At 41.5% G+C, this 144179-nt stretch overlaps 2 protein-coding genes, 1 long non-coding RNA gene and 1 pseudogene across 7 annotated transcripts; 1 reads left to right on the top strand and 3 right to left on the bottom strand.

Moving 5' to 3' along the window:
* Positions 1-42297: 42297 nt before the first annotated feature.
* LOC146493944 (uncharacterized) lies at positions 42298-52626 on the bottom strand (annotated as a pseudogene).
* Positions 52627-59960: 7334 nt separating this feature from the next.
* Positions 59961-65274, bottom strand: LOC146493943 (interferon-induced protein 44-like). Its single transcript, XM_085148596.1, has 8 exons — positions 65244-65274; positions 64315-64347; positions 64143-64176; positions 63673-63874; positions 62306-62455; positions 61830-61998; positions 61350-61450; positions 59961-61252 (listed from the first exon to the last, which is right to left on the bottom strand). The coding sequence occupies exons 1-8, from the start codon at positions 65269-65271 to the stop codon at positions 61088-61090; spliced, it is 882 nt and encodes a 293-aa protein (XP_085004722.1). The 5' UTR covers positions 65272-65274; the 3' UTR covers positions 59961-61087.
* A 1686-nt stretch (positions 65275-66960) lies between these two features.
* LOC146493941 (uncharacterized) lies at positions 66961-115431 on the top strand. The gene is made up of 8 exons (XM_085148597.1): positions 66961-67121; positions 68488-68556; positions 70675-70754; positions 70877-70922; positions 71001-71108; positions 71918-71953; positions 72046-72240; positions 113187-115431. The coding sequence occupies exons 1-8, from the start codon at positions 67103-67105 to the stop codon at positions 113441-113443; spliced, it is 810 nt and encodes a 269-aa protein (XP_085004723.1). The 5' UTR covers positions 66961-67102; the 3' UTR covers positions 113444-115431.
* Positions 74150-78128, bottom strand: LOC146493942 (uncharacterized). Of its 5 annotated transcripts, none has more exons than XR_014871935.1 (4): positions 76611-78127; positions 75892-76559; positions 74507-75585; positions 74150-74337 (listed from the first exon to the last, which is right to left on the bottom strand). It is a non-coding gene; the product is annotated as an uncharacterized LOC146493942 (long non-coding RNA). The 5 variants fall into 5 exon arrangements; XR_014871938.1 differs by lacking the exon at positions 74150-74337 and having other exon boundaries at positions 74363-75585; positions 75892-76167; positions 76275-76559; positions 76611-78126; XR_014871937.1 differs by lacking the exon at positions 74150-74337 and having other exon boundaries at positions 74364-74666; positions 74728-75585; positions 76611-78128.
* Positions 115432-144179: the final 28748 nt, after the last annotated feature.

Below are 144179 nucleotides of genomic sequence, written 5' to 3'. Positions count from 1 at the left end.
TTTAGATGTGTCCTTGATCCAACACAGCTGATTTAAATGGCTAAATTAGCTCCTCAACATGACTTGAAGTTCTCCAGAGGCCTGGTAATGAACTAATCATGTGATTTAAGTGTGGTGACCCAGGGTGAGATCTAAAACCTGCAGGACACCGGCTCTCGAGGACTAACGTTCCCTACCACTGGTATAGCGTGTACTTAAAAAACTGAAGGTGACAGACTGCAATAATGCCACTTTATAGTCTGAATTGCAGTGTACACTGTATATAAAAGATATGTGAGAGCAAAAGTATGTTTTCACAAAGAAGCTATGTACAGTTTCTTTTTTGGTAGTGACTTATGTTGACATCATTTGTTTTGATGTTTGTATTTGTGCTTTCACCCATACAAGATATTAATCAATTGCAACCTGTTCTATCTGACATTATATTTTGAATTGTTTCACATTATATTTTAATTGGCCAGTTTGCTTAAGCAGCAGTTTCATTATGGGAATTTATTACTGAATTTCATGTTGTCTTTGGTAAGACACTGCTCCAAATCCCTGTCAGTAAACATTTCTTATAATGCCCTTTACCTAACACTACAATTTTTGACTGAAGTTTCTACGACTTTTCTTTAATGACTGTCAAAGCAAAATTAAAAAAAAAAAAGAATTAAAAAAGAAAGAATGTAAAGGATTTTTAACACACTATTATGTGCTTTGTAGCTGTCGAAACAGTGTGGAAGTTCTGTCATACCAGTAGCAGAGACTAACATCTGATGGCAATGTTTTGCTGCATGCTCAATCAACCAGGTAAGGCAATCCCAGAGAGTTGATGCTGTTCATCTGGATGCAGTGTTTTCGATGGGAGAACTGTTTTGTTTTCATCCAAGTGAGAGAAATATTTTGTGACTCATCGAAGTGACTTCTTTAGTCTCAGCGTTGCAGGTTTCCCCAACCTTATGAACAGTACATTTGCATAATGACGGAAACTGCCCGAAGCTGCCAGATTTTCAATCTTCTGCATCCGGCACTCGATCCAGTCCTGGAGTTCTTCCTGCTGGTGGCGTGACACCGCCGCCTGCTCTTGTTATGTGGCCATCAGCTCGGCCACCATTTGGGCCAGCTCCTTCCCTCAGTGGTCATTGAGGGAATAGTCATTGATCAATGGTTGATGATCTGTGGTCATGACAATTTGCATATTAATGATCAAGAAACTGACCTCACAGCCCTTTTTTTTTGCCAGTGCTATACTCTTTATAAGGTTGGGGAAACCTCAGTCAGCTGAGACTGAAGAAGTCACTTGGAGGATGACGAAACATTTCTCCCACACTACGTCCAGATTAACAGAATCATCTTTTTGGTATCTGATGGAATTCGTCAACTATGGTAAAAATCCCTTCAACAAATCTGTCATCAGTATGTTACAATTATATAACTCCCTCCTTTTTATTTATGCAGTTTAACCTTTGGTGGACATTCAGATGAATTAAATACTACAGCAACAATTGCACATACTAGGCATGTCCGTTGGGGAGGGGGTTTGGAAAGGGCTTGAGCACCTGCCTCTTTCCTGATGGGTGCCCCAAGTGCCCTTTTCTTGAGGCATTTCTGTGTGTGTGTGTGTGTGTGTGTGTGTGTCATTTTATTAACTGCACAAGTTGTAGTGGTCATTAGTTGCTAGCTAACTACTGTAAGGGTGTCATGGGTTTTTAACTCTGTCCACCTATATAGAGAACAAGTTTTCTTTCAAAGTAATTAACAGGGCCTTTCCCTGCTTTTCTGGAGGACTTATGTTTTACTAAAAACTAACTAATATGCACAGCCGCATAATTATGGATTATTATAATTACGATATTCACAAAAATACACTAAGAAACAGAATATATTAGATTTATATTTCAAATATGAAAAAATGCTGATTTTACAGCAGCAAAACTACTGTATCTCTACAGTTTTATACATTGAATAAGCTTCCTGCCTTGCATAGAGTGGATAGACAAACAAACTGATAGACAAACAAATCACCTTAAACACATTATTTTATATTTATTACTTTATTTTTTTTTATTCCTTTGACTTTATTATTATAACACTAGGAATAAAGCACCATGATGTAAACTTGTGGCCATAGAATATACAACATTCTCGAGAAGGTACAAAATGTCATTGTATGTGCATGTGTGTGCTTGTTTTATGTGTATAGATTTTTTAAAAATTATTACTGAAGTAGAAAAACAATAATAAACACAATTGCAATGTTTTCTTTCTATAACATTTTTCGATCATTACTTTATTATGGATTAGGTGCAAAGCAGTTAAGTGTGGATAATTACATAATAGATTAATGCATATAAAATTCTGCCTTGTTCTCAGATGGACACCAATTGGAGAGTGGTAAATCAGATGAGGAGATGGGAGGAGGAAGAGAGGGCAAAGAGTGAGTCACAGACAGAGCCCAGTTTATTTCCCACAGTTTTTGTAATCTGTTGCCTTAAAGTTCCAAGTGCTGTGACCAGTCTTTGCATTTTATTATTATCTCATAACCCTTGTTTAATCACATACCATCTCTCCTATGGACTTTTTAATTTCTACAGTCTCAGATCAACACAGCCTTGCCCTCCAGCAAAATCAACAGCAGGAGGAGCAGCAACCCCTCAACAGCAACATTTTACCCCATCAGGTAAAACTTAGTCTACATTTGCTTAGCACCCTGTCAAAGGTGATATAGTATTTTGCAATTCCGTATTATATTTCTAATGAATGTGGGATGTTGTTATTTGCCCCGGCTCTATGTTCCCCCATTTCTACGTTTGCGCACCTGCCCCTTCAAACATCTCTGCATGGCCCTGCATACTACATTATACATTTTTGTATTAAATGATTACTATTGCTTTCCATTTCTTTTTAGGAGGAAAACGAGTGTTTTCCATTCATTCGGGGGAGTGAGCATCCACTCTGTCATAAAAACAATGCAATTACCCCCCCCGAAAAGACAGGTCTTTTGTGTTTTCTAATCATTTTTCCCATTTTTGTTTTGTTTGGGGGTCTTTTGGTACAGGCCCCCCTAGGGTCTACATTCTTGTTAAAGGGGCGACCTTGAATGCTCACCAACAACTATTGACCCAACTGAACATTTCTAAGAAGCGATTTATGGACAGCAATGACTGGCAGAAATGTGACATCATCATTCTTTTCTGTGCAATCACCTCTCGTCTCGGAGCAAATGTGAAGGCAGCCATGACTGAGGCATCAGGTAACATGAAGTTTGGGCACATCATGTAATCTGCGTTAATTTGTTTCTCTTTCAGTTTTTTTTTCATTCTAAGACTATTCATTGTATATGAATAAATTATCACAGATTTTTTTTTATAGAATGCTAAACAAGATAAACATTTAAATCAACGTGTGTTTGTTTTTGGTTATAGGTTGGTGCTTCAGTCTGTTGCAGTAAAACTAAACTTTATAAAACTAAACTTTACAAAACTCTAAGCTGGTCACTAATTACGGAACTTGCATGACATTAAACAGAAAAAAGCCTATATGTCCAAATGGATGGATTCCAGCTCTCATTGAGAGAGAGGCATGATAAACCAAGCTTTCACAGGGACAGCACACGAGAATGATAACAATTCACTCTTATATTCCCACCTACAGTTTAGAATCACTAATTGACCTAACATACATAAATTTGTGAGGAGTAGCTGGAGAGGAACCAAAGAGACATGGGAAACATGTCTCTTTGGTTGCGAACTCCAACTATGTGCAAAACGCAAGATGGCGCCAGTGTGCATGGCAAGCTGTCTCTGTCTCCCCAAGCTCTTTTTTTTGTTTGCTATTTTGTTTTCTATCAGTCTGTCCACTGAATCATCTAACACCAGACCCAAACTGGAAACCAGGGAACTTTCCCCCTTTTCAGAAGGAAATTCCTGTTTGCACACGCCACTTTCCTTTTTCTCTTCCACATAAGAAACCACCTAGAAGACAGGGCAAAAGGAGTGGCATTCATTCCCGTATCAAGGCCTATCTTAAACGTACAAATTGATAAACTACTCCACCATCTCAGATATCTTACATCCCCTAATCTCCTCCTGGGATCAGTCTACCTTCAGACTGTTTCACCATCGATGGACCCACCATGTCAGAAAGCATGACAACTCGGCTTACTGGTCAAGGTTCTACCTGCTCGGAGCTGGTGTGAACCACAGCAATCTACACCTGATGAGGCGAATGTGCCTTTTTTTTTTTAGCACTCCTAGACTCTCGGGCAGAGGTGGAAGGCTTGCCCCCTGCCTTGTCCTCCAGCTTTGAAGTACCGCTACTGGAGTTGAACTGTGCCCCCGCGATCCTCTGTGCTGTTGTGTACCGACCACCAAATTTTAATAAGGACTTTATTTGTGAGTTTGCTAATTTTTTAGGTAATCTTTTTTTATATGACTGTATTCTTATTAGCGGTGATTTTAACAGTCATGTTTGTTGTGAATCAGACCTGCTGGTCAAGGATTATCTGGCTCACATTGACTCTTTTAATCTCACTCAGTATGTAAGCAAACCAACGCACATTGAAGGCCACACGCTTGATCTGGTCCTATCATATGGCTTGGACATTTGCATTACGGATATCAAGAATGCTGGGATTTCGGACCACTTTCCCTTTTAATGTTGAAATATGTAATGTGGAGTTGAACTATGAGGGATGATTAATCCTGAAGCAGTTGCCCATTTTTCTGCAGAACTGCCGTTTGAAATATCAGAAGGCGGTTAAAATTCCAAAAGCTGCTTTCCTGTCGGAAACCATTGCGACTAATAGCCACAAGCCCCAACCTCTGTTTAGAATTTTTAAATTCAGTGATTAACCTATCCTCTGTCAGTCCAGTCCTCATTAGTGCCTTTGTTCAACTGTCTGCGGGAAGTTAAAGACCGGCTATTACAAAACTCTCTAAATTTAAATGAAAATAAAATGTAAATTATTGTTTTTGATAGTCACATTCCCCTGGACCAGCTAACCGATACACTTGGGTCTTATGCCAGCCATCTGTCTTGTACCATTAAAATCTTGGACTGGTTCTGGACAGCTCCCTCAAATTAGATAAGCAAGTGTCCTAAAACAAGTTTTTACCAGCTATGCCAAATCTCCAAAGCAAAGCCCTATATTCCACATAAAGAAGTTTAAAAGCTTATCCATGCCTTCATTGCTTTTAGACTGGACTATTGAAATTCTCTGTCCATGGGTCTCCAATTCTCTGTCCTCCAGCGTTTGCAATTAGTCCAAAATGCCGCAGCACACCTCTTAACTGGCACCAGATGGCATGATCACATCACCCCTGTTCCAGCCAACCTACAATGGCTCCCTGTTAAAAACTGTATCGTTTTTAAAATCCTTTTGTATACTTTTAAAATCTTAAATAACTTGTTCCCAGTTACGTAACAGACCCTCTCGACGTGTATGCCCCCAGGAGAACACTCTGATCCTCTAACCAACTGCTCTTAGTGCAACAAAGGCCCAATGAAAGACTAGAGGGGACTGAGCAATTGCAATTGTCGTGACAACTCTGGAATAATCTTCCTATCAATGTCCGCATGTCAGAATTGATTCAAGCGCAGTTGGCTTGAAGTTGCCCTTTAGTGTTGTTCACCACATCCCGATTGAGTTCCTGGTGAAGGCGCTTAGGGTCCTGTGTAATCTTGTAGTTCTGGGCATTCCAGGATCCATGTGTGGGGTGAGTCAAAGGCGTTCTTGAATTCAATCCAGGCAGTGCACAGGTTGTCAGTCTGGTCTTGTGTGTGTGAGTCTTTGTGTGTGTGTGCATAATATAATATAATAAATCTAAAACTTTGTTATTTCAAACTTTGTTCCTTAGTTCCTCTTGGTGACCACCACTATACAGGCACATATATGTCAGAGGAACTGAAAGCATAACAGGTCTTCTTTAAGGGTTAACTTTCTTCATGTGGACAGTTTTACTGAGAACATTTGTTCTGTGAGCAAAACCGCAAACTATTTACAGAAAAAGTGATTTTAGAATTAGTATAGTTCAATGTAGCACAGTCTTTTGAAATGAGTCTAATCTAGTGTAACCTTTTCTCATATTAAGAAGTTCAGCTCCAGCTCACATTCGTTGCAGAACTGCCGTTTGTCACTTGGTGTTCGCTCACTCTGCGGTAAAGTATCACTTCCTGTTCCTGCTAAAACACAGTGGTGCTTAGCAATTTAATTAAAAACTTTTAAATACATTGTCTTTTCATAGTATAATCTTCACGTGCTTCATCCGAAGCACACTTTCTGTGTACACACTACCTAATTTATAGCCAAAGTATTCACTCACTGTCTCTGTACTGTTTCGCTAGCTTAGCTTAGCTTAGCTCGTAGCCAACTCGTTAGCACCATGGCTACTTCACCTGTCCCTCCTGCACTTTCCTGCTCATTGTGTCAGATGATTATGTTAGTTTAAATGAATCAACACCCCCGAGTCATTCTAACTACCAGAAATCTCGAAGCACAGGCTGAGGGGGCGGTGTGGCAGCAATTTTTCACACCAGCCTATTAATTAACGAAAGACCAAGACAGACTTTAAGTTCATTTGAAAGCCTGATGCTTAGCCTTGTCCACCCCAGCTGTAAAACTCAGAAACCAGTCTTACTTGTTATCATATACTGTCCACCTGGGCCTTACACAGAGTTTCTGTCTGATTTCGCAGGTGGTTGGTGAATTTATTATCATTCATGTAGATGCTAAAAATGATAGCCTCAACATGGCATTTAATCTGTTATTAGACTCAATTGGCTTCTCTCAAAATGTAAAAGAACCCACCCACCACTTTAATCACACTCTAGATCTTGTTTTAACATTTGGCATAGAAACTGAACATTTAGCAGTGTTTCCTGAAAACCCTCTCCTGTCTCATCATTTCCTGATAACATTTACATTTACAATAATTGATTACACAGCAGTGGAGAGTAGACTTTATCAAAGTAGATGTCTTTCTGAAAGCGCTGTAACTAAGTTTAAGAATATAATCCACCCACTGTTATCATATTCAATGCCCTGTACCAACTCAGAGCAGAGTAGCTATCTGAACGCTACCCCAACAGAGGTCGATTATCTTGTTAATAATTTTACCTCCTCACCACGTACAACTCTGGATACTGTAGCTCCTGTGAAAACTAAGGTCTCAAATCAGAAGTACCTGACTCTGTGGTATAATTCTCAAACACATAGCCTAAAGCAGATAACTCGTAAGCTGGAGAGAGAAGGACATGTCACAAATTTAGAGGATCATCATTTAGCCTGGAGAAATAGTTTGCTGATTTATAAGAAAGCCCTCCGCAAAGCCAGAACATCTTACTATTCATCAATGATTGAAGAAAATAAGAACAACCCCAGGTTTCTCTTTAGCACTGTAGCCAGGCTGACAAAAAGTCAGAACTCTTTTGAGCTAACCATCCCTTTAACACTAACTAGTAATGACTTCATGAACTTATTCACAAATAAAATTCTTATCATTAGTGAAAAATCAGAATCAGAATCGTGTTTATTGGCCAAGTATATGTGCAGACACATACAGGGAATTTGGTTCCGGTAGATGGTGGCTCTGAAGCACAGCAATGTAAATCACACACACACACACACACACACATTACACATACATACACATACATACACAACGCTGTGTAAACCAACTATAAATAACTAATCTAAACTTATATACATAAAATACAGAAATGAGATGAGGTGGAATGAATACTACAGAATGTACATAAGGTGCAGTTGCAGTTTGGCAGTGGGAGCAGTGTGACAGGTCAACTGTTAAAAAGGGAGATGGCGAGGGGAAAGAAACTGTTCCTCTGTCGGGTGGTCCTGGTCTGCAGGCTTCTATACCGTCGGCCACAGGGCAGCAGATCAAAAAGTCTGTGTCCAGGGTGTGAGGGGTCTGTGATGATTTTCCCTGCCCGTTTCCTAGTTCTTGAGAGGTACAGATCTTGGATGGAGGGCAGGGGGGTGCCGATGATCCTTTCTGCTGCCCGTACAGTCCGCTGCAGTCTGCTCCTGTCCTGTTTAGTGGCTGCACCATACCAGACTGTGATGGAGGAGCACAGGACAGACTCAATGATCGCAGTGTAGAACTGGATCAGCAGCTCCTGTGGAAGACTGTACTTACCCAGTTGTCTCAGGAAGTACATCCTCTGCTGGGTCTTTTTGAGGATGGAGTTGATGTTGGTCTCCCACTTCAGGTCCTGGGAGATGGTTGTACCCAGGAACTTGAAGATCTTCACAGTCGACACAGGGCCGTCTGATATGGTGAGGGGGAGCAGAGTTGAGGGATGTCTCCTGAAGTCCACTGTCATCTCTACACTTTTAAGAGTGTTCAGCTCCAGATTGTGCTGACTGCACCAGAGTACCAGCCGCTCAACTTCCTGCCGGTATGCAGACTCATAACCATCCTGAATGAGGCCTGAAAGTTTGCACAGTGGTGCCATCTGCAAACTTCAGGAGTTTAACAGCCGATTTCTTGGAGGTGCAGTCGTTAGTGTAGAGGGAGAACAGTAGTGGTGAGAGGACACATCCTTGAGGGCACCAATACTGAGGGATCGAGTTTCAGAGGTGATCTCCCCCAGCCTCACTTGCTGCTTTCTGTAAGTCAGGAAGCTGGTGATCCACTGACAGATAGCTGGTGACACGCTGAGCTGGGAGAGTTTGGAGGAGAGAAGTTCAGGCACAATGGTGTTAAAAGCCGAACTAAAGTTCACAAACATGACCCTGGCATAAGTTCCCGGGTGGTCGAGGTGTTGCAGGATGTAGTGCAGCCCCATGGTCACTGCATCATCCGCCGACCTGTTTGCCCGGTAGGCAAACTGCAGAGGGTCTAGCTGGTGACCTGTAATGTCTTTCAGATGGGCAAACACCAGTTGTTCGAAGGATTTCATGACCACAGACGTCAAGGTAACAGGTCTGTAGTCATTCAGTCCTGTGATGGTGGGTTTCTTGGGAACTGGGATGATGGTGGAGCGTTTGAAGCAGGAGGGAACTTCACACAGCTCCAGGGATCTGTTGAAGATGCGAGTAAAGATGGGAGCCAGCTGTTCAGCACAGGTTTTGAGGCAGGAGGGTGAAATACCGTCTGGCCCGGGGGCTTTCCTGGGCTTCTGTTTCTGGAATAGTCGGCTCACATCCTCAGTGTGTATTCTGAGTTTCAGGGAGGAGAAAAGGGGGGTGAGAGGTGTGGTGGAGGTCGTTGAGTCTGGATTGGAGAGGGTGGTGGTGGTCGTTGGGTCTTGATTGGGGTGGGTTGGGGTGGTCGTTGAGTCTGGATTGGGGAGGGTGGGGGTGGTCGTTGAGTCTTGATTGGGGAGGGTGGTGGTGGTCGTTAGGTCTGGATTGGGGAGGGTGGGGGTGGTCATTGAGACTGGATTGGGGAGGGGGAGGGTGAAGGGGGGAGAGGTGGAAGGTGTGTTGGGGGTCAATGTCTGAAGCAATGTCCCTGGGAAGGGGAGGGTGGGGCGTGGGAGTCTGTCCGTCTCAAACCTGCAGTAGAAAGTGTTTAACTCGTTGGCCAGGTCTTTGTTTGCTTCAACAGTGGGTAGGGGGCGTCTGTAGCTGGTGATTTCCTGCAGGCCCCTCCACACTGACGCTGGGTCGTTGGCTGAGAGCCGTTCTTCCAGCTTCTGGGAGTAGATGCTTTTAGCTGCTTTGATCTCCTTGGTCAGTGTGTTCCTGGCTTGCTTGTACAGGGCCCTGTCACCACTTCTGTAGGCGTCCTCCTTGGCCTTACGAAGATGTTGGAGTTTAGGAGTGAACCATGGTTTATTGTTGTTGTATGTGCAAAAGGTCTTTGTTGGCACACACGTCTTCACAGAAACTAATGTATGATGTCACAGTGTCCGTGAGCTCATCTAGGTTCTCAGATGCAGCTTCAAAAACAGTCCAATCAGTGGAGTCAAAACAGTCCTGCAGTTTCTGCTTTGCTGCGTTAGTCCACTTCTTCACAGTTTTGACTACAGGCTTCGCACGTTTGAGTTTTTGCCTATAAACTGGAATAAGATGGACCATGCAGTGATCAGAATGTCCCAAAGCTGCCCGGGGGACAGAGCGATAGGCATCTTTTAGAGTGGTGTAGCAGTGATCCAGTATGATGTTGTCCCTGGTGGGGCAGTCTATATGCTGTCTGTATTTAGGGAGTTCGTAGTTTAGGTTTACTCTGTTAAAATCCCCAAGAATAAATGTAAAAGAATCCGGGAATTTCCTTTCCAGGGTGGTAATCTGGTCAGCCAGCTCGCACAGTCCGTTGTTCGCGTTGGCCTGTGGAGGGATGTAAACTCCGACCAGCATGAAGGAAGAAAACTCCCGCGGTGAATAAAAGGGTTTACAGTTGATGAAAAAACTTTCCAAGTGTGGGCTGCAGTGTTTCTGTAACACTGTGACATCAGTACACCAACCTTCATTAATGTAGAAGCAGACTCCACCACCCTTTGTTTTCCCTGAGAGCTCTATTTCGCAGTCCGCCTGGTGAAGTTGGAAACCCGGCAGATTTAAGACAGCGTCTGGGACTCGCTCACTGAGCCAGGTTTCAGTGAAGCAGAGGGCAGCAGAGCATGCAAAGTCCTTGTTAGTCCGGTTTAAGAGCAGTAATTCGTCGACTTTGTTTGGAAGAGAGCGGAGATTCGCGAGGTGAATGGAGGGGAGTGCCGTGCGGAATCCTCGCCGACGTAGTTTCACCAGCGCACCAGCGCGACTCCCCCGTCTATGTCTTCTCCAGGAGCCACAGAGAGCTGCTGCGCCTCCAACTAAAATCTCCAAAAAACTTTCCGGGTTTGTGAAAAATGGATAAGAACTATAGTGAGACGACTGCCTGATGTTTAGCAGTTGATCTCTGGAGAAAGTAATGTGGTCTAAGTGACCAAAAGCGCAGAAAATAAACAGAAACAAGAAAAGTGCGAGAGAGCGCAGTACCGAGGCTGCCATCCGTGGCGCCATCTTGGAAGGATGAAAATGACCTATAATCATCCCACAGATGTAATATCGTCTACAGCTAATCTTAGTACCTTTGATGTTAAGTTAGACTCTTTTTCTCCAATTGATCTTTCTGAGTTAACTTCAATAATTACTTCCTCCAAACCATCAACGTGTCTTTTAGACCCCATTCCTACAAAACTGCTTAAAGAAGTCCTGCCATTAATTAATTCTTCAATCTTAAACATGATCAACCTATCTCTAATAATCGGCTATGTACCACAGGCCTTCAAGGTGGCTGTAGTTAAACCTTTACTCAAAAAGCATCTCTAGACCCAGCAGTCTTAGCGAATTATAGGCCAATCTCCAACCTTCCTTTCATATCAAAAATCCTTGAAAGAGTAGTTGTCAAACAGCTAACAGATCATCTGCAGAGGAATGGTTTATTTGAAGAGTTTCAGTCAGGTTTCAGAGTTCATCACAGCACAGAAACAGCTTTATTGAAGGTTACAAATGATCTTCTTATGGCCTCTGACAGTGGACTCATCTCTGTGCTTGTCCTTCTTGACCTTAGTGCAGCATTCGATACTGTTGACCATAATATTCTATTAGAGCGATTAGAACATGCTGTAGGTATTACAGGTATTGCACTGCAGTGGTTTGTATCATATCTATCTAATAGACTCCAATTTGTGCATGTAAATGGAGAGTCCTCTTCACACACTGAGGTTAATTATGGAGTTCCACAGGGTTCGGTGCTAGGACCAATTCTGTTTACATTATACATGCTTCCCTTAGGCAGCATCATTAGAAGACATAGCATACATTTTCACTGCTATGCAGATGACACGCAGCTCTATCTATCCATGAAGCCAGGCAACACACACCAATTAGTTAAACTGCAGGAATGTCTTAAAGAGATAAAGACCTGGATGGCCGCTAACTTTCTGCTTCTTAATTCAGATAATACTGAGGGTATTGTACTCGGCGCTGAAAATCTTAGAAATATGGTATCTAACCAGATTCTTACTCTGGATGGCATTACCTTGGCCTCCAGTAATGATGTAAGGAACCTTGGAGTCATTTTTGACCAGGACATGTCCTTCAACGCACATATTAAACAAATATGTAAGACTGCTTTCTTCCATTTGCGCAACATCTCTAAAGTTAGAAATATCCTGTCTCTTAGTGACGCTGAAAAACTAGTTCATGCATTTATTACTTCCAGGCTGGACTACTGTAATTATTATTATTGGGAAGTCCTAAAAACTCCCTGAAAAGCCTTCAGCTGATCCAAAATGCTGCAGCAAGAGTCCTGACAGGGACTAGAAAAGAGAGAATATTTCTCTCTGGTCCAGTTAGGGCTGGACCAGGTGACCCTGAATCCTCCCTTAGTTATGCTGCAATAGATGTAGGTTGCCGGGGGATTCCCATGATGCATTGAGTTTTTCCTTTCCAGTCACCTTTCTCACTCATTATGTCTTAATAGACCTCTTTGCATTGAATCCAACCTGTTATTAAACTCTGTCTCTCTTCCACAGCATGTCTTTCATCCTGTTTTCCTTCTTTCACCCCAACCGGTCGCAGCAGATGGCTGCCCCTCCCTGAGCCTGGTTCTGCCGGAGGTTTCTTCCTGTTAAAAGGGAGTTTTTCCTTCCTACTGTCGCCAATGTGCTTGCTCATAGGGGGTCATATGATTGTTGGAATTTTTTCTGTACCTATGAAGCGCCTTGAGGCGACTTTTGTTGTGATTTGACTCTATATAAATAAAATTGAATTGAATTTAATTTTTTTTGTTTTCCAGGGTACACTGATAAAGAAATAATTTTGGTTCTGATGTATCACACCCCTGAGGACAACCATTTAACATCTGGAGAAGAGTGGCATAATCCCAAGATCAAGCTCCAGGTTCCGGTTCTCTTCCATGAGACTGCTGGAGGATTGCTTAAGTGTAGAACAAATGACCAGGCTATCCAACAAATAAAAAAAGCATTAAAGCTGAGGCGTAAAAAGAAAAACAAGAGAGAAAAGAAATTCAGATTCAGTAGATGGGAACAATTACACAGTACAGTTGAAAAGTAGAAATTATTATAGTAGTAGTGGGAGATGGTGTTGCTCTTTGTAAGAGAGCTGTTGCTGACAGTGACATTGTTACTGTTTTGATGACAGTGACTTTACCAGAGATCCATAAATAAAAATCAATTGAGGATGAACCTCAAAAAACATGTACAAAGTGTATTCATTTTATGCATAATGTTTCAGGTGTTTGAGCTCTTTCCCCAAAAGCTGATTCTGTTCATCTGGACATGGCATTTTCAGTGGAATAAACCTCTTTAATCTTGAGAGTGAAGAAGTCAATTTGATGAGTGACGAAAGGTTTCTCCCACTGAAAACACTACATCCAGATGAACAGAATCAACCTTTGGGGATTTACTTACATGGATGATTGAGCACGCATCAAGACGTTTGAGATCTTTACCTCATGCCTCTGTTAACAACTCTGAATTAGTTGCATGTATAGAAATTAGGATATCAGGATGCTTTAAATAGTAATGATTTCATTATTTGAAAAGCTATTTGTCAAAATAACATAAATTAATACATCATTAAATATTTAATTAATTACTTAAAATTGGAAATAATAATAAATATTAAGAACATGTTTTTATTAAGAACAAGGAAGTTTTAGCAGAATTGTGGAAAGAAAGGAAAAAGCTGAATTAGAAAGTATAATAGTAATGAGTACCAAAAGATATAGCAATCGAAAGCAGAAATAGCAGAACAGGTTAAAATTTGAATGGTGAAAATTGGATTAAAACTGAGGGAGTAGTTAACCAGCAAGGAAAAGAAGCAACTAGAACTAAAAAAAAAAAAAAAACTATAACAGAGTTTAAGTGACAGCTTGTAAAGGGGACTGACCATCCTACCTGTGCCAGAAAAGAGCCAAAGTTGGAGCTGTTCACAATTAATCATTTGTCTATAACCTAAACTTTTAGTATGTGTAAAAAAAAAGAAGTGGTAACAGTACTCGTCTGTCCTAATGGCTTCTTGCAGGCTGTGGAGCAAAAGAGTAAAAATAGCTCAATCACCTGCTTTTGAGCTCCTGGAGCAAACTAAGGTGCCAGGCTAGAGAAGTATGGTTATGAAGGGTTTTAATTAGATAGTAATGGTTGAAGCTTATATTATTGATTTGTTTATAGTATGTGTTGGAAATATGTATATGTTTGTTATGTTTTCTAATGTAATTATATGTTTGTTTGTGTGGAGGGTTGTGTTTTCATTTTAATTGGTTAACCCCCAGACTTGGGCTAGTCCAGATGCTCACCTGAAACAAGGAGAGTATAAAAGAAAGCCAGATGCTCTTAGGGTGTGTCGGTGTTTGTGTTGTGTTAACATGTGCCTTTTTCAATAAAGTCTTCCAGTCCATGGATACATTTTATTCCAGTCTCGCATCCTATTATTGGAAAGGACCTATGACTGCTGGCCAAAACTGACAAAAACCTATTACTAGTTAATCATTTCATGGTTCCTGTGCTGTAATGTGTGATTTTTTCTTTTTTGGTCATTTTTCATCTGTATTGGATAGTTGCAGTGAAGACTGATAAGAAAGCAGAGGGAAAGAGAGAGGAGAGACATGTGGCAAAGGCCCGTGGGTCAGGCTACAACCCGGGTTGGCTGCTTTCAGTCATGTGACATATGGTCACCAGTCCAACTCCGCTAAACCAGCACCCTGCAGTGTGTCAGTTATTTATTGATCCTGTTTCTCTTTAAAGTTCTTCACCTCTTTGCACTCACTCTGCTTTGTTGACACTGCTCAGTGTACCCTTTCAAATACAGCAGTTTTCAGCAAGGACTTAAGCTTCTACACATTGTTTTCAGAAGATAGTTGTCCTTCTTCTGTTGTTTTCAGATTCCACTACAAGGCACTGCATTTTCGCAGGAAATGCAGCTTTTTCTAGTTGTGTGAATGCTTTGTGGCATTCACACTATTGTGATCTTGTTTCTATTTATTCTTCTACCTTCTGCCTTATTATTGTGTGAATGGCGTGTGTTCCTGTTTCTCTTTAAACTTTATTATTTTAGCTTACTCTAGTTGCTCTGTTTCTTTGCTGCTAACTACTCCCACAGTTTTTAAATGATTTTCACCATTCAAACTTCAAACTAATCAGCTATTTCTGGTAAGGTCTGCTATGACTTTGGTGTCCTTATATGTTATTCTTTTTAATGAATTTTTTTTGCCCATTGAAATGAATAGAGAACAACAGAAGTGTGGTGTGGGTTGTTGGCTGTAGCCTTGCTTTAGCTCACTGAGATGAGCAGCCATTCTCAGTGCGGGAGGCCTGGGTTGGAACCTCACCCATGCCAACATTTCAGCAGATAGTTCAAGCTGAAGGAACTTAAGCTTGTGCAACTTTTTTCACCTGACTGTTTATATAGTTTTTCAATATTTCTGCTCAGTTATTACAATTCTTTACAAGTTTTTATGATTTCAGCAATTTTCAGGAAATGTCGGCTTCTTCACCTCTTTTGAGCTAAGTTCAGCTTGTTCACATCTTTTCAACACAAAGTTCAGCTTCATCACCTCTTTTCAGCACATAGTTCATTTTCTTCACCTGTTTTCAACAAACACTTCTGCTTCTTCTTCACCCTTCACGTTTTTTCCTTCATTATATTTGTTGTTGGGGTGAGAGCTGATTTGGCTTACCGAGATGAGCCACCGTTCTGAGTACAGGAGGCTCGGATTCAAATCTTGCCCGTAGCAACATTTCAGCAGACAGTTCAAACAGCTTGTGTAGCTTTATTTCTGTGTTGGTTTTTCAATATTTCTGCTCATTTATTACAATTCTATGCACATTATTATGATTTTAACAACTTTCAGCATGTTTCTTTTAGGTGACAACCAGTTTGGCTCAGTAAGACGAGTAGCTGCCTTGAGACCAGTTAGCACAGGTTTGAATCTTTCCTCCGGCTGTTGCTGCAGATCTTCCCCTCCTTGCTCTCACTCTGCTTTCTTGGCACTATTCCGTCTAGTATTTCAAATAAAACTGTCTTTGCCGCTTAACTGCTCTCTCAGTTTTCATCCAATTTTCATCATTCAAATTTTTTTTTTTTAAGTTAATAATTCAACTTTTTAAACTCTTTTCAACACAAATTTCAGCTTCTTCACCCCATTCAGCAGATTGTTAGATTTTTTTTATCCCTTTTCAGCACAAATTCCATATTCTACAGCGGTTTTCAGCAAAATCTTCAGCTTTTTCACCTCTTTTCAGCAGACAGTTCAGCTTTTTCACCTATTCAGTAGACATTATTTTTTCTCTCATCATATCTTTCTTTGCCATAAGTTCAGCTCCTTCACCTCTTTTTAGTACAAATTTCAGCTTCTTCACTCCTTTCAGCAGAATTTTTGGCCTTTCTCCTCTTTTTAGCACAAACGTCTGCTTCTTCACCTGTTTTCAGCAGAATTTTCAGTTTCTTCACCTCCTTTCACCATATAGTTTTACTTCTTCAGCTGTTTTCATCAGATTCCACTACACGGCATTCATACTTTTTCTAGTTCTAGTTGCCCCGTGTCCTTGCTGGTTAACTACTCCCTCAGTTTACATCCAATTTTCACCATTCAAATTTTAACCTGTTCTGCTATTTCTGCTTTTGACTGCTATATCTTTTGGTACTCATAACTATTATACTTTCTAATTCAGCTTTTTTCCTTTTTTTCCACAATACTGCTAAAACTTCCTTGTTTTTTAAACTTCACTACTTCATCATACTTTCACTTAGCTGGAATAGCAACATACCCAAGGATAAGCAGAAGAGAATGACTGATATGATGAAACTGGGATTTTGTTACACTTAATTATTGCAAACACAACTAAAACTATAACAAACTAATCAAAACTAAACTGAAACTAATGATTTTCAAAAAAATAAAAACTAAACTAAACTAGCAAACAATTGGTAAAAACTAATTAAAACTGATATAAAATTGAAAATCTGAAGTCAAAACAAAAAAAAAAAACTAATGAAAATTGCAAAACTATTAAAACCCTGGTGGCAACGCTTCTGTCTGTCATTCAGACTGAAGTGTTAAAGGACAAAATCCATGAGCAAGACACCAAAGGCTCACAAAAAAAGTCATGGCAGGCTGTAGAAATTTTTATTGAAACATAGAGCTATTTGAGCAAGATGTAACTTAGGTCTCTGTTGGAAGGTTTGGACCTGATAGCTTTGAAGTTGCAATTTACACTTGAATTCTTTTTTTTAATTCTTATTAAAGTAATAGGGAGTACTTTTTTCTTCAGTTTAAAATTACTAATGCTCTTTTTATTACATTTTATATGTTGAGTAGTTAACTAGTTTAGCACTTCTAAAATGAACACAAAATAACAATGTTACACTTACAATGTGTCCTTAAATTTTTGTGTACTATGATTGACTGAAATATTTGTTACTGTTTGGAGAGTCTGTTTCCAATAAAGGTCATGTACACAGTATACTTTGCCTGCTTTCATTTGGCTTTATTTTTCTTGTTTTGAGAATTCTTATCAAGTGTAACTATCTTAGTGCACTGGCAGATTATTTCACTAAATTTAAGAAGATTTAGACTACAATGTATTATTTTTTAACTTATTTTAAAATGGGTAATATTTGCAGTGTTTCTTTAAAATGATTTAATGTACTAGTTTATCGATTATTTGCCTTGATTTGTTCCTTAGAATAAGTGTTTTATGCCTATTTTCAGATTTAATTTCTTCAACATTTTGCTTAGAACAGTGGTTCTGTCAGGGTCCTGGGTCTGAGCGACCCAGGATCCCTGAGCAGTTATGGACTAATATTATAATATATATTTTGTATTGCTGTCCCTCGTTCTCCCTGCTTGTATGTGTGTGTGTATGTGTTTCTGCGGGCACCTTCAGGCCTGGTGGGTGTGGCTCTGCTGGCAGACTGGGTCCTCCTTCCCAAGCTTTTTTTGCTGGGCCCCCTTTGTTTTACAAGAAAAATGTTCGCACCCCCCCCTTCTCGCGTGTGCACGCGCACACGCACGCACACACGCACGCACACATCCTCCAACCACACACACCTATATTTTGCTCCATTGCGGGATGGGCTCCTCGGGCCCTCCAGCTGACGAGGCATGTCCCTGGAGGGGCTCTCCTGGGCCTACAGGAGGAAAAGGCAGCAGCGTGGGAGCTGCGGAGTGCTGAGCAGACTGTTGAGCAGTGGATTGTGCTAATGAAAGGGATATGGGTGACAAAACTAAAGCCTGACTTGGAGACAAAACTGAAGCCGGAACAAATGACTGAGCCAATAACCGAGCAACAGACTGAACTATAGAAAATATGAGAGGTTGTAGTGATTGTGCTGGTGGTTGCTGACTTAACTCTGAGACTCCAGAACACAAGGACAGGGGCTCGATAGGCTCGCCTGAGCCTCCAGCAGACACAGGAATGGGTGCAGACACCCGCCGGACACGAGCCGCTCCCACCCGAGTAGGTGGTACGGGTGCAGAGGGGGGCTGTGTCCTGGCTGGCCTCACCCTGGGAGCCGGGACAGGTACCGGCGACAGCTGGGCAGCTGCTGTCCCCACCCGAGGAGCTGGTACAGGTGCAGGGACTGGCAGAGCCTCAGCCGGCCTGGAAACCAGAGTAGGGACCAGCTGGACCTCAGCCTCCTTCACCTGAGGGACTGGTACAAGTGCAGGGGAAAGCTGGGCCCGAGCTGCCCTGGGTGCAGGGACAGGAGGCAGAGAGTGGAGCTCAGGAGCATTTTCATTGACAGTTTCTGTGTAAATGGGCTGGTGAGTAGCACCGTCCAGGGGTAAAGCTATACTAACAGTCTGATGAGATGTGGCTTGAACTGAGTTAACTTGGTCTGACTCTAAAACATGGCGAACTGGGTCAAGGTTTCAAACGGTTCTGAAAAACAAAACTCAACTTGATCCAATAGTTCTGAGGGACTGAGTCCAAGCTTCCTAGCCAGTTTTAATAGAGCAGATGGCACTCTGTTGCTAGTCACATTTTCCATTTGCGGCACAGAAAAATACAGTGAGGTACTGGCGGAGCATCACAAAGAGTCTCAGATACAGGATCAGGATTATGAACGTTCAGAGGAGCTGGTTGAAAAACTAAAGCGTTCACAGGAGCAGCATGACTAACTGTGGATGAAATAGCAGAACGTCTGGTACCAGATTGCGGAGAATGTGGCAAACAGTCATTTTCACTCAGGAAAGTTGTCTGCTCAGCTGCTGTGGAGCAATGGCGGCATGAACGCCGCTTTCTCCTGGAAGAGGGAGGAGACGAGTCGGCCCGCGAATCCTCCAGCGGACTCGGCTGAAAATCCTCAGACTCTTCACACAGGAGCGGCTGCTCAGGGTGGACATGTACAGTGGAAACAAGGAAGTCTTGAATGAGTGGGTGTAGCGCGCCAAATAGCCAGGGAAGCCCAGAAACCATTCTCTGTAATCGAATAGCTAGCTCCTCCTGGTATTCTTTAATAGGCAGGGCAAACCACTCCTGACAAAGAAACTCCACTGCATAAATCATGTCCTCCTGGAGCTCAGCGGAGGGATTATGAGCTGCTGGGTCCATTGTCTGGTCGTAGTCTTCTGTCATGTTTCGGCTGTGTACAGGCAGGAGAAGGACCCAAACGCAAAACTCACGACAACAAAATTAAACTCAAAAAGCTCCTTTATTGCAGAATGGACCAAAAAATATAACTAAACTAAACTGGGACATAGATAACTAACACACAGGGAAACACAGTCATGAGGGAGACTACGACACTGACAAAGAGAAACACAGGGCTTAAATACACAGAGGGATAACGAGGGAATGAGACACAGAAGGAGAGCACAGCTGGGAGTAATCAGGCTGGACGAGACAAGGGAAGCAAAACTAGAAACACACACATGAGACGTGGACCTTCAAAGTAAAACAGGAAACACACTGACTGAACTCAAAACATGTAAACTTAACAGCAACTGAGACAGAACATAGGGAGCTGAAACATGGGACAGCAAGGCAAAGTAGACACAACATGAACATAACGACGCCCACAGGGAAAGAGCAAAACAGACCACCAAAGCACAGGACCTCTTTCAAAATAAAATAGGAAACAATGAAACACTGACATAACTACATGAACTTGACAACATAAGAAACAGACATGAAACACATGAAGGATAAGGGAGACTTAACACAAGGGTTGAAAACACAAGGGGAATATAATAAGCAAATGAACATAGAAATCTAATGAGCTTAAACATACACTATAAACATCAAAAGAACTAAAACTCAAAACACTGGGTCATAAAACCCAGGATTGTGACATGCACTTGTGCAGGTGAAACCAAAGGGAAGATTTGCTTTACCATATTTTCTAGTCTTTGGCTTAGAATGAAGGTAGTTTGGAAACATATTCAGCGATACTTCATCTCCTGCTTTGCGTGTCTGTGGGCGCCTGTGTTAGCAGTGTCCAAGCGTTTTGTTTTTTCTCCCCCCCCTTTTCATACCGCGCCCCCCCTGCAATGGCTCTGCGCCCCCCCCTAGGGGGCGGGCCCCACACTTTGGGAAGGTCTGGCTTAGAACAAGTGGTTAAAGCTTATTTTAGGTTTCAATTGCCATGATTGGTTGCCTGGAATAAGCGTGTAAGGCTTATTTTTAAGATTTAACGATCTAATTGTTCCCTAGAATAAGTGGTTAAAGCTTATTTTAAGTTTCAATGTTTTGATTTGTTGCCTGGAATAAGTGTAAAAGACTTATTTTTAGCTTTATTTAAATCTAGATATTGTTCTTATTTCAAGAAATCTTAATAAGAAAAAAAAACTTACCCCAGTGGCAGATAATTTCACTTGTTTTAAGCAAATCTTCACCAAAAATAAGTGTATTTATCTAGTATTAAGGAGGTGGGTTTTTGCAGTGTAAAAGGGTGATATGGTACTACAAGGCCCTTAAGATACGATGGGGCCTGATTATTTAAGGCCTTGTATGTGAGGAATAGGATTTTGAATTACAGGAGAAATATGCCCTCACTTTTTAGTCCCTGTCAGTACTCTTGCTGCAGCATTTTGGATTAATTGAAGGCTTTTTGGGGAGTTTTTAGGACTTCCTGAAAAGAATGAATTACAGTAGTCCAGCCTGAAAGTAATAAATGCATGAACTAGTTTTTCAGCATCACTCTGAGACAAGATTTCTAATTTTAGAGATGTTGCGCAAATTGAAGAAAGCAGTCTTACATATTTGTTTAATATGTTCATTGAAGGACATGTATTGGTCAAAAATGACTCCAAGGTTCCTCACAGTGTTACTCGAGGCCAAGGTAATGCTATCCAGCGTAAGAATCTGGTTATTTACCATATTTCTAAAATGTTCAGGGCCGAGTACAATACCCTTAGTTTTATCTGAATTAAGAAGCAAAAAGTTAACAGCCATCCAGGTTGTCAATAACAATTGTGATTAGTAGTCAGTATAGGCTTTTAATGATATAAGTTTGCATATGATAGAATACTGCATGATGACCTTTTGATGTGTTAGACTGTTGTTCACTGCAAAAACTTTTTCTTAGTTTCTTCCCACCACCATAATAAGAGCTGAACCACACTTATCTTCACTCCCTTCTGAATTCCACAACACACATACATACGTACTAACATTCCTCTGTCTATGAACAGACGTATTGAATATTGTATTACTTTTGTATATAAATAAAGACCAGAGTGGTAACAGTTCGCTGATCACAGGGCCGCCACTCTCGTGTGAGTGCTCTGTGACTGCCCTTGCAAGTAAAATCTGCAGCGTGTGTGTCTCTTCACTCTTAGACTCTTAGCTGAAGAAGTGTCTTTAGAATAAATCTCTTGACATAGGTCTTTATGTCTTTAAGACATTCCTGCAGTTTAACTAATTGGTGTGTGTTATCTGGCTACATTGTCAGATAGAGTTGGGTGTCATCTGCATAGCAGTGAAAATGCCTTCTGACGATACTGCCTAAGGGAAGCATGTATAATGTAAACAGAATTGGTCCTAGCACTGAACCCTGTGGAACACCATAGTCGACCTTTGAGTGTGAAGAGGACTCCCCATTTACATGAACAAATTGGAGTCTATTAGATAGATATGATAGAAACCACTGCAGCAAAGGAACTGTAATACCTATTGCATGTTCTAATCGAATAGAATGTGATGGTCAACAGTATTGAACGCTGCACTGAGGTCTAGCAGGACAAGCACAGAGATGAATCCACTGTCAGAGGCCATAAGAAGATCATTTGTAACCTTCACTAAAGCTGTTTCTGGTTAATCTCTCAAAGCTGCCTGAAACTCTTCAAATAAGCCATTTCTCTGCAGATGATCTGTTAGCTGTTTGACAGCTACTCTTTCAAGGATTTTTGATATGAAAGGAAGGTTGAAGATTGGACTATAATTAGCTAAGACTGCTGGGTCTAGAGATGGCTTTTTAAGTAAGGGTTAAACTACAGCCAGCTTGAAGGCCTGTGGTACATAGCCGATTATTGGAGATAGGTTGATCATATTTAAGATTGAAGCATTAATTAATGGCAGGACTTCTTTGAGCAGTTTTTTAGAAATGGGGTTTAAAAGACATGTTGGTGGTTTGGAGGAACCAATTATTGAAGTGAACTAAGAAAGATCAATTGGAGAAAACGAGTTTAAATGAATATCAATGGTACTAAAGGTAGCTGTAGATAATATTACATCTGTGAGATTGGTATGGGTGATTTTTTCTCTAATAATTAAAATTTTATTTGTGAAGAAGGTCATGAAGTAATTACTAGTTAGCGTTAAAGGAATGGTTGGCTCATCAGTGCTCTGACTGTTTGTCAGCCTGGCTACAGTGCTGAAGAGAAACCTGGGGTTGTTCTTATTTTCTTCAATCAGTGATGCATAGTAAGATGTTCTGGCTTTGCGCAGGGCTTTCTTGTAAAGCAACAAACTATTTCTCCAGGCTAAATGATGATCTTCTAAATTTGTGACACGCCACATCCTCCCCAGCTTACGAGTTATCTGCTTTAGGCTATGTGTTTGAGAATTATACCACAGAGTCAGGTACTTCTGATTTGAGGCCTTATTTTTCACCGGAGCTACAGTATCCAGAGTCATATGTTGTGAGGAGGTAAAATTATTAACAAGATAATCGACCTCTGTTGGAGAAGGATTCAGGTAGCTGGTCTGACCTGTGTTGGTACAGGGCATTGAAGATGCCAATCTTCCAGGGAAATAAATCCAAAAAGTTAATTCTGTTCATCTGGAAGTAGTATTTTGTGGGAGAAACATTTTGATTGGCCATTGATCAGTGGTCTTTGATAAAGTGGGTTTTGGTCAGTGGTTGTTGATCAATGGTCATGAGAATTTGCATAATTAAGATTAAGGAACTGACCTCCCAGCACATTGTTCCTTCAGTGAGCTGGTTTCAGTCATTATGCAATTGTACTGTTTATAAGATTGGGGAAACCTGCAATCAGCTGAGACTGAAGAAGTCACTTCAGGTACAGCTAATAGTTCAGTGCAGAGCAGAAGTTGTCCTGTCGGTGGCGCTGTCACTTGGTGTTCACTCGCTCTGTGGTATAGTATCGCTTCCTGTTCCTGCTCAAACACAGTGGTGTTTCTGAGTAGCTTATTTGCTTAGCAGTTTAATTAACAACTTTTAAATACATTCTTTTTTCACAGTATAATCTTCACGTGCTTCATCCGAAGCACACTTTCTGTGTACTCACTACCTTATTTATAGCCAAAGTATTCACTCACTGTCTCTGTACTGTTTCGCTAGCTTAGCTCGTAGCTGACCCGTTAGCACCATGGCTACTTCACCTGTCCCTTCTGCACTTTCTTGCTCATTGTGTCAGATGTTTAGTTACTCCTCGGCCTCCTTTAGCAGTAATGATATCTGTAACAAATGTAGCATATTTGCAGCTCTGGAGGCCAGGATTACTGAATTGGAGACTCGGCTTTGCACCCTGCTCTCACCCTTAGCTAGCCAGGCCCCTGTAGCTGGTGCAGCCGAAGATAGCGTAGGCCCCGCTAGCTGTTCCCCGGCAGACCCCAAGCAGCTGGGGAAAGGCTGGGTAACGGTGAGGAGGAAGCGTAGTCCTAAACAGAAGCCCCAGGTACACTACCAACCCGTTCATTTGTCTAACCGTTTTTCCCCACTCGGTGACACACCCGCTGGGGGTCAAACTCTGGTAATTGGTGATTCTGTTCTCAGACATGTGAAGCTAGAGACACCGGCAACCATAGTCAATTGTCTTCCAGGGGCCAGAGCAGGCGACATTGAAGGAAATTTAAAACTGCTGGCTAAGGGTAAACGTAAATTCAATAAAATCATAATTCACGTCGGCAGTAATGACACCCGGTTACGCCAATCGGAGGTCACTAAAATCAATATTGAATCGGTGTGTAACTTTGCCAAAACAATGTCGGACTCTGTAGTTTTCTCTGGTCCCCTCCCCAATCAGACCAGGAGTGACATGTTTAGCCGCATGTTCTCCTTAAATTGCTGGCTGTCTGAGTGGTGTCACAGAAACGATGTGGGCTTCATAGATAATTGGCAAACCTTCTGGAGGAAACCTGGTCTTGTTAGGAGAGATGGCATCCATCCCACTTTGGATGGAGCAGCTCTCATTTCTAGAAATATCGACAAATTTATTAAACCCCTCAAAACATGACTATCCAGAGTTGGGACCAGGAAGCAGAGTTGCACTCTTACACGCCTCTCTGCAGCTTCTCTCCTCCTGTTACCCCCCCAAAAACCCATCTCCTTAGAGACTGTGTCTGCTTCCAAAAAGACAAAAAACAAACTAAAAACCAGCAACAAACAACTTAAACAATCACAAAGAAAGAACAATACAGTATCCACATCTGAACAAAGAGTAAAACAGTGAAATGTGGATTATTAAATATTAGGTCTCTCTCTTCCAAGTCTCTGTTAGTACATGACTTAATAATTGATCAACAAATTGATTTACTCTGCCTTACAGAAACCTGGTTGCAGCAGGATGATTATGTTAGTTTAAATGAATCAACACCCCCGAGTCATTCTAACTACCAGAAATCTTGAAGCACAGGTCGAGGGGGCGGTGTGGCAGCAATTTTTCACACCAGTCTATTAATTAAGGAAAGACCAAGACAGACTTTTAATTCATTTGAAAGCCTGATGCTTAACATTGTCCACCCCAGCTGTGAAACTCAGAAACCAGTCTTACTTGTTATCATCTATCGTCCACCTGGGCCTTACACAGAGTTTCTGTCTGATTTCTCAGACTTTTTATCTGATTTAGTTCTGAGCTCAGATAAAATAATTATTGTGGTTGATTTTAACATCCATGTAGATGCTAAAAATGACAGCCTCAACATGGCATTTAATTTGTTGTTAGACTTAATTGGTTTCTCTCAAAAAGTAAAAGAACCCACCCACCACTTTAATCACACTCTAGATCTTGTTTTAACATATGGCATAGAAACTGAACATTTAACAGTGTTTCCTGAAAACCCTCTCCTGTCTGATCATTTCTTGATAACATTTACATTTACAATAATTGATTACGCAGCAGTGGAGAGTGGACTTTATCAAAGTAGATGTCTTTCTGAAAGCGCTGTAACTAAGTTTAAGAATATAATCCAGCCACTGTTATCATCGTCAATGCCCTGTACCAACTCAGAGCAGAGCAGCTATCTGAACGCTACCCCAACAGAGGTCGATTATCTTGTAAATAATTTCAACTCCTCACTACGTACGACTCTGGATACTGTAGCTCCAGTGAAAACTAAGGTCTCTAATCAGAAGTACCTGACCCCGTGGTATAATTCTCAAACACGTACCTTAAAGCAGATGACTCGTAATCTGTAAGAAATAGTTTGTTGCTTTATAAGAAAGCCCTCCGCAAAGCCAGAACAGCTTACTACTCATCACTGATTGAAGAAAATAAGAACAACCCCAGGTTTCTCTTCAGCACTGTAGCCAGGCTGACAAAAAGTCAGAGCTCTTTTGAGCCAACCATCCCTTTAACGTTAACTAGTGATGACTTCTTGAACTTCTTCACAAATAAAATTTTTATCATTAGAGAAAAAATTACCAATAATCATCCCACAGATGTAATATTATCTACAGCTACTCTTAGTACCATTGATGTTAAGTTAGACTCTTTTTTTCCAATCGATCTTTCTGAGTTAACTTCAATAATTACTTCCTCCAAACCATCAACGTGTCTTTTAAACCCCATTCCTACAAAACTGCTCAAAGAAGTCCTGCCATTGATTAATTCTTCGATCTTATATATGATCAACCTATCTCTAATAATCGGCTATGTACCACAGGCCTTCAAGGTGGCTGCAGTTAAACCTTTACTCAAAAAGCCATCTCTAGACCCAGCAGTCTTAGCTAATTATAGGCCAATCTCCAACCTTCCTTTCATATCAAAAATCCTTGAAAGAGTAGTTGTCAAACAGCTAACAGATCATCTGCAGAGGAATGGTTTATTTGAAGAGTTTCAGTCAGGTTTCAGAGTTCATCACAGCACAGAAACAGCTTTATTGAAGGTTACAAATGATCTTCTTATGGCCTCTGACAGTGGACTCATCTCTGTGCTTGTCCTTCTTGACCTTAGTGCAGCATTCGATACTGTTGACCATAATATTCTATTAGAGCGATTAGAACATGCTGTAGGTATTACAGGTATTGCACTGCAGTGGTTTGTATCATATCTATCTAATAGACTCCAATTTGTGCATGTAAATGGAGAGTCCTCTTCACACACTGAGGTTAATGATGGAGTTCCACAGGGTTCAGTGCTAGGACCAATTCTGTTTACATTATACATGCTTCCCCTAGGCAGCATCATTAGAAGACATAGCATACATTTTCACTGCTATGCAGATGACACCCAGCTCTATCTGTCCATGAAGCCAGGTAACACACACCAATTAGTTAAACTGCAGGAATGTCTTAAAGACATAAAGACCTGGATGGCCACTAACTTTCTGCTTCTTAATTCAGATAAAACTGAGGTCATTGTACTCGGCGCTGAAAAGTTTAGAAATATGGTATCTAACCAGATTCTTACTCTGGATGGCATTACCTTGGCCTCCAGTAACACTGTGAGGAACCTTGGAGTCATTTTTGACCAGGATATGTCCTTCAACGCACATATTAAACAAATATGTAAGACTGCGTTCTTCCATTTGCGCAACATCTCTAAAATTAGAAATATCCTGTCTCAGAGTGACGCTGAAAAACTAGTTCATGCATTTATTACTTCCAGGCTGGACTACTGCAATTCATTATTATCAGGATGTCCAAAAAACTCGCTGAAAAGCCTTCAGTTAATCCAAAATGCTGCAGCAAGAGTACTGACAGGGACTAGAAAGAGAGAGCATATTTCTCCTGTTTTGGCTTCCCTTCATTGGCTTCCTGTTAAATCCAGAATTGAATTCAAAATCCTGCTCCTCACATACAAGGTCTTAAATAATCAGGCCCCATCTTATCTTAACCTCTTAAGCCCCAAGCCTACCTGATCTCCTGCTTTTTGCCCCCGTATCAGGGGGCGTTGGGGCTTAAGAGGTTAATGACCTTGTAGTACCATATCACCCTATTAGAGCACTTCGCTCTCGCTCTGCAGGCCTACTTGTTGTTCCTAGAGTATTTAAAAGTAGAATGGGAGGGAGAGCCTTCAGTTTTCAGGCCCCTCTTCTGTGGAACCAGCTTCCAGTTTGGATTCAGGAGACAGACACTATCTCTACTTTTAAGATTAGGCTTAAAACCTTCCTTTTTGCTAAAGCATATAGTTAGGGCTGGACCAGGTGACCCTGAATCCTCCCTTAGTTATGCTGCAATAGATGTAGGCTGCCGGGGGATTCCCATGATGCATTGAGTTTTTCCTTTCCAGTCACTTTTCTCACTCACTATGTATTAACAGACCTCTCTGTATTGAATCGTATCTGTTATTAATCTCTGTCTCTCTTCCACAGCATGTCTTTATCCTGTCTTCCTTCTCTCACCCCAACCGGTCGCAGCAGATGGCCGCCCCTCTCTGAGCCTGGTTCTGCCGGAGGTTTCTTCCTGTTAAAAGGGAGTTTTTCCTTCCCACTGTCGCCAAAGTGCTTGCTCATAGGGGGTCATATGATTGTTGGGCTTTTCTCTGTATCTATGAAGCGCCTTGAGGCGACATTTGTTGTGATTTGGCGCTATATAAATAAAATTGAATTGAATTGAATTGAACTTGGATGAGTGATGAAACGTTGATCCCACAAAACGCTACGTCCAGATGAACAGAATACACTTTTTGGAGATTATTTACAGCACTTTCAGAAGGAGATCTACTGTGATAAAGTCTACTCCCCACTGCTGTGTAATCAATTATTGTAGATGTAAATGTTATCAGGAAATGATCAGACAGGAGAGGGTTTTCAGGAAGCATTATTAAATGTTCAGTTTCTATGCCATATGTTAAAACAAGAACTAGAGTGTAATTAAAGTGGTGGGTGGGTTCTTTTACGTTTTGAGAGAAGCCAGTTGAGTCTAACAACAGAATAAATGCAATGTTTAGGCTGTAATTTTTAGCATCTACATGGATGTGTCAGGGCTCTGTGTGCGGGCTGGTGGAAATATGGATCCAAATGCAGGACTCCGAGACTAAATGTAACTGAAAACAGAAAACAATGAGTCCAGAGCAGTTCATAAACAAGAAAACAGTTCAAAACAAAACTAGACTCATCACGAGTCCACGAGAAAGTTCAGGGGGTCGACCCGACGGTAGATGGCACGGGGCCAAAACAGTTCAGGTTCACGGTTCAGCCGTGCAGACAGCAACGGCGGCGACGCAGACAAAACACATCAGGAGGCCAGCCACGCGGAAGGCAGTGGCGGTGACAGAGCAGGTCCGTAGGCCGGCCACGCAGAAGGCAGTGGTGGCGATGCAGGCAAAACTAATCAGGAGGCCGGCCACGCAGAAGGCCGCCTGCGAGGCCAGCGGCGGTGATGACTTCATTCAGCAGGCCGACCTCGACCCCCATGACGCCCAACTGGATGCCTGGAAAGCGGCTGGCAAAGGCACCTCGCCTTTGCCAGCCGCTTTCTGCGGTCGCTACACTGCCGTCAGATCCAGCTTGGCCTGTTCCGAGGTGGAACAGGCCAAGCTGGATCTGACGGCAGTGTAGCGACCGCAGGACCAGACGAGGCTTGACCAGATGAGGATGAAGCTGACGAGGCAGGACCAGACCTGGATGAAGCTGACGAGGCAGGACCAGACCTGGATGAAGCTGACGAGGCAGAACCAGAAATGGATGAAGCTGACGCAGCTGGACCAGGCAAGGTTGACGACACGGCTGTCAAACCTGACGGCAGCGTGGCGGCTGCGGAACCTGGCGGCAGTGTGGCGGCTGCGGAACCTGAATGTGGTAATGCTGCAAGTGGTGATGCTGCAGGCGATGATGTGGATGCTGCAAGCGGTGATGCTGCAAGCGGTGATGCTGCAAGCGGTGATGCTGCAAGCGGTGATGCTGCAGGCGACGATGTGGATGCAGCAGGCGACGATGTGGATGCTGCAGGCGGTGATGCTGCAAGCGGTGATGCTGCAGGCGTGTTGAGGTTGCAGGTGGTGGAGCAGGTGGTGGAGCAGGTGGTGGCTGAACGGTCTTCCCAGAACCGTCAGCAGACATGGGGATGTGCTGGTTGGGTCCCCCAGGACCCTCAGCTGACGAGGCGTTGTGCAGGATGGGCCCCTTGGACCCACTAGCTGACGAGGCAAGAAGCTGGTCAGGCTCTCACGAACCCCCAGCTAACATGGCTTGAGGCTGGACGGGCTTCTCGGGCCCTCCAGCTGACGTAGCAGGATGCTGGCTGGGTTCTCCTGAACCCCCAGCTGACGAGACTTGATGCTGGACGGGCTCCTCGGGCCCTCCAGCTTATGTAGCAAGATGCTGGCTGGGTTCTCCTGAACCCCCAGCTAAAACAGAAGACGACTGGATGGGCCTCTCGGACCCTCCAGTGGAGACGGGTGGCTGAACAGGCCCCTCGGACCCTTCAGCAGAGGCAGACGGCTGACACAGTTCTTCTGAACTGCCAGCCAAGACTGACAGCGACGTGGGAGCCATGAAGTGCTGGATTGGCTCACTCGAGCTTCCAGCAGGGAGTGATGCAGGACCAGAAAGCATTGAGACCCCTGGCTGAGGGTCTAGATGAGTGACTGACTGGATGGGTAAAAGCACTGGAGCCTTAACTGATGACGAAGGTAATGATTGCGCTACCAACTGAGCTACTGACTGAGCTATGGACTGTAACAAAGGTTGTAGTAAGTCTGGTTGTTGTAGTGACTGAGTGGCTGACGGGGCTGAAGACTGAGCTACGGGTAGCAGGGCTGAAGACTGAGCTACGGGTAGCGGGGCTGAAGACTGAGCTATGGGTAGCAGGGCTGTAGACTGCGCTAGCAGCAACACAGAGGGCTACTGAATTTGAGATGAAAGGGGTGGTGGAGTTCGCGACTGGGCTACAGGCCGGGCGGCTAACTGGGCTACAGGTGGCTGCTGAGTAGGGGACACTGGAAACTGAGCCAAAGGTGGCTGCTGAGCAGGGGACACTGGAAACTGAGCTACAGGTGGCTACTGGGCAGCTAATTGAGCTGAAGGTGGCTGCTGGGAAGCTAACTGAGCTGAAGACCGGGAAACACACAGTTCATTTTTAAACATGGGCACAGGAGTAGGCAAAGCAACTTCTGAATTAACTACTTCTGAGTTACCTGGCACGGGCTTATGAGTCTCTGGGATGATACACACGTTGTTTGCTCTCACAGATGTGTTGAGTTGAGGATGAACAGCAGTCTCTACATGCTTGACGGGTTCAGAAGCATGACAATCATCCAGATCATTCCTAGCCGGCTGTTCAGACAAAATCCCAGACTCCTGCTGGGACTGAATGCTGGCGGTGCATCCGCCGCTTCCCAGTTGAAATGGGATCAGGGCTGGCAAAAGGTGACATGGAGAAACTGCTGCGGCTGCTCCTGCCGCGGTGTGGAAATGAAAACTGCACCAGTCCGTACTAAAGGAGAGAATGGAAGTGTAGTTGGGTGATGATGGCGAGGGTAGCATTTCTTCTTCAATGATGGATCAAGCGATTTGGCGATAAACCTTGGCAAAAAATGCTGCTGACGTCGAGAGCACCAAGTGGTGAGGGCCTCCAAAAGGGTAGCTGTATCTTCCTTTCCTGGACCGCCCATGCAAAACAGTTCGAAGCTTAGCCTCGCTCTTAGAGCTGTCATTATTTGTTAAGTCCATTAATGTCCAGGAAACTGACAGTGGAGGTAGTGGATGACAAAAATTATTTAAAAAAAAACCTACCTCCATCTGTAGGGGTTCCCAGCGTGGATTACCCTCCCAAAGTAATCCCACAACTGCACGAGATACTCCCCCACTGAAGCAAACCATGAGTCCGCTGGATCCATTACTGGTCGCGTCGTTCTGTCAGGGCTCTGTGTGCAGTAGTGATGTGACGTTCTGTATCGAGGCTTCGAAGCGTGTGTCGAGTAATTGAGGGGACGTTTCCGCGAAGCGCGTATCGAGGCTTGCTTCATTTATGGGAGGAGCTGAAAATGATGACGTCCGAAGCCTCGCTGCCTGGCTGTACCACGTGACTGGTTCATGAAGCGGTTCGAACTTTGCCGCGAGATATGACAGCAATATAAACCCCTCAGACTTCATTCAAAAATGTAGGTGTTTGATGGAGAGTTGCGGTTAGTGAGAGTTAGAGACAGTTTGGAGGTTTATGAGAGTGAGGAGAGAAAGTCAGGAGAGAATGGAGCCAGCTAAGAAGAGGAGGATGTCCTCCCCTGTGTGGGAACATTTTAATTTTATTCCTCCCAACAAGGTATGTAAATTTCTACAGAAGATGTATTTTCATAATAATGATGGTGCAATAAAACATATGTTAAGCTGTCTTTACTTTTGTACAAGGTGAAGTGTTTGCTATGTGCCAGGGAGCTGGGATATAACAACAACACCTCATCCATGCTTAGGCACTACAGAGCTTTGCATGAGAATAAGGGGAACACCGATTGTGGAGCAAGACCAGGTGAGCCATCAAATGCCATGATAATATAGCATGCAGTAATGTTACTAAATGATATAACAATATTATACAATGCAATAAGTGAGTGTGAGTGTGTGTGATATTTATATTTGTGCTTTGTTTTTGTTGTCTTTCCTCAGGAGAACAATCTCAAATAGATGAAGACCTGGTTAGCATGGTGATTGAGGACTCCCAGCCATTTAGCATTGTGGAGGACGAAGGATTTAAAAGATTTGTTAAATCGTTAAATCCTAGCTATGTTCTCCCCATTAAAAAGGTCATAAAAGCAGTGAAAATGTAGTTTTTACAGAATAAAATGTGAACAAGCAGGACTGAGGGCTCAGTCTGTAGCTGTCCATACCTGAACGTTACAAACGCACAACCACTGTCCACACCCCAACCACACCTCACCTCACAGTAAATGATCATTTCCATTTTAAGCATTTCCAAATGATCATTTTCCATACTGCCAGTATAAATATACACAGTATACTGCCATCACTACAATATAGATGTTTTACACACTCCTTTTGTTGTTGACATTTACAGGCTGTGTGCAAAAGGCCACACTCTTCAAATTCATGCCAACTAATATTTTTACGTCCAGTAGGTGTCCTACTAGAGCAAATGAAGCTTCAAGAAGCTTTGCGCTGGGGTGAACCAATTGGATGAAAAGCTTCAGTGCTTCGTGAAGCTTCATCTGCCCATCACTAGTGTGCAGGCAGGTGAAAATGTGGATCCAAATGCAGGACTCAAAGACGAAATGTAACTGAAAACCACAGCTTTTATTGCTGGCATAAAACAAAAACGGAAACCAAACCATGAAACCAAGAAGGAACACACAGGCAGGATCTGAGGGTACGACGTGACAGAGAGCACATGAAAATACAGGGCTATATACACAGGGAGGTAATCAGGGAATGAGAAACAGGAGGGAGACACAGCTGGGAGGGTTTGGGCTAACGAGACACGGGGAGCAAAGCTAGACACACTGATGTGAGGCACAACCTTTCACAATAAAACAGGAAACAAGAAACAGACAGAGACTTGACACCGAACTGAACCTCCACACCACACGGCTCACCCCGCCAGCCGTGACAGATATGGCACTACAAGGTCCTTAAGATAAGATGGAGCCTGATTATTTAAGACCTTGAATGTGAGGAGCAGGATTTTGAATTCAATTCTGGATTTAACAGGAAGCCAATGAATGGAAGCCAATACAGGAGAAATATGCTTTCTCTTTCTAGTCCCTGTCAGTACTCTTGCTGCAGTATTTTGGATTAATTGAAGGCTTTTTGGGGAGTTTTTAGTACTTCCTTAAAATAATGAATTACAGTAGTCCGGCCTGGAAGTAATAAATGCATGAACTAGTTTTTCAGCATCACTCTGAGAGAAGATATTTCTAATTTTAGAGATGTTGCACAAATTGAAGAAATCAGTCTTAAATATTTGTTTAATATTTTCAGTGAAGGACATGTCTTGGTCAAAAATGACTCCAAGGTTCCTCACACTGTTATTGGAGGCCAAGGTAAGGCTATCCATTGTTAGAATCTGGTTAGATGCCATATTTCTAAGATTTTCAGGGCCGAGTACAACAATCTTAGTTTTATGTGAATTAAGAAGCAGAAAGCTAGCAGCCATCCAGGTCTTTATGTCAGAGTTAGGTGTCATCTGCATAGCAGTGAAAACGTATGCTATGTTTTCTAATGATACTGCCTAAGGGAAGCATGTATAATTTAAACAGAATTGGTCCTGGCACTCAACCCTGTGGAACACCATGGTTGACCTTTGAGTTAAAAAGGTCAACCAGGTTAGGTTGAAAAGTTACCTAACGGGTCGGGAACAATATGTTAGCATAGGGCATTACCATTCAGAGAAACTTGGTATTACATGTGGTGTTCCCCAAGGGTCAGTGTTGGGACCAAAACTTTTCAATGTATACATAAATGATATTTTTGATGTTTCTCAAGTACTTAAGCTCATACTGTTCGCAGATGACACCAACATATTTTTCAGTAGCGATGATTATACTGATCTTGTAATGACCGTAAACAGGGAGCTAAAATTAATAAAAAAATGGATGAATATAAATAAATTATCATTAAATATAAATAAAACTAAAGCAATGTTTTTCGGTAATTTAAAATATAATATAGAATTACCGATTATCATTGAAGATGTACCAATTGATAATGTGAGTGAAAACAAATTTTTGGGAGTCGTAATTGATAACAAAATTTCATGGAAACCCCACGTCAGACACATAAAAACCAAAATTTCCAGAAGCCTCGCAGTTTTGAACAAAGTGAAACCATACCTTGATAAAGATGCACTTCGTACTCTGTACTGTACCCTGGTTCTTCCATATTTTACATATTGTGTGGAAGTGTGGGGAAACACATATAAAAATACAACTAATCCATTAGTCACAGTACAGAAACGAGCACTGCGTATTATTCACAAGGCGGTTATCTAGATCATACTCACAAACTCTTTCTTCAGGCAAAGTTACTTAAATTCCAGGATATGGTTAATTACAATACATCCATAATCTTATACAAAGCCTTTAATAAACTTCTACCTGCAAATTTACAAATTATATTTGAAATTCGAGAAAGGGTTTATAATGTGAGAGGCTTCGGAGAATTCAAATTACCCAGAACTCGAACAACCCGTAAAGGTTTTTGTGTGTCTGTACGTGGTGTGAAAATCTGGAACAGTCTGAGTTTACAACTGAAACAATGCAAAAATATTCATAGATTTAAATTCCTCTAAAAACAGTTTGTTTGGTCACAGTATACTCAATGATGGTTATAGTGTGCACTGTAATGTCTGTTCTCTTACCATTGCTGGTATGGATTCAAAAAAAAAAAAAAGTGTGTGCATATGTATGTACATGTGTGTGTAGATATATATGTATGTATATGTATGTGTGTTTGTCACTATGTAATTATTATTGCCTGTTACCTGTGGTAACGCAATTTATAATTAATATATATTCTGTATTCTGTTATGAAGGTTCTATTTGTTGTTGCGAGCTGCCATTGAGATGCTTGCATGTGCCCGGGGCTGTTGATGGTTTGTTTGGTTGCAACGATGGGCGTAGCTGTGGGAAGCTTTTTTTTTTTTGTTGATGAGTGAGTATAGGGGTGGGATTTAATAAGTTTTCTTCGTCCCACTCCTTTTCAGGTAATTTTTTGCTTTTTGTTTTTGTGCACTTTATATTTAATATATGTATTTTTGTTGTGCCTGAAATGAACAAATAAATGAATGAAATGAATGAAATGAGTGTGGAGAGGACTTTCCATTTACATGAACAAATTGGAGTCTATTAGATAGATTCAATTCAATTCAATTTTATTTATATAGCGCCAAATCACAACAAAAGTCGCCTCAAGGCGCTTCATAGATACAGAGAAAAACCCAACAATCATATGACCCCCTATGAGCAAGCACTTTGGCGACAGTGGGAAGGAAAAACTCCCTTTTAACAGGAAGAAACCTCCGGCAGAACCAGGCTCAGGGAGGGGCGGCCATCTGCTGCGACCGGTTGGGGTGAGAGAAGGAAGACAGGATAAAAGACATGCTGTGGAAGAGAGACAGAGATTAATAACAGATATGATTCAACACAGAGAGGTCTGTTAATACATAGTGAGCGAGAAAGGTGACTGGAAAGGAAAAACTCAATGCATCATGGGAATCCCCTGGCAGCCTACATCTATTGCAGCATAACTAAGGGAGGATTCAGGGTCACCTGGTCCAGCCCTAACTATATGCTATAGCAAAAAGGAAAGTTTTAAGCCTAATCTTGAAAGTAGAGATAGTGTCTGTCTCCTGAATCCAAACTGGAAGCTGGTTCCACAGAAGAGGGGCCTGAAAACTGAAGGCTCTGCCTCCCATTCTACTTTTAAATACTCTAGGAACAACAAGTAGGCCTGCAGAGCGGGAGCGAAGTGCTCTAATAGGGTGATATGGTACTACAAGGTCATTAACCTCTTAAGCCCCAACGCCCCCTGATACGGGGGCAAAAAGCAGGAGATCAGGTAGGCTTGGGGCTTAAGAGGTTAAGATAAGATGGGGCCTGATTATTTAAGACCTTGTATGTGAGGAGCAGGATTTTGAATTCAATTCTGGATTTAACAGGAAGCCAATGAAGGGAAGCCAAAACAGGAGCAATATGCTCTCTCTTTCTAGTCCCTGTCAGTACTCTTGCTGCAGCATTTTGGATTAGCTGAAGGCTTTTCAGTGAGTTTTTTGGACATCCTGATAATAATGAATTACAGTAGTCCAGCCTGGAAGTAATAAATGCATGAACTAGTTTTTCAGCGTCACTCTGAGACAGAATATTTCTAATTTTAGATATGTTGCGCAAATGGAAGAACGCAGTCTTACATATTTGTTTAATATGTGCGTTGAAGGACATATCCTGGTCAAAAATGACTCCAAGGTTCCTCACAGTGTTACTGGAGGCCAAGGTAATGCCATCCAGAGTAAGAATCTGCTTAGATACCATATTTCTAAGCTTTTCAGCGCCGAGTACAATGACCTCAGTTTTATCTGAGTTAAGAAGCAGAAAGTTAGTGGCCATCCAGGTCTTTATGTCTTTAAGACATTCCTGCAGTTTAACTAATTGGTGTGTGTTATCTGGCTTCATGGACAGATAGAGCTGGGTGTCATCTGAATAGCAGTGAAAATGTATGCTATGTCTTCTAATGATGCTGCCTAGGGGAAGCATGTATAATGTAAACAGAATTGGTCCTAGCACTGAACCCTGTGGAACTCCATCATTAACCTCAGTGTGTGAAGAGGACTCTCCATTTACATGCACAAATTGGAGTCTATTAGATAGATATGATACAAACCACTGCAGTGCAATACCTGTAATACCTACAGCATGTTCTAATCGCTCTAATAGGATATTATGGTCAACAGTATCGAATGCTGCACTAAGGTCTAGCAGGACAAGCACAGAGATGAGTCCACTGTCAGAGGCCATAAGAAGATCATTTGTAACCTTCACTAAAGCTGTTTCTGTGCTGTGATGAACTCTGAAACCTGACTGAAACTCTTCAAATAAGCCATTCCTCTGCAAATGATCTGTTAGCTGTTTGACAACTACTCTTTCAAGGATTTTTGATATGAAAGGAAGGTTGGAGATTGGCCTATAATTAGCTAAGACTGCTGGGTCTAGAGATGGCTTTTTGAGTAAAGGTTTAACTGCAGCCACCTTGAAGGCATGTGGTACATATCCGATTATTAGAGATAGGTTGATCATATATAAGATCGAAGAATTAATCAATGGCAGGACTTCTTTGAGCAGTTTTGTAGGAATGGGGTCTAAAAGACACGTTGATGGTTTGGAGGAAGTAATTATTGAAGTTAACTCAGAAAGATCGATTAGAGAAAAAGAGTTTAACTTAACACCAATGGTACTAAGAGTAGCTGTAGATAATATTACATCTGTGGGATGATTATTGGTAATTTTTTCTCTAATGATAAAAATTTTATTTGTGAAGAAGTTCATGAAGTCATCACTAGTTAACGTTAAAGGGATGTTTGGCTCAAAAGAGCTCTAACTTTTTGTCAGCCTGGCTACAGTGCTGAAGAGAAACCTGGGGTTGTTCTTATTTTCTTCAATCAGTGATGAGTAGTAAGCTGTTCTGGCTTTGCGGAGGGCTTTCTTATAAAGCAACAAACTATTTCTCCAGGCTAAATGATGATCCTCTAAATTTGTAACACGCCATTTCCTCTCCAGATTACGAGTCATCTGCTTTAGGGTACGTGTTTGAGAATTATACCACGGGGTCAGGTACTTCTGATTAGAGACCTTAGTTTTCACTGGAGCTACAGTATCCAGAGTCGTACGTAGTGAGGAGGTGAAATTATTAACAAGATAATCGACCTCTGTTGGGGTAGCGTTCAGATAGCTGCTCTGCTCTGTGTTGGTACAGGGCATTGACGATGATAACAGTCGGTGGATTATATTCTTAAACTTAGTTACAGCACTTTCACAAAGACAGGAAATGATTAGACAGGGGAGGATTTTCTTTCAGGAAAGACTGTTAAATGTTCAGTTTCTATTCCTTATGTTAAAACAAGATCTAGAGTGTGATTAAAGTGGTGGGTGGGTTCTTTCACATTTTGAGAGAAGCCAATTGAGTCTAATAACAGATTAAATGCCATGTTGAGGCTATCATTTTTAGCATCTACATGAATGATAATAAATTCACCAACCACCTGCGAAATCAGACAGAAACTAAGTGTAAAGCCCAGGTGGACGATAGATGATAACAAGTAAGACTGGTTTCTGAGTTTTACAGCTGGGGTGGACAAGGCTAAGCATCAGGCTTCCAAATGAATTAAAAGTCTGTCTTGGTCTTTTATCAATCAATAGGCTGGTGTGAAAAATTGCTGCTACACCGCCCCCTCGGCCTATGCTTTGAGATTTCTGGTAGTTAGAATGACTTGGGGATGTTGATTCTTATAAACTAACATAATCATCCTCCCACAACCAGGTAGAGTAAATTGATTTGCTGATCAATTTCACTGTTTTACTCTTTGGTTCAGATGTGAAAACTGAATTGCTTTTTCTTTGTGATTTTTTATGTTTAAATATTTTATTGCTGGTTTTTAGTTTGTTTTTTGTCTTTTTGGAAGCTGACACAGTCTCAATGGAACTGGGGTTTTGGGGGGGTAACACAAGGAGAGAAGCTGCAAAGAGGTGTGTAAGACTGCAACTCTGCTTCCTGGTCCCAACTCTGGATTGTCATATTTTGGGGGTTTTAATAAATTTGTCCATATGTCTAGAAATGAGAGCTGCTCCATCCAAAGTGGGATGGATGCCGTCTCTCCTAACAAGACCAGGTTTCCTCCAGAAGGTTTGCCAATTATCTATGAAGCCCACATCAGACAGACAGCAATTTTCATTACTGCCAGAGTAAATTATGATTTTATTGAATTTACATTTACCCTTAGCCGGCACTTTTAAATTTCGCTCATTGTGACCTGCTCTGGCCCCTGGAAGACAATTGACTATGCTTGCCGGTGTTTCTAGCTTCACATGTCTGAGAACAGAATCATCAATTACCAGAATGACCCCCGGCGGGTGTGTCGCAAAGTGGGGAAAAACGGTTAGACACATGAACAGTTTGGTGGTGCACCTGGGGCTTCTATTTAAGACTATGCTTCCTCCTCACCATCACCCAGCCGCCCTCTTTCCCCAGCTGCTTGGAGTCTGCCGGGTAACAGCTAGCGGGGCCTACGCTATCTTCGGCTGCACCAGCTACAGGGGCATGGCTAGCTACGAGTGAATGAAGGGTGCGAAGCCAAGTCTCCAATTCAGTAATCCTGGCCTCCAGAGCTGCAAATATGCTACATTTGTTACAAGTGTCATTACTGCTAGTATCATTACCTGCCCCTCAAAAACCTCCTTAGAGACTGTGTCCGCTCCCAAAAAGTAAAAAAAACTCTCTCTCTCTCCTCCAAGTCTCTGTTAGTACATGACTTAATAATTGATCAACAAATCGATTTATTATGCCTTACAGAAACCTGGTTACAGAGGATGATTAGGTTAGTTTAAAGGAATCAACACCCCCGTGTCATTCTAACTACCAGAAACCTCAAAGCACAGGGCGAGGGGGCGGTGTGTCAGCAATTTTTCACACCAGCCTATTAATCAGTGAAAGACCAAGACAGACTTTAAATTCATTTGAAAGCTTGATACTTAGCATTCTCCACCCCAGCTGTAAAACTCAGAAACCAGTCTTACTTGTTATCATCTATCGTCCACCTGGGCCTTACACTGAGTTTCTGTCTGATTTCTCAGACTTTTTATCTGATTTAGTGCTCAGCTCAGATAAAATAATTATTGTGGGTGATTTTAACATCCTGGTCCTGGGTCATTGTGACCTAGCATTTTCAGTTCTTTTATTCCTTTGTATTATGGTTTGGTATTCTGATCCTTTTATTATGCTTGGTTTATTAGTATTATCCTATGTTCTTTGAGAGTGATTAGTTCCTGGGTTGTGTCTCATGTTTAGTATAGTTGTCAGATGCCCGAACCACCTCAGCTGGCTCCTCTACTCTGAGCCCCTCCCAGATGGCCGAACTTCTCACCCTATCTCTAAGGGAGAGGCCAGCCACCCGCTTGTATCCGCGATCTTGTTCTTTCGGCCACTACCCACAGCTCGTGGCAATAGGTGAGGGTAGGGATGTAGATCGACCGGTAAATTGAGAGCTTCGTTTTTACACTCAGCTCCCTCTTCACCACGACGGACCAGTGCAGCGTCCGCATTACTGCAGCTGCAGCCCCAATCCGGGGGCTCCAGGGCGGGGAACTCATCCCCGCCCTGGAGTGGGAACTCCACCCTTTTCCGGCTGAGAACCATGGCCTCAGATTTGGAGGTGCTGATCCTCATTCCTGCTGCTTCACACTTGGCTGCGAACCGTTCCAGTGCGAGCTGGAGGCCCCCACCCGATGAAGCCAACAGAACCACATCATCCCCAAAAAGCAGAGATGAGATTCTGAGGCCACCAAAGTGAAAGCCCTCCGCCACTTGGCTGCGCCTAGAAATTCTGTCCATAAAAATTATGAACAGAACAGGTGACAAAGGGCAGCCCTGGCGGAGTCCATCACCCACCGCGAACGAGTCCGACTTATTGCCGGCAATGCGAACCAAGCTCTTGCAACGGTTGTATAGGGATCGAATGGCCCGTAGCAATGGGCCAGACACCCCATACTCCCACAACACCTCCCACAGGACACCCCGAGGGACATGGTCGAATGCCTTCTCCAAGTCCACAAAACACATGTAGACTGGTTGGGCAAAGTCCCATGCACCCTCAAGTATCCTTGTGAGGATAAAGAGCTGGTCCAGTGTTCCGCGACCAGGACAAAAACCTGTATCCGAGGTTCGACTAGTGGACGAACTATCCTTTCCAGCACCCTGGCATAGACTTTCCCAGGGAGGCTGAGGAGTGTGGTCACCCAGTAGTTGGAACACAACCTCCGGTCTCTCTTCTTAAAGATGGGGACCATCTTTAAGAAGGGATACCGGAGGGTGAAATATTATTTCACATTAAAAAATGTGAAATATTACATTTCACATTTTTTAAATTATTTTAGCTATGTAGCTTCATCTGTACAGTTACTGGCAGGTCCAGTCAACAACAATTATTTATAAAGCACATATATGTGGGAAATCCACACGATACCACCCAAAGCGCGGTCCGGTAGATCTCAAAGAGGAAGGACAAAGGCTTCACTATTTTAAAGGGCTGAACACGCCCTGTCTGCATAAGCAAAGTATATTATCATGCAACTGCTGCAACATGCTTCTTTTAATACCCTATGATTTGTACGTTTTTTAACTTCTGGATTACTATGACACTTACTGAAATACTGCTACATAATAGATATTTTCCACAAGAAACAGCATGAAAGAAGGCAGTTGTCTAACAAACAGCATAACTGAATTCAAGGCAACACATAAGAATAATCAATAAATTGCACTCCGTTTCAAAAAGAGCATGTTTAAGCATTTAAATAAACTAAAGTGTACAGAAACTGTAGCTTCTGAAGCAGAGTTCCGCTCACCATAGGAACGCTGCCGAATGAGGTCATTTTAAACACAGAAACAAACGACCAGCTACTAACAACTAAAGGGTTGCTTTTGTCAAGGGTTAAGGACACTTACCGCCAGTGTTGGTCAAGTTACTTGAAAAAAGTAATTAGTTACTGATTATTTCTCCAAAAAAGTAATCCCACTTTACTGATTACTTATTTTCAAAAGTAATTTGTTACTTTGTTACTTTTCAAAAACATACTATATAACCTGAATGCGTAATAATGCAATAGACCTTTCAGACAAATTCTATTTTTTCTAATCCATCATATAAAAGGGAATCAAATGGAAAAGTCTTTTTTTAAAAATGGTTTCATTAGTGTTAATCTTAACTTCATAAACATTGCATCAAACAAAACATTTAAACATATTTCTGCACAATACACAATATTTTAAGTAAATAAAGCAAGTCTTGTGTATACACACACTCTTTCATTTAAAAAAATAAAATCACAGATTCTCCCTATTAACAGCAACATCTTTTAGCAGTTGGTAAAGTGCAGAGAGGAGTAATAATGAGATTACCATCCATCCATCCATCCATCCATCCATCCCGTCTTCCAAGGAGGAAGCAGAGTATGAGAAGCAGAGTAGTAGAATGAGATTACCAAAACAGAAAATGCTATTGCATGCTACATTTAGACTTTGAATCCTGTCTCATTTTGTGGCAACCCTGAAAAAGACCTATGTTTTATCATTTTCTTTTGGACTGAAACAGTGGTTATATTACATCAGCAGAAGCTTCTCAAACCTTTTATCAGATAGTCTGTTCCTTTTTGGGGAAAGCACCAATCCACCTAAACTGAACAGCCATTCAACTGGTGCACTGGATGGAGTAGGACTGTTGTATTTCATGTACATCTTTTTGACATTTGGGAACTGATTCAGAATCTCAAGCTCACAGACTGACCTTAAATATTCAATTCAATTCAGTTCAATTTTATTTATATAGTGCCAAATCACAACAAAAGTCGCCTCAAGGCGAATGGTCAGTTACTGCTTTTTCTGCTGAGAAGCTTTCGGTGGGCTGGTTCTTAAATTCAAAAAAGGCAATTTCGGCTGGGCTGGCTGGCATTTGGGGCACATTAGCATTGTCAGTTGCAGGAGCAGGTTAACAACACTGTTGTCAGGAGCTCCTTCATATTAGTGATGTGTCGGTCGCAAACAAAATGGCTCTTAAGGCCGGATCTTTGACGTGAACGATGTGAGCAAGCTCCTTATCGCGAGCCATGGGGTTTTTTTTCTTTCTCTCACCCTCTCTCTACTCTCACTTTTTTCCCCTTCACTCCGCATACGAGCCTTGTGCTTTGTGCTGGGAAGAGGTGGGAGGGGCAGTAATTACACTTGCAGTAGCACAGGAACAGAGCGGGAGGGAGAGAAAGAGAAAGAGAGCTAGGGACAACAACATCACATTAGAAATGTCATGCGCCGCGGCGCGCGTGCACAAAAAGGATTCAGACGCAGACTCAAGTGCTAGCAGAAAAAGACACTTTATTATAATAACAAAAGGCGACCCGGGAAAACCAGAGAAGCAAAACGAGGAACTAAAAAACCAAGGGAAACAATGACGCGAGGAAGCCGGAATCGGGACCGTGGGAGGCTGCAACAGAAAGGGGAGAAGATGACTAGTAAGCCGGGAAGCGGGGGGAACACATCAAGACTGAGTTAGAATAGTTGGCTTACGATTAGAGCGGGACCATGGGAGCTCTGGAGGGAAGTGTGAAAGTCTGTGAGAAGGGAATCTGTGGAGTTAGTGAAGTGGCCAGATGATGCACCGGGTGAGCCAATTGAGCAGGAGGACAGGCAGGTGGCAGACACTGGATGCCAGATCGAAACCTAGACACAAGTAGGCAGATTTAACGCAGCTCAAATAAGATAACAGTGCAACACTTTCGCGGGAGTCTAGGTACCACAGAGAGGTGATTAACGGACTGGCGTGGAGCATCCGTCAGCGCCGGGTTAAGTAGCTCTTCAGGTAATCACCCCGATGGAAAGCAGGTGTGCCAGTGATGGCCCAGCCCGGGGGTGTGGCTACCCTATCATCACACACTCCACAGACACAGGACCACGGGATCATGACAAGGTATAGTAATCATCCCCAACTATTTTCAGTTGAAGATGATAAAGGATTCAGAAAGTTTATTCATGCAGGCCCATATGACAGAGAATATGCATGTTGTTTTTGTTTTCATATTTGAATTTATATTTAATTGTGTTGTGGTTTGCAGTGTTATTGTTGTTTCACTTTAAATTTGTTTAAAAGGAAAAAGCTGAAAATTTAAATAGTTAAAAGTTGAAAAGTGAATAGTTGGTTTGTGTATTATATGATTTATTTATTATATTTTATGTGGAGTGAATAAATAAAAGTATATTTATGGTGGCCCCTAGAGACAAAGCACGTACAAACTCCAAAACACGTAAAAACTCAGAAGCACGTACAAACTCCAAAACACGTAAAAACTCCAAAACACATAAAAACTCAGAAGCACGTATAAAAGACAACAGATGTGATCCGGATTTGATGTGTGGTAGTGTATAGGAATTTCTTTTACCAGGGTATTTAATCACATTATGTTATTGTATTAACATGTCTGACACTCATACTTAAGACAAATGGTAGGGGGTGTAGCAAAGATGTTGGGGGGGAAACAGGAACTCCAGAGGACCAGTCTTTTGTCTCTTGAGGACTCTGGGAAGTAGCAAGGGAGTGTGAACCTTAAGGTGTGAAACAGCTGTGTACTGCCTTTTGTTCCTGGAGAAGGTATTTAACTGAGAGGTATGCTAGGCTCAGTGAGACTCTGCTGACCCTGCCCCGTGGTCATGCAGGGGCTTCACAAGCTTGTTTGTATGTTGTGTGCATGAATTAAAGAATGTTAGCTACCGCTCACCGCTCGTCTGCAGGCTTTATTTAAGTGGAAAACTTCCACAACAAAATGGCGCTGTGAGCAGGGTGGTCCGTGTGGTCGCTGAACAATGGTTCCGTGGACGGGCTGATCACCCCTGAGGGAAAAGGTACCTTTGTCCTACCAGCTGTTGAAGCGAAGGAAATGGAGGAGTCACGGAGCCGTGTGTTTCAGTCACCACCAAGATCATCGATTTTGAGGGGACTTCTGCAGATGGGTGAGTTGTAGCTAACTTTGTATACAGTTATGAGGAGTTTTTTGTCTGGCCGAGTGGTGAAGTGCTTGCTGCTCCGGAGTTCGAGTCTCCGGAGGGAAAATCCTGGGGTTAGAGTCCCCAGGCTTGTGTTGGGTTCCGGTGTTGTGCAAAAGAAAAGCAGTCGTCTGCAAGAGTAATTGCAAAAACACCGGTCCATCACAGGGAACGGTGGTTCGAGTCCACCGTTGATAATCACGTCTGCACAATACAGTGTGTGGAGTGACGGTATTTTAGCACTTTTCTGCCGGTAAGGGAAGAAGGCCATTGCAGGGGACGCTCTGAATGTAAATATGGGATCTAGATCCAGTAGCAGCGGACGTTCCACCAGGCGGCCAGAGACGAAACTCAATACGTGACTGTATGGTAAGAATTGAGTAAATGTGTAGTGTGTAAGATTGCAGAGAATGGTTGTGTGGGAAACATTGATGTGTGTGTAAAAACAGTAAAAAATTGGGTTACAAAATGTTGAAAATGGGGAACAAAAACAAGAAAAAAAAAGAAAAAAAAAAGAGAGAGGAGTGTAGAAATGTGTGTAACAGTTGTTGCCAACTAGAGGGAGAGGGTGGTACTGCAGGCCACCAGCTCCCCTACGGTGGACACACACAAAATTAGAAGAATTGTTGATGAAAATGAGCAATAAAATTAGGGCAAGGGTTTTGTGTTTAATGATCAAAATGTCTCAGTGTGTCACTTGCAGGTGAAGAGCAGACCTGGATCAATTTTCCACGTGCAGCAGTCGGAAGAAAATTATAGGTTAACATCATTAGAAACACTCAAGCCAAGTTTTGGCTGAATTGTTTTACAGCTTAACTTCCATGTGTTTGTCACCCTGAGAACACAAGCTCCAAGAATCTCTCCTTGAAGACTAGAAATGCAGTTTCAGAACAACGAGATAGATCTCAAGAGCTCACAGCAGCATCCTGAGCAGTGAAGAAAAGGTCCAGCAGCAACAGCTGTGCAAGACAGCGACAGCAAGGAGAAAAATGACATCATCATGACTGGATGGATGGATGTGCATTTCCAACGAGCTGCAAAAATGGCAAAATGAGACAGTGGAAAACACAGGACAAAGCTGAAAGACAACTGACTCTCACTGGACTGCTGCAAGGGGGAGAGATGAGACCACAGTCAAAGGAGAAGGGGACAACATGGAGAAAGGCTGTTGTAGTGTGGGAATGAAATTTGGGTTTAGGAAACTGGGAAGGAAAAAATGACTGCCTTGCATGGAGAATTGAAAAGTGTCTGGAGCACCGCAAAGAGGAGAGGTACACAAAATTACACAAACAGAAAAATGCATTAATCCTACTAACACATACACACATGCAATGAAGCTCATGAAGACCAAATAGCATTTTAAGCATGCATTTCTGTTACCATCATCTTGTCCGGTTAGCATAGTAGGTTAAGAAATGATACATAGACTAGTGAACTAGTATTATTTTTGGGGAAGGATGATTGAATCAGCGGTGAACAGAATGCTGCGGGAGGGTCAGATGAGTGGGGACCAATAGATTATTGAGTTTCTGGTTTCTGATGTGTGGGGGAGGTCTTATCATGACACACATCTGGGTACATGGGGAAAACAAAAACTCATTTTCTAATAGAATATTGCTGTTGTGTGAGGTGTGTGACTGATGGATGAAAGTTTTGGGGATTTACTTGGCTGATGCATTTTCTTTTGGTACCACTTTGAACCTGCCAATTAGTTGTTTTGATCCATCATTCTAAGGGAGTATGCTTAGACAACTTCTAAACTAGGCCTTCATATTTTTTTGATTTTTAACAGTGCACTGAGATTTTGTTTGGCAATTTTCTCTTTTTCAAGCAGGCCTGCAAGATCTGAATCGAAAGCGCTATACAACATGTTGATCAATCGCAAGTGAGCTTCTCCAAAATTAAAATGGGCTCGGGAGAAAGTCACTTATTTGGGACGCAATCAGATAATGAGTCCCTGCCTAAAAGGATTTCGCGAGGTAATCCATTCTAAAATTCTTTTTTTGTTCTTTTTGAAATGTCGTCATATTGCTGGCAGTAGAAACTTAATGCGACACAGGAGGTTCTGCTATCAGCAATAAACACGGGGATTGACTGGACTGACAAAAACTTGACTGACTTGACACCAATATGCAAGATTGCACCTCCACCCAGAGAGACAAAAGGGTGGATGTATATATGTATGTTTCTTTTTACAGGAGCAGAAAGGTGACAGCAACATCCTGGGTTGCGTGGGCTTTTGAGCCGTGCTGACTTAACCTTTTAAATGCCACTTTCTGTGTCTTTGTGAATTTACCAGCGGTGTGTTATTCATGACCTTGTATTGTTTACAGTGCAGAGGTCACTGTGAGAAAGTGTGCATACAGACGCGCTGCACTAACATCTATATCACTTTTTCCACAGCAGAGGGCTAATCATATGATCTAATCACATGATTTACAGCAGGACACACCACTGGCTAATGTTTTTTTTTCTTATGACAGGGCCTGGAGTGAAACTACTTCAGGGGAGAAGCCCTGAGAATTTTTAAGAGACAATGCACAACTTTATTGTGTATGTCTAATTGTGCTAAGCTAACATAGGGCAAAAGAGGGTTTTTCCGGGGAAGTTTTCATTTTTAAATTGCAGGAACCGTGACATGAGGGATATGGAAGGATTGACTGAGGCGCAGATGCAAACTATGACTAAGAGAGAACGCTTCAACAGGACCCGAGAGAAGCAGGGACCATCTGCAGGACAAAAGACAAACGACAGTGGGCTTCCAAAGGATTGTCATGAGGAGATTTTGAACAGCAAAATCTTAAAAATAAAATGAAAGAGTTTCGACGTTGACCCTGAGGAAGACAACTAAGGTGTACGACGTGCTCTGCCTTAAATCTACAGCTGCGTTGGAACAGAAATCGAGGGATGGAGAGAGCGTGCTAAGCTCCAAAAGTGACAGCGCAAGGAAGATCAGCGTTGGAATTATGACTCTGTAAATGGCACAGACACCAGGAGCCATGACTGTGACAGAGAATGACCACCTAATGCTGTTTCACTTTGCCATGCAAAGTACTTTGACACTCTGGAGAAGACCTTTCCTCTGTATCATTGTTGTTTCCATTTGCATGTGAGAGCTTAGATTGTGGGGAAGATTAAAGATGAACAAAGGGTGGTGGGAGAACAGTGAAGTGAGGATACACAGTGTGAAACTCCTTTAAGTGTACAATAATGTTGATGTGATATACAGAATGTCAGGAAAGAAATTCTGGTTTTAATGTGATTCTTGATTTTAGAATCAAAGGGTGGGATTGTATAGGAATTTCTTTTACCTAGGTATTTAATCGCATTATGTTATTGTATTAACATGTCTGACACTCATACTTAAGACAAATGGTAGGGGGTGTAGCAAAGATGTTGGGGGGGAAACAGGAACTCCAGAGGACCAGTCTTTTGTCTCTTGAGGACTCTGGGAAGTAGCAAGGGAGTGTGAACCTTAAGGTGTGAAACAGCTGTGTACTGCCTTTTGTTCCTGGAGAAGGTATTTAACTGAGAGCTATGCTAGGCTCAGTGAGACTCTGCTGACCCTGCCCCGTGGTCATGCAGGGGCTTCACAAGCTTGTTTGTATGTTGTGTGCATGAATTAAAGAATGTTAGCTACCGCTCACCGCTCGTCTGCAGGCTTTATTTAAGTGGAAAACTTCCACAACAGTAGAAACAGGTAAATGAACTTTTTTTTTTTTAATTATTTGAATATATATGAGTGCTTGTGTATAAATACATAAAAAATACTCACACGCTTTCAATTGTGTAATTTAAGTTATCTAGGTTGCTCTGTTTTGGAAGTTCACTTAACACTAGAAATGTGTTTTGTAGTTTGTACGTGCTTTGGAGTTTGTACGTGTTTTTTGGAGTTTGTACGTGCTTTCTCTCTAGGGGCCACTGCATATATTTATATATAAACATATATAACGAAAACCACTAATTCCTTTTGCACATAATTTTATATTATTGTTAATAAAAAATTAATTAAAGCAACAAACCAACCTGAAGAGCCGGTTCGGAGCCAACAGAACTGGCTCTTTTTAGTGAGCCGAGCTGAAAGTGCCGGTTCTCTAAAAAGAGCTGGAAATCCCATCACTACTTCACATGTTCTCTCCTATGCTCATCTCTCAGCCACTGAAGTTTAAACTTGGGACAAGTGGCCGCTGCAAGAAGTCCTTGGCTGTCCAGAAAAGCTTCAAAACGAGTCTTGATGGCCTATAACATACAAGGTTGATATTATGATTTATATTCATGATTAATGATGATCAATTTCCCCGATATTTAACAAGGGGTAAGTATTTGGTCTTTTATTCTTTCATTTTAATAATTTAACACACTACTTAAAACAAAGCATAATATCCACCCAACATCTCACAAACAAAATCACGGTTTAGTAACACAGTAATGGAACGTGCTTACGGGAAAGTACATGTGATCTAATTACTTTTTTGCAATAGTAATCACTTACTTTACTCGTTACTTGAAAAAAGTAATCAGATTATAGTAACACGATACTTGTAATGCGTTACTGCCTAACTCTGCTTACCGCTGAGGTAATAAAATTTCATTGTTGAACTGAGAATAGAAAACACTGTGTTTCTGTGTTTGACACCAAGCTGAACCTGGAAGTATCCCTCCACAGCCGGGTTTCATCTTTGCCGCGATGTGGATGGACCAAATCAGGAGACAGACCTCACGCCAGCTGACGTGGATTACACTCTGCTTTAAGCACCAGCTCTCGTGCCTGCTCTTCCAGCTGAAGGCGAGCTAGATGAACCTTAAGTTTACCACTAGATCCACTGAAGTCTTGCGACACAGGATCAAAACGAGTTAAAGTGCGAGGCTCCTGAGGGTCTGCCAAGACCAGGGGTCAGCAACTTTCAACATCCAAAGAGCCATTTGGACTCGGTTTCCACAGAAAAGAAAACATTGGGAGCCGCAAATACTTTTTGACATCTAAAATGAAGATAACAATGAATATATTGTTTGTTTGTTTTTTAACTTTACGCTTTCTATAAACAACTATCTTGTGTTGCCAAAGAAATCCATGAAGTGCTACAGAGAACATTGCATTTTATTTATGTAATGAACACATTTTGAACTTTGTTATAGTTTGAAGCATTATAACAGAAAACACAAAAAAAAAGTTGGTCTCTTTTAAATTAATTAAGCTGAACTTAAATTATCCATGTAGCAAACAAAAATTGTGGTGAGCTGTCATCCTCATATCGCCTTTAGGCTTTCAGAGTGTGTAGTGGAGCCTTGACCTGAATTTTAGATATAAATTGGAAAAAAGCGCTATGTCACCTTTTACCTCCATGGGCCGGCTGTGTATTTTTGTTGTGCTGTGTCTTTAAGACTCTACAGGTCCTTCCCGATTGGAGAGCTGGCAGCTGCTGATTGGTCCCTGGTCATGTAGCTCTTTTCAAAATCCCTACCCAGCAGTTGTGCCGGGGCAGCCACTGACAGCATCAGCAGACCCAACCCTGGCCTCCAAACCCGGTGACATTCTTGTTTGTGACTCAAGCTCAACTTACTGAGCTTTGTATATAGTGTGTAAATTAGTCTTCACTTGTAAATAGCACATTGTAAATAGATACTGAAACAGAAGGGGTGAGCTGCCTTATGTTTTTCCTTGTACTGTTTTCTCCTGTTTATTTCAGTTAGGGAGTTAGGTGTAGCGTTTGTCTTTTATTTGGTTTTTGTTTCATGTAGGGTTTTAGACAACACCTCCTCTCCTGACTTAGCTTGTTTTGTTTGTTATTTTGGCCTTTGTTCAGCCCAGAGCTGTGTTTTCGGTGTAGACAAATAAACCACCGTTCACTTAGGAAATTTGTTTATCTGTGTGTGGTTTTGGGATCACGCCTTGCCAGCTTAAAGTCTATGTGTTGTCGGATTATAATATTATTTTATGCCATGTTAGACCCCTAATTAAAGATTGTGAATTATTATGTAGTTTTAGTTTGCATTATGCTCCTGAATTAGAAGAAGGTATAACTATTACATTTGGTAAACTGATCTGCATTACATTAGACTGCTGATTTATTGTGAATGAATGATATTGTTTTATGATGCGTTATACTGCTGAGTTATAAGAAATACTGTTTGCAGAAAGTCATCGCCTTATTTGTCTGGTTAGAAGAGAACAGAGCATACTGCCCCATCTTAGCAGGAGCAGATAAACAGGGAGCCAAGGTCGTAGCTTAGGCGCTGTGTGTGAGAAAGAATGTGAATGTTTAGGCTTTTATGATTAGGTGGGGGCCACTAGAGGCTATAAGAGTTTGATCAAGGCTCCACCATTTTGAGATCTGATGCTGTCTGCTGTATGGTGTCCATCTCCCACGCGTGTGTTCATTAAATCATCGTTTGACTTGACCCGGCCGGACCAGTGTGGTTATTTTTGGTTTTCCTCTTGTATCCATCCCCAATATTTGAATCCGTAACAGTGTGCACAGCAACTGCGTGTAAAAAGTGGTCAATAAAGAAGCGCTGAAAAGCACCGGGTCTGCCGTGGTATGTTTATAATGGGACTTCTGCTCCTGAACCTCTGCTCACAACGTCTGCAAATTGGGGCTGTACAAAGTCACTTTCATCTTAATGCAGGACTGTAAGCTTTCATGTGTGAGGCGTGAGTGGTGTTTGTTTTTAACACACTTCATGGTGGAGAGTAGCTGCTCACATTCATATGTGGATCAGAAGATTGACAATCTACAAATGAGGCATACTCGTAGGCCACTCTCGTCAGTAGCGAATACAAACAAATCTGCCCAGGCATCACGCAATGTACTATTTTCATCAGATATTTTTCTTTTTTGACATTTCTCCACACTTGGCCTACCTGGCGTTAAAAGTCGTGTTAAATGCATGGCGTTTTGGCTGGTATACCAGCTTTGTCGAATGTGACGCTTATTTTGAATGACATAAATTAATAATATATCATTTTATTTTAATATTTCAGGATCACAGTAATCTTCCAATTTAGAACAAAAAGAACTAACACAAGTAAAATAGCCATAGCAGCATTCCCTGCCCTCTTCAAATGTGAGACACCTAGCTCAACAGAAGGAGTATCGTCATCACAAACATCAGGATCAGTCAGGATATTTAACTCAATTTCAGTAAGATAGTACTATTACAAATATCAGGATCAGTCAGGATACTTAACTCAAGTAATTTCAGTAAGAGTAAGTTTCTTTTTTAGCACTATATTTCTTCACCGGAGTAAGAAAGGGGTCCGCAATGCTCAAGTCATCCTTATGACACAACTCAACCTTCTCATAATTCAGAGCATGGATGAAACCTTGTAAATCAAAATAGAAGGCTATAACATTGTATCAAACATTAGACTTGTCTGCAGCTCTGGAAAATAGACCCCAGACAAGAAGAGGCTAAAAATGTGTGTATACTGTCATTTCTGCTCTTTGCTTTGGCAGAGGACAGTAATATAAGGAGTGACAGAAGTGAGGGCTATCATTGTATTGACCGTGTCTCAGTTCTTGATCAGTAAAACCACTTTCTGCAAATATCCAAATCAGAAACCCTGGTACTAAGCTCAAGGTGCGGACCTCTGCCTTTATCTCAGGAAATGCTGATACATATAAAGCCACCACAAAGGACTACAGGGACAAAGTGGAGTCGAGATACCACAGCTTTGATGCCAGAAAATTGAGGAATGGACTGCGCTGCATCACTAACTACAAGAAGGAAAGTACAGGCAATGTTCAGCCCCCCGGGTATCTCGCAGATGAGCTTAACAACTTCTACGCTGGTTTCGATGCAGACAACAAAGAGCTGGTCCTCTATCCTCAGCAGGACAGTGAGGCTGTAACTTATCATCATTACTCATCATTACTCGTTATTAATCTCTGGCTCTCTTCTACAACATGTCTTGGTTTTTGAAATGAGGTTTTTGTTGAAAGTTTTAATAATTTTGAAATCCCATTTTGTTTTCAAGTATTTATGAATTGATTAATAGTTTATTAACATTTTTTATTTATACTCTTTGTTTTGTATTAAATTATTAAATAATGAATTACTTTAGTAATGTGTAAATGAATAAAAGAATTAAAAGACAAATTTTTAAATGAATTTACTATTTTATAACTTTTTACTTTGATGCACATCTAGTCCTCCATATCAAAACCTGTGCTGAGAAACAACTCTTGTTAAGTGAAATATTTGCTCATAGACAACTCATCAACTTACGCACACAATAATAACTGTATTTTAATATAGCTAAGCGAACAGTGTCCTGATTCTTAATTTGAGGTGAGAGACAGACGACTCGAGGTCCATAGTGCGTCAAACAATGATTTTATTAAAACACATATATATGTGGGAAGCCGAGCACGATCACTCAAACAGCATCGATCTTCCCCGAACAATAAATGAGGAGTCATATATATAACATCAGGGTATCAGGAAATATAACGCCCCTTGTGCATCTAAGCAGATAGATAAACTCCATCAGTTCCAGTAATTCCACCCTGGACATATTCTAAAAAAGAACAGTTCCTTCCTTTGTTCCTCCAGCACCGCCAGACGCTTCCTGTTATTTCACTCCACTTATCTGTGGAACTAAACTGTCACGTATGCAGGTAAAACAACTTGCAGTTGCGAGCAAACAAGTATCTATCTAAATACTATATATGTGTGTGTGCAGGCACCCTGTGTGTGTGTCTTGACCTCAGTGCATGACCTTACTTGACAAACAAAGACATTTCAGAAGCATACTTCCTGACTCCTGTTATGGAAATGTTAACAATAACCTGCAACACACCCAGTGAGCTTGATTTGAAGTGGGTTTAATAAACACATTGCAATGTGGAGAGAGCATCCCAGTGAAACACCAGGACCATCTCTGAATTGTGGCCACCGCCCTTACATCTTATATACAGACACACAGACAAAGAACATTCCTCAAACTCTTACATGTTGGCCCCTCTCATGGGGGGGGGGGGGGGGGGGGGGGTATACCTCCTCCCTCACCGAGAGAATTATGGCCTTGTTTTCTGCTTAGCCATCATCTAAGGATTTACATCCCTGATAAGCAGAAGGAGCCTCACTATCTGTTTAACGTCTCTCATTACAACGGCCTCACTGTGTTAACTTTCCACATGCATGTAAACTAGTGACAGGAGAGCTCTTACTATAGTAAAGTGAGAAAGTGATATTACTATAACTAATGTGATATGATTAAATATGTGATTAGTACATGAGAAAAGAAATCTGCCACCACATTCCACCCTTTGTGATACCACAATTAAGAATCACATAAAAACATGGGGATTTCTTTTCTAACTACTGAGCATAACATCAGCACAATTGTGTACTCAAAGAAATTCCATAATGTGCATCCTCCCTATAATCAGAAGGAAAAAAACAAATTCACACTTTATGGTCATCTTTGCTCCATCTGAGCCTCCACCCTTTCTTCAAAGGATGGCAGTTATACCATAAAAGAAAACACAATATGAGATCATATACAGAAGTGAAACAGTTTTCGTTGTTCATCTGCAAAAGAAAACTTTGACCTTAGTTACATCAAGCTGCTCTTTCATAAGAACCTGTTGTTTAGATAAGGAAGTCTTTCAGTGTGTGATATATTTTCCACTTTATCATTAAATTCATCAACCCATGTTTCCAAAATTATTAACGGTTTCTGTAAAAGACCCTCATTCCCAGTGTTTTATTAGGGATTGAGGCACACATGCCTCACCAAACATCACACACACTCCTTTGTGCCATTTGCTTTACCCTGTCCAGATGTTTGCCATAAAGGACAGTGACTATATCTGTACCTAAGTGAATACCACAAACATAAACTAACTTCAAAGTTAGTGCTTCCCAAAGTCTGGGGTAAAACCCAGAAGTAGCCATGAATTTCCACACAGCCAACATATATCAAACACTTCTGAGCTATATTTTACAACAGAATTATAGATCTTTCCTCTCTGTCTATGCAGTGTACTGTACTCTTTACTATTGTAGGGCCATCAGCCTGTTTAAAAGGTGTAAACCCTCTCAAGGGCATTTACAATTATCTTTACTGTGCCCACATCAGTGATTGGGGAAACCAAACCAACCACATTTAACTCTGGAAGAACAACCTCATTCTTTAGGTGCTTCCAGCATGTTTGAGACCGATCAAAATCCCTCAATGAAATTTGATGAACCCAAAATCCTACCTTCACGGTGTCAAACAATGTGTCAAAGTTGACTACACATGTCAAAAGAACTCACAACTGTTGTTACTATGTTTACTTAGACAATGAAGGCCTAATGAACTGATCAGGAAGTGACATGCTAGAAAATCTATCTACCTATCCTACAAAATGCGCACAAGTTGCTATAAACTTGCATGCTATAATTACTCCAATCACTTTTACTCATGCTCAGGACTCTAACAGAGTTTGTGATGTTCAGAGAGTTTTGTAAATGCATATCATTTATAAAATGATTATTAACGTCACACCAACGACCTCCTTAACTTAAAAACATACTAAGCTTTCCAGGGAAACTGATTGGCTGTTTAAGCAGGTGTTATCTGCATTCATTCGCTGATCTCTCTTGGGTGGCACAGAGTCTGCCCTGCAGTCGTTGAGTTGGAGCTTGGCACACCCTTGTTGGAGGAGGGCGCTATTTTCACCCCTCACCCTCTCATTCCAATGCATCTTTATGGTTATTGCTGTGGTTCTGGAATCGTCTCATGATGACTAGTAGGGATGCCTGGGCTGTCAGCTCTGCTATGAATGGTCCCTGATTCTCGCTGGGTCTCTGAAGACTTCTGATCAGCACCCAGACTCAGTCAGGAGATTCCACCCTTGGGATGATTTCTTCCAGCAATACTCTGGCTCCTGCACTTGTATCTCTTTACTAGGAGGAAAAACTTTAACCATTTGGAAAACATGTCAACCATCATAATAATAATAATAATAGTGGATTGCATTTATATAGCGCTTTGAGGGTCTCGAAAAGCGCTATATAAATACCACTATTCATTCCCTCTCACATTCACACACTGGTGGAGGCAGCTACAGTTGTAGCCACAGCTGCCCTGGGGCAGACTGACAGAAGCGAGGCTTCAAACCACATTTTCCTTTCAGTTCAGTGAAGTTTACTTATAGAACATCAAAATCTTATCTGAACATGGACTTAACCCCCCTGTAGAGGTTTAATACCTGTACATGAACTGTTAATCCCATAAATCACAGTAAAAAGCCATGGACAAAAATATCATGAAAAAACTCATGGAAAACATAGAAAGCATTGTTTCATGTTAAACCTAGAATCCCTCCTTTTGACACATGGTCCCTCCCATGAGTCAACTCATCAGAACTAGGAGAATAACAAAAAGGAAAAGGTTAGTTACACAAATTCTTAGACAACATCAGGGCTTCTCCTCCGGAGTAATTTCGCTTCAGCCCTGTAAACCCTGTGTTAAAGACTAAAATCAGCATTAATGTCATGTTAAGTGGGTCTAACTCTTGGCTCTGCCTGGAGCCTGCATCCACACCACAATTACCTAGAAACCAAAATCAGTGAGTAAATACAAACTTCACACTTACAAACAACTGTAGGGTCATAGGAGCAATAAGGCATCCCACACCACAGACACAAGTGTGCCATGTGCAGTTTATGTCCCCAGATTATTAAAAACACTACTGTTGCCATAATTTACCCAAATCATGAATCACCCCATGTGTTTAATCAAAACTACCGTAACCAGTGACTTTTCTTAAGTAATGTCACTCACGTGCTTTCACACTATGAGCTCAACAGTGATATGATAATGAGCCCAACAGTAAGATGTTCTGCAATCACTGCACAACCTTTCACTTATGTCTGTCTGTGTCTGTGCCGAATCCTCCACAAGCAGTCTTTGAGAGAAAAAAACATTAGTAAAACATATGAAGCATCCTGGAGGTTGTTCCTGGATCAACAGATTCCAGAGGTGCTGCAAAAAGATCATAAAGTTAACACTCTGCTGTAAAAGAGGTAATACTGGTTTCAAACACAGTATGTTTGACACTGTATTCACATTTTCTCCAACATTTTCTCAATAACATAGTGTAATTGCATAACCAACATATAACCTTCAATCACAGTTGCCTTCACACATAAACCCAGTAATCCTGTGAGAAAAAAAAAATAACCAGTTGTGTGTCCTACTATAAATCACAGAATCAGATCACATGATGAACTCTCTGCTGTAGAAAAGAGAATGTAAATGTTAGCGCCAAGCAGGTGTATACACACTTTCTCACAGTGACCTCTGCATTTGGCAATACTAGGTCATAATAACACTCCGCTGGTAAATTCACAGACACAGAAAGTGGCATTTAAAAGGTTAAATCAGCACACAACCTAGGATGTTGCTGTCATCTTTCAACTCCTTTAAAAACAGAGAAACACACATAGATACATCCACCCTGTCGTCATGTAGAGGTGCAACCTCACTACTTTTAGCATTTATCCACCTCAAATAAATCTATGGTCAGAGCTTTGTGACTTCCTGCACATGGTGGGCCCAATTCATGCATTCAACGGACCCATCTGTGTTTTGATTAAAATTTTGTTTCCTAATGAAGTCAGCAGTGGGTGGGTGAAAGCCGTTAATCAGAGCATAGCTTAACTGCTGCTGATGTGGGCTGGCCTTCTCTGCACGCTCTTCAAGGCCGCTATGTTTTCTGCCAACTTCTAACATTTGACATTTTCCAACAATACAGTGTGTCACCATAACCAACAAGCAGCCAGTGAAAACAGTTTCTTTCACACGAAATCAGTAAAACAAAAAAGTAGCAGCGTAAGGGTTAAGTTTGCAAGGCCCATCCACACTCATGTAAACCTACAGTCTCTCCTCCTCTGGTCTCTGTCACCCTTCTGCTTCTGCAAAAACAAGCAAACAAAAACACACACATCCACCCTTTTTCACTGTTTGGGTGGATTAGGCATTAGAAGTGACTAATCCTAAAATAGTTACTGTCTTCTCAATTTCAAGTCAGTCACATTTAGTCCACATCATCAGTCCAGCCACAGTCCTCCGCATTTGCATTTATTCCAATCACATGCATTCATCTAGTCACATGCATTCATAACGATCATTGCCGATAGTGGAAAACCACGCACAAATTTAAATATCCACTGACAGCAATATTTCGTCATTCCAAAAACAAAAAAAATTCTCATTGCTTTGAAATGGATTGAATCGCTACAATCCTTTTAAACACAGGATTTACCATCTAATATGGTCAACGTCCTATGTAGGTGAATTTTCTCAGAATCCAATTGTAATCTAGAGAAGCTCACCTTATATTTGCTCTCAATTAAAGTATTTTATAGTGCTTTTGCCCCCCATCTTGCAGGCCTGCTTTTAAACCATCAACACACAAAATATCACCCCCAGAGGGATGATACCTGGCAGGTTTTCCTGCCAGGAAAACCACCTTACGATGAAGAACAAGCTTCGAGGACAATCAATCTCTCCCTGAAGAGAAAATGCAGTTCGAGAGCAACTGCGTCGACTTCAAGACTCAACAATGTGAACACACAGCAACACTGCCCTAAACCTTGAAGGGTTCAGCAGCATGTACAAATACCATGGATGGATGGAAGTATGTGCTCCCAATCACAAGCTCGGAGGTACATCACTGTGTGTGAATGGACTTGAGAAGACTGTCTGAGTTTCACGTTTGCTATACTGGGAGCTGAAATGGCAAAGGAAGAGACTTAAAAGAGTGAAAGACAAGAGGCAAAGCTGAAGAAGAACGGCCCACTGGGTCCCTGACACGCCACAACTGTGAACTGCTGCAGATGTGGGAGAGAGACAGAAGCTGTGAAAAGTGGGGAGAAGAGAGCATGGAGGAAAAATGAAGTCTGCTGTTGTTAATGTGAGAACACATGAAAATTGGGTTGGAAAACTGTGGTCGGCTGTCTTGTGGAAGTTGATAAAGAGTCCATAGGATCGCAACAAAGGTAAAAATAAAACGCACACAAACACACATAAACAGAGAAATGTGAAGGAAAGGCAGCTTTAAGGACATGCCCTGCTGAATCTGCAGCTCCACTGCACACACATCCATTAAACCTGCCTACTAACACACACACACATGCAATGAAGATCAGTTTGTTATCTGTCGTCAGTGTTAAAATTGTGCAAATTTCACAGACACTTGTTATCAAATGCTGAGTGTATCCACTGCTGACAGTTAACTCTCTAGGTTGCAGGACAACAGTTTAACTTTTGTGGAAAAAAAAGATTCTGGTTTGACCAACCAGTGATCAGACAATAAATTTAGTTGTTAATATAGTAAATTGTGAGATGTTTTCTGCTTGATTGGTGCAGCACAAGTAATTTACTGTATGAAGGAAATTCTCTTTTATGATAATATTTTGAACATGCATTTCTGTTGTCCTGTCAACTTGGTGGGTTATGAGCTGATATGCAAATTAGTTTATTGTTACTAGATCAGGGAAGGATGACTGGATTATAAAACAAGTGAATAAGATGTAGCAGAGGGTTGAAATTGGTTTCCTGTTTCTGATGTATGGGTGAAACTTGCACCCAGATCTGATTACATGAGAACAAACCTGTTTTGTGAAATACCTGACAGCATGTTACACATTTTATGTTTGGGGAAGAAAAAAAGGGGGAAGAAATCCACATTCCAGTGATAAAACATTGATATGAAGTGTTTAGGAAGCTTTTAATGGTGAACATTAGTGTTGTTTGAACTGTGCAGCTACTAATAAAAAAGTTTGTGTTTAGCAGGTGGAACTATGTTGGTTGGCCCCAGACTTTCCACAATTGTGTGATATTCTAGGGGCACTTGTGGGCAATCAGTAAATATGATGTGGGGAAAATGAACAAAGGTGTAAGCATCAGTTATTAATTAAAGCCAGAAGCAGTGACTGCAGCACTGCATGGCAGGTTCTAACCCCTACAGCCTGTTATTTCACCTGAAGGCAAAACTTTTCCTGTGATTTTTCCGGTAGATTTTGGGGTTTTTGTTTTAGTACCAGGCTGATTCTGCCAGTTAGAAAAAGAAAAACAACCTAAACCTAAGAGAAAGACTGGTTTTTTTGTGTGTGTGTTTTTTTTTACACTTAGACATGTCTGGAACCAGGCCTAATATGTTTTGGGTTTTTTTGTAACAGTGCACTTAGGGGGCTATACCTCCTCCCTCACCGAGAGAATTATGGCCTTGTTTTCTGCTTAGCCATCACCTAAGGATTTACATCCCTGATAAGCAGAGGGAGCCTCACTATCTGTTTAACGTCTCTCATTACAATGGCCTCACTGTGTTAACTTTCCACATGCATGTAAACTAGTGACAGGAGTGCTCTTACTATAGTAAAGTGAGAAAGTGATATTACTATAACTAATGTGATATGATTAAATATGTGATTAATACATGAGAAAAGAAATCTGCCACCACACTCCGTTTGAGTCATGTGTTACCAGGCAGACTCCAATGCAACATGCTGCTGAGGGCACCCAGGCCTTTATTCTATTTCTATATGATATGTGGTGAATTGTAAGCATGTATGCAATCCTTTCAATAGCTGTGGGTCACTTTACTCAATAGATCGGTCGAACATCAACATCAGCTTCAGACCATTAATTAACTTGACCGAGCTTCAACTCTTTAATTAGCACAAAAATGCAATATGTGTATAACATGATTACAGTTGCACCTGCAATAAAAGATTATCATGTAATTCAGCTCACACCTGAAATACAGACTTTAATGTAACATCAACAGTTTCAATAAATGCGTTTCAATAAATGCTCTAATGAAATGATAATGATAAATCATAAGTGATGCAACAGTAATAATAATGGTTATGAATAGTAACAGTAAAATAATTTTCCATCTCCACAACAGTCACAAAATTTATTTTGTCTCTCTAGTGGCTTACACAGCAAATTATGTCACTAAGAAGCTGAGATGCACTCCACATACGTGTGTGACACATTCTCAAAAAATGATTGACACTATTTTAAATCTTTAGTAACAAAAAAAAGGAAGAAATTAACAATCAACAAAAAATAAAACAACCTGTTCTCTTTCTTGCTGACTCCAGATAGTAGTCAGAAGGTTGGTTCACAAATCTTTTTCAGAATGAACTAAACCAACTATACACAAACCCTGTAGAAATAACACACTTAACAATAGGATAAAAACCTATTTCATCATCTTAAAATGTGAATGTTTATGAATATATGTGAATAAATTCATTCTTTGTTGACTAAAAAGTTATTGTCATTTCAATCTCAGCAGTATGTTCTGTAAATTTAAAGTTTATAGTCAATGTATTCATCTCCAAAGTCAATCATCAGTCTCAGTGCACTCAGGATCAAGGAATTAACTTCCTCTTTCAAATGTATTTCTTCACTGTAGTTCTTCACAGGAAGGATGCAGTTGAGTGGAATCCCCACAGCTGTGCTGAATTCCTTCATCTATGTTAAAGAAATAATTAATGAGAACAAGTTCAGTGCTAGCCAAGGGTCATATTCTACAAATGTTAGTACTGCTTATATTCCAGACAAGACTCACCTTTTTGTTTATGTACTTGCTCTTGTACACATTCTTCAGGTCCTTTTTAGTTTCAAGACAAGCCTCATCAACACACGTGAGAATAGCCAGTTGGGGTATACCTATCAAGATTGACTTTGGGTTAATTTTTTCCTCAGTAGAGATTGACCAGCAAAACTAATGGCACAAAATACTAAATTTGCCTTGAAAGATAGAGTTTCTTACTATTTAAATCACAGTGTGCTATTTATCATATAAACACTTCTTTTAACAACAAACCAATTCTTTTTTTAGTCTCACAAAGCCTCACAGTAAGAGGATTCAGCCTTATTTTTCTCCTAACTGTATTTGATCATTCATTTACTTGTGTAATTTACTGGTGTAAAAGTAAACTAAAAGAGTGAATAGTCACAATTTTTTCTCAAATGTGTTCTAGACTGTAGCGGTCAACAACAAAGTCTTTGTCTCAATTACCACTCCACACATTTAATCTCTTCTTACCCAAGATGCTGGCTTCCTCTCTGATCTCTTTCATATTCTGTAAAACAGTCTTGTCCATTTTTGGTACATTAGCAGGATAGACACAAACCAGAACATGAACTTGGTCATCTGGAGAGGGTACATCGTTGTAAGAATGGTCTTTTTTGGTAATCGGCGCCAGAGGGTTAAACTGCAAAATGTTGAAAAAAATCTAATTTAAGTTAATGTTCACTCACAGATCTACACATAGTCAGTAATGTGAACAACAATGACAATAACAATATGAAAAAGAATAAATACTTTTTTTAAATTTAAAAACAAGTCATATTGATATTTTTAAACTGACTAATAGTAAAAGTCCTGCATTTGACATTTAACTAAAAACAACCAAATTTTAATATTATAAGTAACATTTGTCAGTTTTATAATAATAATGAATTTCAGGAAAAAAAACAGACAAATTTTACTGAAAATCTAAGCAGTGTAATAGCTATTACCGTATAGCCATCCTTCACGTGCCCCATCATGGACACTTTAATGTCGTGCACTCTGACTCCTGCACCTTCCTCTTCCTCCAAACCCATGAGGTCAGTGAAGACAAAAGGGTAAAAGCTGTCTTTGGTCTTCTTAATTTTGTGGGTTTCGTACTGAAAGGTACATACATGATACAGTAAAAAAAAAAAAAAAAGACATGGCCAGTAAAAGTTGTGTAGAATTTTTTTTTAAAATGTTTAGTAGAAAAGTACTGTATTTTTCGGACCATAAGGCGCACCAGATTATAAGGTGCATTAAGCGAATCAAAACATCTGTCAACAATCAATCTCATGTTGATTTTTATCTAGTGGAAAAAGTTGGCGTTCACCCTCCAGCTTCACTGTGTCTATGTTATGCTAACATACAGTGGCTTGCAAAAGTATTCGGCCCCCTTGAACTTTTCCACATTTTGTCACATTACAGCCACAAACATAAATCAATTTTATTGGAATTCCACGTGAAAGACCAATACAAAGTGGTGTACACGTGAGAAGTGGAACGAAAATCATAAATGTTTCCAAACATTTTTTACAAGATGCATCTCATCCAGCCCATGGGCCCTGGGCTGGATGAGTTTCTGAAGGGTCTGGACGTTTTTAGGCTCTCTTGCCTGACATGTCTCTGCACTGTTGCTTCATCCTGCATTTGCTAAGCCAGTCTACAAGTGTTTTGTTGGCTTTAATCAAACATTGTGCCTCAGGGAATTCTGTGGGCTCCGTGGGATTATGGGGTGTCTTTCCCATTGTTATGGGCCATTTGATCCCTATAACACGGGAATAGTTTGGTTCGTGCCAGCAGTAAGTCAGGCTCGTTTCTGGTGAGTGTTACACTCTGCCAGGGCTGCTCTTTGTCACTAATTCTTTTCATAGTTTTTATGGAGAAAAATGCCTAGCTGTGGGCCACATAGTGGACAGTCTCTACTTTAATTGCCTTTTGCAAATTATGTTGTATGTTGGCTTGATCAGATGTTGACTTACAGTTTACACTGGAGGGACCACTCTTGTTTTGGGGCGAGGCACTATCTCAGGTGGAGGAGTTAAAGTATCTCCGGGTCTTGTATATAAGTCAGTGAAGAGTGGAACATGAGGTTGACAGATGGAATGGGGCAGTTTCTGCAGTGATGCTAACACTGTATGGATCTGTTGTGGTGAAGAGTAAATCTGAGTTTTTATGCTCAGATTTTCTCTTTACCACAATGTGCCTCAGGGCACACCCAGAATTTGCTGAAGATATTATATCTCTTAGTTATTTAATTATCTAATTATTTCAAAAGTAGCAGGTCAAACTTTGAAATATCAAGTCAAAAGTAGAGAAAGGACATATTACGTACTGTTTTGGTAAAACTTGTTTTGTCATTGTTTCTTGCATTAGCCAAACCTAGACCGCTCATTTTCTCTGTAAGGATAGTCTTAACAGAATTGATGAAGCTGGTCTTCCCAGCACCAATTGGTCCATAAAGCAGAATTCGAACATGCTTGGCCTCTTCTTTTTGAAGCTTAAACGTCTTCACATACTGCAGGTCTGGCTCATTTCTGTTAAAACATGATTCAAATGTAGTTCATATATTATTGATTTTATTTTAATCTGACTAACAGTATACAGTCATGCTAGCTGCTCTGACAGTTTACTTATAAACATAGAGTTTTGGTGAGTTACATGCTAGTTAGTTATAACACTATTTACATGTAACAGACTTCCTAACACTTCTGCAGTGTCCTTCTCCCTTGGGAAATAAATAAAAAATAGATTTATTGTATCATACCACCTGTCAAGCTTGCTGGAAAATGTATGCTTACTCACTTCCAAGACATTTGTCTCCATGGAGTTTCAAAAGCTGAAAGTTGAATTGAAATGAATTTTAGAAAGTAAAAAAGAACCAATACTATGAATATGGAAAAGAAAACAGTTTTGTGCAGAAGCATATGCTAATAATTACCACAAACTATGTTTTAAAATTTGCTTTAGAACTTACTCGGTGGTGAAGGTGGTGGAGTTGGTGGAGTTCCTGCGGAGTTAGACAGAATTATATTTTGAGTAAGAAGAACAGAGTTGTCAGAAAAGGTCTTTTTATTGTACAGTAAGAATAAATATTTCTAAATCACTTTTTTTCACTCACACTGACAACAAAGCTGTCATGGTCCCTGTGCCTGCCTGGCCAGCCTAGTGTGGCCACAAATGTTTATGTTTTTGCTCTGTCTTTTCTCTTCTCTCTTTTGCTCGTTTTACTGTCTCTTTCTTCTCTCTCCTCCTCAGGCCCACACACCTGCTGATTACCTGTGATTCTGGATTTGTTTACTGGCTCTTCTTAAGACGGGCGCGCTGAGCTACTCGTCGCTGGAATATTGAGTAACTCTAGTCAGTATTGCCCGACTCTGCAGAATTCAGTCCTTTCTCATGCTTGCTCTGGAGTAACCTTCATTTCTGTGAATTGGTTTCCTACGTCTATGCCGTACCGTGACCCTGGACTCCTGAGTGTGAGTGGAGCTGCTTGGTGTGGAGATTGTGTGGATGAGGAGTGGAGCGAGTGTGAAGGCATTGTGTTTCCCAGACTCTGTGGACCCTTGTGTTTTCCCCCCTACGTGTATATAGTGTACCCGGTGTGGACAAATAAACAACTGTTTAAATCAAATCTCTCAGTCTGTGCCTGTCTCTGTTCCACCCCCGTGACAAAAGCTGTACTTTAATATTGTAATAGTAAATACATTATTGTACGATATTGTTGCAGCAAAATATCGAATTTATGTGAATTTAAACATATTTACAGAAACAAACAAGTAAAACTGCATCTAACATATATAATTATTACTAATGAAGCACTACTAGACAGATGTTGCTGCTGTTGCATTTTACAAAAAAGAACATTGCCTTAACTATGTATGTATGTGGTTTTATATTACTTACGATGACGAGTAGAAAATTTACCTCCCATGGCTAGAGATGAAGAAATAAATAGTTATTCATATTTATTAAGTTAAAAATCTGAAAAAAACAACAACTGAGAAACAGCAAATGTGTCTTCTTTATTTATTTGTCAAATTTTTAATGAAACTTTTAATAAGCCCTCACAGAAAACACAGAAAAACAAGTAGTCTGTTAAAATCTGGCCAAGAAACATAAACCAAAATATTCTTTTTATATAATTTTTTTGTAAGGGCTCCTACTGCACACTGTGTAGCGACAAAGAAAGTTAATACTACAATAGCACAAAGAACAGAATGAGATTTACCTTTACCTTGCGCTGTGAAGTGGAAATTGTAGTGAAGTTGGTGAAGGGAGTGTTTTATAGAGAGTTCAAACTTTCACTTTCTTTTTCAGAAACCATGTGATTTATAAGAAGCTGAAACGGATGTCTGAGAATTTCTCTCTCTTGCTCTCTATATATGTATACAGTGGTCCCTCGTTTATCGCGGGAGTTACATTTTAAAAATAACCCGCCAAATCTGCAAAGTAGCCAACTTTAGTTTTTTACAATTATTATAGATGTTTTAAGGCTGTAAAACCCCTTCCTACACACTTTATACATTTTTCTCAGACAGACATAAACTCTTTCACACTTTTCACTCTTGTTTAAACACTCTCAAAATATTTGTAGAAAAATAAGTCCGGTATTATAGAATGAAACCAAAGATCAAACTATTCACGTCCAGAACATGGGAATAGAGCAGCTGTGAGAGAATTTAACATTGACTATAAAATTTGCATTTCCTGTGAAAATGCAGTGTGAATACCGTTTAGTGGAATTTTCTGAAAACACCTGAAGAAGCAGAACAACATCGGAAGAAAGAAGGAGAACTATCTGATGAAAACACCTGTAGAACTGTGTGCTGAAGACAGCGTTATTTGCAAGGGTACATTGAAGAGTGTGAAGGAAGCAGAGTAGATATGTGGCAACTGCCACAGGTAGGATTTGAACCTTCACCACCGGGTCTCACGGCAGCTGCTAACCACACTAAGCCAAACCCTTAGTGGGTTTCAAAAACAAGGGGTTACAGTTTCAAAAAAAGAAGTGGTGCAATGTCAGTCTACAATAAAATAGATGCATTTCACTAATTGCCACTAATTTGTGCTAACTACTTAACCAAAAAAATAAAGATTAACATTAAATTTGTATTCATACAGTAACTCTTCCTTTTTTAATGCATGAATCAAATCATTACGCAACTGGTCCTTTAAAAATGTTTAGAAGCATATCAGTGCTATTTCCCAGTCTTATAACATTTTGACTATGGTCTTAGACTTAGTTATAAATTATCACAGTTATTTTTAAGCGTTAGTTTTTAGAAACCACAACAACTGCCTGCTAGCAGTTGTTACGGTTTTTTGTTCTGGTTGTTGTGCAGTTGTTGTGCAGTACAGTTATCCCTTGGTTGATGACTACATTCATAAGTTTTTTTCCCTGGGTCTTATTTTATCTCTGTAAATGATTCTCTGCTGAGCACTTGCTCAGAATCTCTGGTTTCTTGCTGAACCGGAAAGCTCAATTCATATTTTTTTTCCAGACATGGGTTGTGTACTTCTTTTAAATCACGTGGTTTGGCAGAATACAAAACAGAAAGTGAAAGTAGGATGTTTGTGTATAAAAGAGATTCTTTCCCCTTGTGAGCTCACTCTGCATTGGCCTCTTCAGTAGAAACAGCTGCAGTATCCTAGGAAAGGTATGATGAATTTTAATTTCACCACATGGACTACTACTATGTATGTTTGTGGCATCTTTTCCCAAATGCTTCTTTTTCTCCCGGTTTGGCTCTTTAGATTAAATCATGTCAAAACTACCTGAAGGTGAGTAGTGCATTGCTTGCTCATTCCAGATAACCACCTCTAGCACTGAAATAAGTTTATTACAGAGATAAGTGGGCGGACATGTAGCATTATTTCCCACCATGTGCTTAAAACCTCAGAGGATCATTTAATGGATTCATTAGTTCAGATTTAAATAAAGCTGTGAGCATATAAATCGATATAGCCAACAAGCTAGAACTGCAAAATGAACAAAGAATAAATGAAGTCGCTTAAGTTAAAGTGGCAGCAAAAATTCAGCAAGCCTAGGAATTGTTCTATGCGGTTTGGATCACAATGTTTCTGGCATGGGAGGCCAAACAATTCAAAAGCTTGAAGAAAAAAAAGACACCAAAAACTCTTGCAAACTGCGCCAAACAGACAGAATCAGCCCCTATCCAGTCAGCTGTCTATGATGATAGAAAGAACTGTCTGACAGTAGTAAAAGCAGTTGCACTGTTAGAAAAACAAGAGCAAAATGTTGACTGTTATTTGCCCTGTTAAAAACCTTAGTATGTTAATAACCTTACAGTAGCAAGAAGTTGTTTGGACATGAGAAAAAACATTCAGAAAGGTCCAGTGGGTCCAGTGGGCCACTCAAAATCAAATGCTGTGGCAGCTGTGGCTAAATTGTAGCTTGCCATCACCAGTGTGTGAATGTGTGTGTGAATAGGTGAATGACTGAATGTAGTGTAAAGTGCTTTGGGGTCCATTGGGAATAAGTAAAGTGCTATACAAATACAGGCCATTTACCATTTACCATTTAACCATGACAACGCATGTATTTTCTGCAAAATCATAATGATGCAACTGAAAACTTAAATGGGGATAAGATTAAAATGGTAGAAAATATGAAAAAGCTGAATCACACATAAATAGCCTAATAATATGAGAACATTTTAAATTTTGAATTGTGCTTCTTGTTAAAGTATGTGAAAGTAGTTACGTTTCAAAAAGAAGACATTTTTAGCTTGTTCCACATGTTCCATTATGACCCACTGCTGGAGGAACGTTTACTAAATATTATGGACAACAATGATTTTAAAAAAAATCATTGAAAACTTTTTAAGCTATCGTCTTTAGAGACAGAATGGAATACATGTACACAAACACAGTCAAAAAAATAACCTCCTTGTCAGGGTTTATTAAAAGGAAGGCAATCCTTTAACAAGAGGAAATTGTAACAGTCGACAACAAACAGGTCGCAGAGTTTGTGCCCACATTTTAGGTATTAGCAAGTTTTGAGTATTTCTAATTGTTCTTGTGATTGTTCAACTTTATGATCAGCAGCCCCTTTGTAAATATGTATACAAATTGACTTTTTCTTCTCTCTTCCAAACAAATCAAACCTTTGGCACAATCTTAGCAGCTTCATGCCCATCTCCCCATGGCCAATCTTCTCACAGCGAACCAGGCTCACTGAGTTCTAATGAGGGCGGTGAGTTTTCAAAAAAACTTTATTCATGTGAAAAACTCTGTCTAATTGCAGGATTGGGAAAGGAATTGTTCTTGTACACACTACTTATTTTATAATAGTACTATTAATATATTCCATATACTGAGCCATGGATAAAGCAAAAACAATCCAGATTCTTAATAGGATGACTGGCTATTAGAAATACTTTACAAGTGCATTACCTCATTCTACAGAGCCAGGACACTGTGCAGATGACACAGTTATGCCAGGGACGCCTTTGGAAGTCCACTTGATATTAAGGAATTTACCTTTAAGTGGAGAAAAAAAGGAAACTTAGATGATATCCATAACTGTAATTACCCCAGCAAACTAGAGCCCTTGTTCCATTATGACGCACTGCTGGAGGAACATTTATTAAATATTATGGACAACAATGATTTTAAAAAATCATTGAAATTTTTTTAAGCTATCGTCTTTAGAGACGGAATGGAATACATGTACACAAACACAGAGTAATATCTACCTTGCTTCAACATAATATTACTGTATTGTGTGTGTATAAGGACCTCAAAATGGCACCTGTTAAGAGACATGCTTGCGAAGCGAATTTCAAACTCTATCAGTCACGCAGCAGGACATGGGAATAGAGCAGCTGCGAGAGAATTCAGCATTAGTGAATCAATGGTACGGAAATAGAGGAAGGAAGAAGAATGAGTTGAGTAAAGTTTGACTTATCTGACTGTTTGGTTTTGCTTAATGCACTTTATAATCCAGTGCGCCTTATGGTCCAAAAAAAAAATATGGTAACTTTTCTTTCTGTAGAAATGTGCTCCAAATAAAGAACTTTGTGTTGACAAGATTGTTAGTTAATCATTTACAAATCAATATTGTCTGTATGGACAGCAATTTTTTTTGAAAAAGTGAACATGTAAAGCTGAAGTGTTAAGCGATGTGGTTGAAAAGTTTGGGTGCACTTAACTTTTGTGCTGGTGCACCTAAGAAAAAAAGTTAGGCGCACCAGTGCAACCGTGGCACAAAGTTAGTCTAGAGCCCTACTTAGGTTAATTACCCTTAGGTTAGGGTAGACGGCCAGTTAAAAAGAAGAAGTGAAAATCAGGTTAATAAATATTTTTCCTGTTTATTGAAAACTGATGCCATTGCAATAAGGAGGTGTATCTTTTTAAAAGTAAAATTAAACATGAAATTTGTTTTTGTTATACTTGATCAAAATTGTGGGATGTGAGCTTTCAGCTTCTGAAGTGAGGAATGCCATGTAAAAGCTCCTTACAGTATATGACTTCACTTGATTAAAAAAAAAAACAGTAAATGTCAGTGCCAACAGCATTACCACAGGCTAGCTGTTTAGCAAATCTTATTGGTTTTTCACTTACCTGTGAGGCAGGGAGGTGAGCCCTAAGCGGGCTCTCTCTTCTGGTACCAAGCACCCGGCACCTGTCAGGCGTGACCCGCTCCGGGGACAGTGGCAGGTGGGGAGTTTGACTGGGGCAGTACACCCGTCAAATGATAATGCAGTTGTCTTAAGGTTAGCTCGAGGAGGACAGAAACCGGCCGTGAAGCAGAAGGGCAAAAGCTAGTTTGATCTTGATTTTCAGTATCAAGACAGACCGTGAAAGTGGGCCCATATGATCCTTTTGACTTTTTGGGTTTTAAGGAGGAGGTGTCAGAAAAGCTACCACTGGCATAACTGGCTTGTGCCATCTAAGCGTTCATAGCAATGTTGCTTTCATGAGGTGCCAACTTGTCTTTCATGAGCAGCTTTTCAGCTGCTCATCACTTTGCAGCTGCTTCCTCTGCTGTTATGAGCAGCCTCCCCAGACACCTTTCTAAATCTACTGCTCCACCTCCAACCTCCACCTACCCTCCCCTGCAGCTGAAAACCACAGCCTCCAAAGATTTAAATTTATGACTTTTATTATGATGTAAAAGGTTACATTTCATACTTGCACCCCTCACCCAATTTTTTTATGTTAACCTCCATAAACAACTTTGACTTACCTACAAACTGTTGATAGACAAAATGAATATAAGCTCTCTATAAATGAAAATCTTTTTAATTAATGTAAGAAATGGAAAAAATAAATAAATATTCCACTCTGTACCGCATCTCTGTTATCTCAGATAATCACAATCTTGATGAGTCATCAGAAACTGTTGGCGTCTTGAGAAAATCCTCAGGAGTGTCAACAGGACTCCCAGAGGTAAGCTTAGGCCGGTTGTTTCAGTTGGTTGACAAATGTTTTGTTGTATGAACTCAAAGTCCTGAAAAAATTCCCAGTGGAAACAAAGATTTTGTGATGCATGACAATGCTGTTGTTTTTAGCATTTGCAGAAATATTTCCCAAATCTTCCTGAAGAAGTACAGAGAGGTATGTACCGCCTTATTATTGTACAGACAAAAATATACAGTGTAAGGCAGTTTGAACACACTATTTTCTCCATCGTAGCTGTTGAAACTGTGTGGAAATTCTATCTTGAACATCCCAGAGACCAAAATCTGAATGAATTCTTCAAAGATTTTAGAAATTCCTTTCGTTGTGACCAATCTGTCAAAGGTATGTTACAATTATACAGCTCCTGTCAATCCTCTTGTGATTGTTCTTCTTTATGATCAGCAGCCCCTTTGTAAATATGTATAATAATTGACTTTTTCTTCTCTTCTGAGGAAAGTGAGTTTTAAAAAAAACTTTATTCATGTGAAAAACTCTGTCTAATTGCAGGATTGGGAAAGGAATTGTTCTTGTACACACTACATATTTTATAATAGTACTATTAATATATTCCATATTATGAGCCATGGATAAAGCAAAAACAATCCAGATTCTTAATAGGATGACTGGCTATTAGAAATACTTTACAAGTGCATTACCTCATTCTACAGAGCCAGGACACTGTGAAGATGACACAGTTATGCCAGGGACGCCTTTGGAAGTGCACTTGACATTAAGGAATTTACCTTTAAGTGGAGAAAAAGAGGAGACTTAGATGATATCCATAACTGTAAATTCCTCAGCACCTTAGTGCACTTGTTCCATTATGACCCACTGCTGGAGGAACATTTACTAAATATTATGGACAACAATGATTTTAAAAAATCATTGAAAACCTTTTAAGCTATCGTCTTTAGAGACAGAATGGAATACATGTACACAAACACAGTCAAAAAAATAACCTCCTTGTCAGGCTTTATTAAAAGGAAGGCAATCCTTTAACAAGAGGAAATTGTAACAGTCAATTCTCGTAGCCTTTTTATTCATGCAGATTTATCTTTTCTGCTGTAGTATTTCATTCCTCTGGATGTCCACATACTACACTATACATCCTTGCATTACAATTTTAAATGCTGCTTTCCATTTCTTTTTAGGAGGAAAAAGACGACTGACAAATGACAAATGTTCGGGTGAGTGAGGGTCTGCTCTGTCATAAAAATGCTGCAATTCTTTTGTGTTTTCTGAATTTTTTTTCCAATTTTTGTTCGTTTTTTTGGTATAGGCCAACCTCGGGTCTACAGTTACATTAAAGGGGAGACCTGTCATGCTGACCAACAGCTACTGGACCTGCTGAACATTCCTAAGAAGCTATTTATAGTGAGCGAATTCTTGGAAGAATGTGACATCATCTTTCTTTTCTGTGCAATCACCTTTCGTCTTGGAGCCAATGTGAAGGCAGCCATGAATGAGGTGTCAGGTAACATGAAGCTTGGTAACATCATGTAATCTATGTTAACTTGTTTTTAGTTTCTGTTTTAGTTATTGTAAATTAATGAGTTATCACAGATGTTTTTTAGCGTATGTTAAACAGAAAAATGTAAACGGCACTATTTTGGTTCAATTCAACCAATCTTATTTATATTAAATGGCGAGAACAGTTGTCTCAAAGATCCTACAATAATACCGAGAAAAAACTTTGACTATTAGATGACCCCCTATGAACATGCACTTGGTGACAGAGGGAAGGAAAACTTACTTTTAACAGGAAGAAACATCATGAGGAGCCAGGCTCAGCCAGGAGTACCCATTTGCTGTTACCTGTTAAGGGTGAGGGCAGGAAGACAGGACAAAAGACAGCCAGAGATTAATAATAACTAATGATTAAACATGATAAACACAGTTAATTAAATGAGGTGTAAAGAAGAAACACTCACTCCAACAGCAGCCTAGACCTATTGCAGCATAACTAAGGGAGAATTCAGGTTCACCTGATCCAGCCCTAACGATATGATTTTTCAACAAGGAAAGTTTCAATCCTTACATTGAGAACCAATGTTTCTTATATCTGGGGGTAGAGAGTTCCACAGCCTAGAAACAGAGCAACTGAAAGCTCTACTTCCAATGGTGGTGGCTGGTAATAATGCGGGCAGCAGAGTTTTAAACCAGTTGAAGCTTATGGAAGCATTTTTGGGGGAGACCATGCAAGAGAGAATAAAAATAGTCAATGCAGGAGGTAACAAAACTACCAAGAGGGTGGATGCATATTATGAAGAGAAGAGGGCCTAAGACTGAATCTTGGTGTTCGGTCTAAAGTCAGACCCCGCTGACCCCAGGACTTATTCCCGTGAAAGAAAAACAAGGCAACAGCAATCGATCGTTCACACAATAAACAATAGTTTACAACACGTACCTCCCCTCGTAACCCCCCTTGGTTACAAAGACAAGGCACTATAAGTATGTGTGTGTGTGTTTGTGTGTAAGAATGTGTTTGTATGTGTGTGTGTGTGTGTGTGTGTGTGTGTGTGTGTGTGTCCACCCTAGGGAAGCTGGTAGCCTGCAGTACCACCACCTTGGAGACGACTTTTACACACATTTCCACACTCCTCTCTGTGTGCGTGACTTGCTAATCACAACTGTTTCTAACAACATCCTAGTCATAAAGAGGATAATCTCCCCACACCCAATATATGGTTCACCCTAGATAACACAGTGAAGCAATAAAAAGGGCAGAGGAAGCTTACCAACACTAAACAGACCTTCACAAGGATGTGTCTGTGATAAAACACTACAGCCCCCCCTTAACCTCGAGAATCTGGGGAGGGGAACAAAAGGAAATTCCTTTCATCACAGAGTTAAAACAATGTAGAGATGATAAACATAAAAATGACAACATTTAACAATTCACTCTAACATTTCCCTCCTGATTTGTTATTTTTATGCTCCAAATTATGCCTGTGTAGTATATTCTCTGCCATGCACCTCTTGCTTAACATTTTCAGCGCAGGCATCATTCATACACAGGCTTCTGTCATGTCATTCATTTCAGTCATTTCATATTGTTGTAAAAGTACATAATTATCCGCATCCACACTATTGAGTTCCTGGTTCTCTTTATTCTTTATTCCACTATAATGTAGTTGTTTCCATACATTTTTTGGCACTTAACTACTCCCACAGTTTTCAGCCAATTTTCACCGTTCAAACTTTTAAAAATTCTGCTGTTTCTGCTAATGTGTGCTATGACTTTTGGTGCTCACAACTTCTATAGTTTTTGAGATTTGACAATTTATTCTGCAATATTTTTTGCCCATTTTTTCCACATCATCAGTGGGGTCACTGATTTTCCTCGCCGGGTTGACCTGTGTTTTAGCTCAATGAGATGAGCTGCCGTTCTCAGACTGGGAAGGCTCTTCAAATCCCGCTTATGGCAACATTTCTTTCAGTTAACAGTTAAGCTTTTTTAACTCTTTTCAACACAAATTTCAGCTTTTTCACCCCTTTTCAGCAACATTTTCAGTTTTTTCTGCTGTTTTCAGAAAAAAAACTCTTTTCAGCAGAAATTGTGCTCATTCACCTCTTTTGTGCGCACGTTCTTCTTCTTTCTGTCTTTTCTGCAGAAATTCTGCTCATTCACCTCTTTTCAGAAGAATTTTCCGAATTTTCACCTCTTTTCAGCACAAATTCCAGCTTTTTCAGTCGTTTTCAGCAAAAAAACTCTATTCAGCAGAATTCTGCTCCTTCACCTCTTTTCAGCAGAATTTTCAGAATTTTCACCTCTTTTCAGCCCAAATTCTGCTTATTCACCTCTTCTGCAAAATTTTCAGCCTTGTCACCTCTTATCAGCACAAATCTCAGCTGTTTTCAGAAAAAAAACTCTTTTGAGCAGAAATTCTGCTGATTCATCTCTTTTCAGCTCAACTTTCTGCTTCTTTACCTCTTTTCAGCAGAAATTCTGCTGATTCACCTCTTTTTTGCAGAATTTTCAGCCTTTTCACCTCTTATCAGCAGAATTCTCAGCAGCTTCTGCTCATTTCAGCAGAATTCTCAGTCTCTCCACCTTTTCTTTGTGAGCATGAGTTTGGCTCAGTGAGACGAGTAGCTGCCTTCAGACCAAGACGGCCAGGTTCGAATCCTGCTCAGGGCAACATTTTTTTTTCAGCAAAAATTTCTCCGTCTTTACCCTTTTCAGTAGAATTTTTTGCTTTTCACCACTTTTCAGAAAAAAGAATTTCCGTTTCTTCACCTGTTTTCAGCAGAATTTTCAGTTTCTTCACCGCCATACAACTTTTAGCAACTTTTCAACTTTTTCAGCTTTTTTCAGCAGACATCTTCAGCGTTAAGGTATCCACACAGCATTTTCACAGGAAATGCAAATTGTGTGGATGCCTGAAAGGGCATCCACACTATTGAGTTCCTGTTTCTCTTTATTGTGTGGATGCCTGAATTGAGTTCCTGTTTCTCTTTATTCCTTGTCCTATTTTATTATTCTGGTTGCTTCCGTACACTTTTTGGCGCTTAACTACTCCCTCAGTTTTTGTGCTATTTGCACCGTTCAATATTTAAAAATTCTGCTCTTTCTGCTAATGCTGGCTATGACTTTTGGTGCTCATAATTTCTATACTTTTTGAGATATTGAATTTTTTTTTTTTGCAATATTTTTTGCCCATTTCTGCCATATTATCAGTGGCCTCACTGATTTTCCTTGCCGGGTTGACCTGTGTTTTAGCTCAGTGAGATGAGCATCCGTTCTCAGACTGGGAGGCCCGGGTTCAAATCCCGCTTATGGCAAAATTTCTTTCAGTTAACAATTAAACGTTTTTAACTCTTTTCAGCAGAAATTCTGCTGATTGAACTCTTTTCAGCAGAAATTCTGCTGATTGAACTCTTTTCAGCAGAATTTTAAATTTTTTCACTACTTTTCAGCACAAATCCCAGCTTTTTCAGCTGTTTTCAGCAAAAACCTCTTTTCAGCAGAATTCTGCTGATTGAACTCTTTTCAGCAGAAATTTTGCTGATTGAACTCTTTTCAGCAGAATTTTACATTTTTTCACCACTTTTCAGCACACATCCCAACTTTTTCAGCTGTTTTCAGCAAAAACGTCTTGTCAGCAGAATTCTGCTCATTCACCTCTTTTCAGCAGAAATTCTGCTGATTGAACTCTTTTCAGCAGAAATTTAAATTTTTTCACCACTTTTCAGCACAAATCCCAGCTTTTTCAGCTGTTTTCAGCAAAAACCTCTTTTCAGCAGAATTCTGCTGATTGAACTCTTTTCAGCAGAAATTCTGCTGATTGAACTCTTTTCAGCAGAATTTTAAATTTTTTCACCACTTTTCAGCACAAATCCCAGCTTTTTCAACTGTTTTCAGCAGAAACCTCTTTTCAGCAGAATTCTGCTGATTGAACTCTTCAGCAGAAATTCTGCTGATTGAACTCTTTTCAGCAGAATTTTAAATTTTTTCACCACTTTTCAGCACAAATTCCAGCTTTTTCCGCTGTTTTCAGCAAAAACCTTTTTTCAGCAGAATTCTGCTCATTCACCTCTTTTCAGCAGAAATTCTGCTTATTCACCTCTTCTGCAAAATTTTCAAACTTTTCACCTCTTTTCAGCACAAATCTCAGCTGTTTTCAGAAAAAACTCTTTTGAGCAGAAATTCTGCTGATTCATCTCTTTTCAGCAGAATTTACAGAATTTTCACCTCTTTTCAGCCCAAATTCTGCTTATTCACCTCTTCTGCAAAATTTTCAGCCTTTTCACCTCTTTTCAGCACAAATGTCAGCTGTTTTCAGAAAAAAACTGAAATTCTGCTGATTCTTCTCTTTTCAGCGCAACTTTCTGCTTCTTTACCTCTTTTCAGCAGAAATTCTGCTGATTCACCTCTTTTCTGCAAAGTTTTCAGCCTTTTCACCTCTTATCAGCACAATTCTCAGCCACTTCTGCTCATTTCAGCAAAATTGTCAGTCTTCTTTGTCTCTTCTTTTGTGAGAATGACTTTGGCTGAGTGAGATGAATAGCTGCCTTGAGACCACGAGGGCCAGGTTCGAATCCTGCTCAGGGCAGCTTCTTTTTTTTCACCACTTTTGATCAAAAATTTCTCCATCTTTTCCCCTTTCAGTAGAATTTTTGGCTTTTCACCACTTTTCAGCAAAAAATTTCTGCTTCTTCACCTGTTTTCAGCAGAATTTTCAGTTCTTCACTGCCATACAACTTTTTGCAACTTTTCAACTTTTAAGCTTTTTTCAGCAGACATCTTAAGCGTTAAGGCATCCACACAGCATTTTCGCAGGAAATGCACATTTTTCTAGTTTTTTATTATTCTAGTTGCTTCCATACGTTTTTTGGCCCTTAACTACTCCCTCAGTTTTCAGCTGATTTTCTCAGTTCAAACTCTAAACTGTTCTGCTCTTTCTGCTCTTTCCGGCTATGACTTTTGCTGTTCATTACTATTATACTTTTTAAAATATTACACTTTTTTCCTTTCATTTGTCCCATTGAAATGAATGGGAAACTTCCACAATTCTGCTAAAACTTGCTTGTTTTTGAAACGTAACTACATGCTCATACTTTCACGTAGAAACTCCATTCAAACTTTAAAACGTTCTCAAATGATTGGGCTATTCCTGTGTGATTCAGCTTTTTCATATCTGTTACCGTTTTCATTTAATGCCTCTTTAAGTTTTCAGTTGCAGATTTGTGATTTTTCAGAAAATACATGCGTTGCTATGGTTGCTATGCAATTACCTCAGAGTGAGCACTGGTGCGTTCTGAATTTTCTCTTCATGTCTGAACAACTTCTTGCTACTTGCTCAATTTTCACTCAACTCCCACAAATTATACATCAAAACGTAGGTATCTTTGCTGACTTTACACAAAATGTCACATCATTGTTGTGGGACTTATAGAATTTTGGCAAATCTCCTCAGACCAACACAAAGTCTGAAAACTCTCCATAGAAAGTCAATGGAGAGTTTGTTCAAAATCACTGCTTGATTTCTGTAATGAGAGGCATTTTCGAATCGTCATATCTCCTTAAAGAACCGAAGTTAAGACATGAGGCTTGTGCCAATATATCTTCAGACACTCCTGACGCTTACAAATCAAGAATTTTTTTCTCATCTATTACCGTTCTGAGATGAGTTACACTTGTTTGAGGGAAGGAAATTCGTCCTTCGCTCAGATTTCTTCAGATTTCAAACTCTGGAAATGAACCACTTTTTTCTCTCGTCATATCTTTTTGATGGATTTCCACAAAGACCTGAAAACTTCCATGATTGTTCACCAACGCCTGCTGTCTCTTACGGTGAAAGAATGATATTGATGCTCCAAATAGATTTAGAGTTACAAAACGTTGTTTGAGGGGAGGTCAAGGCAGTTTTCTCTTTGCCCCTACTCAGTTAGGGTACATTAGAAGTCAAATATCTTTAATAATTCATATTTTAACTAGAAAAATTTGCGTGTGTGTCCCTCTGTGTATTTGTGTTTCCATATGTGTCCATATTTGTAATTGTGTGTATCTGCTGGCTGTTATTTATCTTTGTTTTATTGTTTTTTTGGATTTCTGTGATTTTTTCACAGTTGAACAAGTACACTTGATGGAACCTAACAATGTTCAGCAGTTTTTCAGCTGTCCATTTTACTTTTCCATTATTTCTACTTAAGTTATCACTATTATGCAAAATTGTAGTATTTCTGCTACTTTTTAGTATTTGTGCTAAATACAGTATTTCTGCTAAGTCATGCCATTTCTGCTATTTTATAGGTTTTCTGCTAAATATAGTGTTTCTGCCAAATATTATTATTTCTTCCAAATAATAGTATTTCTGATAAGTTATTATGTTTTGTTACTCTTAAGTCACAATTTTTTTGCTAAGATGTTATGTTACTGCTCCATTTCTGAAATACATTACAGAAAGCCCATGTCTCTGTCGATGTGAGCAAGGGATGCAGCTGCATTAACAGGAACAACTACATAGCCTGATGAAGTAGACAGAAGTGGCAGCTCTCATTGGTGGATTCAAATTGAGCAGATCCAGGCTTTTTGACTCTCATAGATACAGCTGAAAATATAAAGCTGAAAAAAACTGAAGAAGCCGATGTCAGTGTTTGAAAAAGTTTTTGAACTTCTAATAACTTTACAGAAGTGTGTGTGTGTGTGTGTGTGTGTGTGTGACTCAATTTTTATTCGTTGGTGACCAGCATCCATAAGTGGATTCAACTTGACCAGATTCAGACTGATTGACTGGCATAGAAACACACAGGACACTTCATGCTCTGTTTGTCTCTGTGCCCTTGTGTGTGTATGTTTGTATGTCTGTGTTTATGCTTGCATCTATGTAATGGGTTATGTATGGGCTCAAAATGTGGTCATAAATATTTTGTACTTGTAAATCAGTTTTGTATGTGTAAAAAGAATTTGTGTGTGCGTAACAAAGATTTGTATGTGTAAAAAGGATTTGTGTGTCCGTAAAAAAGATTTGTATGTGTAAAAAAATATTGTGCGTGCGTAAAAAAGATTTGTGTGTGGACTTAGCCAAAAAAAAAAACGTGCAAGTTACAAGTACGAATTTTGACCCTATTTTTCTTCCTTTCATCTGATTGGTCATGTCATGTCAATCACAAATGTAACAATCCAATCAGAGAACAGATGGGTTTGGCTGTTGGAGGGGCGCTTTTTTGAACTGCAGGTCCTTGAACGGTAATACAGTTTGAAGCTGGAGGATCTCTATATAAATATCCGATAGCAGCTAGGTCCCCTAACTTTCAATAGCTGTTGAAAGGATAAAGTTGTGGTATATCAGTGGTTAGAAATACCATTATTACTTTAGGATTAGTTTAACACAAAGTCAGGGCTGACCCAGGACAGTGCGCAGCATAAAAGTCCTTTCACATCGGACGCAGGATGTGCTGCTAATGCTAACTGCTAACTAAAAGCAAAGGATCCAGAATTTGTTGCCCTGGCTGCTGAGCTCTGTGGGGTTTTGCAGCAGCTCTACCTGTACTAGATGCACCTGCTCCTTGTCTTTTCTATCTCTGACTTTATTTCCTCTACAAGAGTTTCTGTTTTTTTTGCTAGTTCTTCATATGTTCAATAAAAACATCTATGCTAATTCATAACGAAGAAAGCTTTGTAATGAAGACTGTCATTTCCACAACACTGCCCGCCCGCACCCTGCGGTCCGCAGTGCTGTTGAAAAGGCTGTGGAAGTCCCTATATTAAACACGTAGACCTATGACACAAAAATCACCAAACTCGGACGTCCACAGACTGTTTTCTTTCGTGGTGATGAAGGAAAACGCTGGGTTGGCACGTAAAAGGGCATTTATTCCCTTCAAAGACCTGCAATTTAAAAAAAAGCGCCCCTCCAACAGCCAAACCCATCTGTTCTCTGATTGGATTGTTACATTTGTGATTGACATGACATTGACCAATCAGATGAAAGGAAGAAAAATAGGGTCAAAATTCGTACTTGTAACTTGCAGGGTTTTTTTTAGCTAAGTCCACACACAAATCTTTTTTACGCATGCACCATTCTTTTTTACACATACAAATCTTTTTTACACACACACAATTTTTTTTTACACAATTAAAGAATGTACATTATCTGGTATGTAGGTGCAGCACGTGGTGTTGAATAAGACACACAATCCTCCTTTCTCAGCCAGGATCATGTCCAGTGCTACACGATGTTGCATTACAGCAATTCTGAGAGCGTATATTTCTTGGTTTTGTCCCTCGTTGACCTTTCAGGATGCATTGAGGAACAAGCCGAATCTATTGTCCAGAGTTTGAATTCTTCAGGTACATCGGTTTCCCAGATTGAGTCATGTGGTCTGACTGTTGAAGTTGAGCGTTTTTTCCTGGATGAGGATGTTGATGTTGTTGTTGTTGTGCACTTTACAAAAGTCATTCTGAAGGTGTGGTCGGAGATCAGAATTAGTGCACTTGTTCCAGGGTGTTTCCCATAAATGCTTGTGTTAATATGCTCGGCATGTGCGAGCAGACGTAGCAGTCTGCAGTCCTGTTAAGCACGTATCTGTGTCAGGCATTTTTCAGGATGGATGTGGTCTTGTGTCATGTCCATTAGGTGGAAGTTGTTGTGCTTCCATCTTCTCAGTCTGCCTCGTGGCTCAGCTGCTGTTGGCATCAGCTGGGGTCCTGTAAGGGTGAGCTTTGCAGTTAAGGTAACCAGGAGGGTTCCCCTTCCCATGGTTGCACATAGGTCCAACACACCCTCACCTGGCTGCCCTAAAGTTGATCGGATGGAGATTGGAGTGCGGGCTTACCCTACGGGGGCCCAATCTTCACTTCCCCCCTCACCCCCTAAGCAACCAAATGTGGGTGAGACTTCCCCAATGTGCTTCCTCCTTGGTGTCGGGGCTTCTTGGGACCGCAAACTTTTTGCAGTGGCTCTGATGTATCCAAGATGGTCTCTCTGCAATTTTACAGGCTCTGGGTGTGGTCAATAACACTTGGTATGGGCCTTCTCCAATTTTTCCTCTGGAGCACCCGTATTAGGACCCAATTGCCTGGTTTCAACCTGCAAGAGACTGGAGAAGAGTCGTACGGCAGTTTGTTGTTCAAAACAATATCCTTATTTTCTAACAGTTTTGCCATCCATTCTGCCAGAGTTGTTTCTCTGACAGATTTGTCTAAGGGTTCACTTGTCACTGGTAGTGGAAAAGGTCTGCCATGAACAACCTCAAATGGTGTAAGTTTTTGAGAGCCTTGTGTTAATCTCATCCACATTTTCACTAGGCATATGCATTCAGGCCATGGTCTTCCTGTTTCTTCCATGCATTTTCTGAGTCTCTGTTTTATGTTGCCGTTAGTTCTCTCCACTGACCCTGCACTTTGTGGGTGATAAGCACAATGGTTTCTTATGCTGAACCCTAGTGCTTCAGAGACTTTGCTGATCACATCATTGACAAAATGTGTCCAATTATCTGATCTTATCAGAGTAGGGATGCCATATGTTGGGATGAAATGTTTACATAGACATTTTGCCACTGAGATTGCATTTGCTTTTTTCAGTGGATAACTCTCTGGCCATTTTGAGAATGTGTCTATAATCACTAGAGCGTATTTTGAGCCTTGACTTTCACTTAATTCAATAAAGTCCATGTGAATGGTGTGAAATGGATGAGGTGGTGTGGGGAAATGTCCTCTTTTTGGACTTAGATTTCCCTGTGAGTTGTGTGTCTGGCAAATCATGCATGTTCTCACAAATTCTTTTACCGATGTTTCGAAATTTAGAGTGTAAAAGTGTGTATTAATGATCTGTATCATCCCTGCCGATGACATATGGGTAACCCCATGAGTCACTAATGCTGCTGTTCTGTGTAGGGATTTGGGAAGTATTGGTTTTCCTTCACAAGTCTTCAGATCATCTTTTAGTTGTGCTCCACACTTTAACCATTTCTTCTGTTCTGCGATTGGTGCTGCTTTTTGTTTGTCTTTAAGGACGTCAAGTGGTATTTGCATGGTGGGTGAAGACATTAATGTGTCGACAGTTTGTTGTGCAGCTAACTTAGCTGCTTGATCTGCAAAGTTATTGCCTTTAGTTATTTCTGATTTATCTTTCTGATGTGAAGCACATTTGCATAATGCTAATTGTTTTGGCAATATTATTACATCTAATAGTGTTTTCAGAAGACTTCCATGTTGTACTGGGTGTCCAGTAGATGTAATCCTTCCTCTGTTCTGCCAAATTTTTTGCAAAGTTGTGCACTGCTGAAAAAACACACTGGCTGTCAGTGTATATATTTATATCTTGGCCTGCGTGCAATTCACATGCATGTATTACTGCTTTGAGTTCTGCACTCTGAGCGGAGTGTGAGGATGTTAGTGGTTTTGCTTCTATGACTCTGTCTGCTGTAGTTACTGCATAACCTACACAGTTTTGTCCTAGGCACAAATGTCAGCGAAACCGGGTTGTTGTGTGCTGTGAATGTCAGCACGTGGCATTGTTTCCTCGTCTAATTTTTTCATACAGCAGTGACCTTCTTCGGGTGAGGCCAAAAGTGTGCTCGGGTTTGGCTGACCACACTTCTCAATTTTAATGTGTGATTGCGACAGTAAGATTCCAACATATGAGAGTTTAAAAAAAAAACTTTGCATTGCTCACACCTCATAGCTCACAGCTCTAAAACTAGGCATCAGTAAATCATATGCCTAATCATTATGTGTCACTGTGATCCACAAGTATGATCACAAATTTGTTTCCAAACCAACAAAATAATCAAACAAAAACAAAAAAAACATACATGAGTCAAAAAGAAAAAGAAAAAAACTGTTGCCAGAAACAAAGCAGAAGTGTGAGGAAAAAAACTGAGCTCACAGAAAGCTGCATGTGTGAGCTTTAATATCATGCAGCTCCTGCTCTAAAAAAAAAACAATTAAATAAAAAATAAAAAATGTGTAGCTTGCTCATTAGCTTAGTAGTGTCCACATATTTAATTCAGCTTCTCAATCTTGTAGCTTTAGCTGTCTACAGGGTTTAGCTTATTAGTTGTCATTATAGGTTTGCTCTATATCTCAATAATGTCTCATCTAGGATGACAGGTTTTCAAGCAGGTCAAGTGCCTCTATGCACTTAATTAGTTTAGGTATTTCCTTTAATTTCTTCATCTCATATATCATTGTACTGAGTTTGAGCAAACCTTAAGCTTGATTCAGACTACATCTAACAGTTATCCACCTCACATCATAACTGACTAAGTAAGTAAAGTAAGTAAAGTAAAATTTTATTTATATAGCACATTTCTAGATAAAAGATCACAAAGTCCTTTACAAGGTAAAAAAAACAAAAACAGTCAAAAGTTATCAAAATGCAATTTTAAAAAGATGTGTTTTTAGCTGTTTTTTAAAAGTAATCACTGAGTATGCAGATCTTAAGTTCTGAGGAAGAGAATTCCACAGTCTGGCGGCAACAGTGGCAAAAGCTCTATCACCCTTGGTTTTCAGTCTTGTATACTGAATAACAAGTAGGCCCTGATCACAAGACCTCAGGGACCTACTAGGGGCATAGGGCTGTAAAAGTTCAATGATGTACGCTGGTGCTTGTTCTTGAAGAGCCTTAAATGTCAGAACCAGAATCTTAAAATGGACTCTGAATTCAACGGGGAGCCAGTGCAGCTGTATAAGCAATGGTGTTACATGAGAGTATTTCGATGTTTTTGTCAGAAGCCTTGCTGCAGCATTTTGGACAATTTGCAGTCGCTCCAGGGAGCTTTTGTTTAGACATGTAAACAGTGAATTACAGTAGTCCAATCGTGATGAAATGAATGCACGAATAACAATCTCCAGTTCAGTATGAGATACTATGGGGCTCAATTTAGAATTTTTTCTTAAATGATAGAAGCATGACTGAACCAGAGATTTGACGTGGACATCCAGGGTAAGAGCAGAAACAAAGGTTACCCCTAGGTTCCTGATAGACGATTTCACAAATGTTGAAAGAGGACCAAGAGCATTCATTATGTTAGGTACATGTCTGTCTGGAGCACATACAAGGACTTCAGTCTTTTCTTCATTAAGTTGGAGGAAGTTGTCAGCCATCCAACCTTTGATGGTTTCTAAGCACACATTTAGAATCTGCAGCTTAGAAACATCTTCAGGTTTAAAAGATATATATATAGCTGGATGTCGTCTGCGTAGCAGTGGTAGCAAACGTCCTCAAAGGGGCTCAAAATATGCTGGAGAGGAAGTAGATATATTAAAAACAATAAGGGCCCCAGCACAGAACCTTGTGGCACACCATAGGACAGGGACGTGGAAGATAACCTGTACTTAGAGACCACCACAGAAAAGTATTGTTTATAGAGATACGAGGAGAACCCAAGGCAGACCCAGATACACCAACCCAGTATTTCAGCCTTTCAAGCAAAATATAATGGTCAACGGTGTCAAAGGCTGACGTGAGGTCCAACATTAGGAGTACAGAACACTTTCCTGCATCGTTTTGCATAAGAATGTCATTGGAAACTCTAAGAAGGGCTGTTTCAGTAGAATGAGCTCTACAAAAGCCAGACTGAAATTTGTCAAAGATATTATGTTTGTCTAAGACTGCTGTAAGTTGCTTAGCCACAACCTTCTCTAGTATCTTAGCAATTAATGGTATTTTTGAGATTGGTCTGTAATTGCTACTGAGAGATGGGTCCAGCATAGGCTTTTTTAACAGGGGGTGTATAACAGCAGTTTTAAAATAAGCAGGGACTTTACCAGATCCCAGTGAGGTGTTAACTATGGTGAGCACACAGGGACCAATAGAGTGGAAGACATTTTTGAATAACGATGTGGGTAAAATGTCGAGTGAACAGGAGGATGCTTTTGTTGCATTAACTATTTTTTCCAGCTCTGATAGTGAGATGGGTAAAAAGCTTTCTAAAACGACAGGCTGAGCTGGCGTAGGAACTGACAATGCAGATGCTGATAGGGGCAATTTTTTCCTTACATTACTAATTTTTTCTAGAAAGAAAGAAAGAAATGTTTCACAGTCTTCATTAGAAGAAATAATGGCAGCAGGTGGAGCAGGAGTAATAATATCAGTAATAGTGTCAAATAATACCTTAGCATTACTTCTGCTCTTTGCAACCAGATGAGAAAAATAAGCAGCCCTCGCATCTCTAATTGCATTGTTAAAAGAGGCTAAAAGATCCTTTAAGTAAAGGAGATGAACATTTAAATGAGTTTTCCTCCATAAGCGCTCAGCTTTACGACAATCACATTTTATGGAGCGGATGTTGTCATTTAGCCAGGGTAAGGACTTGGAAACAGAAACGGGTCTCATTTTAACTGGACAGATTTCATCTAAAATCGAAAAACAATGGTTATTCAATAGATCTGTTAAGAAATCAACACCGTTTTGCGGGATAGTGTTAAATTAAAAGTATTCGAGAAATTCTCCGCTGTGGAGGAATTTATGATGCGCGAGATAATTGTCCGGTGAACAGGAGACAAAGGCTCATGAAAAGACATGTTAAAAAGAATACAGTGATGATCAGAGATTAAAAAAAAATGTCCTCAGAACAAATAGAATCAATATTCAAACCCAAAGTAAAAACAAGGTCCAGCGTGTGTCCTTTGTTATGTGTGGGGCCTGACACATGCTGGGTAAAATGAAAAGAATCCATAATGTTGACAAAACCTCTGGCAAAGAGGTCGGAGTCATCATCAACATGTATGTTAAAATCCCCAACTAAAAGCAGTCTGGACAACCTCATAGTAGAGGACAGGAAGTCGCTAAACTCTTATTACTAATATTATGTCATTACTAATGTTATCATCTTTTTTTTTAATATAACAGTAATAGTACATTACAATATTTATTTGTGTATACCACTATACTACTAATATACAACAACTTATCATAATATTTCATTTATATTTTATCATGTATCCATCAAGGGCTGCGGGTGATCTGCCGTTTCACCCTTTCCCAAGCTGGATACACTTCCCTTTTCACACACTTTTCTTGGCTGAACAATGACACAGCCTTAATATACCTTATGCATCTCTCTATTTCATTTAATATGTTTACGTGTGAATTATCTGCTTTCATTCATTCTATTCATTCCGGGCATGGTCGTCATCCCAACTATGTTTCATTATTAATACCAATTTACAGGTTGTTATCCTTCCTATTATTAGTTTGAATATGTTAGAGATAAGCTCTAATTTAATTTAGCCTCTTGTTTATTCCACTTTATTCCACTTGTATTTATATCTATTCAGTTGGGTCCGTATCCAGCCCTTTTTAAACTTCTCCTTTGATCTCTAATTTCTCACTTCGCTAGGGATTATTATGTTAATCCTGATATGGGTGAGTGTATAATGGGTGGTGCTGCAGCTGTGGCTGCAGGAACGGGTGGTGGATTAATAAAAGGATTACGAGGACTGCACAGTGTCTCATCTTCTGGTTTTACTAAACTGGCAGTTAAGTTCTGTTTTTCTGACTGTTTATCTTTTTTCTGTTGTTTTTTCTTTTTGTTTTCGTCTCGCCTAAATGCTTCTTTTAAAGAGCCTCCTTCAGATGTGTTAATGCTCAGGGGCTGCATTTTCCTTCCCAAGTGGGACATTTTGTTTTCTTAGGATTTCTCCATCTACATGCACTGATTTCTTTTCTAACCACTGCTCCTCAGCAGTGAGTTTTGTGGGCTGATTCCCCATTATCACAGAACTGCAGAGCTTTCTCTGGTACTAGACTCAGGGGCGGTGTCTGACACGCCCCTTCTACTCTGCGCTATTCACGGAGCGGTGTCAGTTTTATGAGGCGGAACTCAACCTTTCCCCTTTGTCACCAGTACGTGGGCTTTTGCAGGATACACAAAGAAAACAATAAGAAAAACAATGGAAGTAGTTCAGCAGCGTATTGTGCTGTAAAATCAACTTACTTCCAAACACACATATACATACACACAGATAGACATTTGCGCGCTAATTTGTCACGAAGTATTTCACAACCACTTCTAAAACCACTCTAAACACAGTTCCTTGTGGCGAACTTAAACCTTATTTGTTACGAAGTATTTGACGGCTACCTCTAGAACCACTCTAAACACAGTTCCTTGTGGCAAACTTAAACCCTATTTCACGCGTTTATTTCAAACCCTTGCGGCGGGTTAGACCCAAACAGTGTTTTCTCACCCTCAGTCGTCTTTTGCTGGTTGTCAGGTCGTCTGGCTGAATCCCAGCGTCGTGGACCAGAACTAAATCACCGGCCTGGACCCGAATGTCACATCCCAGGTCTTTCACCTCTACCTGGAGAGGGCTGTCGACAGACTTCGGTGCTGGCTTCCCACGACGTCAGGATACAGCAGTCAGACCTCATTGGAGTCACAGAAACGTGTCTGTTTTTTCCATCGCTAAGCTTGAAGGACCAATTTAAATGACAGGGGATTTCTTTAAATCACCCTGTAGTTCTTCAGCTAAGACACCTGAATTAGAAAACACAAACACTGCAGTTGTCTTTCACTCGCGAGGGCAGTCATGGATGCACGACCTGCGTCTCATCACTGTCTGCGTGCTTTATTTATAATTGTCTGTGTCTCTGTGTGTGTGTGTGTGTACAAAAATAACAACGTCACTCAGAGCAATGGGTTTTTCCCTTTTCTACATCTGTATGTTCTCTGAAAACAGGAAGCGGTTAGTAGCTGAATAAGTTAATCATCACAAAAGTTAAGAGGTGAAAAGTCACGTAGACATGTAGACTGCTTAGTGATCAATGAAAAGCACATCTCATGAAGCTGATCACATTATATAAAAACAATTTTCCTTTGACAGATATACTTTTCTTTCTTATTCTCATATAAAATATTTAGCTTTTATTAAATAGTTATCTGAATCTTACAACCAAAGTTTGTATAACAATACATAAGATTGGCTGTAGACCATTGTTAATCATTCAGAACACTGTGTAAAAATAACAAAAAACAAAAAGTGAATGCAAAAGTGCATAAATATTTATTTTACGTGATTGATGTGTGTGGCAGGGCGTGGTCTGCAGTGCCGCTGCAGGGGAGGTGGACCCACGGGCGTAAAGTCTGTGCTCTCTTGGCTGTTTTTTTGAGTGTGTGTTGTGCTGTGAGTTGAAAAGCTACAGCTGGCTGTGCGGGTACACCAACCATGGTCCATAACGTAATGCTTCAAAGCGTGTTCATGCAAACATTGTCGGGTCTGCCGTGGTACAATGGGACTTCTGCTCATGAACCTGTGTGCACAGCGTCTGCAAATCTGGGCTGTAGGAAGTCACCTCATCTTTACACAAAACTGTAAGCTGTCATCTGTGAGGCGCGAGCTGTGATTGTTTTTACCATAGTTCATGGTGGAGAATGGCTGCTCTGCTGAGCTTTGCTCTCTGTAGCTGTATGAATGGCAAACTACACTGATTAGCAGCGGCATAGGCACACTTAAAATTTCTTCTGAAATTTTCGCTTTCTAGTTATTATTATTCTCCATCTTCCGCCTAAAATTTCGCCGCGTAACTTGCCCCAAAATTTTGAGACATGGTTCACATATGTTATATTATTTTGTGCGGCTGGATCTGGAATGGTGTGCTATGACTTTTGGTGTTTATGACTTTTATAGGGTTAGGGTCCCTCTGTTCATATTCCCCACATCATATTTCAGTGGCCTCAGGTTCTTCAGCGTCCTGACAATCCGAGGTCAACTGACATAATTTCACCTGCTAAATACACAGAAAATCTTGTTGAAGGCCACACAGTTTGCACAACAGTAATATTCCCCATTAAGCACTTTCTAAACACGTTATAACAATGTGCCATCAGTAAATTATAAATTTCTTGTCCAAATCTGCACTTCTGGACAGACCTGACCACTTTATTTAATTATCTTGTATTTTACCATTATATATTTTACCAAGTAATTCTTCTCAGACACTGCTATGTTTCCTTCATTGAAAGCCTCAGACACACTGCCAGACAGGAAGCTTCTATGTCAGCACTGATTTCAGCTAATTTGCATACTGAGTCATATCTCAAGAAGTTGCCTTGACAAGAGAAATGCCTATTTAAAACATTACCACATGATTAAATTCTTTTTATTTTACTTTAGTCACTTCTTTTGCTCAATCGGCACAAGAGCACTTCCAATTCACTATTTTAAAACTACTTTAAGCTTTTAATCACTAGTTTTTCCTTTTTCCTTTTCACAAAAATCACTCTATTGTCATGGAACTTTCCTGAGTTATTCCTCAACTTCAAGCTATAAGTATGTTAAATCTAGCATTTATGTCATGTATTCACATTCATGAATGTAAGCATGTCTTCATTGTGTTTATGTTATGTGTTCATATTAATATTGAGTGTAAGCTGATCTTCATTGCATATGTGTTTTTATAATCAGGTTTAAATCATGCATCACTGCACTGAGCTTTGGATTCAAACTGTCTCACTTCTGCTTCTCTCTAGAAATAATTTCACATGTAACAGTTTGTATATGTGTGTTTTCTATTGATTCAGGTACTTGTTAGTTTATTTCTTTCTTTATCTCTCTTTTTTTTTTTTACGTTTCTATTGTGATGTTCTGGACATTTCTAAACCTCCATGAGTTCAGTCTCAATCTTCAATCCAATTTTCCAATATGCTTTCACTATATTACGTCCAGATTCACCTTTCAGTCATCCTCGTCCCTGTTCTCACAGTTTCCTGTGTGGGCTCGCAGATCATCACAGGCCCAAATCAGCTGTTTCTTCTCTCCATTGCTTCTCTCTTGATCTTTTCAGTCTTTTCTTCGAGGATTACTCCCAGCATGGCAAATATGAAACTCAGTGTCCAGTGCTGTCGAGTGCTTTCACACAGTTATTTATCCCACTGTTTAACTACCCAGCCTTTTAGTTCAGAGTGCATGTTCTATCAAGTGTGTTCTTACTTGCTGCTGCTGGAGTCTTCAGTGTTATAGGTCTTTTTGCCTGCTGTTAATTCTTCAAGTACACAGTGTTCTGTCTGTCTTCAACAGGAGATTGACTGTCCTTTAAGCTTCTTCTCAGAATAAGGACAGAATGAGAGGTGAAGCTGTCAAATTTTAAGCCAAAGCTTGGCCTGTTTTCGTCCCAATTCTGTTAATCTATCATTTTGCTGCTGTACTCATGTTTTCAAGTTGAGATGAGTCCACCTGTATTAACACACTAAAACATTTAATTGATATCATTTTCATTACTATTTCTTAATACATTCAAGTCTTTAATTCCTGTTTTCATGTTGCAACGTCTCAAGCTCACAGTTTCCTACTATACTTCCTGCCAGACACACACACACTGCAGCTTGCCTATGCACCCACACCTTTTATTTCACTAAATTTCATCTGTTTTTACAACCTAACCGAACTCTTATTTTATATTTAGTCTATAAACCCTCTGTAACTCTGCTAAGTATTGATATAAAAACAATGCAGCCTCAGTACACGCACACACACACATTTTTCAGACTTCCTTTAATCATTCATCCAAATAACAATTTTACACTTCATTTATACTTGATTATCCAGACCGGGGCCTACGGTCTGGATGGGCCTGGATAAGCCCCACAGGACCCGAGGCAGCCCACCCTACCCCACCTCAGAGGAAACTGTACCCACCCCAACATTCAATCATCTCCCAGACTACACAAGACAACAGACACCCAGGTTAAGTTTATTCTCCACCTCTCCTATGTCTCTCCCCCACCTGCAGAGTGGACTCCTGCAAGGATGGAACAACCTCCCTGCCAGTTGAAGAGCCCCCCGGTTAGGCCAATGAACAAGAGGCCCCCTGCGCCAGGGCTGAGCCCCCGTGCACCCACCCGCCCACAACCTCGGCGACACACCGACGAGGACCGAAGCCCCCAAGGCCCAGCTAGAGCTCCAGCACGGAGGCGAAGCACCCCCGAACCCCAAACCCCCACGCCTGCCCCGGATCCACTCAGGGGCAGCCAGGCCAGTAACCTACGTCCGCCAGCACAGACCATCCTCCAGCCCCGCTGCACGCAGTCACGAGGAGAACAACCTCTAAGAGCGACCAGAGCCACTAACCAGGTTATGAACACAACCCCCGACTGAATATTCTAACCAGTGTACTTCGGCTGCTCCCCCTCTCGCTGCTCCGCTCCTCACTTGCCCGCCATCCGCTTCACTCACCAGCCTTCCCACCTCACCAGGGCGCGGCGACTCCACCTCCCATCTCGGCTCGATGGAGGCTCTGTCGCTCAGCATGCCTGCTGTTTCCGCCAAGGGAAGGCGAGGCTCACATCGTCATTGCACTTCCCGTGCAGAGCAGCATGATCCGGTGGTGAGTGAAGCAAACTCTTTTTTTCTTTCTCCTCACCGCAACCCAGAGACTGTTCACCGCCCACCTAAACAAAAGACTGTCTACTGTGACTATATTCTGGACTACCCTATTAATACTCGCCATCCTGCCTCCGAAGAAACTGTTTCATCTTTTCAGGCCATTATTAAAAACATTTACCCCACTAAATGTGTCAGTATCACTCATCCAGTCATTATTTCAACCCCTATCAGTCAGTCATCACTCGTTCCTGTTCCTTGAGTGGGGGTGACTGGTGTCCAACCACCTCTTGTGCCTGTCCCAGCGCCCAGGGTGAGGGCAGCCAGGATTCAACCTGACCTCCCTAGAGGCTCAGCTGAGGCTCTCTAGTCATGGTCCTCATGCTCTGGAGGCTCGAAAGAGCTAGCAGGTCCACCACCTCATTCACCTCGTCATCCACCTTTTCAGGCCCTAGCTCAATCCCTTGGTAAATTAGCAGCTCTGTTTCCATCTCAAGCCCCCGGTTTATTATATCAGGCTGCAGCACTGTCACCATCTTTAGCTCCATCATCTACTCCACCTCCTGCTCCACTTTCACCTCAACCATCAATTCCGCCCTTAGCCATCCAGTCTGTAGCTCAGTCACTCATCCAGCCTGTAGCTCAGTCACTCGTCCTGCCTCCTGTAGGCCAGTCTCCTGTCCAGTAACCCAGATTCCAGTCTCCCGTCCTCCAGTCACCCGTAACCCAGGCTCCCGTCCTCCAGTCACCCGTAGTCCAGTCTCCTGTCCAGTCAGCCACAGTCCAGTCTCCCGTCCTCCAGTCACCTGTTGCTCAGTCTCCCCTCCTCCAGTCACCTGCAGCTCAGTCTCCTGTCCTCCAGTCATTTGCAGTCCAGTCTGTAGCTCGGTCTCCCATCCAGTCATTCCAGTCGGTGGTCCAGTCTCCTGCTGTTCAGCCTCCAAGTGAATCTCTAGTTCAGTTCCCTGACCTGCAGCCGCAGCACCCAGAGCCGGCTGTAAGCTCTCTCTCTCCTCAGCCAGGGTTTTCCACACCTGCTGGCCCTATGTCTCCTCAGCCAAGGGTTTCCGCACCTGCTGGCCTGGCCGCTCCTCAGCATGGGTTCCCGCACCTGCTGGCCCGGCCATTCCTCAGCCAGGGGTTTCTGCACCAGCAGGCCCTGCACCGGCGGTTCCCACGCCATTGCCTGCAGCAGCTCCGCCACCAAAACTGTTTCACTTTGGACTCTTGAATTGATAACTGATCCAACATACAGGGCTAATGTAATGACTAATTTGTTGATCACAAGTCTTTTGAAGTTACACAGATTATATTTTTGGCTCAAATGTGACTAAAATGGTTGCAATTTAAAGCCCTGAAAAATATTACTAAATTACTTGAATTGAAGTAATATTAAAATGGATGAAACCTTCAAAAATATTTGGGTCAGGCTAATTTGACTCATATATATATATATATATATATATATATATATATATATATATATATAATATAAGCGAGCCTACCGCAGACATGAGCGAGACAGATAAATATGAAGGCATGGCGGCTCGGACGTCGCCCGGATCAACAAGGTCCGCGTCAGGTGTTGAGGAACCAGGGCACCCTGACGAGAAGTGGGCTACTGGAACAAGAAGGCATCGGTGGGCAAGAGACGAAAACAGGGCGTTGTTGGAATGCTACTATGCAAGTAACCCCGGCAGAAGGGTCTACATGAATAGGATGAGGGACCTATGGATTCTTCGATACCCAACATCCACAATGACGGCGAAACAACTAGTAGCTCAGTGTTCCAACATTCGAAAGAAGGGACTGCTTTCACAGCTAGAGATTGACGAGGTACAACATAAATGCTACGGCAAGGAGTCAGGACGCCAGGTCAGGGGGGAGATATCATCACCCCCACCCGAGATTGGGTACAAAGCCCCAAGTGCGGTAGGAGAAGGATCGTTGAGTGCGAGAGGAACTGACCTGAAATATAGGATCATGGCCAAGCTTGAAACCTGGATCCCCCGAAGCCGGTTACCAAGATTAAGTGAAGTACCCTCAGAAGGTCTGCTAGAGGATGTTAATGCAGCACTACGGACAATACCTACAGCCACGATTACCGACACTAACAAGCTGATCTACAATACGGCAGGAGTGATCAGTGAGATGCTTGGCTACAAGTTGAACAGCCACACGGAGCAGTACCCTCCATGGAAAAGGAGGCTAGAGGGCAAGATCAAAGTAGCACGGAGGGAGGTTAGCCAACTAACGGAGTTGCAGAGAGGTGCAACAAAGAAGGTGCATAAAAAATACAGCAAGCTGTCCATACCTGAGGCCTTGGAAAGTGCCAAGCAAAGACTCACGCCGCTTGAGTAGGTACACCAGAGAGATAGAAGGCAGGAGAATAAACCAGCTGTTCTCCACAGAACCAGCAAAGGTGTACTCTCAGTGGCAAGGGAACAATAATAAGAGAACAGCACCACCAAGGCTGGAGACGGAGCAATACTGGAAGAGCATATGGGAGAAGGACGCAACCCATAACGGCAATGCTCAGTGGCTAGTGGATCTGAGGGCAGACCACAGCGACCTCCCTGAACAGGGTCCAGTAACCATCACAGTGGCAGATATCGAGGAAAGGGTCTCCAGTATGAAGAGTTGGAAAGCACCAGGGCCCGACATGGTTCACGCCTACTGGCTAAAGAAGCTGACTGCACTCCACGAGCGTCTGGCAGCACAAATGAACCACCTGCTAGTTAATGAGGGACACCCGGAATGGCTAACCGAAGGTCAGACGGTCCTGATCCCCAAGGACCCCAAGAAGGAACCAGTCCCCTCCAACTACCGACCAATAACCTGCCTCAGTACTACATGGAAGCTCCTGTCAGGCATCATATCGGCTAAGATGAACAGGCACATGGGTCAATACATGAGCGGGACACAGAAAGGAATTGGCAAGAATACAAGAGGTGCAAAACACCAGCTACTGGTAGACAGAACAGTCAGCCGAGACTGCAAGACCAGACTGACCAACCTGTGCACTGCCTGGATTGATTACAAGAAGGCCTATGACTCAATGCCCCACAGCTGGATACTGGAATGCCTAGAATTGTACAAGATCAATGGGACCCTAAGAGCCTTTATCAGGAACTCAATGGGGATGTGGCGTACAACACTAGAGGCCAACTCCAAGCCCATAGCACAAGTCACCATCAAGTGCGGGATCTACCAAGGAGATGCTCTGTCCCCACTGCTGTTCTGCATAGGCCTGAACCCCCTCAGTGAGATCATTGACAAGACTGGCTACGGATACCGACTACGGAACGGAGCAGTTGTCAGCCACCTCCTGTACATGGATGACATCAAGCTGTATGCCAAGAGTGAACGAGACATCGATTCACTAATCCACACTACCAGGCTATACAGCAATGACATTGGAATGTCGTTCGGGCTGGAGAAGTGTAGTCGGATGGTAACAAAGAGAGGGAAGGTAGTCAGAACTGAGGGGATTGAACTACCAGAAGGCAACATTGCAGACATAGAGGACAGTTACAAGTACCTGGGGATCCCGCAGGCAAATGGGAACCATGAAGAGGCCGCTAGGAAAGCTGCAACCACCAAGTACCTGCAGAGGGTCAGGCAAGTCCTGAGGAGTCAGCTGAATGGTAAGAACAAGATCCGGGCTATCAACACCTACGCCCTGCCCGTGATCAGGTACCCTGTTGGGGTAATAGGCTGGCCAAAGGAGGAGATAGAAGCCACTGACATAAAGACAAGAAAGCTCCTTACCATGCATGGAGGGCTTCACCCCAAGTCCAGCACCCTGAGGCTGTACGCTAAGCGGAAGGAAGGGGGCCGGGGACTGGTGAGTGTCAGCACCACAGTCCAGGATGAGACAATGAACATCCAAGAATACATCACGAAGATGCCCCCAACTGACAGTGTGCTCAGTGAATACTTCAGGCAGCAGAAACCCAAGAAAGAGGAGGGAGCCGAGGAACCATCATGGAAGGACAGGCCCCTGCATGGTATATACCACCGGCAGATAGAGGAGGTGGCTGATATCCAGAAATCCTACCAGTGGCTGGACAAAGCTGGACTGAAAGATAGCACAGAGGCACTAATCATGGCAGCACAAGAACAAGCTCTGAGTACAAGATCCATAGAGGCTGGGGTCTATCACACCAGGCAAGACCCCAGGTGCAGGCTGTGTAAAGATGCCCCAGAGACAATCCAGCACATAAGAGCAGGGTGCAAGATGCTAGCAGGCAAGGCATACATGGAACGCCATAACCAAGTGGCCGGCATAGTGTACAGGAACATCTGTGCAGAGTAAAACCTGGAAGTCCTGAGGTCAAAATGGGAAATGCCTCCAAGGGTGGTGGAGAATGACCGAGCTAAGATCCTGTGGGACTTCCAGATACAGACGGACAAAATGGTGGTGGCTAACCAACCGGACATAGTGGTGGTAGACAAACAGAAGAAGACAGCCGTAGTGATCGATGTAGCGGTTCCGAATGACAGCAATATCAGGAAGAAGGAACACGAGAAGCTGGACAAATACCAAGGGCTCAGAGAAGAGCTCGAGAGGATGTGGAGGGTGAAGGTAACGGTGGTCCCACGTGGTAATCGGAGCACTAGGTGCGGTGACTCCCAAGCTAGGCGAGTGGCTCCAGCAGATCCCGGGAATAACATCAGAGATCTCTGTCCAGAAGAGCGCAGTCCTGGGAACAGCTAAGATACTGCGCAGGACCCTCAAGCTCCCAGGCCTCTGCTAGAGGACCTGAGTTTGAAGGATAAACCGCCCACAGGGGCATGCTGGGTGTTTTTATATATATATATATATACATATATATATATATCTTGGCACTCTCCACTTTCTAATATTGACTCTCCTAAATAAAAGCTCAAGTTAAATAAGTCATATATGGTGTACCACGACTGAAATGTTTCATATTTCATATTCGTATAGAGTTCCATAAAATTGTAATCATACTGTCTGCATCACAAATGACTCCAAACTGTGAAATCCATGTCTCACCTCTCCAATAGAGGGCTCTCCCCTCTCATTCTCTGTGCTCCTCGGCCCTGACTCCTACAGGTTAATAGGGGTAGAGGAGTGATTATTATAGAATGGAATAGAATAGAATTCAACTTTATTGTCATTACACATGTCACAAACACAAGGTAATAAAAACTATTATAAATGTATTAGAATGTACATGGTATGAACCAGGGCTCTAGAGTGTGACCAATTAGTAACAAAAAAAAATCTCTGCAACTCTGAAAGTCTCCATGTGGTCAACAACAGACACACATTATGCCCCTATCGTGGTCTAAACTAACCAGAGATAGTCAGGGCTGGGGCCTCTCTGAGTTGCTTGAATAAAGCAATATAGATTCATTAAATCCTGAACTGACTTTTAAATATAAATGTATTTTGGTAGAAACACCAGAATCTCAGGTTAAACAGTAAATGAGAGCAGGTACACGGACTCCACACAAAGACGTAAACACAGAGCGTCGACCCGACGCATCAGAATCAGCTTTCTCTTTTTTGGCTTTCTCACCGGACGGCCCGTACACGGACACGCCGTCGAGGCTGAAAGCCGACAGCTCGCTCATTCTGATGAATCGGGTCCGCACAGTGTTTAAGGTTTTTTTTTTTTTTTTTTTTTGGGGGGGGGGGTTTGCGCTAGATTCTGAGCTGCAGGTGTTTGTCTCTCTCAAACAAAAATTCACTAAATCAGCAGCAATAAAAAAAAAAGCAGCAAACTACGCTTCACATTCGATAAATGTTGTCGTGAATTCCCTCTTACGTTTCCTTTTTGCTTCCACCACCATAAAAATCACACTTCATGCACAACTCTCTCTCTGTGTACTTCAAGAACAGTTTCCCATCTCAAATCTCTGTTTTCTGCATTATTCATTCGCTTATTACCCACCAGTCTATCGTTGTTTACAACGCTGTCGGCCACTGTCTTTTTTCTTTTTCTTTTCTTTTTTTAACTTAAATGACCTCAGACAAGAAAGTCCAATTTCTGCTGTTCAACACTGAAGAAATGTAAACATTTTAAAATTATGTAAAAATGCAGAATCTTTTGAAGGTTATCTGCTATAAAAAGCCAGGCCAGGAAAATCTCCTTTATGTTTTTCTGTGTTTTATTCTCAGTTACTTTGACAGAAAGGCATCTGCTGTGATGCTCACATCATCAACAAAATTAAATCGAATTGAATCGGGACCTTGTGAATCGGAATCCAATGGATTACAGAAATCAGTGATGATACCCAGCCCTAGTGAGTAGCCTAGGCCTGACAGAAGTGGATGTACCTGTGGGTGATGAGAAAAGATGAAAATAATTATTGATAACTTTTTTTGTTAAGTTAAGGCCTGATCCATCTGAAATTCATAGCCTGTGCTCTGACATGAAGCCATTAATCTTTGAACGCTGAAAAAGCACAGTGTATCCAGAAAACACATTATATGTCGTGATAAATGCACTGCCCAAGTTTCCCCTCTCCCTACTGCCTTTCAGCGGCAGGCAGCAGCAAACAGGGCAATGTTAAGTTTAACATTGTCTACAATATTGCCAAAAAGTGCCAAAGGACTTTAAGCACAAGCACAAGATTGTTAGTTAATCATTTACAAATGAATATTGTCTGTATGGACAGCAATTTCCCCCCTCAAAAAAAGTGCACATGTAAAACTGCTGTATTAAGCGATGTGGTAGAATACTTTGGGTGCACCTAACATTTTGGTGTTGTATAGAAAACTATACAACACCACTGCAAAAAGTGCAGCCTTACCTAATGGCCACCTTACTGTTACTCATTTTATATTAACCCTCTGGGGTCGACGGATGCACCGGCACATCAAAATCACATGACCAATTTAAGACAACACAGCTATAACATGCAGCAACTCAGCGTCTCATTTCAACTTGTGTCGAAAGTGCAGACTTCAAACTATATACCAGTTTTTGAATTGTGTCGATGGGCCACATAAAACCAGAGTTATGATTAAAAAATACACGCAATGTTTTCTTCTGAAGAAAACAGTGGTGTTTACAGTGGGAAGAATGGTAAAAACTGTGTTTTCTACAGACAGCGCTAGCAAACACTCTCCACTTGCGAGTAAAAAAAGAAAAAGAAAAAAACACCCCTTCCCTATTGGTGTTAAAGTTTACCATGTCAGCTAATCAAAAAATGATATAGCAACATGTGACACTTGGTTGTTTAGGGAGAATGGGAAGTTTTAGGAGTGACACCTGTGACCGAAAGCGGGCGAGCGAAAAAAAGAGAGAGAGAGTTTTCATATGTGAGACAATAGTGACGTTTAACGGCTGGGGTTTCACTGTTTAGCATGTTTGGACGCTATAGTTAGTGTGTTGTGTAGTTATTGTTTTGTGTTGTGTGTCAATTATACTGCTGAATGTCACATTTACTCCAAAAAAGCCATCAAAGGCAGATTGCAGTGTAAAAGCTTTCTTCACAGGGAAAACTGGACTGATATACCTCCTGTTGTCAGACCTGCAGGGTTTATCCCTGTGGTGTTCTCCTCTGTCGTATACTGAACACAAACTATTTTTTGGACTGGCACAAATAATTTGCGTGCCCTCTTATTTGATGCAGAACACCTGATTGTTCTGTAAATAGATTTAAATGGTTATATAAAAAACATTTTTTTGGAAAACTTTTTAGAAATATACAATTTCTATTTGCATTTCAAGTTATGAAAGTGATTCGTTAAACATGTTTGTGGGTTTTACAGTAAAAGTATAACTTTTTTCTACTCGGATTTTGAATTGCGTGTATGTTCAGTTATGGGTGGTTTTCAGTGTGTGTGTGTGTTCAGTCCATGAGTTTTAATGTGGGTAAAATGTCAGGACGCAGAGTTCAGGAGTCTGACAGCTGTAGGAAAGAAGCTATTCCAGTACCTGGTCTTAGTCCAGGAGCTCCTGTAACACCTCAAAGAGGGCACGAGGGTGCCCTCTGGGAGGTGTTACATGGGGGGAATCCATGTGCTGGGTGACTGGGGTCTTTGATGATTTTCCCAGCCCTTTACAGACACCGCTTCCTATAGATGTCTTGTATGGCAGGAAGTGGTCCCCCGGCGATGCGCAACGCCTTCCGGTCAGGATACTGGTGACACTGTTTGTATAGTCCAGTGCAGATGAGGCATAATGGTCCAAGTCTGTGTGTATTATTAGTGTATAATTATTATTTTCACTGATGATAACCATACCTGAATGAGCTCAGCTCAATTTTTCCTAGCTAAAACAAGTGACAGAAATCAACATTATCCTAACAATTTAACTTGCGAAAATGGGGATCACCTGGTTCAATAATTACATGGGACTCTCTGCTGTTAGCTGGAGGCTGGAGCTAACTAATTGTTACTACCAGCAGTGATGAAGACATACTTTCTTGAAAGACTTGTGTATATCCATGTTGTCTTGCTGTATGCAGGATGTACGCTAGTGTGTCCCCAGGTGTAGATGCAGCGGAGTGTAAAGTAGCAGTGAAAACGTGGACTGGATCTTCAGTAATGTGGGCGTTCCCGGTGAACAACTGGAACAGATTGGATAATGAAGCACTGATGCTACCTTAACACCGTAAAGTGAAAGGGACCAACAGATTTATCATCATATTTAAGTGAATAGTGACAGGTTTATATTATTATTTATTTAAACTCATATTACTGCGTCTCTATATTGAATTTGTCTGCAATTTTTGTAATACAAAAACAAAAATAAAAACAGAATAAGTTAAAAGAAATTTTAAAAAACACCAAAATATTTACGGAGGGGGCTTAAGAATATTTTAGGGAGGCTTCAGCCATTCTCCCTCCTGCCCAGACCTAATGGCATGGCAGCTCCATTGACAGGGACACTCACCCCTCTCCATTTCCTTGCAAAGTCACTTTAAATGAGATATGTAAGCATGCAGCAGCCAGGCTGTCCATTAGCTAGCCTTCAGCATAGGATGACTCAGCAGAGGAGAGGACTCTGTACAATGGGAAAATATGGCTGGCTCCCCAGGCACTAATCAAGCTCATGCCCACTGTCTGTGTATGAAGGAGATGAGGCGTTATTGGTATAAATCCTTTCGCCTCAGAGTACTTGTCAAATTTTGTCAGCACCTTGCTCTGTTTCGCAGCAGAAAGCTGGTCTCACTGAGAGCTTACTTGCATTTAACGGGGCTGATGGCTTCAATAATCTCTGTCATCCCCCAGAGGCTGTTGAGGATGTAGGAATTTCAGCACTAAGTGTCCTCCCTTCAGCTGGATGTGAGGCATCATCTCAGCCATATGGTGAGAATTTCCTCTGAATGTCTGCTGGCTCTCTATCAATGGAGAGACAACAAGTTTTTCACCATTGTGTCACCTTGGGTACAGTTATATGAAAGAACCGTTTTGTCACTCATTCAAGTGACTTCTTCAGTTTAAGTTGATTGTAGGCCTGTTTGCGTTCATAAGATTTTCTGGAGGAGGACACACATTTGTCTAGAACTCTTAAAGATGTCGAAGAAGCAAGTTCCTTTAAGCAATTACTTTGGTGTTCCTCCACCTCCAAAGAAATGTCAGAAGGAGTCCGAACCGCAAAAGAAGCACGTATTCTCGGAAAAGTCGTTGCAGGCTTCAAACAAGTGACGAATGCACAGAGATGTAGTGCAGAATATGCCGTGAAAATCCCACTCTAGCGGACAAAAACAGTGCCTATTATATGTACGCAAATGCGCTTTGCAACTTCTTTTCTGGTGCGCGTCTTTTATTTTGACAGCGAATGCGCACCTGCGGACCACTTGTGTGCACCCCTGGTTATTAGAATAATGTTTGCATTTTCAAATTATTATATCTGTCAACTTAAATATATTTATATTTAAGTTATTGATTATTATTAGTTATGTTTTGATCAGAATCAAGCATAACTGTTAGCAAAATCACATATAAAACATGACTTTGTGTTTAATCATTACAATACTTAATCAAAATGGGGATGGATGCCATCTCTCCTAACAAGACCAGGATATCCACCAAAGGATACTAGAGAAAACTATAGAGTCTGGCATTGTTACACACTGTTACACATGGATTTAATATTAATTTTAGTGGCTTTCAATTGATGTAATTATAATTACAATTTTACTGAATTTAGTAGTAAGACTACATGCCCTTGGATTCGCTGTATCTTAGATTCAACTCCCAACCGTCTGTATCCAATAAGGGTCCGTAGGCTAGACCCCATCCTAACTAAGCCTACCTCTGATATAGCGAGAGACAGAAAACTAAAGCCATACTCCAATACTGGCTCGGACACCACCCCGATTAACAAAGTCTGCATCGGGTGTTGAGGAACCAGGACAAACTGATGAGAAGTGGGCTACTGGAACAAGACAGCATAAGTGGGGAAGAGATGAGAACAGGGTGCTGTTGGAATGATACTACACATGTATCCCCAGCAGAAGGGATTACTGCTCTCCCTGTGGTAGAGTATCACTTCCTGTTCCTGTTCCAACACACAGTGGTGTTTTTTTAATAGCTCATCTGCATACCAATTTAATTAAAAATTCTAAAAACTATTAGGTTCCTTCTTTTTCATAGTATAATCTTCACATGCTTCATCCGAAGCATACTCTGTGTGCACTCGCTACCTAATTTATAGCCAAGGTATTCACTCAATGTGTCTTTACTGTTTTGCTAGCTTAGCTCATAGCCATCTCGCTAGCAGCATGTCCTCTTCACCTGTTCCTCTGCACTTTCCTGCTCTTTGTGTCAGATGTTTAGTTACTCCTTGGCCTTGTTTAGGATTAATGATACTTGTAAGAACTGTAACATATTTGCAGCTCTGGAGGCGAGGATTACTGAATTGGAGACTCGGCTTTGGCTTCGCACCCTTGATACACCCGTAGCTAGCCATGCCCCTGTAACTGGTGCAGCCGAAGATAGCGTAGGCCCCACTACCTGTTCCCGGCAGACCCCAAGCAGCTGGGGAAAGAGGGCGGCTGGGTGACGGTGAGGATGAAGCATAGTCTTAAACAGAAGCCCCAGGAACACCACCAACCTGTTCATGTGTCTAACCCAGGGGTCCCCAATCCATCAGGGCCGGTGTCTCTGCAGGTTTTAGATGTGTCCTTGATCCATCACAGCTGATTTAAATGGATAAATTACCTTCTCAACATATCATGAAGTTCTCCAGAGGCCTGGTAAGGAACTAATCATGTGATTCAGGTGAGTTGACCCAGGGTGAGATCTAAAACCTGCAGTTTCAACAGCCCTCACGGACTGGGATTTGGGACCCCTTGTCTAACCATTTTTCCCCACTCAGCGACACAGCCGCTATGGGTGGTAAAAATCTGGTAATTGGCGATTCTGTTCTCAGGCATGTGAAGCTAGAGACACCAGCAACCATAGTCAATTGTCTTCCAGGGGCCAGAGCAGGCGATATTGAGGGAAATTTAAAACTGCTGGCTAAGGGTAAACGTAAATTCAGTAAAATCATAATTCACGTCGGGAGTAATGACACCCAGTTACGCCAATCGGAGGTCACTAAAATCAATATTGAATCGGTGTGTAACTTTGCCAAAACAATGTCGGACTTAAATTGCTGGCTGTCTGAGTGGTGTCCAAAAAACGATGTGGGCTTCATAGATAATTGGCAGACCTTCTCGAGGAAACCTGGTCTTGTTAGGAGAGACGGCATCCATCTCACTTTGGATGGAGCAGCTCTCATTTCTAGAAATATGGACAAATTCATTAAACCCCCCAAAATATGACTATCCAGAGTTGGGACCAGGAAGCAGAGTTGCAGTCTTACATGCCTCTCTGCAGCTCCTCTCCTCCTGCTACCCCCCCAAAAACCCATCTCCATAGAGACTGTGTCAGCTTCCAAAAAGACAAAAAACAAAACTAAAAACCAGCAACAAACAACTTAAACATAAACAATTACAAAGAAAGAACAATACAGTATCCACATCTGAACCAAAGAGTAAAACAGTGAAATGTGGATTATTAAGCATTAGGTCTCTCCCCTCCAAGTTTCTGTTAGTACATGACTTAATAATTGATCAGCAAATCGATTTACTCTGCCTTACAGAAACCTGGTTGCAGCAGAAGGATTATGTTAGTTTAAATGAATCAACACCCCCAAGTCATTCTAACTACCAGAAACCTCGAAGTACAGGCCGAGGGGGAGGTGTGGCAGCAATTTTTCATACCAGCCTATTAATCAGTGAAAGACCAAGACAGACTTTTAAGTAATTTGAAAGCCTGATACTTAGCCTCGTCCACCCCAGCTGTAAAACTCATAAACCAGTCCACCTGGGCATTACACAGAGTTTCTCAGACTTTTTATCTGATTTAGTGCTCAGCTCAGATAAAATAGTTATTGTGGGTGATTTTAACATTCATGTAGATGCTATAAAATGACAGCCTCAACATGGCATTTACTCTGTTATTAGACTCAATTGGCTTCTCTCAAAATGTAAAAGAACCCACCCACCACTTTAATCACACTCTAGATCTTGTTTTAACATATGGCATAGAAACAGAATATTTAACTGTGCTTCCTGAAAACCCTCTCCTGTCTGATCATTTCCTGATAACATTTACATCTACAATAATTGATTACACAGCTGTGGAGGGTAGACTTCATCACAGTAGATGTCTTTCTGAAAGCGCTGTAAGTTTAAGAATATAATCCACCCACTGTTATCATCTTCAGTGCCCTGTGCCAACACAATGCAGAGCAGCTACCTGAACGCTACTCCAACAAAGGTCAATTATGTTGTTAATAATTTTACCTCCTCACTACGTACAACTCTGGGTACTGTACCTCCTGTGAAAAATAAGACCTCAAATCAAAAGTACCTGACTCCGTGGTATAATTCTCAAACAGTAGTTCGTAGTTCAGCAATACTGATCAATCTAATAAACTTAAACCTACTCCATCCTCCCTATTCTGATATTTTAAAGAGTAAGCAACCTAACTAATAGGGCTCTAAAACTCACAGCAAAAAAATAAAAAATAAAAAAATAGGGAACCACCCACCCTCCACCTCATGATGCTTAATTGACGTAATCAACTTTCATTTGATGCAGTGTAAAAAAAACAATGCACAGACATAAATTATTTTTCAAGAATAATTAAATAGATTCAACGTCTTTCTTCAACAGAATTGCAGACTGCACAGATCGTACCTTCCCAAAGGAAAAAGTACTATAGCTTACTAGGGTATATTAGACTTAATAGTTACTATATACAGTAATAGACTTCTATACATTTTACATCAGATTAAAACTGGCCCCCTTGGCTACACTTTGCTAGATACGCCCCTGCACAGTTACCAGCCATCAGCTACACAGAAAAGGATCCTGGTGTAGAACGAAAATAAATTCTGACAACAGATTATCAAGCTTAAACGTGCTGCTGTTGTTCAGCCGCTGGTTTCCTCTTTCTGGCGCGAAGTGGGCAATAAACAAGCAAGAGAGACGGACTCATGACCAAAAAGCCGATCAGCTGATCATTGATCAGTTTCATGATTGAAGTAGTAGCAGGAGAGGGAGGGAGAAAGAAGAGGCAGTCGCTCCGTATATCGATTGTAAAGCTTAACGCGGGAATGCTTTACAAACATTCAGAGATGAACTTACACATTTGCTTTACTTCTCTCTGGGATAACTTCCTCGGAGATGAAATGCCGGATTGGTAGCGAGGCTACAAATACACACAGCCGCTCTATCACCTGACGCATACTGCTGCCACGTGCTACGGTTATGAGCCGAGTTTGGCCCTGTTTTGTGAGGTGCTTTTTTGATATTTAATGGATCGGATTACATTTTTTATTTCTCTACGATATCCGATCCAGTAATTTACGTCAGTATCGGACTGATACCAATATGTAATATCGGATCGGTCCATCTCTACTCTGTATGGCATTACCTTGGCCTCCAGTAACACTGTGAGGAACCATGGAGTCATTTTTGACCAGGATATGTCCTTCAATGCACATATTAAACAATATGTAGGACTGCTTTCTTCCATTTGTGCAACATCTCTAAAATTAGAAATACCCTTTCTCAGAGTGATACTGAAAAACTAGTTCATGAATTTATTACTTCTAGGCTGGACTACTGTAATTCATTATTATTGGGATGTCCTAAAAACTCCCTGACAAGCCTTCAGTTAATCCAAAATGCTGCAGCAAGAGTACTGACAGGAACTAGAAAGAGAGAGCATATTTCTACTGCATTGGCTTCCTGTTAAATCCAGAATTCAAAATCCTGCTCCTCACATACAAGGTCTTAAATAATCAGGCCCCATCTTATCTTAATGACCTTATAGTACCATATCACCCCATTAGAGCACTTTGCTCTCGCACTGCAGGCTTACTTGTTGTTCCTAGAGTATTTAAAAGTAGAATGGGAGGGAGAGCCTTCAGTTTTCAGGCCCCTCTTCTATGGAACCAGCTTCCAGTTTGGATTCGGGAGACAGGCACTAACTCTACTTTTAAGATTAGGCTTAAAACTTTCCTTTTTGCTAAAGCATACAGTTAGGGCTGGACCAGGTGACCTTGAATCCTCCCTCAGATATGCTGCAATAGACGTAGGCTGCCAGAGGATTCCCATGATACATTGAGCTTTTTTCTTTCCAGTCACCTTTCTCACCCACTCTGTGTCAATAGACCTTTCTGCATTGAATCGTACCTTATATTAATCTCTGTCTCTCTTCCACAGCATGTCTTTATCCTGTCTTCCTTCTCTCACCTCAACCAATCACCGCAGATGGCCCCGCCCCTCCCTGAGCCTGGTTCTGCCGGAGGTTTCTTCCTGTTAAAAGGGAGTTTTTCCTTCACACCATCGCCAAAGTGCTTGCTCATAGGGGGCCATATGATTGTTGGGTTTTTCTCTGTATATATTATTGTAGGAGCTACTGTACAATATAAAGCACCTTGAGGCGACTGTTGTTGTGATTTGGCACTATATAAATAAAATAAAATTTAATTGAATTGAACATGAATAGGATGAGGGACCTATAGAATTTTCGATACACAGAATCTAGATTTACCATGAAACAACTAGTAGCTCAGTGTTCCAACATTTAGAAGAAGGAACTGCTCTCAAGGCCATATAAGGATTGATGAAGTACCACACAAATTTTACACCAAGGGGGAGGCACTGTGTCAGGTCCGGGGGGTGAAATCATCATCAGTCCCACTCGAGATTGGGTACTATGCCCGAAGTATGAGTGGAGTGTTGAGTGCAAAAGCGGCTGACCTGAAAGTCAGGATCTGGAACCTCTGTAGCCAGTTACCAAGATTATGTGAGGTAGCCTCCGCAGATCCAAAGTGTACTCTCAGTGGCAGGGTAACAACATGAGAACAGCACCACCAAGGATGGAGAATGAGCAATACTGGAAGAGGACATGGCAGAAGGATGAAACACATATGGTAATGCTCAGTGGCTAGTGGATCTAAAAACAGACCACAGGAACCTCCCTTAACAGGGATCAGTAACCAACAGAGTGTGAGACATCCAAGAAAGGATCTCGTGTATGAAGAGTTGTACAGCACTAGGCCCCGACATGGTTCACTGACTGCATTCCATGAGCATCTGGCAGTACAAATGAGCCAGCTGCTGGTCAATGAGAGACGCCCAGAAGTTAAGGCCGGACGGTCCTTATCCCCAAGGATACTCAGAAAGGACAGGTTCCATCCAAGTACCACATGTACCACATGAAACCTCCTCTCAGGAATCATAGTGACTATGATGAACAGGCACTTGGTTCAATGCATGAGCAGGGCACTGAAAGGAATAAGAAAGGAGCAAAACAACAGCTACTGGTAGACAGAGCAGTCACCTGAGACTGCAAGACCAGACTGACTAACTGTGCACTGCTTTGACTACAAGAATTGGACAAATCACCATCCACTTCAGGATATACCAAGGAAATGCTCTGTCCCCATTGCTCTTACCAGTCTGGCTGCGGAACAGAGAAATCTCCAGCCACCTCCTGTACATGGATGACATCAAGCTGTATGCCAAGAGTGAACAAGATATCGATTCATTAATCCACACCACGAGGATCTAAAGGACATCAGAATGTTGTTCGGATTGGAGATGTGTGGTTGGATAGTAATGAAGAGAAGGAAGGTAGTCAGAACTGAGGGGATCAAACTACCAGAAGGCAATATTGCACACATTGAGGACAGCAACAAGTATCTTGGAATCCCATAGACAAATGGAAAACAGAAAGAGGCTGCTAGGAAAGCTGCAACCATCAAGTACCTGCAGAGGGTCAGGCAAGTCCTGAGGAGTCAGCTGAACGGTGATGACAAGATTCGGCTATCAACACCTACGCCCTGCCCATGATCAGGTACCCTGCTGGGAGAATAAGCTGGCCAAGGAGGAGGTGAAAACTACTGACATCAAGACAAGGAAGCTGCTGACCATGCACAGAGGGTTTCACTCCAAGTCCAGCACCTTGATACTGTTGAAAGAAGTAGGCCAAGGACTAGTAAGTTTTAGAACCACTCATCTTCCTTGAGTACATCAGGAAGATGGCCACAACCGACCGCATGCTCAGTGAATACCTCAGGCAGTAGAAACCCAAGAAAGAGGAGCAAGAGGAGGAATCATCATGGACAGGCCCCTACAAAGTATGTACCATCGACAGAAAGAGAAAGTGGCTGGCATCCAGAAATCCTATCAGTAGCTAGACAAAGAAGCATTAATCATGGGAGCATAGGAGTAAGCTCTACGTACAACATCCGTAGAGGCTGTGGTCTATCACACCAGTCAAGATCCCAGGTGCAGGCTGTGTAAAAATGCCACATTACAAGACAATCCAGCACATAACAGCAAGGTGCAAGATGCTAGCAGGATGGGCATACATGGAACACCATAAGCAAGTGGCCAGCATAGCATATGGAAATATCTGTGCTAAGTATGGCCTGGAAGTCCGGAGGTCATAATGGGAGCTAGACTGGACATAGTATTGGTGGAGAAGTAGAGGAAGATGGCCATAATGATCGATGTAGCAATGCGAATGACAGCAACATCAGAAAGAAGGAACACGAGAAGCTGGGGAAGTACCAAGGGCTCAGAGAAGAGCTTGAGAAGATGTGGAGGGTGAAGGTAACAGTGGTCCCTGTGGTAATCGGAGCACTTGGTGCAGTAAACCCTAAGCTAGGTGAGTGGCTCCAGGAGATCCCAGAAACAATATCCGAGATTTCTGTCAAGAGGAGCGTATTTCTAGGAACACCTAAGATACTGCACATGACCCTCATGCTCCCAGGCCTCTGCTAGAGGACCCGAGCTTAAAGGATAAAATACCGCTGGCAGGGGCGAGATGGGATTATATATGTGTGTGTGTGATATATAATTCACAATATAATAAATATAAAACACTGTTCTTTACAACTTTGTCCATAGTTCCTATTGGTATCAACCGCTGCAATGGCACATATATATATATCAGAGGAACTGAAAGCATAATAAGTCGTCTTTAAGGGTTAATTGTCTTAAGTGGACAGAGTTCTACTGAGAACATTTGTTCTCTAGCATATCGAGACTATCTCTCCACACTGTTACATATTCCATATGTACGGGGTACGACCCCCTTGGTCATGGCGTGTGGATACTTCTTTAGGACACTCCAGCTTGCCCGGCCATGCCCCACAGCTCACGTATAAAACAGGTGTGCAGACGTGACACCGGTGACTGTCTGATCTCCACTTGAGTGAGCTTCTCTGGTCTGTTAGAGCTGTCTGGCGTTTGCCCACAGCTCGGGTTAACGCAGCCAGTGGAACTCCATTCGTAGCTTGGCTATATGGGGAAAAGGTGTCAGAGTTCCAAGCATATGCTTTCATCTGTCAGCATTGTGATGCAAAAGCAAATAAAGAGTGAAAGGGGAATTTAGGTTGTGGTTCCTTTGGTTCCTGGTTAGCGTGTGGCCCCACCCCCCTTGCTTGGTAGCAGAAGTATGGCAGCCCACACGTCCCAAACATGTATGTCTATGCCATTTTTGCCTTTTGACGTTAGACACAAGCAGTGTTGCTATGCCTGAGCAAAAAGGAAAAAAACAAAAGCAACCCATAGCATGCTTTCCTGTCTAGAGAAGCTGATGCTTGCATGAACTGCTTTGTTTCCAGCACGAACTAGGGAGACCGTCCTTCGTTTTCTGAAAGCACTTAAACAGCCCACCCCTCCCCATCTCATCCCTCTCAGGCTACTATGGAGAAAATGGCTTCCGCTGGGGTGGAGACCAGATAGGCAGGCCATGGACTGGCTTCCATCCCACACCTGTTTGCTGATTCACTACTGGCCCCTCCCACAGAGTCCCTCCGATGGCACTGCCTCTGTGAGGCCTGGGCCGGTGGAGGTAGCCTATCAGGAGGCGGATGTTGAAGAAGCTCCTCCGGTGTCGCCCATCTGTCCCTGGGCTGTCCCCTGCTGGTCCCCAGGCACAGTGTTGGGCAAGATGGGTTCCTTCAGCTCCTGATTGGAGCATGCCGGGTGTAGGAACTAGCCCTTCCTGAGTTCCCGTCTAGAAGAGTGGACCTCAGGTTTGATGATGTCACACAGCCACAGCTGGTCCAGTTGCAGGCAGTTGCATGCCCTGGCTCCCAGCATTCATGGTCCCCTGCCCACAGATACTTGCTGCCATGCATGGCGCAAGTAGTTTGCCTCTGACCCCTCCCCCAATAGCCCCACCCCTGGTCCCTCTGGGTGCCACTTCGGGGGCCTCCCTGGGCAGCATTTCCTCCTATGGCCCCACCTCTGTGAGGCCTAAGCCGGTGGAGGTTGATTGTCAGGAGATTGATGTTTATGATGCTTGGCTCCGGTTAGACTACCAGGGTTGCCTGGTGGGACTGCCTGTCTACCCTGCAGCCACCTTGCTCTGCTAAGGGGCCTATGCAGGTGTGTGGAGACGGCTGTGTTCAGGTGAGGCGGAGAGGACTCGGAACCTAGGCTCAGCTGTCCTCCAGCTGCCCTCCTCCCTCCTGACATCCTTTGAGTTGGGCCTAGTGGCCACCATTGCTGCAGACTGTGTTCCCCTGGCATATTGTGCGCTTCGCCAGTTTATACGCCAGCTGGACCTCGCTGTGTCTGATTCTTCAGCCGGCGAGTGAGTGTTCTCCAGCCTGCAGCACTGTGCACAAGTGTCTCGTTCTCGAGTTCGCCGACTTACACGTCAGTGGGACCTCGCTGTGGCGAGTGAGAATTCTACAGCCTAGTGTAGCCAGTTTTCTGTCTGGTGTGTTGCCCGCAGTGCGCATTTCACACAACCAGCTGGGCTCCTGTTATTGCTCGAGCGGGCCAGCTTCTCGGCTATAACTACAACTTGATCCACTGCTGCTACTGCTGCTGCTGTAGCTGCAGACTGTTTTCCCCTGGCGTCTTGCCCGATCGTTGCTGGTTTATGCGCCAGCTGAACCTCGCTGTGTCGGATATGTCATCCAGCGTATGTGTGTGTTCCAGCCTCCAGTGCCGGCTGTGCTTGAGTGTCTCATCCTCAAGTTCACTCTTGCGGCTCCTTGCGGCTCCCCTGTCTACGGAAAGTGCTTAGCGGCTGCTTGGTCCTGGAGCTACCTTAGGGTTGCGTCCCTAGCTTGGCCCTCGACTCCAGCAGCTGCAGCCTGTGTTCCCCTTGCATGTTGCCCGCATTGGCCGACTTACGCGCCAGTTGGATCTTGCTGCGGCGAGTGTGCATTCTCCAACCTCTTAGCCAGGTTCTGTCTGACATATGAGCTGCTGCAGCTGCAGGCTGTTTTCCTGGCGCATTGCCCACTTCGCCGGTTTCCATGCCAGTTGGATCTCACTGTTTCTGATGTGTCAGCCAGCGGGTGAGTGTTTTACAACCTGCTGCACCGACTGTGCACGATTAGCGAGTTTGCCCTTGCTGCTCCCCTGCTGCAACAGCACTTAGTGGCCGCCCGGCCCTGGGGTGAACCTTCAGGTTGTGTTCCCACTTGGCCTTTCAGCTTGCATGACCGCTAGTCCTCTCACCAATCTGTGGATGGCGCGGGGTGGTGTTGCAGCTTGGGGACAGACCCTTTGGGCCCTACCTCAGGCTTCTGCTTTCTGTGGACGTGCTGATGCTGCGGGCTGTGTTCCCCTGGAGTATTGCCCGCAGTTCGCCGGCTTACTCACCAGTCGGACCTTGCTGTGTCTCATACCACGACCAGCAGGTGAGTGTTCTCCAGACCGCAGCACTGGCTCCCTGTCTGGCATTGCCCTCTGCTTGCATATCCAGTAGGCTCCCCACTCAGCGGCTCGGTGAGCTATGCTTCCTCTCTTCACTGTGCTCCTGGGATTTCAGTTTCGGGCCCTGGGCACCCCAGGCTCCAGCTGGAGATCCTTGGAGACCGTCCACACGGGCTGGTCCCAGCCAAACACGCGTGCTTTCTGGCATGCTAACCGTGTGCCGCAGGTTTACACGCTTGTGTCTGACATGGCTCCCTGTCTGGTGCATTGCCTTTGTGTCATGGGGTACATGGCCAGCACAGGCCAGTGCACTGAGCTGGGACTTTATGACTGATCCCAAGTGTCTCATTCGAGTTCACTCTTGAGGCTCATCTGTCTGCAGACAGCACGTAGTGACAGTGATGGGGGTGGACCTTCAAGTCATTGCCTTGCTCAGCCCTCCACTTCAGCTGCTAGGCTACCAGCCCCCCTCCCTGTCTGTCGACAGCATGGGGCGGCTTCGGCTCTGTGGATGGACATGTCTCATCCCTAGTTTGACCTGCTACTGTAGGATGTGCTCCCCTGGGGTGTTGCCCTTTTTGTCGGCTTGCATGCCAGTCAGACCTCGCTGTGGTGAGTGAGAGTTCTCCAGTCTATAGTGCCGACTCTCTGTCTGGCGTTGCCTGCATGTCATAGGCTTATGCAACCAGCGAGATCCTACTTGGCAGCTCAGTGTGCTGCACTCCCTGGCGGTCTGCCTCGCGGTTCCTGGGCTGACCTTAAGCGGTCGATCACTTGCGGTCCTGCATCCTGCACAACCGGTTCAGGCCAGTCTGGCATCTGCAGACTGCTGCCTCCAACCCCCTGGCTTGGCCTTCGCGTCTGGTGAAGCCCTGACCGAGGTAGTCTGCTCATGTTTGCTTTTGTCTGTGGTTCATTGGCACCTTCACTCTCGGCAGTTCGGTTGCACTGTCTACTCGCAGGGTGTCTTACAGAGTTACTCCATACATATGGAATATGTAATGTTGTGGAGAGATAGTCTTGATATGCTAGAGAACGTACAGTTACTGTGTAACCTGGGTTCTCTTAGTGAGAGACTATTTCTGCACAGTCAGGCCACTTGGAGACACGTTTCAATCAAACTACCACTGGTGCCATGTCTGCACAGCCATTTTATTTTTATTTTTGAGCTGTGGGGCCGGAGCCGGAGTGTCTTAAAGAAGTATCCATGCGCCACGAAAAACGGGGGTCGTATCCCATACATATGGAATATGTAACAGTGTGGAGAGATAGTCTCTCACTAAGAGAACCCAGGTTACACAGTAACTGTATATTCTGTGAGCATGGGTATGCAAATGTTATTTACATAAAAAACAAGTTTTAGAATAAGTATGGTTCAGTTAACCCTGCGAATATAACTAGTGCAACTTTTTCTCCTCTGAAGAGATTCAGCTCAATCTGACATTCTTTGTCTTTTTCCTAGGGCACCCTGATAAAGAAATAATTTTGGTTCTGATGTACCACACCCATGATGCCAACTACTCAACACCTGTAGAAGACTGGTCTCAAAGATTTAAAAACATCATGCTGCAGGTTTCGGTTCTCTTCCATGAGAAAGGAGGATTGTTAAACTGTGAAACAAATACAAATGCTATCCATCAAATACAAGATGCATTAAATTCATTGGGTAGTAACTTAGAGTCACAAACAAGGCCAAATAAACAATGTTCACTACAATAGAAAAGTAACATTGGCAATGGTAGTGGTTGATAGTGTTGCTTTTTTAGCAAGACTTTTCTTAGTAAGACATTTGATGCTGATAGTAACATCAGAGATCAACAATTAAAAATAAAGCATAGAAAAAACACAAACAGTCTAAAACTATAGTAATTAGAAAAAAAATCTTTAATATATGTTTCATACCCACCAAAAGTAAAATAAGACCATGGAAGGAAAAGCCAATTAAACTAAAATATAAAGCATATGTTGTAAAAAGGTGATCGATAAAAATGAATGAAGATATCATTTTTAATGATAATTTGAGTTCTTAGTTTCTTTCAATTGCATCTACATACAATTGTGCAGACACAAATATCACAACAATCACACCAAAACATAATGCATATCTAGAGATTTTTTTAGGTGTTTGAGGACTTTATTTCAGGCCTTTGTTAACAACTGCATAAAGGTTGTTAACAAAGCATGTATAGACATATGGATCTAAGGATACTTTTCATAACATTTTTTAAACAATTTAACAATTTTTCAGTATTTCAAAACCTGCCAAAATGAAATTAATAAATTCAACATTAAATAATTAAATGGATCATCAGTGAATTTTATCTAAAACATATTGTGTCATTATTTATCTGATTTTTAATGATTCCTGTTGTTTATAGAGGGCCATGAGTGCCAAAGGTGTACAAGCAAATTCATAATTAAATAATGAAGTGTGTCATAAAAAATGGAAATTAGTAAATAAATATTTTATGCATTTATTTATTAAAATTTAGCACAGCAGTATATCTTACAACAACTCAGCTTCATTCTGTACATTACTGCTGTTTTGCCTCATGATTATTATTTATGGTAAATGGTAAATGGCCTGTAGTCCCTAAGGACCCCAAAAGCACTTTACACATCCAGTCATCCACCCATCCACACACTGGTGATTGCAAGCTACATTGTAGCCACAGCCACCCTGGGGCGCACTGACAGATGCGAGACTGCCGGACACTGGCGCCACCGGGCCCTCTGATCACCACCAGTGGGCAATGGGTGAAGTGTCTTGCCCAAGGACACAACGACCAAGACTGTCCAAGCCGGGGCTCGAACCAGCAACCTTCTGATTACAAGGCAAACTCCCAACTCTTGAGCCACGATTGATTTATATTGAAAATCTTTTTTTTTTAATTCTCTAGTAGATTTCTAAAACTTATAGAGCTGGTATTTAGAACACAGTCATTACAGTCAATATAGCAGAGGATATTGGTTGATCTCAGGGGCCGCAGAGCTCAGGTAAAGCACATCACCCAAACAGCTGAGGAGGTTCTTGTGGTTTTTAAAAACTATGGCTCAAAATGATTTCTCTACTCTTTCTCTGGTTCAGCACTAGGGAAAAATTATCTGATGTCGAGAAAAATAATCACCAAGTCTATAGTCAATATGTTATTAAACTGAGATACAGCATTGTTGATTCTTCAAAGCATTTTTGAAAGTGTAATGATTTGATTCATGGATTTTCTTTAAGCATATTTAGGGCATGATTACATTATATGAGCATGATCCAGTTAATGAAATGCATTAATTTTAGCATTTTTAAGTCTGTACCTAGAGTTTTTCACTTTCCTGTGGCAAACACCAAAAAGGTAAGAACATGAAAATGCCTTTATGTTATACCTCTGGGGGTAGAAAAATAAAATAATTTAATACATATTTGGGAAAAGCTATCTTGTTATTTTAAATTAAAGACATTTGTCTGTGGCCAACAAAACAACACTTGACAGCTACAATTTGTAATACAACAGTATTTTATACTCACAAAAGATACACATAAAACTTAGGGGAAAATCAAACAGTGCATGTATTGTTTCTGCGTCTAGTGATTTGGTTTTCTGTAGTCTGAAATAAAAATAAGCATAATGTTTTAAAATTTCACTCATCTGTGTCATTTTGATTATAAGTTGATAGCTCATTTTCAAATATTGCTTTGTTTATGAAAACAAAATTCTGAAAAATCTTATCTAAAATTATTTAAAGATACAATAATTAAAAATATCTGGGCAGGCATTTTTCAGAAATTGTTTTTATCTTCTTAATCACAATCATAAATCTAATAATTTGTAAAAAATTCAACATGGTCCAATTCAGTTTTATTTAGTGCCAAATCACAGCAACAATTGTCTCAAAGTGCTTTATATTTTAAGGTAAAGAACCTAAAATGACAGCGAAAACACCAACAATCTGATAACCCCTATGAATAAGCATTTAGTAACAGTGGGAAAGAAAACCTCAGTGAAATTTCAAATGATATGTAGACAGGTTTTATTTAACTCAGGAGTCTTAATCATGAAAGCTAAAGGCTCTTCCTCCCACTTACTTTACTTTTAAATATCCCAGGACCCAGGACTTTATTATTGAATTTGGAAGAATTCCAAGGAAAGTATCCTCTTCCATTTTCGTTCATTTCTGGGAAATTGGAATCTAATTTCCAAGCTAAAAACCCTAACCCTAAAACAAATGACTACCAGGGGGCATAACATGATCAGGGAAAGGTCAGGAAATCTACATTCCCTCCAAATTCTTTCTCTTGGAGGGGCTCAGAATCCTCAGCTAATTAAAGACACCCATCCAAACTATAGTCATTAGATTTACACTTTCTAAATCCACATGTTAATGTATATATCACATTTTTAAGAAAAAATGTGCTTTCACGGTGTGGGATGCTGTTAACATAAAAGGTCTGCAACTATCAGTAATTACTGCAGGTCGGCAATAAGGCATAAATTGCAAGGACTGGGGAACTATGAAGTGTATCCTCCTGCACACCACCAAAACCAAGGAGCTAATGATAGAGTTCACCAGAACTAAAACGCAGTGCTGGTCACTCTGCATAGATGAAGAGTACATACACTGTGCAGAGTACATTGTGAGGAAGTTATGGAACATGCACTGCTCAAAAAAATAAAAGGAACTAAATAAGACATTCCAGATTTGAATGAATGAAATACTCTTATTAACTACTTTGTTGTTTATATAGTTGAATGTGCTGACAACAAAATCACACAAAAAATATCAAATATAGCAAGCCATGTAGGTCAGGATTTGGAGTCACACTCAAAATTAAAGTGGAAGAACACACTGCAGGCTGATCCAACATTGATGTAATGTCCTTAAAACACATTAAAAATGAGGCTCAGTAGTGTGTGTGGCCTCCATGTGCCTGTATGACCTCGCTACAACACTTGGGCATGCTGCTCATGAGGTGGCAGATGGTCTCCTGAGGGATCTCTTCCCAGACCTGGACTAAAGAGTCTGCCAAATTCATCTGTGTTACTACACTATAAGATAGTATATCTGCTATCATAGAGTATTTCTGTTAAATCATAGTATTTCTACTATCAGATACTGTTTCTGTTAAATCATAGTATTTCTGCTATGATTTTGCAGAAATACTATATTTAGCACAAAGAGTATTACATAGCAGAAATACTGTAACATAGCAGGAATACTATATGATAGTAGAAATGCTGTAATTTGGCACAAATACTAAAACATAGCAGAAATACTATATTTAGAAGAAAAGTAACTTAAGTGGAAATATTGGAAAAGGAAAATGACCAGCTGAAAAAAGGTGAACAAAGTTAAGTTATGTCAAAACTACTTGTTGTTCAACTGTGAAAATTAGCAGAACTTTTTAAAAAGCAAGAAAGAACAGCAAGCAGGTACATAAAAATTACAAATATGGACACATACACACACACAAAACACAGAGAGACACACACAGCCACACTCACACAGAGCACAGAGGAGCCTGTGAGTATCTATGCCTGAATCTATTTAATTTGAATCCAACAATGAATTGCTGCCCAAAAAAAGGGTCACAAACACACACACACACACACTCACACGCGCGCAAACTGCCTTGACTTGCTCTCAAACAATGTTTTGTAACTCTAAATCTATATGGAGCTTTAATATCATTCTTTCACCATGAGGCTCAGCGTGCTTTGGTGAATACCTTACAGCATTCACATAACTAGAAAAAAATTTGCATTTTCTGCGAAAATGCTGTGTGAGTGCTGTACGGCCTGAAACTGTCTGCTGAAAAAAGCTGAAGAAGCTGAAGTCAGTATTTAAAAAGTAGTTGCACTTGTAATAACTTTGAAGACGCATAACAACTTAGCATAAATTTAATAACTTGGAAGAAACAATACCTTGGCAGAAATACTGTAACATAGCAGAAATTAGCAGAAACATTGTAACCTAGCAGAAACACAGTAACATAGCAGAAATAGTACAACATAGGACACGTATTGTAATTCAGCAGAAATGTTAATATTTAGCACAAACATAAAAACTTGACAAAAAGAGTATAACAGTATGACTTAAAATAAATAAATATTGGAAAAGCAAAATGTGCAGCAGAAAAAGCTGTAGTTTCCTCAGAATTAAAAATTGGCAGAAACTTTAGAAAAGCAAGAAGGAACAGCCAACAGATACACAAAGGTAAGGCAAATTTGAATTTGACAGTCATAACAGGCGATTGGCTGCCTGGGCACCTGTGGTGCTTAAAAAAGGCTGAGCATGATTAAGTTCCCTCAAAACTACTTATTGTTCACCTGTGAAAAATTGGCAAAAATTAGAAAAACAAAATAAAATAAGAAAGAACACAACAGATTCACAAAGTTACAAATATGGACACGTATGGAAACACAAATGCACAGAGAGACACACACTCAGGATCTATGCCAGTCAACCAGTCTGAATATATTCAATTTCAATCCTACAATGAGATGCTGCCAAAAAAGGGTCTCTCCCTCTCTCTCTCCCTCTCTCTTTCACACACACACACACACACACACACACACACGTGAACAGGGGCTGTTAATAGTGTTGCCTGTATGTTTCTATTTCAGTCAAACAGCCTGGACCTCCTCAATTTGAATCCACCAATCAGAGAAGCTGTGTACTTTTTCCCGCCAAAACAGCTGCACCTTTTGAAGCCAGGCCTTACACACACAGAGACACAGGCTTTCTGCAGTGTATTCCTCATATTGAGGATTCCCCTTGAACAAATGGCCATAATTTCCTAACCGTAGGGGCTAGAACAGTCATTTTTTTGACCGTTTTGTTGAGAAGATACTGGAAAAACTTTTCATAAAAAGATTTGACAGTTTTGTGGAAAAATATGAATTACTGACAGATAGTCAGTATGGGTTCAGAAGCAACAGATCAACAGCTTTGGCATTAATAGATTTAATGGAAAAGATAACGGAATGTATGGATAATAAGAGGTATACGCTCTGCGTTTTCTTAGATCTAAAGAATGCGTTTGATACTGTTAATCATGAAATTCTATTAAAAAAAACTGGAAAAGTACAGGTTTAGGGGAGTGGTTTTGGAATGGTTAAAAAGCTATGTAGGGAATAGGCAACAATATGTACAAATAAATGAATATAAATCTAATTTGATGGATATAGCTTGTGGAGTACTTCAAGGTTCAGTACTGGGTCCAAAAATGTTTATTATGTACTTAAATGATATCTGCAGAGTATCTGAGATTTTAAAGTTTGTAATATTTGCAGATGACACAAATATACTGTGTTCAGGTGTGGAATTGCCACATGTTTTGGAGATGATCACGCAGGAATTAACAATATTAAAGAAGTGGTTTGATATAAATAAATTATCATTGAATCTAGATAAAACCAAATGTATGTGGTTTGGAAACCAAAAGAAAAAGATCAAAGTAGAAATATGTGTTGACAATGTATATTTAGAAAGAGTGAATGAAATAAAATTTCTTGGGGTGATCATTGACCACAGCTCTGTTGGAAGCCACACATTACTTATGTTCGGGGGAAATTGGCACGGGGCATTGCAGTCCTGGGGAAAGCAAAGCATATGTTGGATCAGAAAGCACTGCACATTTTATACGGTGCTTTACTCCTGCCATATATGAGCTACTGTGTAGAGGTCTGGGGAAACACATACAAAAGTAACACACAAACAATAACTGTAATACAGAAAAGGGCCATTAGATTAATAAATAATGTGGGTACAGGGACCATACAAATGCACTCTTTGTCAAAATGCAAGCTATTAAATTCCAAGACTTGGTGAAGCTTAAAACAGCGCAAATAATGTATAAAGTAAGAAATAAATTGCTTCCAAAAGAAATCTGTAAATTGTTCATAGAAAGAAAAGGTGGGTATAACTTAAGAGGGAAATGGAATTTAAAAATAAAAAGTGCTAGAACAACTTTAAGAACTATGTCTATCTCAATTGCAGGAGTTAAATTATGGAACAGTCTAACAGAAGAAATAAAAGAAAGTAAAAACATAAACCAGTTTAAGGTAAAATATAAAAACCTAATTTTAAATAAGTATAAGAATGAAGAAAACGGGGTTAACCCAGGACGGTAATGTTGCTGGTAATGTTGTTGTGGTTCTTTTTTGTTTTTGTTTTTTTTGTTTTTGTTTGATTGTTTTTCCATAACTTGTGTATCTGCAAATATACACATTCAGTATTTTTCATATGAAAGAAACTATACTGTGGTGGGGCTTGCCAATTTCTTGTTTTTGATTTATGTATGTTTTGTTTTGTTTTGCCTTACTCTTGTTTCATGTGTTGTTTGTTTAATTTAAGACTAAAAGAAAATTAAATGAATGAGAGGGGGTAGGGACAAATAAGTAAATACTTCTGCCTACTCCTTTTCAAACAAATAATAGAATGATATTTTGTAATGATTGTGAAGGCACATATTTGAAATGTTTGAAATAAAAATGAACTGAACTGAACTGAAGAGATGGAGGAATATTCTAGTGTTGACCATTTAAAATTAAATATGAATTATTAAAGCTATATGACATAGATGACTGGCTGGGCTGGGAAGGCGTGCACATTCAATATGTAAATTTGAATGTGCCAGTCCTCATAGAGGATTAGCAAGAATGAAGTAAATTAGCAGGAATATTGGAAAATCAATATTAGAATAGAATAGAATAGAATAATCCTTTAATTGTCCCACAAGGGGAAATTTGGTTGTGACAGCAGCCAAAAACACAAATATACTACAAACAGTACACAGGACACGGAACAGAAACATACACAATTTTTCTTACATATTTACATTAAGGACAATGGTTACTATAAACAGAGAGTACTGTACAGTTATTAAATAAAATAAAAATAATTACAGGTAAGAGGCAAACCAGGTTGTAGTGCGAATTGGTTAATTAACTAACTTATTGCAGTTACAGCATTGATGTACACATCTATGTTTGTTGGAGTATTACCAGCTGAAAAAACAAACCAAAGGTAAATTTTGCTCAAGACTACTTGTTGTTCTACTAAGGCAAATTGGAACAAACTTTAGAAAAACAAGAAAGAACAGCCGGCAGATACACAAATTATAAAGATGTGTATACACACACACACACACACACACACAGTGCTTCTGTGAAGTTATTAGAAGTTCAAAAACGTTTTCAAATAATGACTTCAGCTTTATCTATGACACTCAAAAGCCTGTATTTGCTCTATTTGAATCCACCAATCAGTAATTATGTGCAATACCACTGATTTCCTTTCCGATCCGATACCAAGTAAAATTCAGGGTGGTATCGACGATACTGATCCGAAACCGATACTTTATACAAAAACTTATTTCATTTATTGAATTTCAAACTATAGCGTCTTAATGATTACAGGACATCAGATTACTTGTTCTTATCGCTTAATAATGCAGAGTTCATCCTAGGGAAATTAAAAAAAACTGAAGTTGTGCACTATTTGAACACCTTGCCTGCCTGCAGCACTAAAGGACTTCGTGAGAGACGTCTGTCTCGCCCTAACAGCACCTGTCCCCTCCAGTGTTGCCAACTTAGCGACTTTGTCGCTATATTTAGCGAGTTTTCAGACCCCCTAGCGACTTTTTTTCTAAAAAAAGTTGCTAAAAAAAGACATGAAAGCGCATATCGCTTTTACTCTCAACAAGCAGCGGGTGCTGTAACGCAGTCAGTTCTTCTTTTACTCTTATGCTGTTTTGTGGATCAGGTTTAAAACTACTTATAAACACACACACACACAAAGTAACTCCACCAAAGTGCCTATTTCGGGTCACTTTTGCCGGTCCAAGCCCGGGTAAAGGAGCAGGGTTGGAATTGTGACATTACAAAAAACAATAATTGCTAAAAGAAATTTAATTTGTAGTTCTAAATAAACTCTAAATGCATTTAGGACGTTTTTTGCTCACTTTATGTCTCGTCCACGATGTTATTTCTCTCTCCAGCAGCTTAGATTACAATTACATTAGCATGACCAATTATGCAAATTAGGTGATGACGTCATTTAGCGACTTCTAGCGACTTTTAGGACAACCAATAGCGATTTTCCTTACTGAGGAGTTGGCAACACTAGTCCCCTCTCCTCTTCAATTCGCCTCAACATACACTCGTCATATTCTGTAATATGATTTACTCTGAGGTGTTTGACAAGGTTAGTGGTGTTGCCACAACACCTCACTTTCTTGCCACATGTATCGCAAACCACGTCTCAGCTGTTTGTGAAGGTAAAATACGTCCTCACTTGACTCCAATTACGCTCAGCCATTATTATGTGTGTGCACGCCAAGGGGCTGCGAGACATTTATACAGCCGTATTTCGCACATGACTGTGAAAGCCGGAAGAGGAAGTAGTTCCTTCAAATGTAGACAATCCAAATGTTATAGTTTCTTTCCACTGTGTTCCTGTTAATGATAACCTGCAAATTTACCCTAAATTACTAAAATGTCGATATTTTAATGTGAGAATCACTTCTAGAACATAAATGATTGGTATAGAAGGAATCGATATTTCAGGATCGATCCGCACATCACTACCAATCAGAGATGCTGCTTCTGTCTGCTTCACCAAGCTGTGTAGTTGTTCCTGTCAATAAAGCTGCACCCCTTGCTCATACAGACAGAGACACAGGTTTTCTGCAGAGCATTTCTGACATGGAGCATTAACATAACATCATAGCAAATATTTTGTGACTTAAGAGAAGTTTAACAGAAATATTAGCAGAAATATTATGAAAGAGCAGAAATACTATGATTTAGCAGAAATATTCTATTTAGCACAAATACTATCAAGTAGCAGAAATACTATGATTTTGCATGATAGTGTTAATTTAAGTAGAAATATTGGAAAAAGAAAGTGGACAGCTGAAAATAAGGTGAACATGGTTAGGTTCCCTCAAAAAAAACCCTTTTGTTCACCTGTGGCAGAAATAAAAAAAAAAAAAAGAAAGAACAGCTAGCAGATACACAAATTAGAAACACACACAGGGAGAGAGAAGCAAGTTTCTAGGTAAGTCAAGCAGCCTGGAGCTGCTCAATTTGAATCCACCAATCAGAGAGGCTGTGTACTTTTTTCCCGCCAAAACTGGTGCACCAAGTGCAGGGTTTTACACACACATGCAGCACAGAGAAAGAGGTTATTTGCAGTCCATTTCTCATATTGAGTTGAGTTGAGGCTTGAACTTAGCTGAGAAGTAGGAAACCGGGTGACTGATGCCATCAACTCCATCCTGTAGCAGTACTGCCCCAGCGCCAGTAGCGCTTGCGTCCACTTCCAACTTGAAGGCCTTGCTGAAGTCCGGAGCAGCCAGTATAGGGCACTGCAAAGGAGAGACTTGGCACAGTCAAATGCATGTTGGCACTCAGCAGTCCATACACACTTTGCCAGGTTCAGGGTTAGGGAAGCCTTTCTAGTGCACCTTGTGACTGGGGATGGTAAGGGCTGGAAGAGATGTGTTTGATACCAAGTGATTGTAAAGTTTGCTTGAACAGTTTTGACTGAAAATTGCTGCCTTGGTCGGTTTGAACAACGCTAGACAGACCAAATGTTGAAAAGAATTTCAGTAGAGCTTTAATTATGGTGGGAGCGGTGATTTTTCGAAGTGGTATGGCTTTGGGAAAACGGATTGTTAAGAGGAACTGATTACCCGCTTTTGTTCTGGGTAGAGGACCCACACAGTCCACTAAAACACGCTCAAAAGGCTCCCCAACTACCGGGATGGGTTTAAGAGGAGCAGGTGGCACCATCTGATTAGGTTTACCCACAATTTGGCAAACCTTGCATGTCTTGCAGAACTTGGCAACATCTTTCTTCAGACATGGCCAGAAAAAGTGCTGAAGAATGCGATCATAGGTTTTAGTGATTCCTAAATGACCTGACCATGGGTGTTCATGCGCAAGCTGCAATATGCCACCCCAGTAATCCCTAGGAATGACTATTTGGCGTACCACCCCCCAACCCTCATCACCTCCTTCCTGCTGTAAAGCAGGTCTTGAGACCCATTTCCTTAGCAGTAACCCATCCTCAAGATAAAACCTGTGTGCCTTTTTATTGTTTGTTAACTCGCTTACCTCTTCAAAACACTTAGTGAGTGACTCATCCTTTTCCTGAGCATGGCTCAAACACTCACGTGAGACTGGCAAAGGAAAAACCTCAGACAGAGTGGTCAGACCCTGTTCATCGAGTGCTGGTTTAGAAAGGCTAGCAGCCGGCTCTCTGTCCTCAGTTAGAACAGATCCAAGAACAGTCTCACTCAAGTTCACTTCCTCCAGCTTACGAGCTTGTGACCTGGTAAGAACACTGACAGAAAACACATCAGGGTGGGTTTTCAACAGCTCATCCTCTCCTGGGATACAGCTGTGCTTATACATCACTTCAGGAACAGGGAGTACCTTGTCCCCAGCAATATAATTTCCCATTATAAACTCAACACCCTGAATAGGAAATGAGTTTCTCACTGCAACCTTGAAAAAACCAGAGGCTAACCTCGACTGCACATGAACACAATGTAGCGGTGCTGGTATGTAGGCCACCCCAATACCTTGAACTATTGTACTTGCATTACAGGATGACTCATCACTGACTGGTAAAACATCGGCCAATAGAAATGATTGTGAGCCACCCGTGTCCCTTAGTATTCTCACGGGCTTCTGATCCCCAGGAAGCCCTGTTAAGGAGACAAAACCATCAAAAATGAAGGGTTTAAAACACTTATCAGGTTCACTCGTGGTCAAATTAGAGGGGCAGCAACTTGACTAGGCCAACCCCTTTAGCTTGTTTTAATTGCTGGGGCACTTGTTTACATTTAAGAGCCAAACACTCAGAAACTATATGCCCCACTTTGTGACAGTAAAAACATTGTCTATCAGATTTGGAACCTGAGGAACCCCTAGGTTGTTGAGGGTGTGGCTTTGTGTCCTTTTTCATTTGTTCATGATAGGGTGATTCAGATTTACCCACAAAGACGCTTTTGTGCATCAAAGCGAATTCTTCTGGCAGGACAGCTGTCTCTTGTAAAGTGGCAACTTTTTGTTCATTCAGGTACAGCACGTACGCTCAGGAACAGTTTTTGAATTCAATAACAGTTCACGCAGTGTGTTAAACTCTGAAACTTTGCTTGCTTGACACCACCTATCAAATAGTATCCCTTTTTCCCTTGCAAACTCAAGAAATGTTTGAGCAGTGGATTTTCTCAGGGTCCTGAAACGCTGCCTGTAAGCTTCAGGGACCAAGTCATAGGTTCTGAGTATAGTACTTTTGACATTGTCATACACAAGACTGTCCTCAATAGTGAGAGCTGCGCACACTTCCTGTGCTTTACCAATTAATTTGCACTGAAGCAAAAGGGACCAAACCTCCTTGGGCCAATGTAAAGCCAAAGCAATGCGCTCAAACACATTAAAATAGGCATCCACCTCAGTCTCCCTGAATGGTGGAACCAGGGCAATGTTTTTTCCTACATCAAATGTTGGCGGTGCAGGAGCAGGGGGAGAATTATCTGAAGGATTACTAACATTATCTTCATCCTTCACTGAAGGTGGAGCAGAAGGCTCAGGAGACAATTTGTTAGCTTGCAACTCTGCTTGAACTGAAGCTCATCCTTACGTTCCCTTTCTTTGGCTTCAAGTTCAAGACAAGCCAAACGTACCTTTAAGCGTGCACCAACACTGGGATTACTGGATTCGAAAGAGAAGGGCTCAAACCGTGGAAGAGAGGCTGGGGGTTTTCTCCCACCTGGTTTGACCACAGTAGGTGTCACTTTCCCTCCTCAGTACAAACCTCAGGCTGATCAGAGGATTCAAAGGCCGATGCTGCATCCCTAGTGTCCGCATCCAAAGGAAACACCTTTCCCCAACCAACCCACCCAACCCAAGAGACTTTAACTCGCTCTTCTTCATGGTCTTAGCGACAGGGATTTTATAATGCGCGGCAACAGCACATAAATCCTCCTTCCTACATGCATCAAGCTGGTCTAATGCAGGCTTAGCTATAAAATCACCCAGGCTAAACTGTGCCATATTCAAAATTTATCCCGGACGAGCCCCCACTTATGTTACGCCCCACTTAAAGACAAAGTGTTGACTGGGGTGGGGGGTAACACAAAGTGAAAAAGAAAACATGAACTACTGGAAAATAGATGTCATTAAACATGATTTATTGCACAAAACTACTAAAGTAAAAATGAACACAGGGAAGCTCTTTTCTTTAGGGTCTCCAAAGCCAAAACAACAAACAAAACACCCCCTCTAGCTAAAAATCAAACCAAGAACTCTCTAACCAAAACAAAATACAATGGCTGAGCTCCCTGTCTAGCCAAAAACAGTAGAAAACGGTTGAAACAAAAATGGCAGAGAACCCCTACCTGCTTCCACAATGATGAACTAATTAACACAGCAAAACACACCAAAGTTTCACTGAGTTTAAAAACACACACACACACACACACACACACACACACACACACACACACACACACACACACACACACACACACACACACACACACACACACACACACACACACACTAAAGCCTGCTGCCCAAACCACTGTAGCTCACAGCTCTGGCAAAATGGGGGAAGTGGCGGGGCATGGCAGTTTTTAGGATGGCAGACTATATGCCGTGGCTGACGAGCTGGAACACACCTCAGCTGTGGCTCATGAGGCAGACCTAACACAGGAAAAGGAGAAAAAACTCTCACAGAGGGAGAGCCACTAGAGGTCAGCGACCGTAACAATTACCTCGCTGAATCCTTTTACACAGAAATAAGTGGCTTTCTCCAGAACCCATTTTAATGTGGAAAAGTTCATTTGCAACGGTTTTCCCAGCACGTGTCGTGTAGCGCTTTCGTTCTAATTGTGCACATCTGCTCAAACGACAGAGATTATCAAACAAAACTTTCAGTGCACTGTGAAAGTATCAAAATAAAAAAGGCCTAGTTAAGTCATACCAAACTTAATTTGCAGGTTCAACTTTGCAACAAGAGAAAAATCATCAGCTAGATTAATTCCAAAACATTTATCCATCAGCCACACACCACACAACATAACCCTAATGTCTTATTAGATATGAGTGTCTTCCCCATTATTTGTCCTGTTTTTTGTTTTGTTTTTTCAAACTGGACAGAGAAGACACAGACCCGGAGTGGTCAAAGGATTTAAAATCATTTTATTCAATCATTATCTTCCAGAAGAGAGATACGCATGGTGCTAAACATCGGCAGATCTGAAGAGATGTCCTTGGATCTGTTATATTTATAATTTCAGTGTTCCTCATCTAGCCCCACTCCTCCTGTTCCGCTTTTTCTGTCTGTACATCTGTATCCTGTATCCTGCATACTGCCTCTGCAGCTCTGCACAAGAGTTCCTGTTATGCACAGTTCCAGTCTGGCTGAGCAGTTTATTTGTGAGTCAAAGCTGGCCTTCCTTTATACAGGCCTTTATTATTAAAATGCATAAAACAAAATACACAGCAAATAAGCACTAGAAAATATATTTTTCCTTAACATTCCCCCTTTTTGTGTCTTTTAGTAATGTAGCAAGAGAAACCATACTAGACTAAATAAAACCTTTTCATTGCCCAAACATATATGTCATGCATTCCTCCAACAGGTTATGTATTCTTTAATATATATTGTTTTGTATTGTTTTGGATAATGTTCTAAGGCCTTCCAGGCTCTGAATACATAACTGTCATCAGCAGTATTCTTGGAATGGAAATACAACAAATATCTCGTATAACCGGCATAATTAATTCGATCAACAACAAATAAGTCCAACAAGTAAGTGGACCTTTTAAACAGCACCACGCATCTTCTCCGGGCTGTGAGTTGTCCTGCCCTATTTCCCGAGACCCCCCTTTCACCTGGCTCACTGTGTTAGGGTTCCTGGGTCATTGACCCAGTGGTTTCTGTTTTGTACCCTTTATTTGTGTTCTCTTCTTAGTTTATTTTTGTGAAGGTTTCGGTTTCTGTTTTGCATTTCTATTTTTTCCCCAGTTCTTCTTGGTTTTTGATTATGTAGTTTTTGGGGTTTTTTGTTTGGTTTTTTTGGGGGGGGGGTTTGCCTGTCCCGTTTGGCTCTTTTGCCATCAGAATTATTGTCTAAAGGCGAAGAAAGATGCCCAACGGATTTTCTTTACCAAATTGACCATCCCAGCTTTGCCGTAATGGTCTATTTGATTCACCTTTTATTATTTATTTTATTTTCACTTGCTGAATACAGGACAGACTTGACTGGGGGAAAGAAAAGGGAGAAAGAAAGAGGGAAAGAAAAACAGTTGAGAAGAGGGACGGGGGAGAAGGGCAAAAAACAAAAACCAACAGAATAAGCAGAAAAAAACAAACAAACAAAAATACATATTTCAATCACCTGGATCACCTGTTGAGAAAGAAAAAAGAGAACAAGCAGAAGAAAACGAGAGTAATAGAATAAACAACATCACAATGATCTATGGGAATATGACAGTAAATACTAAATATTAAACATTATTGTGCAGCACGTAAGATCGACAGCACAGTGTGCTTTGAGGTAGGAGCCAAAAAGGGTGTAGTTTGTGTGTGTGATCACCCGTGTGTACACCTGTGAGCATGGACGCGCTTCTTTTTTAAAAGGTTCCTTCATGTAATGATCTGCTAGAGGGTGTGGGGGGGCCACTGCCCCGTCCTCCAGGGCGTGAAGCAGGTATGGAGGAGATCAAGACTCCAGACATCCAGAGGCCCCCAGAACACAAGAGACCAAGGAAGACCAGTGTCCTGCCTGCACACAGCCTTCACATGACACACTGTAAAATCAAAACAGATATAATTTCTTTTCTTCAGGTAAAAGGCCCTGGATTAGTTTTATTGTCAATCTGTGGAAACAGTCTGGTCAGAGTTAAGCAGTTTTCTCTTTAAAAAGCACTTCTGTTTTTTTAAGCACACAACTAAATCCCCAGGTTGCTATTTCTATACCCCGTACATGTCAGTTCTCTTAGTTGTCACTTTGTTTGGGATCTGGATTTCTTTTGGGGTCACAGCCGTGTCCCCCTTTCGTGGCCAGAGCCGTTCGGTCTGATGCTTCCTGGATTTTCGCCACCCCATTCAGGTTTTCGTGTCCTTTTTGATCAGTGGTGTGTGGCCTTCACAGCTACTGACTTGGCTTCGATCCGTGAACTAATGCTCATAGACAAATTTAAGAACTGCATTGCTGAGCACATAGCAGTATATATTAATGAACAAAAGGTTTCCTCGCTACAGCAGGCTGTGACGCTGGCTGGTGAGTTCGTGCTCGTCCATAAAACCAGTGTCACATTGAGAACAGACTTCCAGATGAAGCCTCTTAAGGTCTTGTTGATCTTATACAGTTCTAGGCATCCCAGGATCCAGGTGTGGGACATTGAGTCATAGGCCTTCTTGTCATCAATCCAGGCAGTGCACAGGTTGGTCAGCCTAGTCTTGCAATCTCTGCTGACTGCTCTGTCTACCATTAACTGGTGTTTTGCACCTCTGGTATTCTTGCCAATCCCTTTCTGTGCTACTCTCATGTATTGACCCATGTGCCCATTGACATAATGCACCTTGAGGCGACTGTTGTTGTCATTTGGCGCTATAAATAAAATTACATTGAATTGAATTGAATCTTAGCCTCTATGATGCCTGACAGGAGCTTCCTTGTGGTACTGAGGTAGGTCATTGGCCAATGGTTAGATGGAACTGGTACCTTCTTGAGGTCCTTGAGGATCACTATAAATGCCCTCCCGAACAAGATTAGTCAGACCCTTCAGGAACTGAAAACACTTCTACCCTCCCCTATTTTAGAAAAGGTTTACAAGTTTGTGGACAAGGCTCAGCGGGACTAACACTCTAAAGAAAAAGAAAGACAACACAGGAAATTCCACACTTTGCTAACAAAAACCTTTACTTCCCAGTAGGGACCTACACAACACAAAGAAGAACAGGAGAACTTCGCACCTGAAGACAGTCAGGAAAAATAAGTGAAGAACTTTCAGACAGTAATCTTCCTGAACCTGAAAAGAAAGTGCCAGCCAAAGTAATCAATCTTGCCATTTCTCCTCAACAGTTGCCCATAGGGGACCTCATCACAGCCACAGAAACCTTGATAAGGATTAATAAGTTATCACAAACAGAAGCCGAGCGATCATCATGACGAAAGAACACACACATGTAAAGGAAGCTCTTAAAACACGTGGTTATCCAGACTGGGCTTTCATCAAGTCAGCAAAGAGGCACAGAAAAAAAGCTCAGCCACCAACTAGGAGGGATCAGAAAAACAAATGCAATAATATTGTCATCCTCTATGTAGAAGTTTATTTGACAACACTCAGGAGAGTCTTCACCAAGCACGACATCCCAGTTTATTTCAAACCCAGCCATACACTCAGACACAAACTGGTTCATCCCAATGACAAAACTCCTAAACACAAACTTAACAATGTAGTATGCTGTTTTTCAGTTTTCAGTTTTATTTGTCATATGCAAGTTAGCACAGGGTCAACATCGCAATGAAATGTATTTCAACATCAGGCCGGGGTCTTTCTGTGTGGAGTTTGCATGTTCTCCCCGTGTTCCCTCCGGGTACTCCGGCTTCCTCTCACCGTCCAAAGACATGCAGCTTGTGTGGATAGGTTAATTGGATAATCCAAATTGCCACTAGGTGTGAATGTGCGAGTGAATGTGAGTGCGAATGGTTGTCTGTCCCTGTGTTTTGGCCCTGCGACAGACTGGCGACCTGTCCAGGGTGTACCCCGCCTCTCGCCCTATGAATGGTGGGACAGGCTCCAGCGCCCCCCGCGACCCTGAAAAGGATAAGCGGAAGCAAATGGATGGATGGACGGATGGATAATAAAAAATAAATAGAAAAATAGTAAAGAGCAAAATATTAATAAGATGTAGTAAAAGAAAAAAAGAGATTTCCAGTTAACTGACTAAATATGTATATATAAATATATGTACACATTAGTTATTAAATAAAGAAAATCTTAAATAGGAATGTGAGGGCGGGGGGGGGGGGCAGATGGGATATTGCACAGGAATGAGCAGCAGTACAAAAGTTTTTTGTTTTTTGTGGCAGTTGTTACAGTATTGCACTTTATTAAAATATAAATATCAATGAAGTGGAGTGACCAGCTGCAGGGTAGCTGCTGAGTGTGTCCTGTGGAGTGTGTGTGTGGTTAAGTGTTGTGGTTGAGGTGTCATATGGCTCGTGCCAGTGATGTGCTCTGCTGCCTTCACCCTCTGTAGTGATTTACGGCTGCTGGCAGAGCAGCTTTGTACCAAACTGTGATGCAGCTCGTCAGCAAGCTCTCGATTGCACACCTGTAGAAATTTGAGGTGATGTTGGCGTTCATGCCAAACTTCCTCAGCCTCCTCAGGAAGTAAAGCCGCTGGCGAGCTTTGCTGATAGCAGTGTCTGTGTGAAGCGTCCAGGAGAAGTCCTCGGTGATGTTGACTCCAAGGAATTTGAAGCTGCTGACCCTTTCGACCTTGACACCTTTGATGTGGATGGGCTGGTGTTCCCCGACTGGTCGTTCCCGGTAGTCCACTATCATCTCTCTAGTTTGGCTGGTGTTGAGAGTCAGGCTATTTTCCAGACACCACTCGTACAGCGCCATCACCTCCTCTCTATAGGCCGTCTCGTCGTTGTCTGTGATGAGGCCTATGATGGTTGTGTCATCTGCAAACTTGATGATGATGTTGGACTCGTGTTTAGCAACACAGTCGTGTGTGAACAGGGAATATGGGAGGGGGCTAAGCACACAACCCTGTGGCGTACCTGTGTTTAAGATGAGTGATGAGGAGGTGTGCTTACCAACTCTCTGGTGTTAAATGCCGAGCTGTAGTCGATGAAGAGCATCCTTGCATATGTATACCCTTTTTCCAGGTGAGTGAGGATGGTGTGCGTTGCCAGGGCGATGGCATCCTCTGTGGCTCTGTTTGTCCGATAGGCAAACTGAAGAGTGTCCAGTGTGTCAGGGAGAAAGGAGCAGATGTGACCTTTGACCAGCCGCTCCAGGCACTTTGTGATGACGGATGTCAGTGCAACAGGACGGTAGTCATTCAGACAGGAGACCACTGATTTCTTAGGAACAGGAATGATGGTGGATGCTTTGAGGGACATGGGGACCACTGACTGCCTCAGGGAGAGGTTGAAGATGTTGGTGAACACCTCTGCCAGCTCGTCTGCACACACTCTGAGTAGCCGGCCTGGGATGCCGTCTGGTCCTGGAGCTTTGTGAGGATTTACCTTTTTAAAAGTCCATCTCACAGCTTCTGTTTTCAGAGTTAAAGTTACAGGCTCACTGTCCTCCTGAGGGTAGAGGATCTGCTCTCTGTTGTCTGCATCAAAACAAGAATAGAAGTTGTTGAGCTCATCTGCAAGAGATGCAGTGGGCTGAACACTGCCTGTGTTGTCCTTATTGTAGTCAGTGATGCAGCGCAGTCCATCCCACAGTCGCCTGGTGTCAAAGCTGTGGCAGTTGGACTTCATTTTGTCCCTGTAGTCCTTTCTGGCCTTTTTTATGGACTTTCGGAGGTCATACCTGGCTGCTTTATAAGCATCAGCATCCCCGGAGTTAAAGGCAGAGGTCCGCACTTTTAGCTTGGCGCGAACGTCTTTATTTACCCAGGGTTTCTGATTTGGATATATGCGGACAGTGGTTTTTGTGATGGTATCATCCATGCACTTTCCAATATATCCAATGACAGAGTCTGTGAGTTCATTGATGTTGCCATCAGCTGCATCCACAAATATCTGCCAGTCAGTTGTGTCAAAGGAGTCCTGTAGGACCTCCTCAGCCTCACTGTCCCATTTGTAGATGTCCCTGGAAGCTGGTTTTTCCTGTTTCAGTCTTTGTCTGTATACAAGCAGCAGCAGTATGGAACAATGATCTGCCTCGCCAAAAGCTGGGCGGGGGAGGCGTTTGTAGCACTCTTTGAATGGAGTTTAACAGTGGTCCAATGTTTGATCACCTCTTGTGGGGAAGGAGATGTGCTGATAGTATTTGGTGAGAACCTTCTTCATGTTGGCTCTGTTGAAGTCTCCCAGCACAATAAAGGCAGCTTCTGAATTTTTGTTCTCAAGTCCAATAATGATGTCATACAGTTCGTCCATAGCCGTAGCTTTCTCAGCACGTGGGGGAATGTAAACAGAAAGGAGAACTGAACTGAACTCCCTCGGGAGGTAAAAAGGCCTGACTTTAATGGTTAGTAGCTCGAGGCTCTGAGAGCAGTAACTTTTCAAGATTTAAGCCCACAAAGAGTTAACCATAAAGCACACCCCTCCTCCCCTTTTCTTGCCTGAGTCCTTCGTTCGGTCTCCCCGGTAAACAGTGAATCCATCCGGCATGATGGCACAGTCGGGGACGCTGGGCTCCAGCCATGTCTCTGTGAAGGCCAGAACGCAGCAGTTCCTGATGTCTTGTTGGTGTTTAATCCGTGCACGCAGCTCGTCAAGTTTGTTGTCAAGAGACTGGAGATTCGCGAGCAGGATGCTGGGCAGAGGTGGCTTGCTGTTTCTCTGTCGCGTTGGGCTGTGCGCACAGATGTAAAGAAGTACAAAATAAATAATAACATTTTTGCTGAGATGACTGGGAGCTCTCGTCGGTGCAGCCATCTTACGGCGCAACCAACAGTGTAGCGAGGAATGCTCAGACCTCTACATTGGGGAGACCAAATAGCCACTTCATAAACACGTGGCACAACATGGAAGAGGCACCTCCACGGGATAAGACTCAGCAGTCCATCTGCATCTAAAGGTCAAAGGTCACTCTTTCGAGGATGCCAATGTTAATATTTCGGACAGATGGTTTGAAAGAGCAGTCTATGTCCACTGTGAGTGACCATCTTTGAACAGAGGCGGTGGCTTATGACACCAACTGTCTGCCATCGATAATCCAGTTTTGAGATTCTTCCCAGATGCCTTAACCCCCACTCACATCCTGGGCCTCCTGATCTCAAGAAAACACATGATAGGGTGGGGGCAAGTTTCATAATGAGCTCTCCCGAAACCCTGGCTGATTGTGACCCACAACCGCTTTCAGACCTTGGCTCATGTGATTAGGTAGAGGATCATCAGGGGGTCCTTTGTCTCTCTTTTGGGGGGAAACTCCCACTGGGTTTAAATCTGGGACTCTCCACCATTTGACCTTAGAACTGAAGAAGCTTCTCGGATGAGAGGTGAAATATCTTTCAAGCAACAACCCTAACCCATTCACAAACATTTATATGGGTAATTTAGAGTTTCCACTTAACATAACCCCACCAACTCAATATCTTTGGACTGTGGGAGGAAACTGGCATTCTCAGAGAGAACCCATGCCAAAATGGAGAGAACATGCAATCTCCAAACAGAAAGATGCGAACCTGATGGTAAAATAAAACTTGGGACCTTCTTGCGGTGATGCAACAGTGCTAACCACCATGCCACTGTGCTGCCCCTTCAGTAAATCCAAAATGCTGCAGCAACAGTACTGGCAGGGACTAGAAAGAGAGAGCAGATTTCTCCTGTTTTGGCTTCCCTTCATTGGCTTCCTGTTAAATCCAGAATTCAAAATCCTGCTCCTCACATACAAGGTCTTAAGTAATCAGGCCCCATCTTATCTTAATGACCTTGTAGTACCATATCACCCTATTAGAGCATTTCGCTCTCGCTCTGCAGGCCTACTTGTTGTTCCTAGAGTATTTAAAAGTAGAATGGGAGGCAGAGCCTTCAGTTTTCAGGCCCCTCTTCTGTGGAACCAGCTTCCAGTTTGGATTTAGGAGACAGACACTATCACTACTTTTAAGATTAGGCTTCAAACTTTCCTTTTTGCTAAAGCATGTAGTTAGGGATGGACCAGGTGACCCTGAATCCTCCCTTAGTGATACTGCAATAAACGTAGGCTGCCGGGGATTCCCATGATGCATTGAGTTTTTCCTTTCCAGTCACCTTTATCACTCACTATGTGTTAACAGACCTCTCTGCACTGAATCATACTTGTTATTAATCTCTGTCTCTCTTCCACAGCATGTCTTTTATCCTGTCTTCCTTCTCTTACCCCAACCGGTTGCAGCAGATGGCCCCGCCCCTCCCTGAGACTGGTTCTGCCGGAGGTTTCTTCCTGTTAAAAGGGAGGTTTTTTTTCCCCCCCACTGCCAAATTGACGAATTGCTTGCTCTTAGGGGGTCATATGATTGTTGGGTTTTTCTCTGAACATATTATTGTAAGGTCTACCTTACAATATAAAGCCCCTTGAGGCAACTGTTGTTGTGATTTACTTACTTAGACTTAGATCCTCCCATGTCGATCGGCACATTGGGCAACAAGAGAGCGCCATCAAACTCGGTCCATCGCGGCAGTTGTTGCTTCATCCCATGACAGTTCGACTGAGCGTAAATCTTCAAGGAAAGTCCTCCTCCCTGTTATTTTGGGTCTTCCTCACCGTCTCTTTCCGTTCTTCGGGTTCCACAAAACCGCAACACGGGCAGGTCTTGGGTCCAGTAGCCGAAGGATGTGACTGGCTTATCTGAACCGACGCTTGTTGACTTGGACATGGAGTGGCTCTACTCCCGCACGGCGATATACTTCCTCATTGGTAACGTGATCCCGATATGTGATCTTGAGCAGCCGTTGAAGACAACGTTGTTGGAAGACGTCGAGATGGCGGTTGATCTTTGCAGCTGCTGCTGCTGATTCAGAGTAACCGCTGTGTTTGATGGTGTAGCGTAACCAAATCGCATAATCTTCGACTTGTTGTGATTTGGCGCTATAAAAATAAATTGGAATTGAATTGAATTTCTAGAAATGAGAGCTGCTCCATCCAAAGTGGGATGTATGCTGTCTCTCCTAACAAGACCAGGTTTCCTCCGGAAAGTTTCCCAATTATATATGACACCCACATTGTTTTGGCAAAGTTACACACCGATTCAATATTAATTTTAGTGACCTCCGATTGATGTAACCGGGTGTCATTACTGCCGACATGAATTATAATTTTACTGAATTTATGACCCTAAGCCAGCAGTTTTAAATTTTCCTCGTTGTGGCCTGGTAGGACCCCTGGAAGACATGGTTTTTCAAGGGTACGAAGCTGTGTTTCCAAATCAGTGATCCTGGCCTCAAGAGCTACAAAGAGTCTACATTTATTAAAGTAAAAAATTTATTTTTAAATTAAATTTTTTTTAAGATGGGTTTTTAACTGTTTTTTAAAAGAACTGATCTCAAGCTAAAAGGGAGAGAGTTCCACAGTCTGGGGGCCACAGTGGCAAATGCTCTGTCTCCCTTAGTTCTCAGCCTTGTATGTATAACAAGTAGGCCCTGATCACATGACCTCAGGGACCTGGCAGGGACATAGCTTCTCCATGAAGAGCTCTAAAAGTCAGAACCAGAATCTTAAAATGGACTCTAAATTCATTGGGGAGCCAATGCAGCTGTATTAGCAACAGTATCACATGTGAGTACTTAGAAGATTTGGTCAGAAGCCTTCCTGCAGCATTTTGAACAGTCTGAAAATCTTCCAGGGAGTTTCCCCTTAAAAATATAAACAGTGAATTACAGTAGTCCAAATGTGATGAAATGCATATATAACAATCTCCAGTTCAGTGTGAGATACAATAGGGCTTAATTTAGCAACATTTCTTAACTGATAAAAAAATAAAAACAACAGAGATTTGACATGAACATCCAAAGTGAGAGCCACATCAAAAATTACCGCAAGGTTCCTTATGGATGACTTAACAAACATCGAAAGGGGACCAGGAGCATTCATTATCTTAGGTACAAATCTGTCAGGAGCACATACAAGGACTTCAGTCTTTCACAGTGTTGGTCGAGTTACTTGAAAAAAGTAATCAGTAACCTAATTACTGATTACTTCCCCAAAAAAGTAATCCCGTTACTTTACTGATTACTTATTTTCAAAAGTAATTAATTACTTAGTTACTTTTTAAAAACACGATTTACAACCTGAATAGGTGATAAAGCGATAGATCTTTCAGCCCAATTCTACTTTTTCTGCATAATCCATCATACAAAATGAAATCAGATGACAAAGTCTCTTTTTAAAACTTGTTTTATTAGTTTTAATCTTTTAACTTTATGCATCAAGCAAAAATTTAATTATATGCAACATTCTCTGACTGGAAGAAATTTGTTTAACATTTAACCCTATTTTCTGCACATAAAATGAAATAGGTTTTTGTGTTTACACTCAGTTTTTTAAATAGATGCAAGTAAAACACAGCAGAAAAAAAGAAAAAGAAAAAAAATTTAATCAAAGACTCAGCGGTCCTGTTGCTCTATTTTTATTTGTATAGCAGGAGTGGGGCAGGCAGAAGTTTGCCCTGGTGCAGGTGAGTCGCAGCAGTCAGTGGAAGGATCTGGGAGTTTTTCTGTGAATTTCACATTACCGTGGCAGCATACTGTCGGTGCTTGCTCGTAAGTTAAGGGGGTTTTTTGCTGTAAAAAGAAGTTTTTGTCATACGCAGTGAACAGGGGAAGCGAATGTTTTTGTCACTTTTTACAGAATCAAACTCAAAGTAAGGTCAGTACTTCCATGCTTTAAACGCTGCACGCTCATACTCTCTCTGCACTCGATATATTATGCATTGTTGATCTGCACACAGCTGTTGCCATGAACGTCACACTCGCTTACGTCATTGTCATGAGACACTCTCACAAAAAAAAAAATCACGGTTTTAGTAACACAGTAATCTAGTTGCCTTTTTTGCAATAGTAATCCCTTACTTTACTCGTTACTTGAAAAGAGTAATCGGATTACAGTAGTGCCTCTCTCTGGTCTTTCAGCATTTTCAGCATTCAACAGTGCATCTGACAGTGCAGAAGAGACAGATGAAGAGTAAATAGTAAAGACACAGTGAGTGAATACTTTGACTATAAATTAATTAATTGCAGAAAAGCTACACAAAAACACTACACTGTGTTGCAACAGGACCAGGAAGTGATACTCTACCACAGAGAGAGCAAACACCAAGTGACAGCGCCACCCACAGGCAGGTGATAGGTGCTGATAGGCCAAGCAGAAAGTGGTTCGGAGAGTGGGTGAAGGAAAAACTTGGGTGTTGGAGGAGCCATATAAAAGAGATTATTTTCACAAAGCTCAGAGATTCAGTGGGTTTTAACCATAGGGTGCTTAGTTTATGTAAAAATGTACTTCGTTGTTGTTTTGATTTATGAGCTATATGTGATTTTATCTAAAACATGTATGGATTATATAATGTCAAATTCTGAATACTGATTTTTAAATAATGGAATTTCAAATAAGGGTTAGGAACAGAAAATGTGTAAACTTCATTCTGTTCCTTTTCGAGTAAAAACATTGTGTAGACAGAAAGATATTCATAAAAATGTTTTCATGTTTCAAGTTTTTCTTTTATTTTGTTATTTCAGTTATATTTACATGTTTGAAATAAACATCTATATCTATTTAGGGAAAAAAAACTTTCAGACTGCCTACATTTGTGAGCACCCAAACAAAAAACAGTTGAAATCAACAATCAGCTCAAGCCTCTCCCACAGATAAATCAGTAGGTGGAGAGGATGTCTGGAAGCATCTTCAGGAAACTGTTGATGGGCTTTGGTGCCGTCCATTCATCCATGCATCCATCTCTTCCGCTTATCCGGGGCCGGGTCACAGGGGCAGCAGCCCAAGCAGAGAAGCCCAGACCTCCCTCTTCCTAATTTATCCGGGGGAACACCAAGGCATTCCCAGGCCAGCCAAGAGATATAATCTCTCCAGTGTTTCCTGGGTTTGCCCCGGGGCCTCCTCCCGGTGCTCAGAACACCTCACTCATGAGGCACCCAGGAGGCATCCTTGTCAGATGCCCAAACCACCTCAGCTGGCTCCTTTGGAGGAGGAGCAGCGGCTCTACTCTGAGCCCCTCCCGGATGGCTGAACTTCTCACCCTATCTCTAAGGGAGAAGCCAGCCACCCTTCAGAGGAAGCTCATTTCCACCACTTGTATCCGCGATCTCGTTCTTTCGGTCACTATCCACAGCTCGTGACCTTAGGTGAGGGTAGTGACGTAGATCGACGGATAAATTTAGAGGTTCACTTTTACACTCAGCTCTCTCTTCACCACAACAGACCGGTACAGCAACCGCATCCCTCTAGCCACAGCACCAATCCGTCTGTCAATCTGTCAATGAGGCTTGAATGGCCCGTAGCAATGGGCCAGACACCCCATACTCCCAGAGAACTCCCCACAGGACACCCTGAGGGACAAGGTTGAATGACTTCTCCAAGTCCACAATGCACATTTAAAGTGTATAAGTGACATTTACTAAGTAAATAGGAAGCATAACTCCACGGCGAACCTAGGCCAAAACAATAAACAAAACAAACTAACCCTGACATGTGGAACTAAGCCCTACAGAAACACAAAGGAGCAAAAGACAATACAATCCCTAACTTCCTAACCCAGGGGTGGGCAATTCCAGGCCTTGAGGGCCGGTGTCCTGCAGGTTTTAGATCTCACCTTGGGTCAACACACCTGAATCACATGATTAGTTCATTACCAGGCCTCTGGAGAATTTCAGGACATGTTGAGGAGCTAATTTAGCCATTTAAATCATCTGTGTTGGTTCAAGGACGCATCTAAAACCTGCAGGGACACTGACACTCAAGGCCTGGAGTTGCCCACCCCTGTCCTAACCCATAAACAAGACAAACATTCAACATTCAAGCTGAGTTGCACCACCTCAAGTCACAGCAAGCTGATCTGAGTAGGTAATAATGGAAAGGGGCACGGAAAGGTAACACATTAATAAACATGAGCCCTTTTGCAGTCTGTTGATCTTAGATTTTTGGATCACCTTTGGTTGCTTCAAACCCCGGCAGACTGGGCACTAAAAAAGTAGCTAGTACCAGGTACTAACAGCTAACTCTGAAAACTGAGGCCAGATGGCCTCAGTGGGTACTAACGGAAATGAGGCTTTGGTGATAAATGCAAAGTGTGCATTGGTTGAACGCACACCCTGTCATCCCCCATGGTTTGATGCAGATAGGGTTTTAATGCAACACAAAGAATATTTGTGCGTGTACATGCAATTGTCAGTAATAACTCAGTCAAAACAAATCAAGATGCAATGATTTTAAGTGTCACTTCTCAGTTTGTCTGGAGGCAGCAAATGTTTAGTTTCTAATGTAATCTAATGCAGTTAATAAGCTCACAGACATAAAGGTAGAGGTTTCATGGACAATGGATGAAGAAGCAGAGAGAGTGTGTGGATTATAAAATCTGTGATTTGAAGCTGAGGTGGTTCCTGTGCATTAAAGTTTGAATGGCTTGTAATCACGTTTCCTGTTGTTTGAACTGTGTGTGTCTGTGTCACACTGGAGCCAGGCGTCGTCTACCAGTCCAACCACTGACGTCCAGCTGATGCTCTCTAACTGGTATACCGTTTTTTAAATGTTTTTAATTACTTTATAGTTTTATATATTTTGTTTGTTTGTTCCTGTTCACACAGCAGAGATGTGGTTTCTCTGCAGGACTAAACCGGTTTTGCTCTCGCTGGTTTTTCTTGTGTGGTTCTGTGGGTTTCACCAAGGTGTCTAATGGGAAATTTATCTCTTCCAGTTTGGTTGTGGCTGTGCGATGCATGCCTCTGTTCCGCACAGAAAAACATCTAAAATAATAAACATTAAGCAACTTTTCAGAGTCTGTGAACTGGACAGAAGAGCTTCTGTACTGACTATATGAAGAGCTCTAATGTCTTTATTTCACAATAAACCAGAAATCAATCAACAGATGCTGACATGGAAAGCTGTTTCATTTTTATTAATTAATTGTTTAATTTTAAGCAAAAAAAAAAAATTCTCTAGTAGCAGCTTTAAAATGTGAATTCTAACCTCATTAATGTTTATTTTTAATTATTTAAACCTCTAAATTTGGGGTTTTGTCTGCTGTTCAGTCAAAACAAAGTGATTTCAGTATATTACCTTAGATCCTGCCAGCTGTACTGTATTAAAACAATAAAAGCACAGAGGAGAGTGAACCCGGTTATATTACTTGATGATAAATGTTTGACTGTATTTATTAGAAAGCAGTTTTATTTATCGCTCCTTCCTCAGGGAAACATTCATCGAGTCTCCCTCAGTGGTTTAAGATAAAAACAGAAAGCTGAACTGTTTTAGTGTTTGATAAACTACAAACTCATGAACATGTGACTGGAGCACATCTCCTGAAGCTGCTCAGAGCCCCTCTGGTGTTCCTGAACCGCTCAGTCAAGCCTGAAACACGAATCATGTTTATAGTCTGCTGCCATCTACTGGTCAAACTGGACACTACACCAGAGTGGCTGCTTCGGTAAGATAAACTCTATTGGGTTCGTAGAGTATATTTTACTCACATACCAAATAGCAGTTTCAGAAATGCAGGAGGCATAATTATCTAATATATATATATATATATATATATAATATATATCCATCCACCCATCCATCCATTCGCTTATCCTTTTCAGGGTCGCGGGGGGCGCTGGAGCCTATCCCAGCTGTCATAGGGCGAGAGGCGGGGTACACCCTGGACAGGTCGCCAGTCTGTCGCAGGGCCAACACACAGGGACAGACAACCATTCGCACTCACATTCACACCTAATGGCAATTTGGATTTTCCAATTAACCTATCCCCACAAGCTGCATGTCTTTGGATGGTGGGAAGCCGGAGTACCCGGAGAGAACCCACGCAAACACGGGGAGAACATGCAAACTCCACACAGAAAGACCCCGGCCTGATGTTGGAATTGAACTCAGGACCTTCTTGCTCTGCGGCAACAGTGCTAACCACCGTGCCACATATATAATATCGTAATTAGAGAAAACAGTTTTCATGTTGTAACAGTTGCTGTTGTAATCATGTGTTTCACCACATGGCGGCGCCTCCGGTCTCATGACTGGTGTGTCACCACCAGTGTTGGTCAAGTTACTTAAAAAAAAGTAATCAGTAACTAATTACTGATTACTTCCCCAAAAAAGTAATCCCGTTACTTTACTGATTACTTATTTTCAAAGGTAATTAATTACTTAGTTACTTTTTAAAAACACGATTTACAACCTGAATAGGTGATAAAGCGATAGATCTTTCAGCCCAATTCTACTTTTTCTGCATAATCCATCATACAAAATGTAATCAAATGGAAAAATCTCTTTTTAAAACTTGTTTTATTAGTTTTAATCTTTTAACTTCATCCATCAAGCACAAATTTAATTATACGAAACATTCTCTGACTGGAAGAAATTTGTTTAACATTTAAACCTATTTTCTGCACATTCCAGCACATAAAATAAAATAGTTTTTTTGTGTTTACACTCACTCTTTCAAACAGATGCAAGTAAAACACAGCAGAAAATAAATAAAATCAAAGACTAGCGGTCCTGTTGCTTTATTTTAACCCTAACCCCATTACAACAGGTAAGGCCAGTGCAGCAGCGGCAGCACATCTTTTTCAACCGTAAAGGAGACAGGAGGCCGACTCACCCCCTCGGCCAAATGGAGACACAAGAGTAGCAGGGCCAGTGGAGCAGCATGCATCTTGTTCAGCCATAAGGGAGTCAGGGAGTTGTCATGGTGGTCCTTGGGGCACCCTGGAGGTGGGGGAGATCACCAATTATCTAGCGAGGAGGGTGCGTACAGCGGACGTGGCTAAGTGTTTCTGGTCAGTGTACCGGGGCATGGAGAAAAGTTGTCGTACCATATGCACAGGGAGTATTTCGCAAAGTTGTCACTTGGTGTTCGCTCGCTCTGTGGTAGAGTATCACTTCCTGTTCCTGCTCAAACACACTGGTGTTTCTGAGTTGATTATCTGCTTAGCAATTTAATTAACAACTTTTAAATACATTATTTTTTCATAGTATAATCTTCACGTGCTTCATCCGAAGCACACTTTCTGTGTACTCACTACCTAATTTATAGCCAAAGTATTACCTCACTGTCTCTGTACTGTTTCGCTAGCTTAGCTTAGCTCGTAGCCGACTCGTTAGCACTATGGCTACTTCACCTGTCCATCCTGCACTTTCTTGCTCATTGTGTCAGATGTTTAGTTACTCCTCGGCCTCCTTTAGCAGTAATGATATCTGTAACAAATGTAGCATATTTGCAGCTCTGGAGGCCAGGATTACTGAATTGGAGACTCGGCTTCGCACCCTTCATTCACCAGGCCCCTGTAGCTGGTGCAGCCGAAGATAGCGTAGGCCCCGCTAGCTGTTCCCCGGCAGACCCCAAGCAGCTGGGGAAAGAGGGTGGCTGGGTAACGGTGAGGAGGAAGCGTAGTCCTAAACAGAAGCCCCAGGTACAACACCAACCCGTTCATGTGTCTAACCGTTTTTCCCCACTCGGCGACACACCCGCCGGGGGTCAAACTCTGGTAATTGGTGATTCTGTTCTCAGACACGTGAAGCTAGAGACACCGGCAACCATAGTCAATTGTCTTCCAGGGGCCAGAGCAGACGACATTGACGGAAATTTAAAACTGCTGGCTAAGGGTAAACGTAAATTCAGTAAAATCATAATTCACGTCGGCAGTAATGACACCCAGTTACGCCAATCGGAGGTCAGTAAAATCAATATTGAATCTGTGTGCAACTTTGCCAAAACAATGTCGGACTCTGTAGTGTTCTCTGGTCCCCTCCCCAATCAGACCAGGAGTGACATGTTTAGCCGCATGTTCTCCTTAAATTGCTGGCTGTCTGAGTGGTGTCCCAGAAATAATGTGGGCTTCATAGATAATTGGCAAACCTTCTGGAGGAAACCTGGTCTTGTTAGGAGAGACGGCATCCATCCCACTTTGGATGGAGCAGCTCTCATTTCTAGAAATATGGACAAATTTATTAAACCCCCCAAAATATGACTATCCAGAGTTGGGACCAGGAAGCAGAGTTGCAGTCTTACACACCTCTCTGCAGCTTCTCTCCTCCTGCTACCCCCCCAAAAACCCATCTCCACTGAGACTGTGTCAGCTCCGAAAAAGACAAAAAACAAACTAAAAACCAGCAACAAACAACTTAAACATAAACAATCAGAAAGAAAGAACAATACAGTATCCACATCTGAACCAAAGAGTAAAACAGTGAAATGTGGATTATTAAATATTAGGTCTCTCTCCTCCAAGTCTCTGTTAGTACATCACTTAATAATTGATTTACTGTGCCTTACAGAAACCTGGTTGCAGCAGGATGATTATGTTAGTTTAAATGAATCAACACCCCCGAGTCATTCTAACTACCAGAAATCTCGAAGCACAGGCTGAGGGGGCGGTGTGGCAGCAATTTTTCACACCAGCCTATTAATCAACCAAAGACCCAGACAGACTTTTAATTCATTTGAAAGCCTGATGCTTAGCCTCGTCCACCCCAGCTGTAAAACTCAGAAACCACTCTTACTTGTTATCATCTATCTTCCACCTGGGCCTTACACAGAG

The sequence above is a fragment of the Neolamprologus multifasciatus genome, chromosome 22, assembly GCF_963576455.1.
Source record: "Neolamprologus multifasciatus chromosome 22, fNeoMul1.2, whole genome shotgun sequence".
NCBI lineage: Eukaryota > Metazoa > Chordata > Actinopteri > Cichliformes > Cichlidae > Neolamprologus > Neolamprologus multifasciatus.
The sequence above is the reverse complement of the archived record's forward strand: the minus strand, read 5'-3'. Positions and strand labels throughout refer to the sequence as shown.

Bases quoted from the DNA above. Each gene is read 5' to 3' on its own strand.
- LOC146493943 (XM_085148596.1), bottom strand. From the start codon at position 65,271: ATGGGAGGTAAATTTTCTACTCGTCATC. The intron at 64,348-65,243 runs GTAAGTAATATA...CTAACTCCGCAG, and splicing joins TAAATTTTCTACTCGTCATC to GAACTCCACCAACTCCACCA. The intron at 64,177-64,314 runs GTAAGTTCTAAA...TTCAACTTTCAG, and splicing joins TCCACCACCTTCACCACCGA to CTTTTGAAACTCCATGGAGA.
- LOC146493941 (XM_085148597.1), top strand. The intron at 68,557-70,674 runs GTGAGTTTTCAA...CTGTTATCTCAG, and splicing joins ACTGAGTTCTAATGAGGGCG to ATAATCACAATCTTGATGAG. The intron at 72,241-113,186 runs GTAACATGAAGC...TCTTTTTCCTAG, and splicing joins AGCCATGAATGAGGTGTCAG to GGCACCCTGATAAAGAAATA.